The following is a 131,970-nucleotide window of genomic DNA, read 5'->3' on the forward strand; positions in this document are numbered from 1 at the left end:
CCAGCACCAATCTGATTTTCCCAATCAACTATATATTGAAATTACCCATGATTATTCTAACAATTTGCATCCCAAAGGGGTCACACAGATGTCAACTTCTATGTTACCTCCTTGTTCAAGTTGTAATGTAATCCAGCAGGGAGGGATGTCCATTTAAACCGGGATGAGAAGGAATTTCTTTAGCCAGAGAACAGCAAATCTGTGGAATTTGTCATAAGCGCTATGGAGACCAAGTCACTGAGTGCATCTAAAGCAGAGATTGATGCTTTCTTGATTGGGAAGGAGGTCAAGTGTTACCCGAGGTGGTGAGAGAATGGATTTGAAAATAAAGATCAGCCACAGTGGAGCTGACTCAATGGGCCGCATTCTTAAGCATCTGGTTGCTAGCGATCTATTTCAAATTATCCAAGTCTACACAGAATTTAGAAAAAACTCACAGATATAATTTTGAAGCAATAGAAAAGGAAGTCTGTCCACAGCTCTGATGGTATAATAATAAAATTTATTTCATCGGGAAGCACCCAAGTAAAAAATCCTGCAACAAAACCCAACTAAGAATAAATAAATACGTGATACAGGAATGGTTTACATCAGTGCATCTACATGAATATGTCAGTACATTAAATACAGTACTAATGTTACACAACCAGAAATAAAGTAAACATTACCATAAAGTTTAAAAAGCAGCAATATGCAAATTAATTTTCACCCAAAATTAAAATGCTGTAAACAAGTCTTATGAAAAGGGGATCTAATTAGGAATCATTTTCAGTGCCACACTTCAGAGATTCCCTCCAAATACTCAGCTGAGCACACCAATGGTGGTGTCAACTACCTGCATGAGTGAATTTAATTTTTCCCCACCTTTCCCTATAGTGAATGTGGAGTTTGAAATTTTAATTTTATTTAAGCCACAAGCTGCAATCTGCAAACTCAGAATTGCCATTTTGGGAGTCCCATTCTTACTGGCAGGATCAGCATGAGGGACTAGTCCTATAACTACGCAGGCCCTCTGCCATTGAAGCTGCTTGTTTTGCAGGACAAATTGCAAAACATTTATTTATTATGGAGTTGCTTCGGAATCAAAATTGGTGTATTTGCTCTGAATGTGCGCATGCAAGGATGACCGGCGCTGCAGGAGCCACTGCCTACACTTGCAATGATGGTAGCTGCCTCACAACCTCTGCCCCATTTGCCATTTTCCCCATAGTACTGTCACTAAATGCAAATCCCAAGTTGCCATTGAAAGTGGACTGGAATGTATTACTTGCTTCCAAAAAAAAAAAAGGTCCTCTTCTAATTGAATTTAGTCAATTCAAATTTGTTGTACGTGAAAATGCTGCGATCTTTTTAAAAAAAAAGAAAACATCTTCAGACTATTGACCCTATTAAAAAGTCAAAGATTGTTTAATGCTTGCAGGCCGCAGTAACTCTCCTCTCTGAATAGTGTGGATCAATGGATGGCTATTGTTATAATTCTGTATTAAAACTGCATCTCACTAGCATTTTATACAAAGGACACAGATGAAAAAAATAAAAACATTAAATCATTATGCTTGCACTCATCCAAATCAGTGGAAACAGTCCTGTTTCAACGGTGTTTTACCCACCCAATGCTCTTTGCCTAAAAATTCAGGAATATAATACTGTAGTGTTTCACAATGAATGGTCAGTCATTCATTATAATTCCTGCTTTGAGATTGTGCTGTATTTATCACAATTACCTAAAGAATACAAAGCTCTCATCAGCATTTCTGATTGGAATCTCATGTCAGAAATTCAATCACAATAATGTAAGTTTATCAGGATGTAAGTATTCCAGCTCCAGGCATTACTTTGCACATGGCTCTTCTGTAAATACACCAGGTGAATGCACACGTCTCAAACTAGTGGAATTACTGTACAGCCAAAATGTCAAATTTCTTAACAACCACCCCCCCCCCCCCATTCATTGGCCTATCAATAATAAACAAATTTTACCATTTAGGATCTCTGCCTGTTTCCTCATCTGAAGCATTTAATGTTGCTACACAATAAATTCAAAGTCCAGTCATTCTCCATACATAAATAAACTGCTGTTCCATGATACATGATTTGCCAGTTTCTGGTTGAGGAAACACAGCTGTTACAACAGTGGGTATCTACCACACCCACATGACCAGTAGGTAGTGAACAAAAGGGGAGGTGTGCACTGTTGGTACACAATCACTACATACCCTCCCTGGTCTATATCAACTGGCAATCTACTTGTAGAGGTAATAATGAATGTTTACAATATTCCTTCTGCAAAAGGTATATTATTGCTTTGGCATTTTAAACCACGACAGTACCACACCTTACAAAGATAGAAATAGGAAAGCTGCTTGTTTTTCCATCTTGTTGAAATAGTTTTCTGTTGTTCCTGTCTTTATTACTTTTTAAATGTTCAGTGGGTCAGCTTTAACCCGATTCATTTACCGCAGCATTCAGAGAAAGTTCCTTTTATTGGAAAAGGGACATTACTTCTTTGGTGGGTAATGTCAAACCCTGAGTTGTTTAAACACTGGTTCTTTTAAAAATTATTTTAAAAATAACTAAAGCAATAAATGAATTGTAACTTTCCTATTAATCACAAATTTTGACATTGTTCAAAAATGGTTTGTTAACATCTTATTGCATTTTTCCCCCCTTTAAAATAACACTGAGTCACCTCTCCAAACTCTTTACTGTCTGCTGGTCCTATAGCTTGAATTTGTTTAGTTACAGAGTTTGGTCCTGTAGTACATGCAGAATTAATGAGATTGTTTTTCCCAAATTCCTCAGAAGTGCTCTAATTGCCTTCAATATAGAATCTAAAAACATCTGTAAGTATGAAACTATTAAATAAATCAATATTACTGAAAAATCTAAAGGGATGACAAATAACAGCATTTTGGTGTGCAGTTAAGGTTATAACATTTCCAAATAAAAGTTACAATTATAAAAATAACCTGGGATAGTGAACAGATAGGACTGTTTTAGGGAAAACACATATTAGCTGTTGCTCCTCCAGTCTCAGCTTTCAAATTGTGCTCACGTATCTGAGTTTGTTTCCCAGCAGCTCTTCAAGTAGACCACATTTTGCTACAGAGCATTTGGGAAAGAGTTTTTTTTGTCTTAAATGTTCAAGGCATTTTCCACCTTTGTTTCAGCCCACACTAGGGGTAACTTATTGACCTCTTCAGGATCTTCAATAAAGTCAGTCACCAACCTGTTATTAAAAAAAAAATCAAACAAAATGATGTTTTAAAACACGAACAAAATATCTGGGCAATACACTTGGGAGTGTTCCTATGTAATGGAATGGTTTGAAGTCATTGCAATGTGCGTTTGAGAGTCTTAAGACTTCTCCACTACACCATCTGCACTTAGAAGAGTAAGGAAATTTAACACATCCCCTTTGACCTCAACATTTAAACCTTAATGTAGAGTTAGGCCACTTGGCCCATCGAGTCTGCTCTGCCATTCCATCAGGGCTGATTTTTTATTCCTCTCAACCCCATTCTCCTGCTTTCTCCCTGTAACTTTTGACACCCTTACTAATCAAGAATCTATCAACCTCCACTTTAATAAGACCAAAAGCTTTGGACTTACTGATTTTTATAGATGCAACATCGACCTCACAATCTATCTTGTCACAGGCTTGCTTCTCTTGGTCTGCAGGCAGTTACTGAAGTGACTCAGTTCTGAACTCTGGGTCACTTCCTGCCACAAATGCAACAGCACAGGACACAACGGGGATGATACACGTCACAATCCAGCATGTTTTATCACCGCACCTCATTTCCTCCAATACACACGTTATTGTTGGGTTCCAAGATTAGTCGACATGTATGATAACATTCAAATCCTCTAATGTGATTTCATTTTTGAGAACAAATATTGCTGCAAACTTCTAAAAGACTTGCTAATAAGCAATGCAGTAGGGGTTAAATAATCTTCACCCAGCTTTTCAATTGAAGGAAAGAACTGTTTTATATATAAGTTTTATATATAAGCATCTTTTTCAGCCAGACGGTCATGGATTTATGGAATTCATTGCCACATGCAGCTGTGGAGGGCCAATCATTCAGGGTGTTTAAGGAGAAGATTGATAGGTATCTGATTAGTCAAGGTATCAAGGTATATGGGGAAAAAGCTGGAAATTGGAACTAGATGGGAGAATAGTTTAGCTCATGGTGGAATGGCAGAGCAGACTCAATGGGCCAAATGGCCTACTTCTGCACCTTTGTCTTGTGATCTTGTGAAAAGTTCTTATTCAATTAACCTACTGTAACAATTATATGAACTTCAAGTCACTTTTTATTGTCATTTTGACCATAACTGCTGGTACAGTACACAGTAAATTTTCTTCAAGAAACTCATATTCGTTGTTTTGATAACTCCTGGCTTCTGTCAAAGTGAGCAGGTCAGCATTTTCATTCATCCTTTGCCGCTAAAGCTGGGGGGGGGGCGGGTCTCCATCCTTATTAACTCAAATATTCCTTTTGAACTCCATAATAAAATATCTGATACAAATGGCTGTTTTATTGTTTCTGGTAAACTATGTAACACTAAAGTTGTACTAGCAAACCTGTATGCCCCCAACTTTGATGACGTTAACTTTTTTGAATTTTTTTTTCCTCACTACCAGACTTAAACTCATACTCTCTTATACTGGGTGGTGACTTCAACTGTTGGTTAGATCCTAATTTGGATCGATCGTCCTCTGTTACCAGATCACCTACTAAATCTGCCTTAGCTATCCAATCGTTTCTCTCTAATTTTGGTATCTCTGATATATGGCGTTTCCTTCATCCTACTGAGAGAGATTATTCTTTTTTTTCACATGTTCACCATACCTTCACTAGAATTGACTATTTCTTACTCGATAACCAACTTATTCCATTTGTCTACTCTTGTTACTATCAGAGTATACTGATTTCTGACCATGCCCCAATTACTCTCTCTTTAAACTTTCCTGGTCTCCCTCAGAGGAATAAACACTGGCAGTTTGATTTGACTTTATTATCGAATGATGATTTTCTAAAATTTATTAAGGATCAGATAACCTTTTATTTTAACACTAATACATCACCTGAAGTGTCATCTCAGATTGTCTGGGATGCCATGAAAGCATATCTGAGGGGTCAAATAATTTCTTACACAGCAAATCTCAACAGAAGGTCCTGTGCAGATCAATTAGACCTCATTAACCAGATTAAAGAATTGGATCAACTGTATGCTCAAACTAAGAACCCTGAACTATACAAGAAGCGTGTTGAACTCCAAACTAAACTTAATCTTCTGTCTACTCAACCTGTCGAACGCCAACTTCTCAAAAGCAAGAGTCGCTTTTACATTCATGGTGATAAGTCTGGTAAATATCTAGCCAATCAGCTGAGGCGTTCCAAAGCCAAACAACAGATTACAAAGATCCGGAAGGAGAACGGACACTTTACATCGGATCATTTAGAAATTAATGACGCATTTAAAATTTTTTATTCTCGGCTTTATCCCTCTGAATCTTTGAATGACAAATCTCTGTTGATCAATTTTTAAATAATCTGAATATTCCTTCACTTTCATCTGATTTTAAAGCCAAACTTAATGCACCTATATCATCAGAAGAAATATCTTTTGCAATTTCTGCTCTGTCCTCAGGGAAATGTCCTCAGATGGGTTCCCTGTAGAATTTTATAAATCATTCTCTTCACTTCTTTCTCCTCAGTTACTTTTAGTATTATCTGACTCGTTTAATTACGGCAAATTGCCACCCTCTTTTAATGAGGCATCTATTATTCTTCTATTAAAAAAAGGGTAAAGACCCAACAGAGTGTTCCTCGTATAGGCCGATTTCTTTGCTCAATGTTGATGTAAAGATCTTGGCTAAAGTTTTGGCTTATAGATTAGAAACCGTTATTCCCTCTATTATTTCTGATGACCAATCAGGTTTTATTAAAAAAATGTCCCCCTTTTTTTAACATTCGGTGTTTATTTAATATTTTATATTCACCTCCAACTGGGATTCCTGAATGTGTTATTTCCCTTGATGCGGAGAAAGCATTTGATCGTTATAGAGTGGAACTACCTTTTTGCAGTCTTAGAAAAATTTGACCTCGGTCAAAGTTTCATCTCTTGGATCAAATTGCTGTACTTGTGTCCTACTGCCTCTGTTTTAACTAATTTTCAGAAATCCCAGGTATTTAATCTCAAACGTGGCACCAGTCAGGGATGCCCCTTAAGTCCCTTTCTCTTTGATTTGGCTATAGAACCTCAGGCGATAGCATTTCGAAATTGTCCTGAATTGACCGGGATTTGGAGAGGAGGTGTTGAGCATAAAGTTTCTCTTTATGCTGATGACTTATTACTCTTTCCTTCAAATCCGTCTACATCCTTACCTCCAATGTTTTCACTTCTTGACCAGTTTAGCCAGATCTCAGGCTATAAACTTAATTTACATAAGAGCGAACTTTTCCCAATTAATAAAGAAGCACAAGAACTAACGTTTCGTGATCTCCCTTTTAAAGTAGTCCATAATCAACTTACTTACCTTGGGATTACAGTCACAAGGAAGTTTAAAGATCTCTTTCGTGAAAACTTTGCCAATCTTTCATATACTATAAAACAGAGTCTGGTACAATGGTCACCTCTATCTATGTCTTTGGTAGGTCGTATTAATGTTGTTAAAATGTATGTTCTCCCTAAATTTTTATGCTTATTTCAATCTATCCCAATTTTTATTCCTAAATTTTTTTTGATTCCTTAGACTATTATTTTGTCATATCTGTGGAAGAATAAGCGCTCTAGAATTAATAAAATCCATCTCCAAAAACCCAAAAAAGAGGGTGGCATGTCTTTACCTAACTTTCGTTTATATTATTGGGCAGCCAATATACGTTGTGCTACCTTTTGGTCTTTCTTCCATGGCCAACCCGAGTGCCCTAATTGGGTGGCAATGGAGTTGAGCTCCACTAAAGAATTATCTATCTCTGCACTTTTTGGCTCTGCACTCCCTAGTAGTTTGTCTAGATTAATTGTTAATCCTCTTGTTAGACACACTTTGCGTATATGGGCTCAGTTTAGGAAAAGCTATGGTTTCCATGGTTTTTCCGTTTCCAGCCCTGTCGTACATAATCACCTTTTTTTTTTACCTACTACGTGTGATTCAGCATTCCATGTTTGGTATAGGAAGGGCATTAGACATTTTGAAGATCTTTTCATTAATAATCGCTTCGCTTCTTTTCAACAGCTCTCTGTTAAGTTCAATCTGCCCAATGCACATTTTTTTAGATATCTCCAAATTAGACACTTTATTGCTCCTTTAATTCCTAACTTTCCTGAAATGCCTGCGAAAAATGCTATGGACTTATTTCTTTCCATTAATCCACTAGGTAAAGGTTTAATATCAATTATTCGAGATAAATTAGCAGCCTTACGACAGGCCCCTGTGGATAAAATTAAAATGGCATGGGAGCAGGATTTAAATACCTCCTTATCTGATGAGAGTTGGGACTCGATTCTCAAATCGGTTAACTCAACCTCTCTTTGTGCTCGCCATTGCCTTTTACAGTTTAAGATTGTTCATAGAGCCCATATGTCTAAATCTAAACTATCTCGATTCTACCCTAACATTAGTCCGCTTTGTGATAAATGCAAGATCTCTCATATGTACTGGCTCTGTCCTAGCCTGGAGAAATTTTGGAAAGATGTCTTCACTACGTTATCGTATATTCTGAATTACCACCTAGAATCAAACCCTTTAATTGCTTTGTTCGGTTTCTGGGGCGAGACAGATTTACGTCTGAGTCCGACCAAATGCCGAATATTATCCTTTGCCTCTCTCCTGGCTAGATGCTTGATCCTCCTTAGATGGAGAGTTGTTGCCCCGCCCACTCATGCTCAATGGCTTAATGACATTATGGCCTGCTTGGACCTCGAAAAAATTCATTATTCAGTTCTTAATTCAGATTTAAAGTTCCATAAGGTCTGGGGACCTTTTATCGAGTACTTTCATAACCTTCCTCTTGACTAGGGTTTTTTTCCCCCCGGTCCCTTGCTTTCAGCTCCCTTTTTTTTGGTAGTAGGCATTATTATCCTCTGTTGCTAAGTGTATTCACAGCCTGGGAGTTTGATTGTCCTGATTTATATTCTCCATATTGTGTTGTGGTTGGTCTGGAGTTTTTTTTTGTGTTGTGGGGCTTGGGGAGGATACTAAGTTTACTTGTCTTCAATTTAGGTGCTTTTTAAAAAATTCTCTTTCTTTGTATCATATTGTCATTGTATGCTTAATTTTGCACTGTATTAATGTTCCTCATTTTGATCTGGGGTTTTTTAATTTGTAGTTATGTAGAAAATTTATGAAAAAACTAATTTAAAAAAATGATCTGGTCCCATTAATGTTCCTCAGAGAAGGGAATCTGCCTATCTTCCCTCGTGTGGTTAGCACTGATTTCAAGAGGACTCGAATAGAAAGCAAGAATGTAATGCTAAGGCTTTATAAGGTCACATTTGGAGCATTGAGAGCCATTTTGGTCCCCAGATCCAAGGAAGAATGTCCTCATGTAGGAGAGAGACCAGAGGTTTATGAAAATGATCCATGGGATAAAAGATTTAATGTATGAGCATTGTTTGATGGCTCTGGGTCTGCACTTGCTGGAAGGATGGTGGGGGTGGGATTTCATTGAAACTTGTCGTATTAAGAAGCCTAGTGGACAAGGAGAAAATGTTTCTAGTAGTGGGAGTGTCTAGACCAGAGGGCGCAGCCTCAGAATAAAAGGGCGACTCTTCATAAAAGAGTTGAGAAGGGCTTTCTTTAGAGAGAGGATGGTGAATCTCCAGAATTCATTGCCACAGATGGCTGTGGAGGTCAAGTCATTAGTACACTTATAGGTTGATAGGTCCTTGATTAGTGAGGGTGTCAAAGTTATGAGGAGAAGGCAGGAGAATGGGGTTGAGAGGGAAAATAAATCAGTCATGGAGTGGCAGAGTAGACTCAATAGACTGAATGATCTAATTCTGCTCTTATGTCTTGTGGTCTATGTGAATTCAGACCCACCAAAGCAGCTGATTCTTTAAACAACCTCAGTTCAGGGGTAATTAGGATTGAACAATAAAGGCCAGCAACTCATAAATATGTGTCAAATGGATTATTTGCATCAAATATAATAGCTCTTTTTATTGGGAAAGATGTGTCAGAGGATGGAGGGATTGTGGACAAATTAGATTTGCCTTTAGTCAGTATTCCATCAGTTAAGCTGCTTCAAGCAAATAAATCTGGTGACGCTACAGCTATAATAATTAAATTGTAAGGACAGGTTTCATAGACTAGTTCTGGAACAGAGAGGGCAATTTATCCTGTGTTAAGGATGATTAAAGAATTGTTAGGGAGATATTATTTGCATTATTGACCATACAACAATAGATTTGTTTTATTTGTCACGTGTACATCAAGACATACAGAGAGATGTGTTGTTTCTGTCAATGACCAACAGTCTGAGAGTTGCGTCAGGTAGCCACAAGCGGTGCAATGCTCCCGCTGCCAATATAGCTTACTCCCAACTTACCAATCCCAACCAGCACATGTCTTTGGAACGTGGGAGAAAACCAGTGCACTTGTAGAAACCCATGCAGACACGCAAAAAACACAGAAACGCCATACAGGCAGCAGCAGGATTTGAACCCCAATCGCTAACACTGTAAAGTGACTGCATTCACCGCTCTCTACTGAGCCACCCCAGTCTGGTCATACAAAGACAGGCAGAAATTGAAAGGACTACTCTAAATCAGGAATATCTTCACATTAACCCTATCCATCCAGAAAATCTGACAGCAAGTCAACGGAAACTTTATAAAATGATGAACCACTTTTTAAAAATTCGGGCACGGATATTAAAGGTTATGTATAGCAAGATACAGATACCCATGACCCCAGGGGTAGACAGAATAGACCTACCTCCTGTTAACATAAAAAACGAAGAAGGTGGAAATTTATGATCAAAATAATAAATCCTTGAAAGTGTTGGAAGTGTTCCTGTGGATAAAGAATTGGACCCAGCCAAATCAAGAAACTGAGGTTAAACACTTGATATGAACATGCCCTTAAACACAAGTCAAATAACCCAAGGGTTGACCACTCTTACCTCTTGCTGGCTGGCTGTGTGCTTTGGGCATTTTACTGAGCCCAGTATCTTTTGGTCCATTGAACCATCACAGGTAGTGTCTACCAAGTCACTTTTCCCATCAGCTACATTCTGCTTCTGTTCAGGAATCTGAGTAACACGGAACCTGCCACAGTAAGGAGAAAATACTGAAAGGTCAAAAAATGCATGAGGAATAATAAATATCAACTTCAAAAATGTCAGTGAACTTTGGCTATGTTATTGTAGTCGTACTATTCAGAAATAGATAGGATATTAGATAGAAAGATACTTTGCACTATTTTTGTAACAGTAGTTTTTACATCTTGCACCGTAAAGCTTATCACAAAACAAACTTCACAAGATATTTCAGTGATAAACCAAATTCTGATTGTGATCTGGAGAAATATAATTTTATAATTTACAAGTACTTCAGTGAAAGATGCCTGAAGTGTACAAAGTCTGAAAGATTATCATATATCCTAAATGACTGATATCACCACCTATTTTGGGAGAGGGATGTAGACAAGCAAAGTTCACATTTCCTGCCTCTTATTGTGCTGAGCAATGTGATCATTGTTGTTAATGAATTCATATGCTCAGTTCCAGGACAGGAAAAACATGAAGGATAGAGAAGATCGACACAGAACAAGAGTATTTTAGCTCCAAGGAGAAACTGGGATGATTATAGTTGCCATGGAGGAGAGGAGAAAGTTTTAAATTGTCTTTTAAAAAAAAACAGTAGAATCCAAGGAGTAGGCCACCTGGCCTTGGAGATTGCTCCAACATTCATCAAAATAATGGACAATCATCTATCATCTTTTTAAGATGAGATGATAGATGGAAGGAAGGAAATTATAGGCCTGTTAGCCTGGAAAGATGTTGGAGTCTTGGGATCAAAGGAAGAGGTTCTGGGGTACTTGGAAGCACATGATAAAATAGGCCAAAGTCAGCAAGGAACTCTTGCATGATAAATTGAAGAATTTTTGAGGAATTAACAGGCAGGATACACAAAAGAGAGTCAGTGGGCATTGTGTATTTGGATTTTCAGAAGGCTTCTGACAAGGTGCTGCACATGAGGCTGCTAAACAAGATACTAGCACAGATAGAAGATTGACTGACTGGCAGGAGGCAAAGAGTGGGAATAAGGGGGCCTATACTGGTTGGCTGCCAGTGACGAACAGTGTACTGGAAGAGTCAGCATTAGGACCGCTTCTTTTCATGTTATGTCAATGATTTGGATGAAGGAATTGATGGCTTTGTGGCCAAGTTTGCAGATAGAATGAAGATTGGTGGAGGAAGCAGGGAACCTGAAGAAGGACTTAAGACAGATTGGCAAAATGGGCAAAGGATATAGTGTGGGGCAGTGTGCACTCATGTACTTTGGTAGAAGAATAAATGAGTGAAATACTTTCTAAATGGGGAGAACATTCAAAAATTAGAGGTGCAAAGGGACTTGGGAGTCCTTGTGCAGGATTTGCTAAAGGTTAACCTGCAGGTTAAGTCTGTGGTGAGGAAGACAAATGCAATGCTAGCATTCATTTTGAGAGCACTAGAATACAAAAACAATGATGTAATACTGAGGCTCTACAAGGCAATGGTCAGACCGCACTTGGAATATTATCAGCAGTTTTGGGCCCCTTATCTAAGAAAAACTGTGCTGGCACTGGAGAGGGCCAAGAGGTTCACAAAAATGTTCCCAGGAATGAAAGAGTTAACTATGAGGAGCTTTTAATGTCTCGAGCCTGTCCTCACTGGAATCTAGAATGGGGGTGGGGGTAGGGGTGGGGGAAGTACCTCATTGAAACCTATCAAATATTGAAAGGCCTAGATAGAATGGATGTGGAGAGGATGTTTCCTCTAGTGGGTAAGTCTAGGACCCAGAGGGCACTGCCTCAGATTTGAGGGATGTCCCTTTCCAACGGAGATGAGAAGGAATTTCTTTAGCCAAAGGGTGGTGATTCTGTGGAATTCAGTGCCACAGATAACTGTGCAGGGCAAGTTTATGTAAGGAGGAGTTTGATACATTCTTTTTAATCAGGGCATCAAAGATAACAAGGAAAGGTTTTGAGAGTGGGGCTGAGAGAGATAACTCAGCTGAGCAAGCTCTTACGGCTCTCAGCACAATGGCCCTGCTCCATCCTCATTCCTTAGTGTCCAGAACTCTCTTGATTTGTGCTTTCAATGAACTCCATGACTGAACTCTCTTCTAAAAGGCTTAACCCTCCCTGAATGAAAAAAAAGCCTCCCAAGTTCTAGATGGTCTCCCCCTATACTTAATGACCCCCCCCCCCGATTCTAAATCAAGTTTCCAAGGACACCTTGAACATTGTCATTTCCCAATCAGAATAGGTTAGAAGATTCACCTCAGCAGAATAGTCAATAACCTAATACCAAATCCATGTCTTTTGTTAAAAGGGAATTCTGTAGTCCTGTACTTCTCCAGGAAAACACTTGTGATATTTTGAGGTAGGTTTTTTAAAATGTTGTACAAATTCAGGGCATACTGCCAGTCACTGACAGACAGACATTGAAAAAATAACGTATAGGATTTGACCACTCACTCTTTGGGGCACATGAAGTGGAGATTGATTGACCAGTAAAATAATAGAACACAGTATAGTATATGTTTTGGCCCAGGATCGTGTACCAATCTTTAAGATCAATCTGATCCTTCCCTCCTACATAGCCGCCCATTTTCATATCATCCATGTGTCAATCTAAGAGTTTCTTAAATACCCCTAATGTCTCTGCTTCCACCAGCAGCCCTGGCAGGGTGTTCCATACACCCACCATTCTAAAAACTTGCCCCTGACATCTCTCCAATCACCTTAAATTATGGCCCCTTTATTAGTCATTCCTGCCCTGGGAGAAAGTCTGACTATCTAGTCAATCTATGCCTTTTATCTTGTACAGCTCTATCAGGTCACCTTGTATCCTTCTTCGCTCCAAAGAGCAAAGACCTAGCTTGCTTAGTCTTACAATATTACACAATAGTGCCTACACTGAGCTCAGGTATCGTTCATTAGATTGAAATAGACTGCTGATAATTCAGAGAATGAGGCGGCAAAAAGTCCTTCTCATTTGGATGTAATTAGGCATTCGTACATTCTAATACAAGTGTTTCATGCTGTGCCTGGGACTTGCTTCACCAAAAAGATGTGCCACTTGGGAGTGGGAAGAACTGCTGACATATTGTGGAAGTAAACCTTAAACACACTTTAGCAGAAGGGAGGAAAGTGATGAAATACGAAGCAATGGCTCCAAATAACTCCACTGAGTAACAGAGCCTGAACAATGGACCATTTAAGGTAAATAGTCTGTCCTATTCCATATATTCAGTGCAAAAGTTGCCCGTGGTGAGGGGAGAGAGTAAAAGAGCTGGAAGTCTGAAATAAAAAGCTGTAAATAATCATCAGGGCAGGCAACAGTGAAGAGAGAAAAAGTCAACTTGATGGCCTTCTATCAGAACTTGGATTATTTTAATTTTAGTTAGATATAGCATGGTTACAGGCATTTTTGGCCCAACAAGCCCAGGAAGCCCAATACTAGTTTCAAGTAGACTTGCATTGATTATGCAATTAACCAGGTTCAGGAACGGTTACTACCCTTCAACCAGCAGGCTCTGATCCGAAGGGGATAACTTCACTCCACTGAACTGTTCCCACAACCTACGGCTCACTTTCAAGGACTCTTCATCTTATGCTCTCGATATTTATTGCACGTTTATTTATTAATTTCTTCTTTTTGTATTTGCAGTTTCTCGTCTTCTGTACTCTGGTCGAATGCCCTTGCTGGCCAGTCTTTCATTGATTCTGTTATAATTATTATTCCATAGATATGTTGAATATGCCCACCAAAAAAATCTCAGGGTTGTATATGGTGACATACATGTCCTTTGAATCTTTCAACCAGTACATCTTCAGAATGTGGGAGGAAATCAGAACACAAGGAATACAGAGTCACGGGGAGAGAGTACAAACTTCTTATGGACGGTGGCAGGAACTGAACCCCGATCACTGGAGCTGCCCCAAAGGAATTAACAGCTCTTTCACTGTCCTGATCTAGCTTGGCCTGCTGAGTTACTGCAGCTGTTAGCAATACAGAAATTAACATGACTACTTTGCAGGGAGAAGGTACACTCTGAAATCGGAAGGCATGGTCCTCAGCGCAGTGAGGCACTTACCTGCCGATGGAGAGGATGGTGATTTCTCCAGGCCTGTTGGCCCGGGTCCCCACTTTGACAGGCTTTGCAGTGTTCCGGATGGGAGGATTCAGCAGCAGTTCAGGCCACTTCTTCTGACTGCACCGTGTACAGCTGGAGCCCAGAAGGGTCGCTGACGTCTGCACCGTGTGCACATGATGGTGTTTACATAGCTTGGGAATGGTCAACAATGGAACCAATCTGTAGAAAAAGGAAGAGAGGGTCAAAGTCTGATCTCAGATAGCTTTATCAAATAAGTCAATCCCAATACAGACTTGAAATGCAAAGGAAATGAGGTTCACACTGGGATAGACAATGCCTGTCTAACAGAACCCAAAAGGTATTGCAATAGTAATCCAAGTTCTGTAATCTGCAATTTAAAATTGGCCAAAAATAACCGGTGATTGAAGACTTCAGTGCAGTGTGCTCTGAAATGAAAGACAAAATATTGGTTATCATTGCAGCTCCTGGAAATGAGACCAAAGATCAACAGATTACTGCTGTAGTAACTGGACACCATTTTTAAAAAGTGAAGAATGTGATGGTAGTTTGTAAAATTCTGAGAGGGTACAGACCAAAAGGAATTCATTAGCTAAAGAAAAGCACCTTGAACACTGAATCAAACAGCTTGAAAGCTGGTGCTTCAGCTCACCAAATCCATGCTATCAAGCAAACACTCCTCTTACATTATTCTCACTTTCCTAAAACTACCCCCACCACCCCCCCCCCCCCCCGCCCTTCCTTCCACTGAACAACATTAGGGGAATTTACATTGGTCAATTACACTGACTGAACTACTTTCCTTTGGGAAATGGGAGAAACTAAATTGGGGAAATCCACACAGTCACAAGGAGAACTTGGAAACATTACACAGATAACACCAGAGGTCAACAGGACCCAGACTGCAGGGGCAGTGCTACAACAGCTCTACTCTCTGGCACCAGGGAACCTTTGAAATGAAACTGACACTGCAATATGAGGTTTTCTTTATTGTTCCAAGTGTGAAATAATGTTAGTAATAAAGTAGAAAGGAGAAGTGGATATTAATATAACAAACATTTGCAAAATAACTTCACTTGGCCCTTTTCCCCCCTGTTGCGCAAGGAATGCAAATGATAGCATCAGTATAATATTTAAAGGGTTTCCTCAAATTAACTTAATTTCCATTTAGGTTTTGGATTCACGTTTCAGATATGGAACCATTCCATATTTTCAGACTATCATTTGGATTACAGGAGAATAAGAAGCCTTGATTTATCTGAAGGGGGGAATTCAGGATAATTTTCCTTAAATTAATAGGAGGTATCACCAGTTTATTATATAAGCATTAACTGATAAAAAAAATCTTTGTTATATTACTTAGAAAGGGCCAATATTGGAACAAATGGAAATGGAATCCAATCATGTTACATCTTTCCACAACTCTAATTAATGCAAGTCTATTTGAAACCAGAAATGTGTACTGGTGAATGTTTGCCAGCTATCTGATACTATTTCCATTCTCTTTAGCTTTCCCATATGACTGAGCTGTGCACTAACATTAAAACCAGACAGGTTCCTCTGTAAATGTTAGTGTGATAAAGCATTACTTTTGAAACTAGTGATTAAGTTGCTCTACACGCAGGCAAAAAACGCTTAAAATCCCGCAGTCAACATCCCTCTTCAACTTCAGAGGCACGCTTTACTCTTACGAATATCAAAAGCTGAAAAGTGCACCCGAAAAGCTCATCGTGTGGCTACATCGAACGATAGTATGGGGAGGAATGTTTGCGAATGACGTAGTTCGATGGTCTTTTCATTATGCTTCAAATTTACAATGCCACAAATTTATAATGTTATATAACAAGATACTTCATCTACTTACGGAGTCTGGGCTACTGAATGAGTAGCACATGAAATGATACAACTCAATTAGCTGACAGTGAGGGAAAGGGACACCAAGGTCAAGGTCACCGTTGATTTTCAGTCTGGTTACACTTTTAGTGTGCATGGCCAGTGTGGACCTTGGCAGCAAATGGTCAGAATTCAGTACAATCTCTGGAGTTAGTCTACCAAAAAAAAATAGCAAGGTAGATGAAGACCAGCTTCGCCTTTTAGTAATAATATTGCTGCTGCTGATGTACAAGAATAAGCTTGCACTTAGCACAAGGGTTATTAAGTAGTGAGAAGTCAAAAATAAATAAATGAGGTTTTCTGCCTCCAAGATACTTTCTGGCAGAAAAGGTCAGGTGCTTTACCATATTCTGGTGATTCTGTTTTTGCCCCCTTGTCTCCTCCTGATCCCTCTACCTTGAACTCCAGGTTCAATCCTGACCACCAGTGCTGACTGGGAGGAGTTTGCAAGTCTTCTTCAGTGAGTTTTATTCTTCAGGTGCTGTGGCCTCCTAACATCCCAAAGACACGAGAGGTTGGCCAATGGGCTGCTGTAAATAGTCCCTAGAGTCGGTGAGGGGTAGAAATTGTAAGGAGCAGATGAGAATTTCCAAGTTCTTCACTGAGAACTTCTTCAATCAGAGAGTGGAATGAGCTGCCAGTGTAAGTGGAGGATGCAGGTTCAATTACAGCATACCAAGAGAAATTGGATAGGTACATGGATGGGAGGAGTATGAAAGGCTGGATGCAGGTTGATGGGACTAGGCAGAATACACGTTCAGCGTGTACTAGATGAGCCAAAGGGCATACTTCTGCATTCAATGACTGACGCTAGAACGTGGTAAGAATGAGATCAGTGTGAAAATTAGATCAGAGCTGGATAGCAAATACAGGGCCAATGGACTGAATGGCCTATTTTCATGCTGCAAGCCTCCAAGGAGAATAAGCCCAATTTATTTATGCCCCTTAATTTTATACACCTCAACCGAGTCTTCCTTCAGCTTCCTCTGTTGTAAAGAATTTTTAGAAAGCTAATCTTATCTTTCCTAATAGAGAAGCTGACTAAATTCTCGCAGGGCTTGTTCTGTTCTATGGTTTTTGCCCACTAATTCACTTCACATCAGCCAGATCTTGCTGCATCATTCCAGATTTGAAGCCAAGCCACAGAGGCCAAAGAGCAGCACAATCATCCATGATTGTCCTGTGGGGCACCTAACCACACAATCTCAAACAGTGCACCAGCACAGAAGGGCCATTCCAAAAGGGATTTGGAATTCCAGCAGTGTTCAGTGTGAGCAAGAACGAACATCTTCTGTCCCTAACATTTTATTACAGGGCACAGAATCTAAATATCATGGAAGATAATTTAAGAACATTATGTCAACAGGAGTAGTAGGCCAACAAGATTCTTAGGCCTATCCCACCATTCAATATCATCAGGGTTAATCTATGCTGGCCTCAATTTCTCATCTGCATCAGTTCCCCATTACCTTTAGTTTCTCAATCTTCCAAATATTTATCTCCACCCTAATATAAAACAACATCAGCGCTGGACTCCGGAGCGAAGGTTCCCAAGTTTGAACCCAGTCGGGCTGCCCCCGGACACGCCTTCCATCCGTGCCGGGTTGAGTGTCGAGCTTGTAACTCGGCCTCATAAAAAAAACTGCACTGTGAGAAGGACATGGGGGACCACTCTCAGAATCTTTCCTCCAAGACAATCACTTGAAAAAAAAAAGTGGTCACTGAGGCTCTGACAGAGTATGGCACTCAAAAAAATAAAACAAATGATCTTGTATCCACAACCCTCAGAATCAGAGAACTCGAGAGATTCACTACTCCTAGAGAAGAAACTTCGATACAGGTATGCGTCGCTTAACGTCCACGATACGTTCTGTGAAATCGGGTGTTATGTGATTTGGACGTTGTGCGAACACCAGATTGCCTCTTGCTGCTACTTTCACTAGGAGTGGTTTTGCTGCGTTTTGCTGGAAGTGGTTAAATATAATTGGGTAGACGGTCAAGTTTAGCTAAGTTGATAGTTCTTGCCAGAATAGCTACAATGAGATAAATGGTCTCTTTCTGTATTGTTAAATTTCCTAACTCACCTGAAAGAAACAGAAAATTTGCCAGCTGTTTTAAACAATTTCATCTCACCTCAACTTCAAGAGTGTGTGAATCAAAACATGGCCTAAAAAGTACTCTATCTCAAACTCAGTTCAATTCCCTGGAAGTCTAAAGAAGCCAGATTTTCAAGTCCATTTATACACAACTTGCCTTTCGGATGCATTTTTATTGGTGATGTCTGCTTTGTTGTCGGAGTCAATCCCCTCCAAGAGTTCGTGCTCCTTTAGCAACTCTTGCAAGGCTGCAGCATTTTCTGTGGTCAACAAAAACACCATATGATCAGTTGTGGAATCGCGGTGCACTGCAGCACTGAGAACGTTGGAGGACATGCTGCTTTGCAGCCACAACGGCAACTGCTTCGGCTATTACTCAAGAGATCTGATCAATATTCTATTCTTCATTTGAAGAATTGAACAAGAAGGAAGTTACACTCTTGGAAGTTTATACACAAACTTAAAGATGGTGAAACAGATCACACACAAATCCAAACTGGTTTGGAGTTCAAGCTCTTTAAACAATGGGCATAGATGAACCCCCATCTATATCTGAAACTGGTAGTAACAATATTACAAAACGGAGAAAAAACGGTTGCTTGCTGTGACATGTAAGCAGCACCAGAAAAGTATCCTCACTCTGAATCCCCATAACATCCCACTTAAGATTCTGACAGCAATAGTGAATGGAGGCAATTCTCAGGGCATAATTTACAGATTTTTATTTGCTGGATAGATGGGCAAACCTTTGAGAGATGCCATCAGGTTCATGGGACCATTCAAACCGAGTGCTGAATTTGCATCGGCACTGTTGCTGGCTCCAGATATTCAACAAAAAGCACAAGTGCTGGTCGCAGACTGTGTAATGCCGCTGCCATTCCTCGCCTTACTTGAAAGCACTAATGCCGAGGGACCACGTACCTCTAACAGCAAATGAAGGACAAAATCAGTGCTAACCTTTCTTCTCTGTGATCAGCCGCACCAGCACACCAATCGTGTCCTCATTGGCTTCATCTGATCTGAAGGGAATTGCATTGATAGCTGCAGTAAAAGAAAAGAAAATGAAGAGGGTCCTTTGGGAACTGAAATCATTAAGTACACTAAGCTTCTAATTTGTTCTCTGTAGGGTTTATCCTACAATGAAGAAATTAGACTTTATAGGCATGAGCACGAGGTAAGACATTTGCAGGATACATAAGCAAGAGATTCTGCAGATTCTAAAATTACACACACACACACCGCTAGAGGAACTCAGAAGGTCAAGCAGTGTCTATGAGAGGACTAAACAGGATACACATTCACAGCTGAAAGCACTGAATGTAGAGAGCTCCATTTTTGTTTGATAAGCTCTGGTGACAGTACACACCACTTTGTAACAAGTGTCCTAACGTATAGGGAGTTCATTCCTCCATATTGTAGGAAGTTACAGAGCACAAGTATTGACTGAAGTAACATTTCATACAAAATACCTCAAGATTAAACACTTCAAGGGTCACATTCAAAGGATAGAGCCGAGACCAGTACCTTGGCTAAACATTGCTGATTTAAATCCTAACAGATACACAAAAGCTTGTGACAGGCAAACTCAAGTTTTCACTTTTTTCTGGGATTTGGGTAAAACCCAACAAGTTGGCGTAATAAAAATAATAATAATAATAACAACAACCACCCCTCATATCTAGTTATTCCGAGAGCATTACGACAACCACGTAATACAGGAATGGCAAAGTTCAAAGTACATATATATCACCATATACTACCCTGAAGTTTATTTTCTTGTGGGCATTTGTAGGAAATAGAAAGAAACAATAGTGAAAGAGATGAGCAATGTGCAAAAGTCAAAATGTGCAAGTCCGCAAAGAAGAAGTAGTAACAACTAAATGAACAATAAATATTGAGAACACTAGTTGTAGAGTCCTTAGGTTGTAGATCAATTCAGTGCTGGGGTGAGTGAAGTTATCTCCTCTGGTTCAAGAGCCTGATGGTGGAGGGATAATAAATTATTTAACCTGCTGGTGTGAAACTGAAGGCTCCTGTAGTTCTTTCTCGATGACAGCAGTGAGCAGCATGACTTAGATGGTGGGGGTCTTTGATGAAGGATGCTGCTTTCCTGCAATACTGCTCCCTGTAAGTTTGCTCAGTGGTGGGGTGGGTTTTACCTGAGACGGACTGGGCTACATTAACTACTTTTACAATTTTTCCATTCAAGGGCATTGGTGTTCTGTGATGCAACCAGTCAGTTATTTCTCCACCACATATATATAGAATTTTGTTAAAGTTTTCGAGGACATGCCAAATCTGCACAAATTCTAAGTAGAGGCAATACCATGCCTTCTTTGTAATGGCACTTACTTGCTGAGCCCAGGACAGATCCTCTGGAATGATAATTCTGAGGAATTTAAAGCTGCTGACTCTCTCCACCTCTGATCCCAGATGAGGACAGGTTGATGGACCCCCAGTTTCCTCCTGCTGTAGTCTATAATTAGCTCTTTGGTTTTGCTGACACTGAGTGAGAGGTTGTTGTGGCACCACTTCGCTAGATTTGCAAACTACCTCATATATGCTGATTTGTCACCACCTTTAATTTGGCCAACAACAGTGGTGTCATCAGCAAACTTAAATATGGCATTGGAGCTGTACTTGGCCTCACAGTCATACTTTAAGTATAAAGCAGAATAGGGGGCTGAGGACACAGCATTGTGCTGATGTTGATTGTGAAGGAGATGTTGTTACCAATCCGCACAGACTGGGGTCTGCAAGTGAGGAAATCGAGGATCGAGTTGCACAAGGTGATATTGAGGACCAAAGCCATATGGGGAGCACAGTGTTGCAATTAAGGTTACTGCCTCACCACACCAGAGACCCAGGTTCAAGGGAATCTCTGTAGAGACCGAACGTTTGCCCTGATCCAATTTCTTCTCATAGTTCCAAGACATACAGTTTATTATGTTAATTGTCTGATGCGTGTCTGGCCCAAGTTCCAAAAAAAAAACGTTGCATGGAATAGGACTATTTCCTGGAAATTATAGTTCATGTCTCCAAGCCAGGCAATAACCTGGTAAATCTTTTACGCACGTTTTCTAGTTTAATAATCTCCTTCCTACAACAGGGCAACCAAAATTGTACATAATACCATAAGTGTGGCCTCACTATTAGCTTGTATAACTGCAACACAACTTCCCAATATAGTGCCCTGACTTATGGCAGCCAGCGTGTTAAAAACATTAGCAGCAATTAAAAGCCAGTTAGATAAATACATGGATAGGAGGGGTCTAGGGGGCTATGGGCCAAATGCTAGCAGATAGGACTGGACCGTCTTTGGATGAGTTCGGCCAAAAGGTCTGTTTCCATGTGGTGTGACTAATTTAGATTCAAATTCAGTGCACAAATGTCACTACATTTCATACAGGTAACATTTCTACCCCAGGACCTCCAGTGACAGACAGACAGACTCCCTAACTATAATGCTCGTCCATGCCTCTCAACTAGCCATATCATGTTTTGGGTTTCCAAAATGAACTTTATCTTGCTACCTGAACTGAGAACGCATTGGAAAAAATACACCAGCACCTCTAATTTTTGAAGAAGTCAAGGAAAGGAAATTTTTAATATTTCACTCCTTAAAATATAGCCATGTTCTAATTTTTCTTTGACCGTGTTTCTATAATGAACTCCATTTGGCCTAGTTAGTGGAACTTTAAGGTGTTTTTACACTCACGCTGGCATTGGGCCAAGACTCCTGACAGTTTCCTTTTACACAAAGGCAGGAAATGGCTTAACCACGAAGAATTACCCCGGCATCGAATATTCTGATTGGTTAGCTCTGACCAGACAGAAAACTGAATTAATATCTTGTACTAGATTTTCCTCTATCAGAGAATACCCAGTGCATTAAACATCAGATGGGAATTAAAACCAAATCTCTCTGAGAAAATGTTCAACTGTGTGGCTACACAGCTTTGTTGATACAAACATTACATTATCTAATTTATACAACTTTGTGTAAAAAACTATTCCTTTCCCTTCGAAGAAACTGGACGATGGATTCAGTCTGATCCTCACTTAAGACTGTTTTGTGCAGCAGTCAGTTGACAAATCAGGAGCAAGTGCCATGGTTTTTTATTGTCCCCATTTCTACAGACAATAAATGTTGAGGTGATCTGTACTGTGTTGCTATTTTATCGCCACCCAGGGGTGGTTGCAGTCTGAACTACACTGCCTGGTTGAACACAGAAACTCAACATTTAAGTAGTTGAACAAGCACTTGAATCACTGAGGCACAGCAGACTACAGCCATCAATATCCATCAGAGATTGTCTGCCTGGCATCAGTGGGCACATAACAAGGCTTGCAATATGCACCAACCACCACCTACTCCCACAGCTGATTGGGAGGCACTAAACAGGTACTACACCTTGCCCAAGGGTAACCTGCAGGCTAGCAGAGGGAAGGAGCGCTTTACACATTCTTTGGTAGAAGCGTATCTCCATCCTACCACCCAAATAGACTATAAGCTTTCTATAGCAACAGTAAAGGTAGAGCAGCCAAAACCACAACTTGCTGAATATGAATTTAAATAAGGCTTCAGTGGGTTAAGTTAATAATGTAAATGTAAATCAGTCCGAATATCAGAACCATCAAATAGTAAGTAAATAAGGACAAAGGAAATACAAGTAGAATGGTAGTTAACAGAAAGGGAATAAAAAGGCCTTCTCCGGGCACTTAACTAATATACTTGGTGAAGTCAGGTAAATTAAGACAGCAAAATATACTTCTTATGTAGGTAAGGTGCACTCTAGAAATATTAAGTAGCTTTTTGAGAAAGAAATGTCTGAGTATGGTGCTGTTGTTAGATTTATAATAAGAGCTAGTTGAGGAACTGGGTACGTCAAAAATTTATGGAGGAGATTCTGGAAAGCTTTAGGCAGAAGGTGTGGAATTTATTGCCACAGATGGCTGTGGAGGCCAGGTCATTCGGTAGATTTAATACAGAGCTTGATAGGTTCTTGATTAGTAAGGGCATCATAGGTTACAGGAAGAAGGCAGGAGAAAAGGTTGAGAGCGATGATAAATAATGGAATAGAGGAGCAGACTTGATGGGCCAAATAGCGCTGACTCTGCTCCAATGTCTATGATCTTACCAGGATATCTGACAGATAAATGGGATTACTACAGGTGGTACCTGGTCATCATGAACATAGTGGTCCTAAGGACTGGTTTCTCTGCTGTCTGGATATAATACTTAGTGCTCTGCCACTATGTTATTTGGCTCTTTCTGAAACCTGTATCAAAACATCCACAGCATTTAACAAAGTCAGCCACTGGAGTCCAGTGCTTTGCTGACTTGGGCGAGTCTTAACTCTTATTATGGAATGCTATAAACAATGTCTTCTATTGTCTGCTGACTCCATTTTAAATTTCATTGGAAGTATTTGAATCCAATTTGAATAACAAAAAAGCTAGAATTTCTGCACAATTCCAAAGACAATATACATCATTCATTCAGTTTGAGATTTGTCATTTTTGGCCTCCCAAACCCACAACTTTCTCACACTCTTCCTTAAGGAGCCTTGTCCTGGTTAATGCTTCTACAGATTCAAACACAAAGGGTTTCTGCCTGAAACATCGACTGTACTTCCCCCCCATAGATGCTGCTTGGCCTGCTGAGTTCCTCCAGCATTTTATGTTTTGCTAGCACATCCAGCATCTGCAGATTTTCTCTTCTTCACAAAAGGCAAGGTCAAGTTACACCACAGGAGGAATACTTATCTGGCCTCATCTCAGACTCGATTTAACATCCACAAACTCAATACTTAGCTGTAGTTATAACAGTCCTCCAAAATGAAGAATCACAGTGATATGGAATCTGGAGGAAATCTCTCTTCACCTTAGCACAGAGGACTGATATTCACTATACCCCCACATTTGCAAGAATCTCTTGCTGCATAGAGGAAGTGGTGACCACACTGTTAATCCCTCTCTGTATATTGTATGTTTTAATGATTGAGGGTGGTGTGGTAGAGTAGCTGTTAGCGCAATGTTATTACAGCGCCAGTGATCTGGGTTGTGTTCTGCCACTCTCTGCAAGAAGGACTTTGTATGTGTTTCTCTGTGACTGTGTAGGCCTCCTCCGGGTCCTTTGGTTTCCTCCCATTTTCTAAGGGTATATGGGTTAGGATGTTAATTGGCCATTTGGGTGTTATTGGGCAGCAAGAAGAGGCTGATTCCATTCAGCATCTCCAGATAAAATTTTTTTTAATTCTACTACAATTTACTGAGCATGGGCCAATTTCACCTCATAGCACACCTCCCCTATCCCAGGAAGGAATCAAGAGAACTGACGCAAAATAGTTATCTTTAGAGTTATAAAGTCAGATGCAGTAACAGACCCTTCGGCCCAGTGTCCAAGCCAGCCATCAAAACCAATCCATTTTACTCTTCCAACATTTCTATTAACTTGCCCCAGAATCCACACACAGCGATCAATTTACACAGCCATTTAACCTATCACGCCATGGGTCTTTGGAAAATAGAGCACGAATTCAAAAACCTGTGTTCATAGGAAGGCATGGCCAATTTCTCAACAGCTGCACTGGTCAGAATTGATTCTGGGTGGTTGAGGCTGTACCTAGTACACCGTATGAGGTCAACCTTCAGCAGTTCTGATCGTCTTACCCATCAAGACCAGAATGGCTCTGTACAGAACAATCTGATTGGTCGTGTTTCCTGTTCTTTATCCCAGAGCTTGTAAACTGCCTTCTCACCAGTGTCCCAGTGATTCAATTTCCATCATCCTTCCAACAGCAAATTCCAGATGATAGCTGCCCACCCCATCTTTACTTCACCCTCTCCTTTAAATCTTGAATGAGAAAACAGAGGTGCCGTGACAAGTAAGTTACAAATCAGATCAATGACAACCTTATCCTATGCTACATCACGTAGACTTCTCAAAGGCAACAAAAGACTTCTGGGCTCATCACCCTTTCCTACGTAGGCTCTTTTTGCTGATAGGTCTACAAAAGACTGAGAAGGGGGTTTAACTGGCTACCTGAGCCAAAGGATGTGAGATGCCTTTCCCAAACCTATGCCTATACAAACAGATTTAAATGGATTCTCAAACTCCCTCCAGCTTATCTGATGCCAACTGTGATAAAATACAAGGAGCTAAAACGGAACAAATTTTCTTACAATTAAAGCTTATAATTTTTGGATCTGGTTACACTTTTAATTTAATACCAGGTACAGCTTGGTCTTGGTTGTAGCCTTGATCAAAAGCAAAATGCTGCTTTGTAAACAATTCCATGTAATTACTGGGCTGGATGAAGATGCTCTCCAAATTTCTCACATAAACAGCGAATCAGTCAATGCTTTCTCCATGCCAATTGCCAGTCTAGTTCAACAATCCTCACAGATCAGAATTACATAAATCAACACCAAACTAGAGTAACTGTTCAATTACCCACCTACTCTCGGTAACTCTTATGCAATAAAGGGAAAGGATAACTCCTTCTGAGCATAGTTTCACAGGGGAACTACCCCAAGGGGAATAAGGTCACTTCTCATTGCTAATGTTGCAAAGAAATAAACTACCAAAGGATTGACAGAAATTCAGAGTTGTTGATTTTTAACCACTACCGCCAAAGTTTTACTGAATAAATAAAATAAGTAGAATCAGTTAGGCTGCTGACAATTTTATACTGGTCCCCAAAGAAACAAAAATCAAGTGTGAAGGGGGTGGCAGAATAAAAGGATTCATCATTTCCGTAAATATGCAGTCTTTGCTGCCTACAGAAGATAGAAGATTTTTATATAATGGTAGCAATGCAGTAAGTTTTCCTGGGCTCTGCAAATGAGCTGGGCAGGTGGGCATCTTTACAAATGGAGAATGAAGGAACAACATCCGTCTGAGGAGTGATAGCTTTGTGATTTGATTTCTAGACGGGTATCCAGAGAGCTAGACATCGCACAGATGCTGTTGTTGTGACTGGGGAATTTAAATTCGGAATTTTTTAAAGACCTGGAGGTTGCCAGATTGCTGGGGCAAAAAAATGCTGATTTAATGTCCTTTGGAAAAAGAATTCTGTTGCCTTAAATAAATCTGGCCCAAATATGATCTCTGAACATTCAAACAGCTATCTTTATAAATAAAACTGGAAAATGCTGCAATTCTGGCAATGTCAGTGGAAGGAGAAACAGAGTTGATGCTTCAGATCAATAACTTTTCATCGAACCTCGGAAAAGTTAAAAATCAAATGCTTTAAGCCAGAGGTTCCCAATTTTTTAAAATTTATATATATATATACACCATGCAGCCTTACCATTAACCTGCAGAAACCCCTGCTTTATGCTGCAGTAAAGGAGAGGTGCAGAGAGCAAAGGGTCACACATCTTAAAGGGCCAGAAGTTAGAAAGAAAAGCCTGGTGATCTGAAATAGTTGAATTCAATAATGTGCTTTTAAAAAGATGAGACGCTATTCTTTGAGTTTTTGTTAGAACAATGCAGAAAGACTAAGGCGAAATAGGGGAATAGCATTGGGATGGAGAACTAACAGCCAACTGGAAGCTCAGTCAGACTCGCTGACTCTACAGGGACATAACTGAAGAGCAGTCACTCAGTCTAAAGGAGACCACTTGGGTGAATGGAGCACACCAAAGTGGAGGTAGAAATGATTCACTGCTCACCCCAAGAGAATGTTTGACTTCCGAGATGGTGGAGAAGGAAGGCGTAAAGAAGGCATCATGCACGTTGGTGATGGAAAGCTGCCATGAGAAGGGGAGTGGCTACTTGTGGTGGAACAGCAAACAAGGGAATAAAGATGTTCATTTTTTAATATTCCCCTGAAATGGCCTCTTAGTTTAAAATGATGGGAAAAAAACTTCCAACCTTTCAAACGGCCCCCACCTCCTGGAAATTTAACTATAGTAGGATGTGACTCTGTATTAAACATAACGCAAGAATCACTCACGAGTAGCCAAAACACAGCACAGATCAGGGCCTCTATGTGACCATTTTAACATAAACAATGAGTATAACTTAAAGCAATTAAAGCATTTACAAATAGTCTATCATCCAACTGTAGGCAGGGAAAAAAACTTGCTTGCCCAAACATTTCTCTTTACGAGCTGATGGCATTAACTGAAAAGGCAAGAACTAAAGTTGAGGCATGCCTGGGCACCTTCAGATCCATCAAAAATAACTCCAAATCGAACTACAAAAAAAGAGTGAGCATTAAAGCAGAGCTTTATACAGATGCAGATTTGCATAGGTGTATTAGTATTTAGGACAAGAAAAATATAAACAGTATAATTTGGATTGTATTTACCCAGCTTCCCATTGGGACTTTCATCATCAGATTTTTCTGAGGTACAGCGGTATCCCTTCTTCTTCAGGGCATTGCAGATGAAAATTCCGCACAATCCCACAATGCAGAAGACCGGCACCAATGCGAAGACAACAAACTCTGTGTGCTTCTCCTCATTTGTCACCTCCTTGCTCTCGTTGGAAGACTTTGAAAGGCCTGCCTGATGTGTGTGCTGGGTATTCCGTGCCACACGTATCAGACGGGAATAAAGCCCTGGCAAAAACAAAAGTGACCTTAATTATCAGGCACAATAAAGACTTTATCCACTTTATCCACCTCATTTAAATTTGCTGCTGCTTCATTAAAAGATGAAAAAAATTGTCATCTAATCATCCCGCACTGATATGGCACAATTGTTCACTTAGGGGAATGAAGACATCGGAGTCTACGCCATTATTAAAAAATCTGCTGGAGGAACTCAAGCAGGTCAAACGGTATCTGTGGAAAGAGTTAAGAGTTTGGGTTGAAACTTGCATGACAGTTCTGATGCAGGAGTTTAACCTGAAATATTGACAGCAGCAGAAGCAGCTCAACCCACCGAGTTCTTCCAGCAGATGTTTTGTTGCTTCAAGATCTGCATTCTCTTGATCTACAAGGAAAGCCTTTCCTTGGTTGTCCCTGGAACTGACAGGGAAATATCCTCTTAACAACCCGATGGTTTGCTAGGCCTCTGTGAAGTCAAGTCACCCACATCACTACAAGTCTGCATCTACAAATAGAATTAATTGACTAAGGATGGATTTTGTCCCAAAAGAACATCATGGAAAGAGGAAGTTATTTATAGCCTAACTGGTCACCATTTATTTATACAGCATGAAATAGGCCCTTCTGTCTCTTCCAGCCATGCCACCAAGCAATCTCAAGTTAAACATGGCCTAATCATGGGGCAATTTACAATAACCAATTAACCTACCAATTGGTGGGTCTTTGGGTTGTGGGAGGAAACCCACGTGGTCACAGGGAGAATGTACAAACTCTTTACAGGCAGAGGTGGGTATTGAACCTGCATCACCTGTACTGTAAAGCATTGTGCTATGTTGCCATGCCATCTCAATTCTGGATATACTGTGTCCCAGTCTAGCTACTAATGATCCACCGTGCTGCTCTAACTCTTTATCAATAAGCTACCGTTCTTTTGACCTTTGCCATCTTTGAACAAAAAGAAATGGTTTTGTGTTTCAATGGATGGATTTGACCGGGGACAAATCACAAACAGCCTTTGCAGGTATTAATATCACAAACACTTACACCCGGACATTAAAATATGACTTTGTCCTTGTGATTGGAATCACTGTCTTGTTTATTCAGATATAGAGGGAGACTTACTTACATTTGCAGAAACAACGGTGTAGGCAAAAATATTAGAAAATAATTGTGAAAGCACTCTAAACGAAGGGAAGTAACATGCAGGTCAGTGGAAGACTTGAGCCCTATCTTTATGCTTTTCGCAGTGACTGATGAGATGACATGAACTGCTGCCAGCCTTGAAGCCTTTCACATTTGTCATTGTGAAAATTGCAACTGTATTAATGACGCACATGGAGTAATTGAATTGCGTGGTAAGCTACTGCTGTAATATTGCTGAAAATACTTTATAATAGGTAAAAATAGAATTGTTATCTAATGTTCCTAATATACAACAATATTCATAAAGATAATCGTTCATTGGTTGGGGTCATTATGATAAAAATATTTGTTTTATTTGTAGTAGGGTATTTTGTCACTGTTCTCCCAGCATCCTCAAAGACCATTTTTTAAATTTTGGATGGCAATAAACATATTTGCAAGACCTACAGATCTAACCAGTTGAGACTATTAGAGTTTGTTTTCAAGCCCATTTTTCTTCAGTGTTGCTCATCTGTCACCATGCGAGTGACATCTTGCCTGGCTTTTAGCATGGAAGCTGAAGGGTAAAGTTGGTACATTTGTGGCAACACAACTGGCTACCAGGAAAGCAGCTTTCTAGTCACCCATGATGGCTGGTAGCCGAACACCCCATGAGGATCAGGTGCATGTGGGGGTGGGGGAGTCTATATATGTCTCCATCCGTTCACTGAGCGTTTGCAGACCACCACAGGGACAGTCCTAATGCAAGCTCCACTGTTGAACCCACACACTGTAGGTGCACAGGTCAGCACCAGCAAGTCAGTGGAGAGCGCTCTGGTGCAACAGTAGGGTGCTGCCATTTCATTTTCACTTCTCTGCACCATGGAGGAAAACAAATTTTAAAAAGTGCAGTGATTCATAGTTTCTGATATTGACATCTAAAAGGAAAACTGAATTCCTGTTTTCTCCTACAATGGAATTTGAATGTGTTCTATGGAATAAGGTACCGACTATTGGATTATTGCACCATAATGCCGCCTGGCTTTCTATGAAATCGGTTTTAAAAAAATAAAAGAGCTTAATTAACAGCACTTGGGAAGCATAAGAGGTTAATACCCACGTATGACATTGCCTGAATAACTGAATCAAACGCATCACCAGAGACAATCACCTCTCTTCATTAATCTCTTCCAAAACTCTAAAATACATTTCTTCTTCATTTGCCCTCCCAGCATCATTGGACTATTTTGCCTATACAAAGAAAGCTTCGTCATTATACACAGTGACACATCTCAAACAAGATCTTCTCGCAATGAGTTGCATTGAGCCGATGTGCTTACACAGGGAATCTGGATAGCGGAAAGGAAAGCACTCCCATTCCACAACTTGACCATCTGGGCAACTTAATCTCAATCTGTATTATATAATGAATATGTACTTCCAGAAAGGAGTACAAAACTGTTTTGTCACAGAATCATAGAACACTATAGCACAGAAAAAAAATCCCTTCAGTTTATTAGTCTACACCAAACTACTAATCTGTCTAGTCCCATCGACTTGCACCATAGTTCTCTATACTGCTCTCATCTGTGTATCTATCCAAATGTCTCTTAAATGTTGAAAGTGAAATCCACGTCCACCACTTCCACTGGCAGCTCATTCCACACTCTCACCACCCTCTAAGTGAAGTTCCTCTTAAACCTGTCACCTTTCACACTTAACCCATGACCTCTCATCTTCAGGGAAAATAGACCAAAGCAGGAAGGGCAAGGCATGGGTTAATGGTTAGAATGCACAAGGAGGAGGAACTGAATTAGTTGTGTGTGTGAGATCACATAAGGAGACTGTGTCTTCAACAGTCAGACAACAAGACACCTATCAGCCTAACAAACAATAAAACTGAGCCGCAAGTGACAGCTGCAGTGTGCGTGAAATAGCAAGCCAAGTTATTTTAGGGTTGTATCTGTGAGCTCGTGGTGTGTTCTGTCAGACACATTAAAGAACAATAAGAAGGTCTAAAGCAGCACAGTCTCTGGATAATCTCAGGAAGTTTATCGAGAAAACTCATTGATGAGAATGTTTCCACTGTCAAATAAACAGATTTTATCTGGGATACGAGGAGATGAAGAGCTTTTGCCTCAACCCTAGGGAACCAGGTTCAATCCTGGCCTCAAGTGGCATCTGTCTGGAGTTTCCCTGTGATCAAGTGGGCTTCCTCTCACATCACAAAGCTAGATTCAAGATTACTTATCGCATGTTACTTCAAAACAGTGAAACGCGTCATTTGCGTTAACAGTCAACACATCCGGGGGAAGTGCCTGGGGTACACTGCAAGCGTCACCACATATCCCAATGCCAACATAGCATATCCATAACAATACAGAACACAAGCAACAAAACAAGCCTTGTTACTCCACCCCACTCACGCACAGACACAGTCCTCCATCCAAGTCAAGCTGTCTCTGACCTCCAGTGGACTGATTTGGACTTGGACACTGAGACATTGGGCCTTTGGCAACCCCAGCAGACCTGCAGAAATCCTCAGACACAGGACTCCGGCCAACTGGCCTTGACTTCTAGACCTCTGACTTGACCCTTGGGCCTTGATCCTCAGCCTCGACATCAGGACATGCTGATCACCAAACACCAGGCCTCAAACTTTGCTCTCCCGATTCACTACACAAGCTAATGATTTCATCGGCCACTATAACTGCCTTTACTATGTAGGTGAGTTGTAGAATTTGGTGCAATTGATAGGAATATAGGGGAATAAAATAGAATTGATGTAGAATTAATGCAAATGGATACTTAATGTTCAGCCTGAAATCGAAAGGCCTCTTTATCTGCTGCCTGAGAAAATGGTTTTGCAACAAGGAATGAGTGTAAATTCACCTGCTGTCGCTTACGGTAAACAGACCATAGTTACAGCTGCCCATTGTACTTTGCTTCTGAAATTCAGTACCGCTGATTTACGCAAGCAACGAGAATATTTCAATGAAGGCCACAAGGACAAGCTGCCAAGGAGGAGGATCCAGGTTCATCTTCAACATTTAAGAGAAATTTGGATAGGTACATGGATGGGAGATGTATGGAGGGCTGTGTTCTGGGTACAGGTCGATGGGACTAGGCAGAATTATATTTTGGCACAAACTAGATGGGCCAAATGGCTTATTTCTATGCTATGGTGTTGAAGGACTGACCTCTACACACAACTGTCCTTGGAGCAAAAGGGCTCACACAAATATTAAAGCTTTAACAACATGCTTGTGACAATAAACCCTTTTGAGTGCTAGAGCCTCTTAGAGCTAAATTGAGAAGTCTGATGGAAGCTAGCCCATCATAAAAGAAACGCTAAACCTGGGAAACAAGATCTCATATTTAGTTTAGCCCTGATGAGTGGTCTTGGCCAAATCACTGGCTTCTTATTCCGCCTAACCCGTTGGGTTCCTCCAGCACTACACGTTTCTCTGTGGATTTCCAACATCTGCCAGAGTCTCTTGTGTTTAAGATAACTCAGATAATGTCTTGGTGTAGACTATGTTAATTATTTAGATTTACACCATAGTTATAGGCCCATCCAGCCAAACAAACATGCACCGCCCAAATACACCTACTAATCAGGCAAGTCTTTGGAACGCGGGAGGATACACAAGCGCCTGGAGGAAACCCATACTGTTTTGGGGAGAACACGTAAATTCCTTACAGCAGCAGAACTGAAGCCCTGTCACTGCTGCTGTAATAGCGTCAGGCTAATTATTACACTCAGCTACACAGAGAAGTGTACTGAGCATCCGGGTGAGGGCAGGTGAGGAGCCACGGCTCACTGCAGAGGTCCGTGCCAGGCTGAGGGATTGTGATGCTACTTTTAGATCAGGGGATGTGACAGCTCTCAGGGAAACAGAAGCTGTGCTTTTCTGCTCCATCAGGAAGGTGAAACGGGAGCATTCTCAGAGAATTTATAGCCACCTGCAATACCAGAGTCACGAGGCACATGTGGCTGGAAATCCAGAGGATTGTAGACTACAAGTCCACCCTGCACATCAATGACCAGGACGCTTCACTCCGAGAGCTGAAGGTTTTCCACGCCCGATTTGACGTGCAAAACAAAGTGCTGGCGAGGAAGGCACCCCTACCCCCAGGGGAGCAGACACTCGGTCTGGCTGAAAACCGAGGTGAGGAAGACCCTGGCCAGAGTCAGCCCAAGCAAAGCTGTGGGGCCCAAAAACATACCCGATTGAGTTCTGAAAGACTGTGCAGCCCAGCTGGAGGAGATGCTGACGAAAATATCTAACTTCTCTCTGGAACAGTCCATTGTCCCCTCAGTTTTCAAGGAGGTGGACATCATTCCAGTGCAAAGGAGGCGACAGTAAACCGCCTAAATGACTATCGTCTGGTGGCATTATCAACCATGATGAATGCTTTGAGCGGCTGGTTAAGGAGCACATTAAAGCCTTTCTCCTGGCTACAATGGACCCTTTGCAATTCGTTTATCACTCAAATTGATTCACTAACGATGTAATAGTCTCTGTCCTCAGCACATCAATCCAGGTTCTGAGGCAACCAGTGCTTCCCCCAGCACCAATGCCTCCCCTCTTCCAGTTCAACACACAGATAAATAAACAGGCTACCACTGTCTACATCCCCTCCTTGCCCTGCACTCACCAACCACACACTAACTGATCTTCACCTCCCACAGCTCCCACCTTCCACCAACTCCCCAGTCATCATGGACTCACCCTCACTGCTGAGCAGGTGAGGAGGTCTCTGGGGAATCTCAGACACAGCAAAAAGTTGGGACTGGATGCTGTGAACCCCAAGGTCCTGAAGGAGTGTGCTGAGCAGCTGTGTGGAGTTCTCCAGCACATTTTCAATCTGAGTCTCAAACTGGAAAGGGTCCCGACTGTGTGGAAAACATCATGTGTGGTCCCAGTACCCAAAAAGGACCAATCAAGAGGCTTGTCCTGTCTCACCTCCGACCCCTGGTCAGATCAGCCCTTGATCCCAGGCAGTTTGCCTACCGGGAGTGCAGTGAAGTTGACGACGCTGTCATCTACCTGCTGAAAAGAGACTACCGTAGATTCCGGACTACAGAGCGCACCTGATTAAAAGCCGCACGCTCTAATTTTAGAAAGAAAATCAATTTTGTACTTGTACAGGCCGCACCGGATTTTAAGCCGCAGGTATCCCACATTGTAATATGTGATATTTACACAGAAAGATATTACACGTGAGGATTTTTTAACTTTTAATTAAATCCGTATGGTAACATAAACAAATATATATTGCAAATGCTTTTTTTCGAACAGTACCTGTAACACAGCTACTTTTAAATATACATACGTATCGGTAACACACAAATTACGTTGCGTATACTTTTTTACTGAACAGTGCACGAACAACATTCCAATATCTCCTAACGACTGGTAAAAAAAATATATATACTGCAGCCTACCAGGAAAAGTTATTGATCACCTTCTTCATCTTCCTCCTGCGCACTAAAACCATCAAAGTCCTTCAGTGTCCGAATTGAACAACCTCAGGATCATGTCACTCACTTAAGTCTTTTCGTTGTCGCTCTCACTTGAGCCCACGCGGTCCTCTTCATCACGCAGCAGAGGAGCCTTTCGAAACCCGTTGGTGATGGTGGATGTTGTGACACGGCTCCACGCATTTAGGATCCACTGGCAGACTTGAGTTAAAGATGCTCTTCGCATGCGTCCTGTTTTGGTAAAGGATTTCTCGCCGCTCGTCATCCAAGCCTCCCACTCAACGCGCAGCGCCACTTTAAATGCCCGGTTCACGCTGATGTCCAGTGGCTGCAAATACTTCGTGGTGCCCCCAGGAATCACAGCTGGAATAGAGTTTGTACTCTTAATGGCAGCTTTCACTGAACTTTCATTGTCAGCCGCTTAAAAAATCACCATCGGTGGAAGCTTTAGTCCGGATGCTGTGCAGCTCAGAACACAAGTAAAATGCGTTCTCTCATGGCCACTTGTTTCCAGTGTGATGGACGAGTCACCATTTTTATTAACAGTCCGAGTGAGAGGCAGGTCAAACGTCAAAGGTACTTCATCCATACTTATGATATCATCTGGCCCGATGGAATTCTCCGCTATCTTTGTTTGAGTGAATGTGCGGAAGTTAGCAAGCTTTTCCTCGTGGTCGGGAGGGAGCTGCTGACACAGAGTCGTGCGTACCCTGACGGACAGGCCTTTTCGTCTCATAAATCTAAAACACCACGATGGCCCACCTCTAAAATCTTCGATTTTCATTTTGGTGGCGATTGCTTTAGCCTTCAGTCTGATCTGCACAGTGGAAACACCGCGGCCGCCTGCTCTCTGTGTGTTAACCCAGTCTTCAAGAAAGTTTTCAAGTTCGGGCCATCTGCTATGATTACCTCTGAAAGCTTTTGTCGTCTTTTTGCATTGACTCAGTTCTTCACGCTGGCATCTCCACCGTCTCAACATCGATTCATTTATGCCAAGATTATGTGCAGCAGCTCGATTTCCTTCTTCAACCGCCAGATTGATCGCCTTTAACTTAAAAGCTGCATCATATGCTTTTCTTCGAGTGTTTTCCATGTTGATGAGGGTGAGTACAAATGACTGATTTACAATAATTTAATTGTGAAAGTGCGCTTGATTTATCGTACAAATTCATTGGACCTCTGTGAACTACTCATCAATTTTATTGGTCTACTGTTACGAGGCAAAATGTTTTTGGCGGCATGAAAAAAAACATGCATTAGCCGCACCGTAGTATAGGCCGCAGTGTTCAAAGCGTGGGAAAGAAGTAGCGGCTTATAGTCCGGAATTTACGGTACTCCCTTTTGGATAAGCGGGGCAGCACTGTGAGGATCATGATTTTTGATCTCAATACCATCCAGCCCTCATTACTGCAGGAAAAGCTCCATTCAATGCAGGTTGACACGTTTTATTGTGTCCTGGATAATGGACAACCTGACTGGCAGACACATTTTGAGCGACTTCAGAGCTAAGTGTTTGATTTGAGGTGGCCATCATTCCAGTGCAAAGGAGGCGACAGTAAACCGCCTAAATGACTATTGTCTGGTGGCATTAATATCAACCATGATGAATGCTTTGAGCGGCCCCGCAGGGATCTGTATCTGCTCCCTTCTAGCTTACCCTGCACACCTCGGACTTTAGATACAACACTGAGCCATGTCATCTGCAGAAATTCTCTGATGACCCAGCAATAGTTGGATGTATAAGGGAGGGCAGGAGGATGAATACGTGGAGGACTTTATTAAATGGTGTAAGTTGAATCATCTGCAGCCCATCATTAGCAAGACAAAGGAGATGGTGATGGACTTTAGGAAGACTAAGCCTGCACTGCTCCCTGTTACTATTGATGGTGAGAACATGGATGTGGTGAGGACCAACAAGCACCAGGGGGTGTACCTGGTGGACCTCCAGAAGAGCCAGAGTTGCCTCTACTTCCTGAGGAGACTGAGGTCCTTTGGGGTATGCAGGCATGTTCTACCAGTCTGTTGTTGCCAGTACAATCTTCAATGCAGTGGTGTGTTGGAGCAATGGCATCAACATTGGTGATGTCAACATGCTCAATAAACTGATTAAAAAGGCAAGTTCTGTTATAGGAGTCAAACTGGACACACTCAAGGCTGTGGTAGAATAAAGCACCCTACAGAAAATACTGGCAATTAGACAATAGACAGTGGGTGCAGGAGTAGGCCATTCGACCCTTCTAGCCAGCACTGCCATTCACTGTGATCATGGCTGATCATACGCAATCAGTACCCCGTTCCTGCCCTCTCCCCATATCCCTTGACCCCACTATCTATAACAGCTCTATCTAACTCTCTCTTGAATGCATCCATAGACTTGGCCTCCACTGCCTTCTGGGGCAGAGCATTCCACATATACACCACTCTCTGGGTGAAAAAGTTTTTCCACATTCTGGACAATAGTTCTGACCCTCTGCATGCCACTTTGGCTGAACAGGAGTACTTTTAGGAACAGACCAGGAAAACTGCACCGCTCTAAAGAGTGCTATACGAGGTCATTCTTACCCTTGGCCTTTAGGCTTTATAAAGAGACCATTAGACAGGAGCAGAATTAGGCCATTGAGTCTGCTCCATCATTCAATCATGGCTGATCCTTTTTTTCTCCTCCTGAACTCCATTTCTCGGCCTCTCCCCGTAACCTTTGATGCCGTGGCCAATCAAGAACCTATCAATCTTTGCCTTAAATACACCCAATGAACTGGCCTCTACAGCTGCCTGTGGTAACAAATTTCACAAATTCACACCCTTTAGCTAAAGAAATTTCTCCGTATCTGTTCTAAGTGGATGTCCCTCTATCCTGAGACTATGCCCCCTTGTCCTATGCTCCTCCACCATGGGAAACATCCTTTCCACATCTACTCTGTCTAGGCCTTTCAACATTCGAAAGGTTTCAATGAGCTCCCCGCATCCTTCTAAGGTCCAGGAGACAGACCCAGAGCCATCAAACGTACCTCTTGACAACCCTTTCATTCCCGGATTCGTACTTGTGAACCGCCTCCAGACCCTCTCCAATGCCAGCACATCCTTTCTTAGATTAGGAGACAAAAACTGTTCACAATACTCAAGATGGCATTACCAGTGCCTTTTAAAGCCTCAGCATCACATCCTTGCTGTTGTATTTGAAACCTCTCGGAATAAATGCTAACATTGCATTTGCCATCCTCACCACTGACTCAACCAGTAAGCTAACCTTTAGTGTGTTCTGCACAAGGACTCCCAAGTCCCTTTGCATCTCAGAATTTTAGATTTTCTCCCCATTTAGAAAATAATCTGCACATTTATTTCTACTACCAAAGTGAATGAACCTGCATTTTCCAACATGTATTATTTCAATTGTCATTTTCTTGCCCCTTCTCCTAATCCAAGTCCTTTTGCATCCTACCTGTTTCCTCAACACCACCTGCCCCCCCCATCAATCTTTGTATCATCTGCAAACTTGGCAACAAAGCCATCTATTCCATCATCTAAATCACTGATATACAACATAAAAAGAAGTGGTCCCAACACCGACCCCTGTGGAACACCACTAGTCACTGGCAGCCAACCAGACAAGGATCCTTTTACTCCCACCTGCTGCCTCCTACTAACTTCCAATGTTCTAATCATGTTAGTAACTTTCCTGTAATACCATGGGCTCTTAGTAAGCAACCTCATATGTGGCACTTTGCCAAAGGCCTTCTAAAAGTCCAAATATACACATCCACTGCATTTTTTCATCTATCCTACCTGTAATCTCCTCAAAGAATTCCAACAGGTTAGTCAGGCAAGAATTTCCCTTAAGGAAACCATGCTGACTTTGGCCTATCTTGTCTTGTGTTACCAAATACTCCATAACCTCATCCATAACAAGTGACTTCACCATCTTCCCAACCACTGAGGTCAGACTAATGGGTCTATAATTTCCTTTCTGTTGTCTTCTCCTTCCTTAAAGAGTGGTGGCATTTGCAATTTTCCAGTCCTCTGGCACCATGCCAGAGTCCAATGATTTTTGAAAAATCATTGTTAATGCCTCCACAATCTCTAACTCTATCTCTTTCAGAAACCAATGGTGCAGACCATCTGGTCTGGGTGACTTATGTACCCTTAGGTCTTTCAGGCTTTTGAACACCCTGTCCCTTGTAATAAATAACTGCAATCACTTCTCTTCCCTCAAACTCTACAACATTGGCACACTGCTAGTGTCTTCCACGGTGAAATCTTCCACAATGTGTCAACCTAAACGAGGGAAGTGATGTCCCCCCCTCCTGATAGACCCTTTGAAGTAACTTATTTTTAAAATTCTTTCTTACTTCTTTTAATATTTGCATATCTGTGCACTTGTAATGCTACTGTGACACTGTAATTTCCTTTGGAATCAACGAGCGCCTATCATTCTGTCCTGGCCCACCTGGAAAATGGGGAGTCATATGCCAGACTGCTTTTTATAAACTTCAGTTCAACATTCAACACCATCACACCTCAGAGACCGGCGGGGAAACCATCCTTGCTGGGTCTCAACACCTCCCTCTGCAACTGGATGCTGAACTTCTTAACAGTAAGGCCACAGTCAGTCCGTGTGGGCAGCAACATCTCTAGTCTCATTAAGCTGAGTATCGGAATTCCCCAGTGCTGTGTGCTCAACCCACTGCTGACGCACGACTGTGTCACAGGATCCCGCTCCGACCAAGTCATCAAGCTTGTGGATGACACAACATCAGTTGGCCTATCAAGAATGATGTTGAGACAGACTGTAGAGAGGAAGTAGAGCAGCTGGTGGATTGGTGTGAGAAGAACATCCCGATCCTGAACATGAACAAGGAAATCACTGTGGACCAGGAAGGTGCAGACAAACCACCCTCCTCTGCTAATACATGGCTCCTCCATAGACAGAGTTCAGTGCATCAAGTTCCTGGGACTTCACATCGCGGATAACCTCACCTCCCTGAACAAGGCGGCACAGCCCCCCTCCCATCTTAACTGCGTTTTACAGGAGCACCATTGAGAGCGTCCTGCATCTCCATCTGGTACGGGAGCAGTCGAACATCGGACCACAAGTCTCTACAAAAGACTGAGAACAGCCGAGGGGATCATAGCGGTCTCCCCACTAACTACCAGGGAGACTGTATATGCAGGGCCCTTGGTATTAGTAAGGATCCCACCCATCCACCCAGCATCTTCTTTGACTTTCTACCATCAGGATGGAGACTCCGATGCTTAAAAATTAGAATGATCAGGATGGGAATCAGTTTCATCCCCCAGGCCATTAACCTTCTGAACTCCCTGCCACATCGTATTTGAAGTGTCATGGGTTAATCTGTTCTGTACCTTACAATGTTTTAACATTAATGCATTTTAGTTTGTTATTTATGTGTGATTCATCTGTAGATTTTTCCACTTGCCTTCATGTTAGCTTGGTACGCGTACTACTGTGCTTTACACCCTGGTTCAGAGAAACATTGTCTCATTTCTATATACATTATATACATGTGCACAGTTAAATGACAATAAACTTGGCTCGACACTACTGCGCCCCCTGCATTACTGTGGATTCACCAGCTTCTACCAACAAGACTTACCTGAACATTCTACAGCTCCCAGTGGAGCAGATGAACATGGCAGACATTTCTCTAATCCAGAGGTTTCTTCAACAGAGGCATAATGCCTACAAAAGAAAGCAAAAATGAGCTGTTAGTTAAACAATAACTGCTTTGATAATGTTAAAAAGACATGATTATATAACCCGATATTTCAGCTGCTTTTACAGTTATACAAAGCTATTAAGATATATCAACTCCAGAAAAAAATACCTTGTAAAGACTCCTCCAGAGCTAAGGGAGTAAAATTCAAAATCCTATCTGGGAATTCTCTCCTGAGCTGCTCTGCCTTACCATATTTATTAGCCAAAGACTCCATTTCCACAATCCAACAATGATCCACTGTCAATCCAGTTCAGTTATGACAGCAAGCAGTGGCTGCTCTAAACAAACCTCTGGCCCATCTATTTGCTCAAGGTGAATCCTAGACCAGCATTTCACACAAACCCAAGTCACTTCAAAACTCCTCAGGCTTTTATCAGTTGGGTAGGTTAAACTGGAAAAAACAATGTGCAGCTAGATGCAAGAGACAGAAATTTAGAACTGAGTTGATTACTGATGCTTCTACTGCCTTGATCTTGACAGGTCACTGGAATGGATGGCACAGAAACCCGAGTGACATGGCAAGATACCAGAATACGGTCAGATGTGATAAAGTGAAAGAGAAGCCCTCATCCTTCTCCTCCTGCATAGCTGTACTTTTCTAGGGGTTCAGAATAGTTAGTAAAAATAACAACATTTTCCCAGCCTTCATTCTAAAGCAGATTCCTTCACTATGAATGAACTTCCACACAGATCTGAACCAGATCATTAAAAGGGTATTTATCCACACAATTTTAATGTACGTTCTTCAACTGGAAGCATTGCTCAAATTCCACAAAATATAGATCTTTCAATTTCAGCTTCAAATTCTAATATCAAATGTTATTGTTGATCTCACTCTGAACCCCAAATCCATCCTCCATTCTTAATTGTCTGTTGAGGGTTCATTCACAGCCACATCATTATCTGTAGGCTATTTAGCTTAAAGACATACAATGGAAAAGAGCAAATTGGATAAAGTACTTGAACTTTCAACTTAGGATACTTATTGATAATTAATTCAATATAAACTAAAGAAAAAACATTTATCCACTATTTTTTCTCCCAGAATTCCCATTCAACCAGCAAATGTTTGTAAGAATGATTTATTTTAATGTATTTCACAATAATGCTGGTTATTTATAGATACAGAATGGTAATTCTACAAGGGCCTGTTAAAAAGCAATCATTGTTTTTCTAAAGGGCAAAAAGTTGGCAGTTTGGCAACTTAAGTTTCTGCCTAGAACCTTAGCATGTGATATACAGTATTTTGAGAAATGTTATGCAACTGGCACAATCAAACAAGTTGTACTGTCCCACCTCCCATGGCTGCCAGATGTCTGAGGGTGCACTGCTGCAATTGGGTGGCCATCACTCTGCTAATCAAAGACACTGCTTCCCCATTCTGTAAATGAAAGGAATCATGGAAAGTTTTCAGACACCTTGCTCCAAAATTACACACAAATTGATGGGAATTTAAGAATTACATAGAGCTGTCTTATATTTTGTATTCTCATGAGAATTACATAACAAAAATGTCCTATTAGGGAGTTTTAAAGCCAACCCTTGGGCTGGCAGCTGATGTAGTGGTATCAGCACTGGACTTCGAGGCGAGAGTCCTGAGTTCCCAACCTGGGCAGCAGTAGTATCTTTGCGGAAGAAAGGCCTGGCACAAAAACCTGAAGGACAACTACATTATCCGTAGGGTCGCCATGATTCAACAGTGACTCCATGGCACTCGACAAAGCCAGCCTAGTGACTACAGGAATTGTTGCTCCAGATGTACAAGTGGTAAGATTTTTTTATTTAATGACCTGATGTGGTTTAAGTTTCCTTCTAAAGAGGTTTCCATGTAAATATTGTCAGACATTATTATGGAAAGATCAGTTAATGTATTATAATTACTAGAAACTAGAACTATTAGATCAGGCTTTTCTGGCTAAGTCTGGATATTCAGGAAACAAGATGATTTTGGTAATTAATAAGCTAACAGTCCTTATTTACTGCTGATTCACCAGTTTAGAATGACTGATTCGATAGTAATAGCTTTCTGCCGCGTACAGTTTAAGCCTCCCACTCCCATTAGGGTTGAAATTCCAGTCACTTCTGAAATGGTCAATCAACTACCAGCAAAGCACAGTGAGGAGACTGCAAATACATTTGAGCTCAAAGTCACAGGGAAGAACGTAGCACTTGATAAAGGAGAAATTTCATTTACAATAAGGATGAGAATCTATCTGAAGTAGCTGGGTGATGAGTTACTGGCATTCCCAAGAGGCAAATGTAAACAACAGCCTCAGCATTAAATTAAAAATTCATTCTGAATAAATTCCCTGAGCTGAAAGGACTCAACAGTGAGAAGTTGAACCTGGTTATAGTGCCTTTGATTCTAATTCACAAATCATCTGAGCTTATCGGTTAAAGAAAAGAGGCCTGTACAAATGTTTTAGATAACAGTGGGGAAGAAAGCACATTTGGCCAAATTGTCAAAGCCAGTTCCTGTCTGAGTATTTACATCTCCAGCACATACCATTAATTTACCCTTGTCCATCTCCTCATGGCGTCAGGCTGTTTAGCAAATCTTGTGCCACACAGGTTTTACTGACGCCTGCTGAGAACCACACAAATGCCTCTGTGCTCTCATGGTGATGAAATTTCCTTCAATTGATCCTTGACACAAAAACACAGAACATAACAGCACAGTACAGGCCCTTCGGCCGAAGATGTTGTGCTGAACTTTCAACCTACTCCAAGATTAATCTATCCTTTTCCTTCCACATCACCTTCCATTTTTCTATCACCCCTGTGCCACTAGAATGGACCTTACAGAACATTACAGCATGTTGAGCCATTTTCCCAGAGTGGAATTGCTAATATGGGGGGCATAATTTTAAAGAGATTGGAGGAAGGCAGAGGGCGGATGTTAGGCAAGATTTTTAAAAACAGTGTTGTGTGCATGGAACACTCTACTAGGGGTGGTAGTAGAGGCTGATACATTAGCGGCATTTAAGATACTCTTAGATAGGCACAAGAATGTTAGAAAAAAGTAGAGCTTTGTAGGAGGTAGAGTTAGGTTGATTTTAAGAGTTGTTTAAAAGGTCAGCAGAACAGTGGGCTGAAGGGCCTGTACTGTGCTGAAAACTTTAGTGATAAAAACACAAGATTGCAGCACAGGAACAGGCCATTCGGCCCTCAATGTTGTGCTGAACCAGCTAAAAAGCAAATCCCGAACACCAATCCTTTCTACGTACACAATGTCCATATCCCTCCATCTTCCTTACATCTATATGCCTATCCAAACATCTGTTTAAAGCCTCTAAAGTATTTGCCTCTACCACCATACCAAGCAACACATTCCAGGCATCCATGACTGAGTAACAAAAAAAAATTACCCCTCACATGCCCCCGAACCTACCCCTCTCACCTTCAATGCATGCGCTCTAGTATTAGACATTTCAACCCTTGGAAACATTCTGTCCACTATCTATGCCTTTCCTAATCTTGTAAACACCTATCAGGTTGTGATACAGGCTTACAAGATCTGTGTCTTAGCTGCATCTTCTGTTGGATTGGGGAGTGAGAATGAAAGCACGTAGAGACAATACTTTGCCCCCGAACAGCAAAAACTTGCTACCTCCAGCAGGACTGGGGTGGGCTGGGGCTATAGCCAAGAGATAACCATGAGCATAGGGGAAATTTAAAACCCATTTAAGCCCATCTTAAATTTCAATTAACCACTGTCTGGTTAGCTAGACAATTTCCCTTGTTAATAGAGTAACCAAGGGAAGCAAAGAGAGACCTTAGGGAACAGTTCTTGGAGCCTGAACAATGGTTTAAAAGATGTTTCAATGAAGGAACAGCCAGAGCATTGTAAAGAAAGAAAAAAATACAAATTGGCTTGAACCAGAGGATGAGCGACAGTGCAAATATTTCAAATGACTGATTCACTTCATTTTGCGGAAGGACATGAAATCCCACTCTTATTCAACATTAGTGATTGATTCATTACGAAGGCAACACCGAGTCCAGCTACAAGTGTGCCAGCTCTTGGCCATTTCTAACAACTTTAATTGAGTCATTCCAATTCTGTATGCTTATACTTTTGTCTTGCGTGACAGATTTGTCACACTTTGTACATTTCTAGCCCAGGATTGTATCCTTAGTCACAAATCACAACGTTCTGTGCTTTCCATCAACTTCACTTTAAACCTGTAGGATACCATTCACTTCAAGAACACATGAATAGCTTATAATAGTTTATAAGTTCAGCCATACAAGCCTCGTTTCCCTGTCTTGCTATTCAGCGTTGGCATGTTGTTCCACTCCTAATCAACAGTGGCTAAACTTACTGAGTCATGTCACTAAGCTGAGCCATTGTAGTTTTTCACCCTATGAACTCTATTCAGAGGCTTTTACAAAGAGGATTCTGTTAAAAGTGGGCCCAGAAGACATGCAAAAGGAAAGCACCAAACACACACCACACTTGTCAACCACATACTTCACATATCTGAAGTAAAATTTCCATCCTTGTCACTAAATGTTTATTCTGTCCAGCAGCCCATCTACTTACCTATTGCTACAAACTGAATGTGCCAGAAATGGTTATACTTACAAAATAGGCACTCTGCCTATCAAAAATGAGCACAATGGATTTTCACCACCAATGTCCAGTCACTATACACTTCTATCACCACCATCAAGAAGGCCTTAAAGCTCTTCAGTTCTTTCTCAACAAAAGATTCAACCAGATCCCCTCCACCCCACACTCCTCCATCTGGCAGAACTGGTCCTCGTCCTCAACCTCAACAATCTTTCCTTCAGCTTCTCCCACTTTCTCCAGACTCCAGGGGTAGCCATGGGCACATGCGTGGGCCCCATCTATGCCTGACTTTTCATTGGCTACATAAAACGGTCACTGTTCCAGCCTTCTCCGATAAAGCTCCCCACCTATTCCTACGCTATGTCGATGACTGCATTGGTGCTGCTTCTTGCACCCAGGTTGAGCTTGTCAATTTCATCAACTTTGCCTCCAATTTCCACGCAGCCCTTGTTCACTTGGTCCATTTCTGACACTTTTCTCCCGTCTCTCCTGCTGGAGACAACTGTCTACTGGCATCTTTTATAATTCTACCGATTCCTGCAGCCATCTCGATCATACCTCTTCCCACCTTGTCTCCTGTAAAAATGTTATTCCCTTTTACAGTTCCTTTGCTGCACCTGTTCCCAAGCTAAGGCTTTTTCCCCCCAGGATATTAGTGATATCCTCAAAGAACAGTGTTTCCCATCCTCCACCATTGATGCTGTCCTCACCCACCTCTCCCTCCATTTCCCGAAATCCGCGCCCACCCATCTTCCTGCCAACTAACAGAATTCCTTTGGTCCTTACATTCCACCCCATAAGCATCTGCATCCAACACATCATTCTTAGAAACTTATACCATCTTCAATTGGATCCTACCACCAAACGCACCATTACCTCCCCGACTCTCTGCTTTCTGTGATTCCCTTGTCCATTTATCCCTCTCCACTAATCGCCCTCCTATCACATATCCTGAAAGTGATAGAAACGCCACACCTGCCCATTCAGCTCCTCTCATTCAGGGCCCCAAACAGTCTTTCCAGGTGATGCACCTCTTCGCCTATGAACCTTTTGAGATCATCTAATATATCTGGCGTTCCCAATGTGGACTCCTCTACATTGGTGAGACCAGACGCAAATTGGAGGCCGGCTTTGTCGAGCACCTCCACTCCATCCGTCCACCAGTGGCCCACCATTTTAATTTCCATTCCCATTTTGACATAGCAGTCCATGGTTACCTCTTCTGCTATGAGGCCACTCTCAAGGTGGAGGAACAACACCCTGTATTCCGTCTAGGTAGCCTCTAACCTGAGGGCATGAACATCACTTTCTCCTTCTGGCAATTTCCCCCCCTTCCCTTCCATCTTCACTCCAGCCTCTTCCGCCTTTCACTTCCCCCCGGTGTCCCCCCCCACTTCCATTTCTACCATGGTCCACTCTCCTTCCCCATCAGATTCCTTCTTCTCTTGCTCCTTACCTTTCTCATCTACCTGGCTTCACATATTACCATCCAGCAAGTCCTCCTTCCCCTTCCTCCTTTTTATTCTGCCATTTTCCCCCTTTCTTTTTGGTCCTGAAGGGTCTTGGCCCAAAATGTAGACTGTTTATTAACTTCCATAGGCCCATTGAGTTCCTCCAGCATGTTTTTTTTCTTTTCTCTCTCTCCCTCTCCCTCTTTCCAGAATCTTCTGTTTATGAATGACTACTTGATATAGACAGAACAACACATTTCATGTTTACAGATATCCAGATACGCAATTAGATTACAAATTGATGGCAGTTTGGGATATTAAGGGTTGAAATCGAGTGATTTCTTAGATGCACTGAATGCATAGATTATGTCAGGAGGAGGATTTGACTTCACTTCAGTTAGACCAAATAAATATATTTAAATAGATAAGTTAATGCCACGCAATTAATTGATCTCTTTGGTAGACTTGTAAAGATGATTTTCCCCCCAGTTTCACATTCAACGCTAGTTCAGGAATCATAATTTCGTGTTCTGTTTTTTTAATGTTTTCCAGAGTGCTGTGATATAGAGCCAAAATTACTGCTTCAATCATAGGAAATTAAATTTCAACATCTGCTGCTCTATTGACCAATGCAGTAGCCTTCCAGTTTATAGACTACATTGTGCAGAACTTTATACCAACTACATTGTACTTACTAAATACAAGTAAATGCAGTTGTTGACTTTTAACAAGCATGCTTAAGTCATTTACACTGGACTGTACCTATGAAATATAAACTTGATTAATCATTACAGAAACATTTATAAACGATGAGCAAATGAGAATTGTCTTCATGTGCTGGATTTCCAATATATCACTCACTCATGGACAAATAATGAGCACATCTCACGTGATCTATGATACGTGGTCCTTGAAGTTTGTGTCTCAAGTTATGAAATGAAAAGTTGATTTTTCCAACCTGAACCAGCAGAGCTCAAGTAGAAATAAGCAATTTTTTCTTCCTCAGTTTCAATTTCATTCTGAACTCATTAAGTTTGAGTTGATGGTCATGAGAAGGCTCACTAAAAATTCAATAGGAACCATGGCAGCTTTGCTTGAAGCCCCAAGGTAGCAAAATCCTATCGAGAAAGCTGGCCAGAGTTTTGAGGACTTTATGTGTACAAGGTCATTTGCTCTTCATGGTTGTTTTGGCACGCATCTCCCAAAGTGCACAGTCTCCACAAGATTTTGGTCACATGTAGCAAATTGAGAAAATTTCAATTATATAATTCATCAAAACATGGCACAATACAGGAGAACCACCTGACATGATAATTAATTCAGAGACAAATTTAAAAATTCCCAATAATTTTGCAGTTCCATGACTAAATTATAATTTCAAATAACTAATGCCCATAAACAAATGGAGCATTATCATAATGTATAACGATGCACTGCAAATTAGTTATTTCAGTGCAATCTTTAACCCGATTTGAAACAATTTAGATGTTACACATGCAAAAAGAGTTAACGAGGAATCTGCATCAAGCTCAAGTTTTCCAATACTAAAATTTACAAGAGGGAGACTTAGAGGTTAATTACCCTGGCAAACAGTGTCCACAGGCAGCATCTGTCATTGGTGTTCCCAGACGAATATACGTCTTCCTCAAGCTCGCACAGTCCGTGTGGGTTTTACAGGACCCGAAACCATAGCTGTCTTTAAAAGTGCCCTGTGCACAGGTTCTGCAGCTCTTTTCAAAACCTTTTCCGTAACCACATTCCTAACAGAAACAGCTTCTATTTTAGTAGAGTAAAATTTTCCCAGGTTGTCCCCAAGCAGATACATGCTTTTTATTACCACACGGTTAAGATTAAGACAAGATGATGATGATTATAAAGTGCAGAATCAATTAGGATTTCACTGTATTCGCTATAATTACCAAAACAATCTCTTGAAATGACAGTTTGGCCACAAAGGGCCTGTGCACAACACAAATGATTAATCAATAGTGATAATACAATTGTGAGTAAAAGCAGTTTATAACAAATTATATTGGTCATTCAAGCATTTCAACCAAAGCCATCTGTCTACTCCAATTACATTTAATCTTATCTATTGTTCCTGTTGATTGATCAGTCAATAGTCGAATTATTAATGATTCGCCATTACAACAATTGGGAAACGATGCTAGGATTTGCTTTAATATGATGTGGTAGTGCGCTGAAACAGACCAAGTGTGTAATGTTTGCTCTGGGCAATGTGGTTTAATGAGCATTATTGAACTGGGAACCATTTAGAATCAATCCCAAAATCCCAATTCTCATTTCCATAAGGTCACCTAGCAACCAAGCTGGAATCTAGAGACGGAGAGGGAAAACAATATATACAGGAATTTCACCAAGCCAGTTCATTTTAATGGTTTATGGGGATGTGTCTACTGCAGGAGTCTCTGCTGAATTCACTGAGCAGGGACTCAAAAGTTCCCCTTCCTCACCCATCCCAGGAGGACATTAACAGGAGGATTGCTTGAGAAGGAGGATTCCCTTCTCAGGACAGATAAAATTGCAAACACATCTTACTGATGCAAACAGGACCAGACATACGCGCAAGTCCTCAGCATTACTCAGCAGAGCAGGGCAGAAGCAAGTGGGATGCCAATAATTTAAGTCCAGCTTACCAACACTGACCTGCTTGGCTTAGGCTCACTAAGTAATTAAAAGCCTCCACCTTCTCATAATCACTTCACAAATACTGGGCCCCTCTCAGGATGCAGGCAGTGTCTTGTGGGAAAACATAGAGCACTAGTTAGTCTGAACATTTGTCAGTGACAGAGATGAGGGAAAGGAACCCCACCTTTCTAAACTTGCCGACAATGTGGGATTGAGAGTTGTAGAGGCTTCAAGATGAGTCCAGTGAGGACAAGGATATGACAAGTGCAGCATAACGTGAATAAATGTGAAGTTATCCAAATTAGCTGGAGGCGGGGGGGAAGGGAAACTAAATGGCAAAACATTGGGTAATATTGACATACAAAGGGATCTAGGGTGACCTTTAATGTCACTCACTTAAAGCAAACATGCTGGTATAGCAAACAGTTAAGACTGCAATTGGTGTGTAGGCCTTCAATGTAAGAGCTTTTGTGTACAGGAACAAGAATTCTTACAACAATTATATGGGATACTGATATGTATTATTTGAAGGTTTGATTATCAAATGGTTCTTGGATGGAGAGCTGTCATACAAAGAGAAATTAAGTAATTAAAGAGCAAACACAAGGAAATCTGCAGATGCTGGAAATTCAAACAACAACACACACAAAATGCTGGTAGAACACAGCAGGCTAGGCAGCATCTATAGGGAGAAGCGCTGTTGACATTTCGGGCCGAGACCCTTCGTCAGGACTAACCGAAAGGAAAGATAGTAAGAGATTTGAAAGTAGTGGGGGGGAGGGGGAAATGCAAAATGATAGGAGAAGACCGGAGGGTGTGGGATGAAGCTAAGAGCTGGAAAGGTGATTGGCGAAAGTGATACAGAGCTGGAGAAGGGAAAGAATCATGGGACAGGAGGCCTGAGGAGAAAGAAAGGCGGGGGGTGGGGGGGGGGAGCACCAGAGGGAGATGGAGAACAGGCAAACAACTAAATATGTCAGGGATGGGGTAAGAAGGGGAGGAGGAGCATTAACAGAAGTTAGAGAAATCAATGTTCATGCCATCAGGTTGGAGACTACCCAGCTGGTATATAAGGTGCTGTTCCTCCAACCTGAGCTTGGATTCATTTTGACAATAGAGGAGGCCATGGATAGACATATCAGAATGGGACTGGGACGTGGAATTAAAATGTGTGGCTACTGGGAGATCCTGCTTTTTCTGGCGGACCAAGCGTAGGTGTTCCACGAAATGGTCTCCCAGTCTGCGTCGGGTCTCACCAATATATAAAAGGCCACACCGGGAGCACTGGACGCAGTATACCACACCAGCCGACTCACAGGTGAAGTGTCACCTCACCTGGAAGGACTGTCTGGGGCCCTGAATGGTGGTGAGGGAGGAAGTGTAAGGGCAGGTGTAGCACTTGTTCCGTTTACAAGGATAAGTGCCAGGAGGGAGATCGGTGGGAAGGGATTGGGGGGACGAGTAGACAAGAGAGTCACGTAGGGAGCGACCCCTGCGGAAAGCAGAAGGGGGGGGGGGGAAATGTGTTTGGTAGTGGAATCCCATTGGAGGTGGCGGAAGTTACGGAGAATTACATGTTGGACCTGGAGGCTGGTGGGGTGGTAGGTAAGGACAAGGGGAACCCTATCCTGAGTGGGGTGGCGGGTGGATGAGGTGAGGGCAGATGTGCAGGAAATGGGAGCGATGCATTTGAGAGCAGAGTTGATGGTGGACGAAGGGAAGCCCCTTTGTTTAAAAAAGGAAGACATCTCCTTCTTCCTGGAAAGAAAAGCCTCATCCTGAGAGCAGATGCAGCAGAGACGGAGGAATTGTGAGAAAGGGATAGCCTTTTTGCAAGAGACAGGGTGGGAAGAGGAATAGTCCAGGTAGCTGTGAGAGTCTGTAGGTTTATAGTAGATATCAGTAGATAGGCTGTCTCCAGAGATGGAGACAGAAAGATCAAGAAAGGGGAGGGAGGTGTCAGAAATGGACCAGGTAAATTTGAGGGCAGGGTGAAAGTTGGAGGCAAAGTTAATGAAGTCGATGAGCTCAGCACGCGTGCAAGAGGCAGCGCCAATGTAGTCGTCGATGTAGCGAAGGAAAAGCTGGGGATGGATACCGGTATAGACTTGGAACATGTAATTAAACCTGTGTACACCAGAGTTAGAAGAATGAACAGATCTAAATGAGTGTAGAAACACTGAAAAGCCGGTGTAGGGAATGATACCCGAGGCATACACTGATCTTTTTTATCACGGGCTGGTATGGAAATACCAATGCCCTTGAACAAAAAAGCCCAAAAAGTAGTGGATACAGCCCAGTCCATCAGGGGGAAAGCCCCCCCCCCCCACCCTTGTGCACACTTATATGGAGTACTGTCCAGGAAGGCAGCATCCAGCCCATGCTCTCTTCTCACTGCTGCCATCAGGAAGGATCCATACCACCAGGATCAGGGACAGTTCTTACCCCTCAACATCAGGCTCTTAACTCACCCCATCACCAAACTGCTCCCACAACCTATGGACTCTTCATCTCAGGTTCTTGATGTTTATGGTTTATTTCTTTTTTTGTGTTTGCAGAGTTTGATGACTTTTGCACATTGGCTGTTTGTTCTTCCTACTGGGTGTGGTCTTTCACCGATTCTATTGTGATTCTTGTATTTACTGTGAATGCCCACAAGAGGATGAATCACAGGTTTGTATATGGTGATGTATATGTATGTCGATAATAAATTTACTTTGGCAGGAGGAGCTCCTGAGAACTGCAATCTCCATCTTAGTTCACAGCACAGGACATTTGGAATGCATCACTTAGTTGATTTTCTGATGCTGTGGACCTGCGAAGCTGCTGCAAAGTAAATTTTTCATTGCGTCTAAGCATATGACAATAAACTCAAAAGGAGAGGTTCTTTCATTCCAAAGGTGATGAACCCATAGAATACCTGAAGGCACTGGTTTTATTTGAGGAGATCGGTAGGTTTCTGAACAGGAAAGGCTTCAAGGCCGCAAGAGGATCAGAGTGGGACTTTGATACAAAGGTACAGGATTGAATGATTGAACTGAACGGCAGAGCCACTCCAAAGCTGTGTGCCCTTCACCTTCCCCTTAATGTTTCTGCATTTGGAAGCTTTAATTGCATATACGTGGCTTACATGAAGCAAATCCTGGTTAGACCACGTTTGGAATAGTGTGCTCATTTCTGGTCGTCCCATTACTGGAAGGTGGGTCCAGAGGAGACTTACCAGGATGTTGACTGCATTAGGGAGCACATTTTATGAGGATAGGTTGAGCAAACGAGGGCTTTTCTCTATGGAGCGGAGAGATGACTTGATAAAAGTATACAAGATAAGAGGTATAGATCTAGTGGATAGCCAGAGACTATTTCTTCCAGGGTAGAAATGGCTAACACCAGGGGGCAAAGGGTATGTTAAAAAGTGGGATGAAGAGTCTGTGCTGTGCTGCAGTGGTCTATGTTCTAAAATACAGACAAAAAAAAAGAAAAACTAAAAGACACACATTACTAAATTAAGTTTATGTTAGAAAGAGTGAGCTTATTACCTTGTCAGGCTCTTGTCCTGGAGGACAGGGAAAGCAGGGAACACAGTGACCTTGGCTGTCCTCAAATTCCAGCTCACCGCACTGCATCATCATAATACTTTGCCATGTCAGCAGCTGTGAGAAAACAGACACGTTGTGTTGGTGACACTTAATCATTCACCCCTCACTGGGGCCCAATGAACTGTTCAGTGACGCAGCTCATAATGCAACTGAATTATAGTGTCACCTTCTGCATATGGCAGAGTAACCATTCTGTTAATCTTTGTGCACTGAAATCCCTGTTCTCTCTCTCTCTCTCTCTCTCTCTCTCATACACAGACGTTTCTCAAATATACTGGCTGGGGGCCAGGTTCAGGTTTCTCCACTGCCAGGAATCTGCTTACTCGTGGATGTCAAAATGATGACAGCATCTTCTGTGCACTCAGTGGAAATATACTCAGTGGCTCACCTACTTGTTAATGCAAATATATAACCAGCCTATCAGGTGGCAGCAACTCACTGTACGTAAGCATGCAGACATGGTCAAGAGGCTCAGTTGTTCCACAAAATTATCAGAATGGGGAAGAAACGTGACTGACTGTGGAATAATTGGTGGTGTCACATAGGGTGATTTGACTACCTCAAACTGCTGATCTCCTGGGATTTTCCTCACACAACAGCCTCTACAGTTTACAGACAATGGTGTGGGCAAAATCACCTTGAAACAAGAGAGGTCGGAGGAGAATGGCCAGACCGGTTCAAGCTGAGAGAAAGGTGACAACAACTCAAATAACCACTTGTTAACAATAATAGTGTGCAAAAGAGCATCTCTGAACGCATGACACATCAAACCTTGAAGTGGATGGACTACAGCAGCAGAAGACCACACCAGGTTCTGCTCCTGAGCCGAATAAAGTGGCTGCAAAGAGCAAATACTGGAGGGGATAAATCAGCTTTTGTTAGCGATGGAAGATGCGACGTGACCTGGAGGTGTACAAGATGATGAGAGGCATTGATTGTGTGGATAGTCAGAGGCTTTTTCCCCAGGGCTGAAATGGCTGCCACAAGAGGACGCAGGTTTAAGATGCTGGGGAGTAGGTACAGAGGAGATGTCAGGCGTAAGATTTTTTACTCAGTGTACGGAATGGGCTGCCAGCAACAGTGGTGGAGGCAGATACGAAAAGGTCTTTTAAGAGACTTTTGGATAGGTACACGGGGCTTAGAAAATTAGAGGGCTATAGGTGAGCCTAGTAATTTCTGAGGTAGAGACATGTTCAGCACAACCTTGTGGGCCAAAGGGCCTGTATTGTGCTGTAGGTTTTCTATGTTTCTATTAACACTTGATAATAAACAAAGACAATTAGCCCATAGTGTACAGCTAACAGCCACTGATGGTAACCAGAGTTCAGTATTATTTGGATGGATCCACAATTGGCCTTGAACTGTGGAACTCATTAGGCCAGATCAGCATGCAGCTGAGTGTCAACAGCCTGCTCGGTCTGGAATCACCCATCACCCAGACCTGGGCGATGAATCTCAACGGAGGGTCAGGCAGCATTTGGGTGGGGTGGGGGGGGAAGAAACTGCGAACATTTCAGGGTCAACACCCTCCATCAGGGAGGAGTGAGGAGAAGCAAGGGTCAGCAGAGAGAAGCGGAGTGCTAAGAAAGGACTCCAAAGTGATTGGTGGACTGAGGAGGGTTTATAGAGGTGTGTGTGCATGTGTGTGTAGACAGATAGGGTGCCCAAGACTTTTCACAGTTCTACGTATAATCTTTCCACTTACCAAATAACACTTAATACTACTGAGCTATTATAAAGCTATGTACTCTTATTTGTTTACTCTTCCTATTTAATCAGAAGTCTTAGACCCAAGGCTTTTGTACAGTACTGCACATGGTGCACTAAGTGTTATGAATGTACCACAGCTCTGAGGGGCCGAAGGGTGCGGGGTAGCCCCCTCCTTTGTGAGAATCGCAAGATCACTATTGACTTGGGTCAAGAGACCCAGGAAATGAGAGAGAGAGACGTGCGGAATGTCTTGTTCCCCCCCCCACCCGGCGATATAAAGCTACGGGAAACGGCCATTGTTTCTCGGAGACGAACTTGCGTATTACAATACTGTGCTACGTGGAAGCCCTCAGGCAAAGTGGGCTGGTTGAGGGAGGGATTGCATCACCCCCAACCTGATTGACATCTGAGACCCTGTGAGTCAGGATAAAAGAGGGTCTGTGGGAACAGCCCCTCAGACGCACCAGAAGAAACACTAGCGATCCCGTAATAGCGGAAGCCGGTGGGGAGGCCACGTGCGTTCGGTTCCATTTGTCCAGGAACCGGTGCCCTTTACCATGGAAGAACGGCTTTTAGCTAACAACGGGGAAACCAACTCCCAACGACTCAAAGGATTAACATCATAAAAGGACTGGGCAAGTTTAACCCGTCTTTCTCTCAAACCAAAATGCTGCAGCTTGAACGAACTAACAGTGACTTTTATATTTCCATCGGACAATACATTATCCCCTAGACAACGATAGAGCTATTTCTTATTATACCCACGCGTTTAGATTTAGTATTGACGACGTATATTATCTTATGTTTGCATTGATATTATTTTGTGTATTTTTTATCAATAAATACTGTTAAAATAGTACCATCAGACTTCAACGGACCTCTCTATCTTTGCTGGTAAATGACCCAGTTACAGGGTTCGTAACATAAGAATAAGCTGACTTCTACAATAAACCACAGAACATCACATGAATATATTAATGAGTTGATGCCAGATTGAAGTTAACAGAAATAAGAACTTTAATAGGCTGCATTACTATCTGATATGATGGGGGGGGGGGGGGGAGAGGGGTGCTACAGCACAGGATCAAAAGAAGCTACAGAAAGTTGTAAAATCAAGTCCACTCCATCTTGGGTACTCGCCTCCATAGAATTCAAGATATCTTCAAGGATGGTGCCTCGGAAAGATGGTGTCCATTATTAAGAACCCCCATCACCCAGAACATGCCCTCTTCTCATTGCTATCATCAGGTAGGAGGTACAGAAGCCCAAAAACAGTTCAGCAACAGCTTCTTCCCCTCTGCCATCCAATTCGTGAAAGGACATTGATCCCATGAGAACTACCTCACCTTTTAAATATCATTTCTGTTTTGCACTATTTTTAAATCTATTTAATATGTACTTAATGCAATTGATTTACTATTTTTCTTTGTCTATTATTATGTATTGCATTGAACTGCTTTTGCTAAGTAAACAAATTTCATGGCACGTGCCGATGATAATAAATCCGATTCTGGTCTTTGGCACAACTCATCCATGCCAACCAAGATCTCCTTCAGAGTTCATCCCATTTTCCAGTATTTGCCCCATATCCATCTAAAACATGGTTTCCCAGCCGGGGTCTGTGGACCTTCGGTTAATGGTAGTGAAGAAGAATATCCCTCAACTCGGCAGTGGAGTTCTCAGGGCACCGTCATGACGGTGTTTCTGTCACAAGCTATTCTTGTTTTTATGAGGCTGAGTTGCTAGCTCGACACTCTTAATGGTAGAGGTCCACAGTATTAAAAAAGGTTTGAGAACCCCTGCTCAAAAACTTTTCTAAGCATGAAGCTGGTGAAATGTCTTTTAAATGTTGCATTTGTACCCGCCTCTACCACTTTCTCTGAGAACTCGTTCCATATGTTTACCACCCACTGTGTGAAACTCTTCCCCCTTTAATAGCCAGTATGTTCAATTCTAAAAGCTTACATTAAAATGGAAGAGTGCTGCTTAGTTCTTCTGAGGCTGTTAACAGCTATTGTTATATATTAATTACAACAGGGGAAGAAAATTGGAATATTTGAAAAATTAAAGTTGCTTCAGTTGTTCTCCCCATAATTTAACACTACCTCAAATTATTTTCTTGGTGGCTTCAGAATTGATAAATTTTGAAAGGGTAGCTTTTTTCCAACCCATACTATAATTCACAACATACTGCTGACTTTAGGATTATACACGAAACCAATGTTCTATCACTTTTCCTTTCTGAGTTTCTCCACCACCAATCCTCCTTCAATAAACAGCCAAAGATGGCCCCAGTGGAATCTCTCTCCCACATCAATTGTCTTCCTCAAGCTTCCTAATTACCACAAAAAGTTAAGATCAGTACTTCAGACCATGCTTCTGCCTCAGCATCTTTTGACATCAACCCTTTGCTCATGCAAATTTATAATTGTTATAATGAGACATCTCATTAAAATTCCTGTACTAGCAAGGAATGATGAAGGTACATAAAAAATTCAGAACCAGGCTTATTACCAACATAGGCTGTGAATTTTTTGTTTTGTGGCAGCAGTACAGTGCAATACAATTACTATATTTTATATTTCTTATTGTTACAATAAATAAAACATAAATTAGTACAAAATAAAGTAAGATTGTGAGGTAGTGTTCATAGGCTCATGGAGCGACTGTTCAGAAATCTGATGGCAGGGGGGGAAGAAGTTGTTCCTAAAATGTTGAGTATGTTACCTTCTTCCTGATGATAGTAATGAGAAGAAGGCATGTACTGGGTGGTGAGGGTCCTTAATGTTAGATACCGCCTTCTTGAGGTAGCACCTATTGAAGATGACCTTGATGGTGCCAGCACTCAAATGCATATTGAAACCTCATCACATCAGGTGAGCTATGTCAGTGTAGTTCACCTATTCCTTCAAACTTTTGGCTGACAATCAGAGTTACCCCTGCTATTATACTGAAGGCAGACTTCTACTGCATTGGGATCAGACAGTGTAACATTGATTAACCAGCTGTATTTGATGAGGCCAGATACATTGATCATACTTGCTTCCCTTTCATTGGAGGCAATTTCAAATTCTGGTGCCTCCTCGTTGATCCTGTGAAATACCTGATGCAAATTTGTGGGCACTGGCTCTTCAATGATTCCATATCCAGTAAGGCTGTTCTGGGATGAGATGTGATGAAATTACAGGGACATAATACAGACGGCCCTCCTTATCTGCAGGGTATTGGTTCCGGGACCCCTCGCAGATACCAAAATTCACTGAAGCTCGTTCCTTATTCAACCTATCTCAATCCTGTGGACCTTAGGACCCAGCGGAACCCTAGACCTTACTTAACTTCTCTCAGTGCGGTGGACATTTAAGATCCAGCGTCAGAGCTCTGAATGCACGAAAATAATCACAATTGAAAATAATGTAGCGGTGTGCTACAAACAGCGCTAAAATTACGACACGGAGTCGGTAACTGCAGTCGAAGGAAAAACTTTATTCGAAAACTTCAGCCTCACTTTTAAGCCTCTGTCAACCGGCCCCCCATGGCGAAGAAGCTCCAAAGCTCTGTGCTCGCAAACCCCCGTAGGCTATCTAATTGTGAGTCGGTTCGCATACGCTAGGAAATGAGCCGCCACAATAAAGTGGAAATAAAAAAAGCAATCGGAAAGAGGTGAAACAACATTGGTCATTGGAAAAGCGTTAGGCTACTTTGGTCAAAGATCAGAACAATTTTAAAAGATAAAGTGAGAAGGCTCTGCCCCCAATAAAAGCTACAATTATTACTAAGCAACACAGTGGTTTAATTATTGGGTATTGGGGTTTTGGGTTTTTGATTCTCCACATCAACCCGGCCGGATGGAGAGCACACTCCATAGCGATCTGTCACTAGCTCGAGCTCGGGAACTTCCCGAGCCCGGCGCCAAAACATATGTTCTTAAGTGTTTTATAGGCATAGAAAGGTAAAATATATACTATATTCTAAGACAAACATTTGACTAACTGACGCTAAATAATACTGGATGTACCTGTTCCAACTTACTTAGTAAGAGAACTTCTGATTTTTTTTTTATCACGATGCACGATAACCCACACACACCCTCCTGTATACTTTAAATCATCTCCAGATTACTTATAATAACTAATACTATGTAAATGCTATGTAAAATGGTTGTTATACTACATTGTTTAGGGAATAATGACAAATTTGCAGTTGGTTGAATTCGCGCATGCGGAATCCACGGATAAAGAGGGCCAACTGTACCTAAATCTGGGCTTGATCCTTATAATTTTCAGAGAGGCAGGAGTGTTGGAGCACACAAGTAAAATCAATCTAACCATCATAATCCCCATGGGGAGTGTCCAACTTGATGACACAAATATAAATTTCTCCATCTTCTGGTAATCTCACATTACCCCCCCCCCCCCCCCCGCCGTCCACACTGCCCTTCTCTTCACCCACCCCCCCAGTCCTCATTCTGGTTATCCTGTCACCCGTTGACTCTCCTCAACTACCCAGTACCTCCCTCTGGTTCCCCTTCTCTCTTCCATGGTCAACTGTCCCCTCCCGTCAGGCTCCCACTTCACCTGCCAGCTTGTACTCCCTCCACCCCCTTCCTTCTGAGCCCTAATGAAGTGTCTCCACCCAAAACGTTAAATGTTTCTTCCCATCTGAAGACGCTGTCCGAGTTCCTCCAGCATTTTGTGTGAGCATCCTTTAACTCAAGTGAAGAACTATCAAGCAGGTCCCATTGAGACCTATCCTCCACATCATCCAATCTTTTTGATCATTGCACCAGTCCAGAGACCAACTACTACACAGTTGTGGTGAAATTACACCCTTACAATTCCATTCCCACCAATGATCATCATTTCAGCAATGTAGCAGCAGCCCCTAGCATTACTGAAAGTTTTAATGTACTTCAGCAGCTCTGCTCAGCAATCAAGACCACCTTTCTGCTTCCGAGTACTGAACAGCAAACCTACCACAAAGGCTACCTCATGCCCATGGCAGCTGTCCAGTTCATGGAACATCTTTGTCAAAGATTTACAAACAGAAATACTTTGTGGATTCATGGCGATTTCAACAACTATTAGATTTACATCACACATTCAGCAGAGCAAAGCGCTCTAATGCTCGAGTGTCAATCAAAATTCGACTGTCATGGAAGGAGAAGCCAGTGGCAAAAACCTTTTTGGGGGTCTGAACCTTGACCCCGGTGCATGGAAGCAAGGGAAACCTGATGTTTGGGCAGCTCCTACTTTTCTTGACCCAAAGCTGCCTTGCTTTACTTCATTTGCCAAGAACCTGGAAGGATGGAAAAAAAAATCAGCAGTACTTTACAAAGGGAGCGAGATTAGCTTTACTGGTCAGATGTATATCGAGCCAATGAAATGAGAAAGTACATCGAGGACCCCAACACAGTCCAAGGATGTGCTGGGCATATCCCACATGCTTCCAGCACCAACATAGCAAGACCATAATTTATTAATCCCAAACCATATACCTTTGGAATGTGGGATGAAGCCAGAGCACCTGGAAGTCAGAGCAGTCATGGGGAGAACATACAATTTCTTTATGAACAATGACAGGAAACTAACCTTCAATCAGTGATTGCAGGCACTGCAAAGCATTGCACTAACTGCCACTCTACCGCACTGTGGTTAGACAGGAAGCTTCCAGCCTGAGTTGGTACCCAAAAAAAAAAGCCAAGCTACCTTCTAGGAACAGTTCGTCAGCCTATCCCGCCTCTGCCTCAGAGAAACCTGGAAGCTGGCAAATTGAAATTTGTTTACTGATACTGCCCATCTTCTCAGATTTAGGCTGATGCCAATTGCTAAACCCAATAAAAATAGTAGCCAGCGTCAATAACGCTCTTCATTTAGTGAGATCATATGGACCTAGGAGCTCATGAAAGATCCACCGCTGAAGGAAATCCACCAACTTCAGTCTGTTTCTTCATTAAATGCAAGTTACATGGTGAGCAGTAGGGAATGAGTACAGTAGAACAGAGGGATTTGAGAATACAAGTCCATTAATCCTTGAAAGCAGCATCACAGGTAGGTAGGGTCATCTAAAGTGAGCTTTTGGCACATTGGCCTTCATAAATGAAAGTATTGACTGTAGGAGTTGGGATGTTAAGTTGAAGCTGTACAAGATGTTTCTGAGGCCTAATTGGGTACACTGTGTACAGGTGTGGTCACCTACCTACAGGAAAGATATCAACACATTCAAACAGTGTAGAGAAAATTTACAAGGATGGTGCAGGGACTTGAGCTATGGGAAAAGGTAGAGAAGGTTAGGAATTTATTTCCTGAAGCTTAGGAGAAGGAATGCACATTTGACAGAGGTATACAAGGTTCGAGTATAGGAAAGGAAAATGCAAGCAGGCTTTCGCCCCACTGAGGTTGGTGAGACTAGAACTAGAGGTTAAGGGTGAAAAGTAAAGTACACAAAGGGAACACGAGGGGCAATTCCTTCACTCAGCTCAGGTTGCGGGTCTTGTTTGGGTATCTGAAGGGGCTGCTCAGGATCTGGTTGTACTTCAGCCCCACATTCCTGGTATACAGGCACCCAGTACGGGTCTCGGGGAGGATCTACTGGGGGGGTTTGCTCCTGGACCTTGGCCATGCACGAGTCTAGGAGGCGGAAAGCTGAGGACTCTGCCAGGCCTGACTATGCCCAGCTGTCCTTGAGGAGAGAGCACTCAGTCACAATAGGTACAGAGGGGGATTTCCGGGAGCAGTACCTCCTCCTCCCCCCCCCCCCACACCAGGGAACTGACTGTTTTACAGACAGCAGTAATCATATTTTAACTTGAATTTATTCACTGTCTTGTAAATACTGAATGTTTGTACTTTGTGTATGTGTTATGTAAATAAACTTTTATAGTTTTATTAAAAAAAACTTCCAGCAGAAATAGTGGATGCAGGTTCAATTTAAGAGAAATTTGGATAGGTGCACGAATGGGAGGGATATGATCTGGATGTAGATTGATGGACTAGGCAGTGTAACAGTTCAACACAGACTAGACGGGCTGAAGGGACTGTTTCTGTGCCGTAGTGTTTTATGACTCTAACTTCAGACCCACAATAAGGTCAACACCTTTCTGCCTCCAATCTGGAATGTCAGCTTGTTACTACCACAACCTTCGGGGAAAATAGGGATGGGCAAGGAATGCTAGTCTTGCCTTAAAAGAAAATGCATGCACTTGGAAATTAAAACTACCCTATGTTAAAACACCATAGAGTTGGTGGTAATAATAAAAAAAATATCAGAAGCAAATCCAGAGCAGCTAGTTAGATATCAAAACATTACATATAAGAATTACTAATTCATATGATACAACTGGTGTAAAGTTTGCTCATGCAAAAGATTTTCAGAAATAATTGCCTGAGAGCACTATAGACCACAAGAAATCTAGTCAACAGTAAATTATGTTGCAAAACAGAGAAAGTAAACAGTATAGGGTCTTTGGCCCACGGTCTTGTGCTGACTCTTGAAAAGATTAGCTTTATGTGTCATATGTATATCAAAACATACAGCAAAATGAATCATTTGCGTCAGTGATCAACATGATCAGAGTATGTACTGGGGACACAGTCAATGAGTGTCACGATGATTTCATTGGCAACATAGCATGCCTACAACTTACCACCCCTAACCCACATCTTCGGAATGTGGGAGGAAACCTGAGCACCCAGAAGAAACACACAGGGTCACAGGGAAAAGGTACAAAGTCTTTACAGACAGTGCCCAGAATTGTTAAAACATTATGCTGACTGCTATGTTGCCACGTCAACTCTTAACCCAGTCCAAGATCAATCTAAACTTTGCCAAAGATGGTCCCCGCCTGGCTGTGAGAGGAGGGCTGGTCACGGGCTACAAATGCCAGAGGCTGCAAAGACCTCACCCCGTGAGAAAAAAGCCCTCGCCTAGAAGACGCATGAAATTGTGCGGTGAAAGCAGAAGCTACGGGGCCAATCAACCTTCAGCTCAGGACTGAGGACCCTGGCAAGCTGCTGTCACTGGCCCATGTCCCATTAACGGAGATGGGTTTAAGATGATGCACATGGATGAAAGAAAAATGGACGGTTACCAGGTAGTGTGGGTTTAGTACTTTTTTTAAAAGGATTATATGAGTCAGCACAACATGAAGGGCTGAAGGGCCTGTACTGTGCTGTAGTGTTCTATGATCAATCGAACCCTTCACTCCCACAAAGCCCACCACTCTTCATCCATGTGTCCTAGAGTTTCTGAAATGTTCACTGTGTTGCCCTTAAGGCATTCGTTTAGTTTATTATATTTTCGCTTTAGTAATTTGTTTGTAATCGTTTTCTAGTTAAAGTTAAGGTTGTTGAAAGTAAATTCGTTGTCTATGATATATCGCGGCATGCGATGACATCACACCTGGTTTTGCTGCGTCCTGTGGGAAAATACCAGTTTGGAGAAATGGGAAGGAGGGGGCTTGTGTGTGCAGGATCAGCAGGAGAAAGGTTTTCTTTCTACGCACTAGAAACATCATAGAAGCAACGCCGTAAGTTCATAATTTAATCGATATGTTGAAGTAAAAATGTTAATGCTGATTCTGTTAAAAGTAATTATGGTTGATAAAGTTTATGTTCTTTGTTATTCAAAGAGTTGCGGATAGTTTGTGTTGAAGTGTATTTAAAGCAGTTGATGGCGTAGGTAGATTCTGACTGTATGTTGTACTTTAATGTAATATAGTTTGTTGTAGTTTTATTTTTGCAAGTATTTATGATGTAAATGTGATGCCAAAGAGGAAACAAATACTGTATATATTTTGTATTGTTTTATCAACAGTTTTCACCATACGTTAATGTGGAAGAGTGAACAGTAAAAGGTTAATCTTACTGGGATTGCGCCTCATTGACTACGGTTTATACTGCGTGTTTAGTTTAGAGGCTTTACACCTGTGTGAGAACACTACATTCACTGAATTTTGATTCTTCAGGGCTGAACAACATAGATAGATAATTGGGGAGTTTTGCTGAAAGTGTTAACGGAATGATATTAGCAAATATTTGAATTACTTCAGTGGGTCTAAAACTGAACAGGCACAGTCTCATTCTGCACTTAGTAGTAGAGAGTGAATCCACAACATCAGAAACACAAGAGATTCTGCCGATGCTGGAAATCCAGAGTAACATAAGCAAAGTGCTGGAGGAACTCAGCAGGTCAGGTAGCATCTGTGGAAAGGAATAAACAGCCAATATTTCAGGCCAAGACCCAATATGTTTATTCCCCTGCCTGGCCTGCTGAGTTCCTCCAGCATTTTGGGTGTTATTCCATGCCATCAGAGTGGGGGTCCATGATCTCAGAAAATCACCATCTGTGAGAGAGTTCACAGCAATGCCACAAGCTGTTGGAAATGTTAATCCCATTGCTTCAGAACAATTCCAGAAAGCTTAGTGTTTCTACAAGGCTCTTGAATGCAACTGGCTATACAGTGTCTAGATTGATCCTGTTGATAATTCTTAAAAATGGAAGAGCTGTTGGGAAAACAGTCCACGTAATGGAGACTCACTCAGAGCCACAATGTCAGCAAATAATGAACAGCAGGTGCTTGCTTTGTACAAGTCTGGTATTTACAAGTGAAGTCTAACTAAAAGACCAAGAGCATATTTGCATCTGATGAAGCAGAAACAATTGAGATTTTTATTTTTAACAGGCAAAAAGGACAGAACTTCAATCATGACTTTTCCTTTATCCTGGTTTTGGACCTGTCGAGAGCAGACAACATTGTTAAAGAGATCAGCTTTATTGCCACATGTACATCGAAACATTGTGGAATGTCATATGCGTCAATGTTGGCGATGTGCTGAGGGCACTCCGCAAATGTTGTCACACTTCTGGCACCAACATAGCATGACCATAACTCACTAACCCGAACCTTGTGTCTTCTTTTGGAATGAGGAGAAACCGAGGCACCTGGAAGAGATCCAGGTGGAGAAAATATAAAGGGATAATGTATAAACTCTCTACAGATAGTGGCAAGAATCAAACCCCCAGTCAGTTATGACTGGCGCTATGAAGCGATTGCACTAACTACTACATCACTGTGTCATCGTATTTTCATATAATCCTCCCTCTTTAAATTTACCAGAAACACAGACAGAGCTAGCAGTTGTTCTTTTAATACTTCTCTGCTTTTTAACTTAACTCACAATAAGTCCAATTTCCTCATGGATGTGCTCACAAAATTTAAAGTTCTTATTTCTTTCTGTTCAAATTCTTACCTAGAAGGTACTGTGACCTTCATCAACCCTTCAAAAATTCTACAATGTAACACAACTGGCCTCTTGTGCAACTTCACTCATCTGATCCACGAAGGCCAAGGCTTTGGCCTTTCAGACTCAGCTCTAATCTTCACTCTCCTCCTTTAAAAAGCCCCGATGGAGTTCACACCTTGGTCTAATACGAGAGAACTGCTACGTGTCAATTTTCGTCTATTACATTTCCATAAAGTACTTGGGCAGGTTTTCTACAATCAGGACACTCCTTATTTGCACGATGTTGATACAAAGTCTTTGACCGTCTAAATTTGTCACAGAATAGTACATATAAGGGCTCTCTTGCTGGGCTTCAGATGAGGGAAAGATTGGCTTCCAACAGTTCCAAACCATTAATATACCTGCAAGCATGCTTCACCCTGTGAAGCACAAACATCTCCACGAACATTTGGCCAAACTGATGGAAAAATGAATTCATTTTTCCATATGTGCAGTTGGGTTTGTTCTTCCTTTCCCCTGCCCCATGCTCAAAACACGAGTGATCCATTTCTGTCTGCAGTAAAGAAAGATTCTGCATAGCTTTTATACTATTTGGGATGAACATCGTGAAATAGCCAAAACTCAGAACCCTTTATCATCCAAATGTCTCTAAAATACTCGACTGAAAAAGGTGGTACTCACAGTGATGTAACAAAATAATGTGCAACTTGAAGGTTTACTCTTCATCTTCAGTGATTCAGACCTGAGAGAGAAAGACAAGAGACGATCAGTATCAAACCTCATGCAGAAATAATATGGAAAAGGGTTCCTCAGGTACAGGTGTGGATGAGCCTTACAATGGATAGTTACACTATTCACCAGTGGGAGCTACTGAGTCTTTGGATAAGCTTAAAGCCTTTGCAGCACATGCCTCAACCCCTTTCCAGTAACTTGGGCACAGATTCACAGGGTATACAGCTAAGAGGAGATTTTAAAAAAAAGCTGTGGATTAATGATTGGCCTGTTTTGTCTATTGCAGCTCCTCTTCAAGTGTCCTTGCTGTCACATTGTAGTAATTCTACCAACTTCATTGGTCATTTCCCCTGCTTTCAGCTGAGGCTTCTCTCCACCTGTCCCTTCCCAGTTGTGAACACTTTTAATAAATTCTTGTTCGGCACTGGAAATTAACAGCTTCTCCACAAAAAACTGTAGTGCAATGAATCACCGAGTGTAACTACCTACCTTGATATTCAGTGGTAGAGTACTCATCATCAACATCCTGGGGGGTTTTACCACGGACAGGAACTTAAATGGATCAGCTACACAAATACTGTGGCTACAAGGACAGATCAAACACTCGATATCCTGCAGGGAGTGATTCACACCCTGACACATTAACTAGCACAAGGTACGAGGCAGCAATATGATAGAATAGCCTTCACTTGCCTGGAGGAGTGTGGTCCTGACAACTCTCAGAAAGCCCGACACTATCCAGGACGAAGTGGCCTGCTTCTCGGGCAACAGCCAAGGCTCAACACCACCCGCAGTGGACATCAGAAACAAAATGCACTGGCCAGGCTACTCGAACAGAGCTGCCAAACAATGTTCCCTCTAACTTTTAGTAGTCAGTGTACACAAAAATCTTTTATTGTGCAGATTTTTTTCCTGTGACAAAAGTATGTGTGTGCTGAACGCACATGCCACAGTTTATGTAGGTTTACAAAATATCCGACATAAAACTGCACAGAGCAACAAATTAACATACATATTCTGTTAACTAGTCAACAGAAACATTTAGCTAAAAGATTATTTTCAATAAGTATAATTATTAATTACTACATTAGGTAACTAACATTTTGTGCACACATTAATTTCCTTTGTGCGCTGGTTGAAAAACGTGTGCGCGCGCAAACGTGCACAGCTTAGAGGGAACATAGCTGCCAAACCCCTGGCCTCCAGCACCATGAAGGAGCTCGACACAGGTTCCTCAAGTTACACACTATCCTGACTTGGAAGAATGTCATGGGCTGGTCATCACTGCCAAATCTAAATTCTGAAACTTCCTGTACCTTTGCCTGATAGTTAGTTCTGGGTAGCCACTGACCACCACATTCTAAGGTCAGCAGGGATGGCCAATAAACTCTGGACTGACCAGCGATACTCAGGTCCTTAATTTTAAAAACATACAGTTATATAAAAAAAAACATTGAGAGAGAAAGCACACACACAAAAAAAATCTCAAACTCCAACAGGAGTATCACATTTACAGCTTTGGTTTAATCCCAGCCTGGAAGCCTTTCATTGCTGGTTATAATTACACCATGTGAAACACATACAGGAAGGTGGGGTGCTTTACCAGGGGCACCACCCTCGTTAATTTACCATCTAGGTGGCTCTGTAAACATTGGGATTGCCTCGCCTAAAGGTTCTTCTCTTTTATCTAATCTACAACCAACAAACATCTGCAAGAAGTAGCAGATTGTATGATTTGTTGGTGGAACAGAAATGGAGATAGAGGAGACTACAGACTCAGGAATTTGGAGCAACAAAAAAAAATCTGCTGGAGCTCAGCAGGTTGAGCAGCACCTGCAGGGATTTGTGGCGAAGGACTTGTTGATATTTTGGCTCACAACCCTGCGTCAGGAGAAGCTGAAAATAGAAGTGCTGAAAACCTGAAAAAAGACAGAAGATGCTGGAAACAGTCAACAAGGTAGACGGTATCTGTGTGAAAGAAACAGTTGGTGTTTCTGGTTGAAGAACTTCCATCAGAACTTGGTGTGTGAGCAAACAGGTCAGGTTTAGTTGAGGGGTTGGAACAGATGTGTAGGGCAGACGGAATATCTCTGCTCGGGTTAAGCCCAGGCTTCCCAACTGATCCAGTTTATAGAGTCATTGAGCTAGTAATGAATATAGTTAGAGAAAGAAAAATACACAATTAAGGACATAAAGCTATCATTGAAACACAAAACCAAAAGGAGAATATTGGTAATACTCAACCAATCTGGCTGCGTGTGTGGAGAAGAACTGTTGATATTAGATATGGACAACCTTCCAGCAGATTTAACCAGTGCTGGTACAGGCACGAAAAGATGAGCTCAGAGCAAACTGTGGTAGGAATTCAAGCCGCATCAGACAGAAATTGTTGATGTTTTGTGTTAAGATCCTGCATCAGGACTGAAAAGTTTGTGATCTGAGTGCAAAGTGCTCGGCAGAAGAGGTGGCGTAGTTTTCCAGTCTTGCGGTGGCCTTTGCTGGAACAGTGCAGGTGGACACAGACGGATTAGAGTGGGAGTGGGATACAATGTTAAAGCAAAAGGCAACTGGAAGCTCAGGATCAACTCTACAGACTGAATGGATGCATCTGCAAAGTGGTCACTCAATCTTCACTTGGTTTACCCAACAGAAGAGGCAGCTTTGTGACCACCAGTACACTGGATTAGCGAAGGACAAGTGATTTGCTGCTTCATCTCAAAAGACTGTTTGGATCCTTGAATGGCGGGAAGAGACGAGCTAAAATAGAGTTCTGCATCTCTTGAGGCTGTGTGGCAAATTTTGAGGCTGTTTGAAGAGGAATGGTTGAGCTAGAAGGGCAGGAATCATGGAGGAAATGATCCCTTTAGATACCAACAAACTGCCCCCCACCCACAAAACATTGTACACACACACACAAGCACACATATTCTGTGACAGCATATTTGTGTAGGGATTCTTTAATTCTGCAAAGACAGATTTCATAACCTCAAGCAGTCATAAGGCAGGGGGTCATCTGTACTGCAAGGAGAGGAAGTTTTGTCTGGTGGTAGAATCACAGTGAAGGTGCCAGAAATTGAGACAGATGATCTGTTGAATGCAGAAACTGGTGGGATGCAAGGCAAGACCACCACACTCAGGGGTAGAAACTACACCCTGCACAACAAAATCTCTCCTTCTTTCAGTACCAAATGCCAGCCCATTAGCCCAAGACCACGCCCTCAGTTTTGGATTATCGACACTGTACTTGATCTGGTATTGGGAAATGAACCTGTTTGGGTGTCAGATTTCTCAGTGGGAGAGCATTTTGGAGATAGTGATCACAATTTATTTCCTTTACCACAGCATTGGAGAGGGATAGGAACAAATAAGTTAGGAAAGCATTTAATTGGAGTAAGGGGAAATATCAGGCAGGAACTTGGAAGCATAAATTGGGAACAGATGGTCTCAAGGAAGCATATGGCAGAAATGTGGTAAATGTTCAGGGGATATTTGGGTTAAGTTCTGCATAGGTATGTTCCAATGAGACAGGGAAAGTATGGTACAGTACAGGAAGAATGGTGTACAAAGGCTGTTGAAAATCTAGTCAAGAAGTTTATGAAAGGTTAAAAAACTAGGTAATGATAGAGATCTAGAAGATTATAAGACTAGCAGGAAGGAGCTTAAGAATGAAATTAGGAGAGCCAGAAGGGGCGATGAGAAAGCCTTGGTGGACAGGATTAAGGAAAACCCCAAGGCATTCTACAAGTATGTGAAGAGCAAGAGGGATGCAACCTGAGAGAATAAGACCAATCAAGTGTGACAGTGGAAGTGTGTATGGAACTAGAGGAGATAGCGGGGGTACTTAATGAATGTTTTGCTTCAGTATTCACTACAGAAACGATCTTGGCAATTGTAGGGATGACTTACAGCAGACTGAAAAGCTTGAGAATGTAGATATTAAGAAAGAGGATGCGCTGGAGCTTTTGGAAAGCATCAGGTTGGATAAGTCACCAGGGCCGGACGAGATATACACCAGGCTACTGTGGGAGGCGAGGGAGGAGATTGCTGAACCTATGGCAATGATCTTTGCATCATCAATAGAGATGGGAGAGGTTCCGAAGGATTAGCGGGTTGCAGATGTTGCTCCATTATTCAAGAAAGGGAACAGAGATAGGCCAGGAAATTACAGACCAGTAAGTCTTACTTCAGTGGTTGCTAAGTTGATGGAGAAGATCCTGAGAGGCAGAATTTATTAACATTTGGAGAGGCATAAAATGATTAGGAATAGTGAGCATGGCTTTGTCAAAGGCAGGTCATGCCTTACGAGCCTGACTGAATTTTTTTGAGGAGGTGACTAAACACATTGATGAAGGAAGAGCAGTAGATGTAGTGTATATGGATTTCAGTAAGGCATTTGATACAGTACCTCATAAGCAAGGCTTACCGAGAAAGTAATGAGGCATGGGATCCAAGGGGACATAGCTTTATGGGACTCTAACCCAATATTGTCTAATACTCCTTTTAACTTTTCACAATAACTGGCTGCACATCTGCTGAGGTACCTCAGCACAACTATGGTGTTCACTCCGAGGCACATTAGGAGGGGACAGGTAATTTCAGGTCATTTGGGGCTAATGCTTCTTCTCAACTTGCAAAGTCTCAAAAAAAACACTCAGGGGAAATTAATGGATAAAAAGTCTTGTAAAATAAAACCAAGTGAAGTGAGTGGGCAGTTGATAAGCAGATCCATTCAAGCATAGCATTTTGAGTATTCTATTTGTATGAGCTTTAAAAAGATGTGAGCATCAATAGACTTTTCCCCAGGGAGTTAATGCACCATTTGATGCACCATAAACTATTCCATCTGGGTGCATAATGGCTTGGTATAACAACTGCTCTGTACATGACTGCAGTAATCAGCCGAGAATTGTGGACACAGCTCAGCACGTCACGGAAACCGGCCTTCCCTCTTTAGATTGTCTATACTTTGCTGTCTCAGTAAAGCAGCCGGCATAATCTAACACCTCAACCACACCAGACATTCTCTCTTCTCCCCTCACCCGTCAGACAGAAGATACAAAGGCCTGAAAGCAGGCTCAAGGACAGCTTTGATCCCACTGTTATCAGGCTCCAGAATGGACCTTGTGAACGCCAAGATGGATTCCTAGCCCCGCCAGGAGTCTGCACGCACATTTACCTGCACTGCCCTCTTCCAGTTGCCCTTACACTTTAATCTGCATTGTTATAGTTTTACAGTATTCTAGCTCAATGCACTAGATGATGAATTGATCTGTATAAACATCATCTTAGTAATAATAAACCAAGACATCTTGTCAAACTGTTTGACCATTTGTCACTTTCAGAAGCAATTGCACAGATCAGAGGCTCCACAAATGGTAAGCAACAATTGTAGGGTCTAGATTATACATGTTTAAAGACCAGATGGGTAAATCAGCTCATGTTCCGGTGTATAATACTGGTTTTGAGTCATATAGTCAAACTCCATGGAGACAGAACAGATCAAATCATTACACAGTGGATTGAGCTGGAGTAAGGTAAAACAATAACAAAGCAGAGTAAAGCTGCTGAAATAGTCCAGTGCAGGCAAGCAATAAAGTGCAAGATCATAACAAAGTAGATTGTGAGGCCAAGGGTCCACTTTATCACAGGACTGGCACACCCACCCACATTAACTCCATCTTCCAACACTTGGCCTGTAGTGTTTGATGCTCAGGTGATTTTTGATTTTTAATTCATTTAAATGTTGATGACTAGAACAGATAAGTACGGCCATTATCCAGAGAAGTATTCATAAATTTAGTGGAATTGGAGCTGAGTGAGGGTAATCATGGGAAGTTGTTTGGGGGAGGTGGGGTGGTGGAAGAGATGTGCTTGTTTAGTGGGCGGTCTGGCAGCCTCACTACAACTCGCCTTGATGTTTAACATACAATACTGCAATCTAGGTATGTGGACAGCATAACAATATAAGAACCAGACCCCTAGAGTGAAAAGAAGGACCTACTTGGATGGGCTGATTCAAACTAAACTCAATTTTCCCTTTTGGTCTGAACTCATCCTTACACTGATGCAGTCGTTAGCTTCGTGCCTTACATACCTATTTTGGTTTCGCATAAATCATTTAGCAGTCAGTGAGAAAGCTGTTCTATTTTTAGTACGGATAACAGAAGGTATCAACAATGTATATCCTATCGCCGTCTTTACAAAACGCATGGGGACCCATATCAAGCGATGTCCCTGGAACCAGGGTCACAGAAAAATCACTTCGTTCGCCTCCCCGAAACCAAAGGCAACAACCCTCCTCACAGTTAAACTGGCCATTTATCACCTTTCGAGTAACCTGGTGCTTACACAATCGGCATCACAGACCGTCTCAGCTCGCAACACGAAGTGACCCCTTGTATCTTCCCGGGTAAAATTTCACCCGGCAATTCCCAGGTAAAATTACTGATGAACCCCTCCGGTTAAGTAATCAGATCTTTCTCTCCCCCTGCCTTGCACTGGAGATCACCGAGAAGTTTCCCAACCGTAAGTGCTGCAACGCGGGATCGGACATTCCTCGTGTCCTCAACCGAGTAAAGCTAAACACTTGTAACAAAGACTGGCGCAACTAAAGCGAGGAAAAAGACTTCCTCTCGAGGAAGTCACACTTCACATTGTTTGGTTTCAATAAGCAACTCGGCAAAAGCACAAAGCAACTCCGCTTTCCTGTTAACACAGGCTGCATATCTATTAAATCCCATTTAGAAGTTCATGATAGCTTACTAAAAGGAAACGATCTAATTCTCTTCACCCAATCAGTCAGATAACCAATTATCAAAATGATGGGACACGGATTCAAGAATTAGAAGTAGCAGTGCACGTTTTCAGCCGATACCGTGTCCAAAGATTGCTAAAATTGTCCTGATATCCAAAAAAGTAAAATGGAAATTTTCTGATAGTTGATATCTGTGAGGGTAAGAAATGAAAATGTATCTGGATATTGAAAGATTTGTTATGATGAGCAAAAAAAATAGTTCTGACCCAGATCTCCCTTCCCAAGGGGCTGAACAGGGTCCCAGGTACAAGCCAAACAAGACTAGACTCTCAAGGTGGGCAAGGGAAAGAGGGTCCTGCCCCCTTCGACCTCTCGGGGGGGAAAGAGACGGGGTTACTCCCAATTCAGCTCTCTTCCCCCGGCAACTTCATTCATTGCGATAACAAGGAAGAAAGGTTACTTTAGTAACGAGTTTTTGAGTTCTGGATCGCACTCACCTCGGCTGTTGGCCGCCGATGCTTCCTCCCGCTCGCCGTCCGCTGTCACCGAGCCCCGGCGACCCGCTCCCCTCGTCTGCCGGCGCCGGCTCGCCAGCTCGCGTTGAAAAGACACGCGCCTGGGGCGGCGGGTGACGTCACTCCGGGACCGTCCGCGTGCGTCATCACGCACTACGTCGCCTGCGCAGCCTTCGCCCTGCGGGGCAACCGTGTCACGGTCACGGTCCGCTGAATCACGGCTTGCTGCACCTAGTGAACGGTGATGGCTGAATCAGAATTAGTAACCAGCGATCAGGTGGTAACCTTAACTGAAAAAAGCGTGAGCGTTTTTAGGAGCGCAAATTTTTAAAACATCCCCGTGCTTCTGTGCATTTCATATCGTTAGATTGTCTTATGTGTAGGTAGAACTCAGTCGATAAGTTTGCGTAGTGTGGGGTGAGCTAAAACTATTTTTGCTTTATTCTGATTGCAACGTGGGACAACTTGGATAAGAGAAATCGTATGGAGACCTGAATGCAGGGAGACGGGTGAAACTGCGCTCAGTTTTGAAGGGCAATGGTTGAAAATGCAGATCCTAATGAAGGATAAACATCTTGAATCTCCTTAAATGACTCCCAGTTATATCTTGTATTCGGTTATTTTTGCCCATATCTGCCGCCTCCCTTCTTGGCCCAATAAAATCAGCCGTACCCCAGTTTAAAACCTTTACTTCTATTTTGTTTGTAATTAGATTGGCTTTTCAGACCAAACATTTGAGAGCCAAACTATTTTCCACAAAACAGCTGATTCAAAAGCTGAGTTGTAAATGAACCCTCAAGCAACAGAAAGTAACTGGTTCATCAAAAAACCTTCCCATTTAACCAGCAGCACAAAAATACATGGGCTAAGAGATTAACAAGGGTGCAGTCATTCACTGCTGTCAGATGCTGTCAGTGCCAGAGTTCTAAATCCAAGTTTCCAGCAATAAAACTATTAATATTACAAGGATCAGCACAGGAACTCAGCACCGTCTATAGAGAGGAATAAGGAGGCGGCATTTCAGGCCTTCACCAGGACTCCAAGTCACTGATGACTCATTCACTGAAGAGTAGGGTGGATTGAGCCTTACACTGAATATCCACAAAGTTACGGTCCTGCACCGCCCTACCCTGTTAGGGAAGCTTTTGTGGGGATCCCTAGTGATGGATAGAAAGCAGCGTCCATCATCAGGGATCTCAACATTCAGGCTTTCCTTTCACTGCTGCCATCAGGAAGAAGGTACAGTTGTCTCAGGACTCACAACACCAAGTTCAAGAACAGTTATTACCCTTCAATCGTTAGGCTTCAACCGAAGGGGATAATTTCACTTGGCCTATCACTGAAATGTTCCCACAACCCATGGACTCATTTACAAGGACTTTTATCATATTAATATTTACTAAAAGAGAAAATCTGCAGATGCTGGAAATCCGAGCAAAAGACTTCAGCAGGACAGGGTCGGGTTTCAGCCTGAAATGTTGACTACTTTTTTCCATGGTTGCTGCCTGGCCTTGCTGAGTTCCTCCAGCATTTTGTGTTTCTTCTTCTTCTTCTTCTTCTTCTTCTTCTCCTCCTCCTCCTCCTCTCCCCCCCCCAATATTTACTGTTTATTATTACTATTATTGTTATAAATTAATTATTATTACTATTATTATTATTATTACTACTACAATATTATTATTTACTTTTTTTGGCTCAAGCTGGTAAAACCTAAGGTACTGCTATAGCCAAGCGTGCTCAATTCTCAATCACTGGGAACTTTTGGATTATTCTAGTGGCTTTCTGGAGATTTACATAGATATTGTTGTGTAAATCTAATTGTTTAATACTATTGTCTAGTGACTGGGATGACACCAGTTGTAGATATTACCATTGGGGCAATGTATACCTCCCATCCCATGATCCTTTCCCTTTTCTAGCTCTGTTTCCCTTTTGCCAATCACCTTTCCAGCTCTCAGCTTCACCACCCCTTCCGGTCTTCTCCTATCATTTTGGATTTCCCCCTCCCCCTTCTACTTTCAAATCTCTTACTATCTTTCCTTTCAGTTAGTCCTGACGAAGGGTCTTGGCCCGAAGTGTCGACAGTGCTTCTCCCTAGAGATGCTGCCTGGCCTGCTGCATTCCACCAGCAATTTGTGTGTGTTGCTCTACATTTATCATCTTGAAATTGTTGGTCTTTATTTATTATGTATTTTTGATATTTTTTGTGTTAACTACCTGGTCTGCATTGGCAGAAGGATGAGGTCTCCAACTTTGAGCCAGTCATTCAATGCTTCCTTTTTAACATCTCGTCCTCTCAGATCGTGAGGATGTCTTCCATGGAGGGTCTTGCTCTTCCATTGGTTAACCTTTCCATCAATAGTGATAACATCTTCATTTTTTTGTGCTGTGCTCTTATTTCAGTTTAGTGGTGTGTACTTCTTATCAGAATTGCATATGCTCGTATGAAGTGATGAATCCTGATTTCATTGATTAAAAAATATCCTTGGAAGTTTTATCTTTTGTGTAGATTTTTAATATCTGTTATAACTCTTTCCCTCCGTCCTAGGTAGTGTTTAAGTGCATTCCAGTGTATATATTTTTTTCAGAAATTTGTCATTTTGGTCTTAATTTTATTTGTAAGTTTTCCTGTTATGTTATTAATATTATTATTATTCTTTCTCTTTGTATTTGCACAGTTTGTTGTCCTTTACACACTGGTTGTATGCCCAGTTGGTTCAGTGTTTCATTGATTCTATTGTACTTATTGGATTTGTTGAGTATGCACCGAAGGAAATGAATTGGGGATGTATATGGTGACGTATATGGACTTTGATAATAAATTTACTATGAATTTTGACGTTTTATTTCCCTTAACAATAGGAAAGACTCTTGCAAAGAGTCCTCGCAAAGACTGGAAAATCTGGACAATTTGCCATTTCTTGGAAGGCACCTCTCGGTGAGGGAGAACATTGACGAGATTGTCAGCATCTGACAAAAAGGCTTCTCGAAGATCGTAAGTTCAAAACTGGCAAAGAGATTTTCACCAAAAAAAAGCATTTTATTTTACTTGCTGGTGTTTGCACTTTAGTTGTCTACAGTATTCACTTTCTCTGTAACAGGAACTATATTTTCTTCATTCTGTTTTCCTTTTTACTACCTCAATGTACTTATGTATGGAATGATTTGTCTGGATGGCACATAAACAAAGGTTTTTCACTGTCATATTGTACATGTGACAATAATAAACCAATTCCAAGTGTAGTTTCAATCTTTTGCCCTCTCTCTTCCTTATTTGACTTTCTTCCCTGCATGTTCTCTACACTTCCTGCTGTCTTGGCCTCTCGATATCTCACAAACGCTTCCTATATTTGCCTTATCATACCCAGTGATCTCTGCCATTTTGCACACTTCGAAAACAGAGACTACCTACAGTGGGCAACTGAAAGCCATGGAGCATCATCGGTGGTGTCCACGGGCAGAGTAAGCAAACCAAAATTTTAGCCTCCAAAATATTGAAGGCTAATAAATCCCCAGGTCCAGATGGTCTGCATCTGAGGGTTCTGAAAGAGGTGGCTCAGGAAATTGCGGATGCATTGGTAATCATTTTCCAATGTTCCTTAGATTCAGGATCAGTTCCTGAAGATTGGAGAGTGGCTAATGTTATCCCACTTTTCAAGAAGGGAGGAAAGGAGAAAACGGAGAACTATCGCCCTGTTAGCCTAACATCAGTCGTGGGGAAGATGCTTGAGTCCATTATTAAGGACGAAATAGTGGCACATCTTGATGGCAGAAATAGGATTAGGCTGAGCCAGCATGGATTTACCAAGGGCAAATCATGCTTGACTAATCTGTTGGAGTTTTTTGAGGGTGTAACAAGGATGTTAGACAAGGGTAAGCCAGTGGATGTTGTGTACCTAGATTTTCAGAAGGCATTCGATAAGGTGCCACAAAGGAGATTGGTGAGTAAAATCAGAGCTCATGACATTGGGGGCAGGGTTTCAACATGGATAGAAAACTGGTTGGCAGATAGAAAGCAAAGGGTAGCAGTGAATGGGTGTTTCTCGGACTGGCTGGAGGTGACTAGTGGGGTACCACAGGGCTCTGTATTGGGACCACAGCTCTTTACGATTTATGTCAACGATTTAGATGAGGGCATTGAAAACTATATCAGCAAGTTTGCTGACGATACTAAACTGGGTGGCAGTGTGACATGCGAAGAGGACATTAGGAGAATACAGGGAGACTTGGATAGGCTGGGTGAGTGGGCAGATACTTGGCAGATGTCATTAAATGTGAATAAATGTGAAGTTATCCACTTTGAAAGCAGGAACAAGAGGGCAGAGTATTGTCTGAACGGTGTAGAGTTAGGTAAGGGAGAAATGCAAAGAGACCTAGGAGTCCTAGTTCACCAGTCAATGAAGGTGAATGAGCAAGTGCAACAGGCAGTGAAGAGGGCAAATGGAATGTTGGCCTTTATTACAAGGGGAATTGAGTACAAGAGCAAGGATGTCCTTTTGCATTTGTACAGGGCCCTGGTGAGACCATACCTGTAATATTGTGTACAGTTTTGGTCTCCAGGTTTAAGGAAGGACATTCTGGCAATTGAGTAAGTGCAGCGTAGATTCACTAGGTTGATTCCTGGGATGGCAGGGCTGTCTTACGCAGAGAGATTGGAGAGATTTGGCTTGTACATGCTGGAATTGAGGAGATTGAGAGGGGATCTGATTGAAACGTTTAAGATAATTAAAGGATTTGATAGGATTGAGGCAGGAAATATGTTCCAGATGTTGGGAGAGTCCAGTACCAGAGGGCATGGATTGAGAATAAGAGGTCAGTTATTTAAAACAGAGTTGAGGAAGAGCTTCTTCTCCCAGAGAGTTGTGGAGGTGTGGAATGCACTGCCTCTGAAGCTAGTGGAGGCCAATTCTCTGGATGCTTTCAAGAAGGAGCTAGATAGATATCTGATGGATAGGGGAATCAAGGGATATGGGGACAAGGCAGGGACTGGGTATTGATAGTGAATGATCAGCCATGATCTCAGAATGGCGGTGCAGACTCGAGGGGCTGAATGGTCTACTTCTGCACCTATTGTCTATTGTCTAAAATCATCATCGCCATCTTCAGGACCACACCCTCAGCATCAAAGCTTCAATTATTCTTAGCCAGCTTTGACAGATAGCTCACGTCACTGGCATGTCCAAGATCTGACTACTAAGAAAGGCCCTTCACTCTGAGCTCCATCACAGCAGAATGTTACCAGAAGGATAGAGAAAAAGTGTATCACTCCCACCTTTTGTTGGGAAATACTTGGTCCATGGCCTCTCAAGATAGGGAAGGGCATTAGGAAAACACTGAGGACTACACATCACTTTATTGGAAGCTCAGCAAGAATGTCGGAAAGAGCCCACCGCCTCCCACCTTATTCACCTGTCGGTCACCATTGAGCACCCCCTGCCTGATCGGTGTGCAGAATCTGCAGGACCCTCATCATCTCCATCAGCTATCTCAAAACCCATACAACTGGAAGGGAAGAAAGCCACCCCTCCCCTGACCCTAAGGGACTACAAAAGAAGAAGAAATGCGCCTTACCAAATTCTGCTGAATGTGACAGTTGTACTTTGTTTTAATCATATCTGCTAGTTTGCAGCAGCTAGGAAATGAAGTGCAGAATCAGAATCAGGTTTAATGTCACTGGCCTATGTCGTGAAATTTGTTGTTATGTGGCAGCAGTACATTGCGATACACAATTTAAAAAATGGTAAATGGTAATTTTAAAATGATAATAAGTCTCTGGGTCCTGACAGGATATTCCCTAGGACCTTGAGGGAAGTTAGTGTAGAAATAGCAGGGGCTCTGACAGAAATATTTCAAATGTCATTAGAAACGGGGATGGTGCTGGAGGATTGGCGATTTGCTCATGTGGTTCCATTGTTTAAAAAGGGTTCTAAGAGTAAACCTAGCAATTAACGGCCTGTAAGTTTGACGTCAGTGGTGAGTAAATTAATGGAAAGTATTCTTAAAGATGGTATATGTAATTATCTGGATAGACAGGGTCTGATTAGGAGCAGTCAACATGGATTTGTGCATGGAAGGTCATGTTTGACAAAAATTGAGTTTTTTGAAGAGGTTACTAGGCAAGTTGATGAGGGTAAAGCAGTGGATGTAGTCTATTTGGACTTCAGTAAGGCCTTTGACAAGGCCACACGGCCTTGTTTCCACACGGAAGGTTATTTAGGAAGGTTCAATCATTAGGTATTAATATTGAAGTAGTAAAATTGATTCAACGGTGGCTGGATGGGAGATGCCAGAGAGAAGTGGTGGATAACTGTTAGTCAGGTTGGAGGCCGGTGACTAGACGTGTGCCTCAGGGATCTGTACTGGGTCCAATGTTGTTTGTCATATACATTAATGATCTGGATGATGGGGTGGTAAATTGGATTAGTAAGATAGGTGGCGTTGTGGATAATGAAGTAGGTTTTCAAAGCTTGCAGAGAGATTTAGGCCAGTTAGAAGAGTGGGCTGAGCGATGGCAGATGGAGTTGAATGCTGATAAGTGTGAGGTGCTACATTTTGGTAGGACTAATCAAAATAGGACATACATGGTAAATGGTAGCGCATTGAGAAATGCAGTAGTGATTTAGGAATAATGGTGCATAGTTCCCTGAAGGTGGAATCTCATGTGGATAGGGTGGTGAAGAAAGCTTTTGGTATGCTGGCCTTTATAAATCAGAGCATTGAGTATAGGAGTCGGGATGTAATGTTAAAATTGTACAAAGCATTGGTGAGGCCAAATTTGGAGTATTGTGTACAGTTCTGGTCACTGAATTATAGGAAAGATGTCAACAAATTAGAGAGAGTACAGAGGAGATTTACTAGAATGTTACCTGGGTTTCAGCACCTAAGTTACAGAGAAAGGTTGAACAAGTTAGTTCTTTATTCTTTGGAATGTAGAAGTTTGAAGGGGGACTTGATGGAGATATTTAAAATTATGAGGGGGTTAGATAGAGTTGATGTGGATAGGCTCTTTCCATTGAGAGTAGGGGAGATTCAAACAAGAGGACATGAGTTGAGAGTTATGGGGCAAAAGTTTAAGGGTAACACAAGGGGGAATTTCTTTACTCAGAGAGTGATAGCTGTGTGGAACGAGCTTCCAGTAGAAGTGGTAGAGGCAGGTTTGATTTTGTCCTTAAAAAAAAAATTGGTATATGGACAGGAAAGGAATGGAGGGTTATGGGCTGGGTGCAGGTCAGTGGGACTAGGTGAGAGTAAGCGTTCAGCACGGACTAGAAGGGCCGAGATGGCCTGTTTCCGTACTGTAATTATTATATGGTTATACAGTAAGTTTATGTTAATTTAAATAATTAGTGCAAAAAAGGGAAAAAGAAGTAATGAGCTGGTGTTCATAGGTTCAATATCCAGTCAGAAATCTGATGGCGGAGCAGCTTATCTTCCAAACTGTTCATGAATAGTTGTCTCCATGTGCTCTCCTATATGACTGGAGTAATTATTTTGCAATAAGTTTGAGATTTATAAGCCCTTTTTTGAAGAAAGTAGTTATGTCAAAAATATCCACATTGAATTTCTGTCACAAGCAGCCTGTGATGATACAGTTCATTGCTAACTCATTAGATGGTACTCTTATGAGCTTAGCTCACAGAGGAAAAACTATAGCTAAAATAAGTTTTAAAAGAAAGAAAAATTTATTTATTACCTTTACTGACCCAGCACAGTAGCACAATGCTTTCCAATGCTAGTGATAACCGATCGGGTTTTGATTCTTGCCATTGTCTATAAGGAGTTTGTACACGCTCCTCGTGACCACATGTTTTCTCTCGGTGTTCTGGTTTCCTCCCATGTGATAAAGATCCACAGTTAAGGCTAGGGTTATTAAGCTGTGGCCAATGTTCCTTCTAATTTGTAGTGATCAGTGTGTGCAAGAAATCTTGTGCTGTGCAATTTTTTTGCCCAGTGACAACACGTGTGCACTGAATTTTATATATACTGTAGAGGTATTCATTTTAACAGCTATCAAAACACTGTCAGTAAGAACTTTGATCTCCTCTGGGTTTGATCGATTTTCCTCTCGTTCATCTGCATTCTCATAAAACATTTGTAGCAGCCCTGTATTGGGTAATGAAGGATTTTCTCGCTGGAGCTTTTGCGCACTATCCATATGTAGTTTACTTACTATACAACGTTTTAGAAAGTCAAGCTTCCAAATGTCAACACAAGGAAATCTGCAGATGCTGGAAATTCAAGCAATACACACAAAATGCTGGTGGAACGTAGCAGGCCAGGCAGCATCTATGGGAAGAAGTACAGTCAATGTCTCAGCCCGAAATGTCGATTGTACTTCTTCCTATAGATGCTGCCTGGCCTGCTGCATTTCACCAGCATTTTGTGTGTGCGTTTCCAAACGTCACTCCACTTCTTCCCACTTGCAAATCCTCCAGCAACTTTTGCATCGCAACAATACACTCAGGTAGCATCAGTTTCTGTAACATACATAAATATTTCTCGCAGCTGCACATTCCTGGCCTCATGAGCTTTCGGTGTAGCAGTTTCTACGATTTCATTAAGCCATTCTGCTTTAAATGAACTAGCAGTTCTTTTGCGTTTCATGCTCTTCTTTGGAATTCAACATAGTGGTTCAATCATTTCTTCAATAAAAACAATATAAATAAGCCAGTTCTAAAATCTGCAAACAAATCATCACAAATTCCACGTAGTCAACACTGTCTGCACCAGAAACTGGAACAGGAAATGTGATTGTGTGTGATCGTGAAATATACTTAGCGTGCCAGTGAGGTCGAGGATGACAACCTTTTGTGCGCAGTTTGAGTTCCTTTGTGTGCTCGCACACATGTGCACTCCTTAGAGGGAACAGTGGTTGTGGATATGCTACGTTGGCACCAGAAGCAGGGCGACACTTTTGGGCTTAGAGCACAATCCTCGCTGACTCAAGCGACACGTTTCACCATACAGTATGTTTCAATGTACATGTAACAAATGAAAATAATCTTTGTTTTCTTCTTTTAGTCTTCTCAGGACAATCTGAATGTGCTGCAGCCAGTTAATTATTTTTGAAGTGCAATTAATATTAACTTGTCGACAAGGCGGACAATTTCCACACAGCGACTGTCCAAAAGCAACAATGATACAAATAATCAGATCATTTGTTAATTTTTAGGTGCTGAGTGATAAACATGGGCTAGGACACTCACCTGCATTTCCTAAAACAACATTTACCTAGAAAGCTAGACATGACCTCAGATTTTTAGTGTTCATTTGAAGGCTCACAGCTGACATTGCACCATTTGCTAGGTATTTCACTGGAAAGTCAGTCGAGATTACATGCTCAGGTCTCTGGAACAGGACCGAGAAGGCACAATCTTCTGACTCAGTGCTACAACTGAACCCACATCAAGCAGAGAATACCAGTCATGTAAGTGTAGATTTGTCTTTGCCAGCACTGAAGATCACTAATTACATCAGTATCACCTGATATTATATGTAAATAGGAGTTGGTCCAAACTGATTTTCTTCTCACTGATTTCAAGCTGCTCTGCAGAACCGCCCGTGATGTGTTGGATGGAAATTTACTCCTGTGTGTTCTGTGATTCATTGCAATATACACCCTAACTGGGAAACTCTGCAAAGGTTTAAATAAATGTTACAGTAAAGAAAGTGCTGAGTAATCATGAATAAAGCAGTATGTAGTATTTAAGATGAATTGCAGTTTGCTTTGTTTTATCAATAGGTGAGAAGCCAATAAATCTAATTGTCTCAGAGAGCAGTTCAGAGTCAATGGGCAGTGAGTCATATACATACCGGAATGAGTAAGAGACTAATTTCCTTCATCCCCATTGCTAAAGGTGGATTTTAAAAGTCCAGGTTAATTTGATTCGTTGAATTAAAATACCTCAACCGTCATTTTGAGATTTAAATTCATTCAAAGACCCAATGAGCAACACACACAAAATGCTGGAGGAACTCAGCAGGCAGCATCTATGAAAATGAATAAAGAGTCAATGTTCTGGGCTGAGAACTTTCATGAGTCCTGATGAATGCTACCTGACCTGCAGAGTTCCTCCACCATTCTGTGTGTGTTGGCTCTGGGTTTCTAGCATCTGCAGAACCTCTTGTCTCAGATCTTTGGATACATTGACTTAACTATTAATATAATGTACTCTACTTGCCTGCAGGCAGGAGGAGTCTTCTTTCAGGGGATAAAGAGATCTTAGAGCAAGGTCTTTGCTGTATATTGTCCTGAACAGGGGCAGGCATGCTAACTGCAGACATATTCTCATTCCTTGCTTATGTTGCACTTTGCACACTAGTGCTTGAGATACTGCATTTAGATGCAAGCTCAAACCTTAAGCAAGGAGCTAATAAATAGTTCATTACATAGGTTAAAGTCTAGAGCTTGCATGCAACACATATCTAATTCAAACAGCGGTGAGGAATAGAAAAACACTGTGGAATTGAGATAAAAATGTTTGAAGCACTGTTTCCAGAGTGAGGTGTGTTGTCAACTAAGCCCTCCTGAAGCAACATGTTTGATAACAAACTCATCAGTACAAGGGAACACCTTCCACAAGAGCAGCACTGATTCAGGAAGGTGCTCCTATATATATATGTAATTATAAATGATATTATAAATAATTAGTGCAAGAATAATGAGGTAGTGTTCATGGATTCATAGTCTATTCAGAAATCTGATGGCGGAAGGGAAGAAGCTGTTTGGGTTTCGGCCTGAAATGTTGATTGTACTTTTGTTCCATAGATGCTGCCTGGCCTGCTGAGTTCCTCCAGCGTTTTGTGTATGTTGCCTAAAACATTGAGTGTTTATCTTCATGTTCCTGTACCTCCTCACTGATGCTAGAAAAGGGAAGAGAGCATGTCCCGGGTAGTGGCAGTCCTCAATGATGGATGATGCCTTTTTGACGGATCGCCTTTTAAAGATTTCTCCAAGGCTGAGGAAGCTGGTGCCCATGATGGAGCGGGCTGAGTCTATAACCCTCTGCAGCTTTTTCCTTTGCTGTGTAGAGGCCCCTAGTCATGCTAGATAGCTTAGCATTCAGGATATGTGGAATATAACAATGCTTTGATTCAGATAAAGTTATCTACTGTGATTGCTGACACTAATGCACTAGGCAAATCAGCCATTTGGAGCATCTCCTTAGGGCCGGTAAAACTTACAATATTCATCAAAGACGTCCACTGTGGCTCACCTGATCCCCCAACATGACTCTTCCACTTCTTCAATTTTCCTGGATCACATTTCATCTTCAGGGGCCAGTGGAAACCCCGGGGAAATGTAATAAGCTGCCATTGGATCATTCTGCCAGGAATGGGTAAACAGTATTAATAAAAACAAAGTAAGCTTTAGTTCAAGTTACAATAGGAAATCAGAGAATCTTGTGGACTTTTTGTCCGGCCATTAAGCCTGTTAGATAGCCTTTTTAACAAAGGTTAAAGCTTCTTACATAGCACTATCATGTCTGCTTCCACCACTATTCTAGCAACCTGTTTTAGGCATCTACCAGTCCCTGTGTAAAATAAATCTTGCCTCACACATCTCTCTTAGTATCATTTGTCAATCCATTACCCGAACCCTTTAAACCTGAGCAACACATACAATGTGCTGGAGGAAGTTAGCAGATCAGTCAGCAAAGGAATAAACAGCTGACATTTCAGGCTAAGACCCTTCATTGGGACATTTTAACTTGATCCTCTTGACTATTTGCTTTCATTTTTATAAACTATTTCTGGCAGGATAATGATAGTACAAGCTTTGTGATAAAAAAAAATAGCTTTGGTAATAATTGTCTTGTTTAGCTCCTAACTCCTTTAGCATCAATAATATAGAAGAAAAATCAGGTTTAATATCACTGGCACGCGTCATGAAATTTGCTGTTTTGCAGCAGCAATACATTGCAATACACAATAATAATAACTATAAATTACAATAAGAAATATATTTTAAAAATTAAGTTAAAGGAGGGACGTCACGTGATGACGTAGGATTGAGACATGGAAATCCAGCTCTCCCGTAAAAAACTAGTAAAATAATGTTTAAGTGAAGAAAAGTTAGTGAATACTTTTTAAAAATTACATAAACTACTCAGGATTGTCTTAAGATATGTCTCCTAAACAGAAGCAGAAGAAAACTACTACTTTGAAGACAACACAAGTTGGAAAAGAATCAAGGCCGGCAGCCATGAAAGAGCCTCGGGCTCAAGTGCATTTTACCTCCGGCGATGCAGAACAGGAAACTGCGGCAACTTCATCCGTTTCCAAAAAAAAAGAGCAACAGGAATTGCACATGCATGAAGGAAGGGGCATGCGCAAATACGAGCAACCCAAACTAAATCCCAGCTATGATCGGAACTGAAAGTGAAAGTGAATATGAGGTGGAATCAGATTCTCCGGATAAATCAGACAAAGATGAAGAGACAAACGAAGAGCAACAGGAAGGGGTTGGAGGTGATATTGGAGACATAAAAAAATCTTTGGTGCAAATAATGCATGAATTATAAGCATTAAAAGTAATAAAAAGATATTAAAAATATGAAGATTATGTTTGATAAAATGATGAAAAGACAGGACAAAATGGACAAGAAAATTAAAAACTTGGAAGAAATAACGGGAGACACCATTGATAGAGTGAATAAAATGGAAGATAATATTTCTGCCTGTACATCAGAAGGAAAACGGTTGTTGGAAAAAGTGGATGTACTTGAAAATTTTAACAGACAAAATAATGTTAAGATTGTTGGACTTAAAGAAGACTTATAAAGGGAGAGGATCCAATAAATTTTTTTCAAAAATGGATTCCGGAAATTTTGGAAGTGGAAGAAGGAACCCAGTTAATTGAAATTGAAAGGGCTCACAGAGCCTTAAGATCAAGACCTCAAGTTGATCAAAACCCACGATCAATCTTGATAAAATGCTTAAGATATCAAGATAAAGAAAAGATCCTGAAGACAGCTGCTCAACGTGCCAGAAAGAGAAACGGGTCATTGATGATAGAAGGGAAAACAGTTCTTTTCTATCCTGATATAAATTATGACCTTTTGAAGAGAAAGAAGGAATTTAACCCGGCGAGAAAAGTTTTATGGGAAAAGGGTTATAAATTTATATTGTGCCACCCGGCAACCTTGATAATTTTTTTGGATGACGGGAAAAGAAGATCTTTTACTGATTATCGGGATGCGGAGGAATTTGCACAAGAACTCCCAAATATTTGCTAACCACAGCCAAAGATTTAAAAGTGAAACGGATTAAAGATGAAGACAGGGACAGTGAATGGAGTTGATGGATGTTTAAGGACAGAAGAAAATTTAAATATATTCTTAATTATATGATCCAGGGGGAGAAAGGTAAAAATTTGAGAAATATTAATCGAGAGTAGTGATATTATTTTTTCTTCTCTTATATATACTTTTTTATGTTACGGGGGAGCTGGGGGAACTTTGGATCGATTACTACGGGATTCACGTGTGTAATCATGGCGATTGCCATGACCCGCACAACGGAGTGGGGTAATGTTGTGTTTTTTCTTTATTCACAACATTAGTAGGGGGGGTATTTTGTTATTTTTTTTCTTTATAATCTATCTTTCTTTCATCTTTCTTTCTTTGCCTGGACAATCAAGGGGGAGACACATAGCAACACGGAGAATTTTAAAAAGATTCCCCAAGGTACTACGAAAGTTGAAAAGTTAGGTATTACTATACACTGGAGTAACCCTGTTAAAAATAATGACTAATTTACAGAATTTTTAAAGTTTTAATGTTAATGGGCTTAATGGACCGGTGAAAAGAAAAAGAACTTCAACGTACATTAAGAAAATGAAAATAGATATAGCTTTTAGCTGCATTCCATTTGAAAAAATTACTTATAATTTAAGAGATAAATACGAAATATTTCTGAAAATATGGCACCCTTATTTACAAAAGATAGGATTAAATATATAGGTGCTCTGAAGATAAAATTATTGGTTATTTGGGGAAAGAAATAAATATATATATTAAAGCTATTATGAACTCTGTGGAGCATGTGGGGATCTTCCAATATCCAGGCATTCTTTTTTTCTTTTTTTTCTCTTTCTACAGGGATATGTTAAGGGGAGGGGGGAGGGGGAAGGGTTGATATTTTTTTTCCTTCTGTAACCATTTGAAAGTTCAATAAAAAAAATTATTAAAAAAATAAAAATTAAGTTAAATAAGTCGTGCAAAGAGAGAGCAAAATAAAAGGAAAAAATACTGAGTAGTATATGTGGGTTTGTTGTTCATTCAGAAGTCCAAACACTGAGGGGAAGGAGTGGTCCTAAAACATTGAGTGTGTGGCTTCAGGCTCCCGTACTTCCTCCTTGATGGTAGCAATGAAAAGACGGCCTGAGTGATGGGGCCCTTAATGATGGATGCCACCTTTTTGAGGTATTACCTTTTGAAGATGTCCTTGATGCTGGGGAGGCAAGTGCCCATGATGGAGCTGGCTGTTAACAACTTTCTGCAGCTTCTTCCAATCCTGTGCAGTGGCCCCTCCATACCAGACAGTTATGAAACCACCTAGAAGGCTCTCCATGACATATCTGTAGAAAGCCGTGAGTCTTTGGTGTCCTTTGCTGTCGTGCCTTCTTTGTAATTGCATCAATATGTTGGGCCCAGGACAGATCTTCAGAGATGTTGACAACCAGAAACTTGAAACTGCTCACCCTTTCCACTGCTAATCCTTCAATGAGGATTGGTATGTCTTCCTTTGACTCCCCCTTCTTAAATTCTACATCAATTCCTTGGTCTTACTGACGTTGAGTACAAGGTTGTTGCGACACCACTCAATGAGCTGATCAATCTCACTCCTGTATTCCTTGTCATCACCATTTGAAATTCCTCCCTCCAAACTCTCCATTTTGCATCAAGTGTCCTTGAACCAACAAAACCTTTTGGCGACACGTAACAAAACACTTTAGTTCATGATATTCTTCTGTATGTTACGATCACATGCAAGGTGCTCTGTTATGCCTCCAAGATGATTGTATCTGGAAGAGAAAGCCAGCCAGGATAACAATGGATGTATTCACAGATGTATTCCCAGGTTGATATAACTCTGGAGAATTCCTCACCATAGATGCTGCCTGACCTGCTGAGTTCTTCCAGCACTTCGTGTGTGTTCCTCCAGATTTCCAGCAGCTACTGAATCTCTTATGTTTATGACATAGCCCACACATTGTCATGGGGCATTATAGATTAAAACTTTTAAAATTAGTTTTTACTGATTTAAAATTAGTTTTTGGGTAGCTGTCAGTGGAAATGGATCTCTTGAGATCCCCTGATCCTCGAAAAGAAAATACCTATTTTTTATCATTAAAGTCCAATCGTTTGTTTGATCTGAACTGAATTATTAATATTATGTGTGGTGTGTTCATTACAAGATGTTGCACCTTGGTAGGGCAAAAGCAAGGAAACAGTACATAGTTAAGGACAAGATCCTTAACAGTGTTGCTGAGCAGAGAGATCTTGGGATCCAAGTTCATAGCTCCTTGAAAGTGGCTACACAGGTCGATAAGGTGGTTAAAAAGGCTTATGGAATGCTTGTTTTTGAACTCTCTGCGAGGCATTGAGTTCAAAAGTCAAGAGGTTGTGTTGCAACATTATAAAACTCTGGTTAGGCCACATCTGGAGTATTGCATACAATACTCTTTGCCCCACTATAGGAAAGATGTTGTGGCTTTGGAGAGGGTGCAGAAGAGGCTTACCGGAATGCTGCCTGGATTCGAGGTCATGTGCTATCATGAGAGGCTGGATAAACTTGGGTTGTTCCTCTGCAGCTGTGGAGGCTTAGGGGAGATCTGATAGAGGTTTATAAGATTATGAGAGGCATAGATAGAGAGGACAGAGAGTATCTGTTTCCCAGGGTAGAAAAGTCTTATGCCAGAGAGCATGCATTGAAGGTGAGAGGGGGTAGGTTCAAAGGAGATGTGAGGGTCAACTTTTTAGACTCCAGTCATGGATGCCTGGAGTGCGGTGGGAGAGGTAAATACATTAGAGGCTTTTAAGAGATATTTAGATAGACACGTGGATGTGGGGAAGATGAAAGGATATGGACATTGTGTGGGTAGGAGGGATTAGTATTTGGCCATTTTTGATTTAATTTTTCTCTGGTTTGGCAGAACATTGTGGGCTGAATGGCCTGTTCCTGTGCTGTACTGTTCTATGTTCTAAGAGGAACAGCCCTTTGGACTACAATATCTCTACCAAATTAAACTAAATCAATTCTGACTGCATATGATCCATTTCCTGCATGTTGATGTATCATCTGAAATTCTAACTCACCATTATCGGATGTGCTTCTGCCTCTAGCCCAGTACCTTGTTTTAGGCATCTACCCATCTCTGTGCAAAAAGTTGTCCCACACATCTCTCTTAAACCTTCTTCCTCTCACCTTAAATGCATGTCCTGTACTATTTGACAAATATACTCTATCTGCCCTATATAGAGACATAGAGAAATACAGCACAGAAACAGGCCCTTTGGCCCATCTAGTGCATGGCAAAACCATTTAAGCTGCCTCCTCCTATTGACCTGCACCAGGAACATAGCCCTCCATACCTCTACCATCTACGTACCTATCCAAACTTCTCTTAAACATTGAAATCGAATTCGTATGCACCATTTGTGCTGGTAGTATCTATGTCTCTCATTTTATAAATTTCTGTCAAGACTCCTCTTAGCTTTTGTTGCTCTGGAGAAAATAAATTTATCCAACCTCTCCACATAGTTCAAACCCTCTAATCCAGGCAGCATTCTGTGGTAAACAAAATTGCAAAAATAATACAAAGTCTTCTTTAAAGCAGGTATCAATACTTAAGCCAGGTTTAATCAGTGGGTGATCTTTGTAGAAACCACGAGGTTTCCATTTCACCTTTCATGTCTTGTCAAGTAGCTGAATATATCTACTTCTTTGTGTTGTTAATCCTCCAGTGTGCCTTTTGTTCCAAAGAGGAATTATAAACTGACACTATAGATTCTGCATATGCTAGAAATCTAGAGCAAGACACAAAATGCTGGAGGTACACAGCTGGTCAGGCAGCATCTATAGATGGGAATAAACAGTCAACATTTCAGGCTGAAACATTTCATCAGGATGGGTCTCACGCCCTCTGAACGCACTGCTCCTACTCTCTCCACACTAATCCCAACCTCACCATCAAGCCTGCAGGCAATGTGGGGTTTTCTAATTGACCTCTACCTTGCTGAGCCCAGGCGGCAACCCTCAAACGCTTCTTCTTACTTACCGTTAAAGAAGACCACACTAACCAGCATTAGGCCTTCACAATCGCATCAACTCTGGAGATCTCCCATCTGCTGCCACCAACCTCATAGTTCCTTTAGCTCGACCTGCTCGTTTCTGTCTCCTGTACAAGATCTACAAACCTGACTATCTGGGTAGGGTCATTATTTCTGTCTGCTTCTGCCCCACTGACCTCCTGTCCACATTACAGACTGGTGTTGGATACAAACTGTGAAATGTTTGACTGCAAAGAGTTCATTTCAAGGAGTCATCTTCATCTTGTGTCGTATGTGCCAAATGCACAGTGCAGACATGCATATACATTGAACTCTCCTGAAATTTGCTTCTAACTGCGTCAATGGGGCCTAATTTCAAAAGCTGAGATCAATATCTATCTGTGTTCAATGTGCCACGTCACATATTCAGCTCATTGAAGTAAAGATGCATTTCCTCTAAATTGTAAATAAATTTTATTCATCTGGCTTTTTGCAATTGCCTCTGATCTTACCAAGCCATCAAATTAACAGCATCAAAGACATGGACTGTGAATTACCATCATTTTTTAATGAATGATCTAAGTCTTCTGAACATTGAAGGCTCTAAGGAGAATGGCCACTTCTTCCTTCTAGTGAATGAAGCATTAACAGACCTACTTTTGACTTTGCGTGACGGTGTGTATCAGGCAGGACTACAGAAGCCACATATCATATCACCTTCTTTCCTTTCTCCCATCGTCCACTCTTTTCTCCTATCAGATTCCTTTATCTTTAGCTCTTTAACTTTTCTGCCTATCACCTCCCAGCTTCTTACTTTACCCCTCTCCCCCAACCACCCACCTTCCCCATCACCTAGCTTCATCCCTGACCTTCTAGTTTAAACTCCTACCCACCCCCACCTTCATACTCCGCCCTCTTCCCTCTTTCTTTCCAGTCATAGTGCAGGGTCTCAGTCCGAAACATCAGCTGTCTATTCCTTTTCACAGAGGGTGCCTGGCTTGTTAAGTTCCTCCAGCACATTGTGAGTGTTACTCTGGACTGCAGCACCTGCAGAATCTCTTGTGTTTATGATTAGCCACACATCATTCATTCTTTCTGATTTTCATTTCTGTTGTCTTCAAAACTGAAGCCAAAGTAGGGATTGCAAATTAGACAAGCTATATCTGACAAGCAAAGAGGATTTTCTGGATGGAAATATTGCTGGAATTATAGTTACAAAGTAGAAGAAATACAAACTAAAATGAAGGATATCACCATAAAATGCTGGAGGAGCTCATCAGGTCAGGCAGCATCTGTGGAGAGAAATAAGCAGACAACATTTTGGGCCAAGGCCCCTCATCAGGATTGCTTATTCCATTTCTACATTAATTGGACATACTTCTAGTACCAGAATCAGAATTAGAATCAGGTTTATTATCACTGATATATATTGTGAAATTTGTTGTTTTGTTTTGGTACAAGACGTAAAAATTATTATAAGTTACAAAAGGATGTATAACGAGGCAGTGTTCATCTGCTCAGAAATTTGATAGCAGAGTTGAAGAACCTGTTCCTAAAATGTCAAGTGTGAGTCTTCCAGTCTTGTACCACCCCCTTTGGAATGAGGAAGTAATGAGAAGGGGATATGACCCAGATAGTGAGGGCTCTTAATGATGGATGTCACCTTTTAGAGACACTGCCTCTTGCGTATGCCACCGATGATGGAAAGGGTTATTGCAGAGATGGAACTGGCTGAGTCTACAATCCTCTGCAGCCACTTTTCATCCTGACATTTGAGCCTCCTTACCCTGGTACATCTGTAGAAATTTGCAAGAGTCTTTGGTGACATGCCACCTCTCCACAAACTCCTGATGAAATATAGGTGCTGGCGTGCCTTGTTTGTGAGTACATCAATATCTTCAGCCCTAGATAGATCTTCTGAGATGCTGATGCCCAGGAACTTGAAGGTGCTCACCCCTTTCCACCGTGGCCAGCTCTGTGAGGCCAGGTATGTGTTCTCATGAATGGCCCTTCCTGAAATCCACAATCAATTCCTTTGTCTCACCGACATTGAATGCAAAGTTGATGCTGTGACACCACTCAACCAACTGATCCATCTCACTCTTTTACACCTTCTCATCACTGTCTGAGATTCTGCCAGCAACTGCGGACAGGTTTATAGACGGTATTTGAGCTGTGCCTAGCTGCTCATTCATTAGCGAGAAGAGAGCAAGTAGAGCAGTGGGCTAAGCTGAGGCATTTAAATGCAATGTGCCTCACTTGATGAGGCTTTCTCTCCTCTGCCCCAGATGCTTATGGTGTCATAGCCTCGACCTGTGGCTATGAGTTTCTCACCCTACAGTTGCTGGGTGTGATACTCTATGTGGAGTCAAGAAGTGGAAATACAGAAAATGCTAGCCAAAGCTGACAGTGGGTGCAAGCAAGCTCATGAGAACTGAAAGCAAGTAATGCAGTCATGCGGAGAGAGCAATTGAACGATCATGGAGAATGAGTCTAGTCTGTTTCACAGTAGGTGTTTTTAAGTATGTGGTTCCAGTTTGTGATGCAGCAAATTGCAGTTTTAATGTTAATCCAAAATGATCAAATAGCTTTGCTATTGACAAATGACCTGGAACTGCAAGACGAGACTGACTCTGCGGAACATTGCACACGTCCCCAACACCTGCTATGGCAGAGAAAGTGATGAGAAAAACTGAGAATTGCATGCAATCAAGACGAGATTTTTTAAAAAGAAGTGCATCCACTTTGAAGTATTTCAGCCCATTTCTGTACAATTTCCTGCCCAGCAGAAAAAAAAGAGGAAAAAAACTGCAGAAATCTAGAACTTTAAAATAAAGAAGCTAAAGTAAGAAAATACTGGAAATATGCAGCAGGACAGCCTGCATCTGTGGGAAGAGAAGCAGAGTTAATGTTTCAGGCCGAAGACCCTTCATCAGAGCTGCCCATCAAAAACATGCATTGCATTGCGGATGCATCGGTAATCATTTTCCAATGTTCTTTAGACTCAGGATCAGTTCCTGAGGATTGGAGAATGGCTAATGTTATCCCACTTTTTAAGAAAGGAGGGAGGGAGAAAACAGAACTATCGTCCTGTCAGCCTAACATCAGTAGTGGGGAAGATGCCAGAGTCCATTATTAAAGATGAAATAGTGGCATATCTAGATAGCAGTGATAGGATTGGGCCGGGCCAGCATGGATTTACCAAGGGCAAATCATGCTTGACTAATCTATTGGAGTTTTTCGAGGATGTAACCAGGAAGTTAGACAAGGGAGATCCAGTGGATGTAGTGTACCTCGATTTTTGGAAGGCATTTAATAAGGTCCCACATAGGAGATTGGTGGGTAAAATCAGAGCTCATGGCATTTGGGGGAAGATATTGACATGGATAGGAAACTGGTTGGCAGATAGAAAGCAAAGGGTAGCGGTGAATGGGTGTTTCTCAGAATGGCAGGTGGTGACTACTGGGGTGCCACAGGGCTTGGTATTGGGACCACAGCTGTTTATGATTTGCATCAACGACTTAGATGAAGGCATTGAGAATAACATCAGCAAGTTTGCTGATGATACTAAGCTGGGTGGCAGTGTGACATGTGATGAGGATGTTAGGAGAATTCAGGGTGACTTGGATAGGCTGGGTGAGTGGGGAGATACTTGGCAGATGACATTTAATGTGAATAAGTGTGAGGTTATCCACTTTGGGAGTAAGAACAGGAAGGCAGATTATTATCTGAATGGTGTAGAGTTAGGTAAGGGAGAAATACAAAGAGATCTAGGAGTCCTTGTTCATCAGTCACTGAAGATGAATGAGCAAGTGCAGCAGGCAGTGAAGAAGGCTAAAGGAATGCTGGCCTTTATTACAAAGGGAATTGAGTACAAGAGCAAGGAAATCCTTTTGCATTTGTACAGGGCCCTGGTGAGACCACACCTGGTGTATTGTGTACAGTTTTGGTCTCCAGGGTTATGGAAGGACATCCTGGCTGTAGAGGAAGTGCAGCGTAGATTCACAAGGTTAATTCCTGGGATGTCCGGACTGTCTTACGCAGAGAGGTTAGGGAGACTGGGCTTGTACACGCTGGAATTAAGGAGATTGAGAGGGGATCTGATTGCAACATATAAGATTATTAAGGGATTGGACAAGATAGAGACAGGAAATATATTCCAGATGCTGGGAGAGTCCAGTACCAAAGGGCATGGTTTGAGAATAAGGGGTAGGTCATTTAGGACAGAGTTAAGGAAAAACTTCTTCTCCCAGAGAGTTGTGGGGGTGTGGAATGCACTGCTTCAGAAGCAAGTGGAGGCCAATTCTCTGGATGCTTTCAAGAAGGAGCTAGATAGGTATCTTATGGATAGGGGAATCAAGGGATATGGGGACAAGGCAGGGACCGGGTATTGATAGTAGATGATCAGCCATGATCTCAGAATGGCGGTGCAGGCTCGAAGGGCCAAATGGTCTACTTCTGCATCTATTGTCTATTGACATTTCTCACCATTTATCTTAACATGGGTGTTACTTCCCCAATCTATTTCATATAAGTGACGTGTGTGATTAGCTGACAGATATTGGACAGGAAGTTTGTAACTGATGACATCATTGCAAAAAGTGCAATCTGCAGTTATTAGGGGACAAAGCATGAGCTAAAGGTTCCCCTCCGAGTCATCTCCCTTGTATACTCTCCCATCTTACTTTCCATTTGCTGCCCTTTTGCAGACAGGTATTACTGACAAACCTTGCAGTGGCTGTGCACTAAGTGTGGTGATTTGTAGTCCCAGTAATCTCTGTGATGGTGGCCCGAATCGGCTGCTCATTAGCACAGGGATCTCATCATCCAACATTGCACTGTTCAGCCTATCACGTGACTCTAATTCTCTTTCTCCTCAATCCTACCCTTTGATTTCGCCCTGCCTGTCTGTTCTCTCCCTCCTCCTTTCTCAAATTTCCCACCTGCTCCCTCGTATGTCCTATTTTCCCTCATCGCCGTTGCAAGCTGGCCCACTGTGATGGCGATGAATCTTTAACTGTACTGACCCCTTTTGTTGTGAGCCATAGCAGTGGCTACCATCTGAGAATGCTCTAGTTGGCTTCTAAAGCTTTTAACCAGTAGAAAATTATGACTGATATTTTAAAGTGTCATGACTCCAATTTAGTGATTGGCCTGGCAATACCCTATTTATTTGAACAAAATGTAGTCCCAGTTTAACACACCAAAACTGAATGAGATCCACTTTCTTGACATTTTCTCTGCTGTTTGCAGACCTGAGCAGAATTTCTGGGCCTTGGATCTGGGTCAGATCATCCAAGGTTTTCACAGGCAAGCCAAGTTCCCTTGGACATATTGAGGGCTTTGAGACAAATACCAAAATATGTGCAAAACATCTCTGGCATCAGAGCTGCTTGCAAATACAGCAATTTTGCCAGCTGATGCAGCTGTTGTTCTGCTGCCTTTAATTTGTTTTGTAATATATCAAGTGCAATAAGACAGTTATGAGTAGAATTTTGAAGCATGACATCATCCCACTGTCGTCCTTCAAGTTGCCGAACTGAATAGAGCAGGCCCAAGAAAAAGCCAGAACTAGTTGACGGAGTCATGAAATAATGACACAGATGGAGGCCACAGCCCCAGGGACCTGTGCCAACTCCTGGCTGAAGCTATCCAATTACTTCCACTGCCTTGAATTTCTCCTGTTCCCTTGGAAATTTCTTTCTTTCTTTTGGAGGTCTTTGCGGGAGTAAGACAGAGTGGAAACCAGGAGAGAATGTGGTTAAAAACGCAAGTCCAATAGGAACATTACATTTCTGCCACTGAGATGACATGAAAGCACGAGGACGTATCATTGGAATTATTTCCTTTTACTATACTGCATTCCATTACCAAACATCTATGATTTGAATTTATTTGTGATCACTATTTTAATCAACATATAAAGTCATGCTAAAAGATCTAGAGCAACTATATAGGAAATTGTCAACATTTTGTATTGAGACCCTTCAGTCCAGATGAGTGGTTTTGACCTGAAATGGCAACTGTCTGTTTCCCTCCACAGATGCTGCCTGACACACTGAGTTACTCCAGTGCTTTGTGTATTGCTGTAGATGCCAGTGTCCACAGCTTTTATATCTTAAATGTCCATGGGAAAAGGAGATGACCATCACCACTCTCTCGCACCAGAGGTACTGACTCATTAGAAAAAGTGGGCTAAGAATAAGCAGACATGAAACTTAACTCTTCATCTAAACAGAACTTAAGGATGAATGACAACTTTCATTTGTACGGCACTTCCAGAATCAGAATCAGGTTTATCATCACTGGCATATGCCATGAAATGTGTTGTTTTGCAGCAGCAGAATAGGGCAATACATAATAAGAAATACAAATAAAAAGTAGGACAAATAGAGAGCAAAATAGTGGGGTAGTGTTCATGGGTTCATGGACTGTTCAGAAATCTGATGGCGAAGGGGAAGAAGTTGTTCCTGAAAAATTGAGTGTGTGTCTTCAGGCTCCTGTACCTCTTCCCTGATGGTAGTAATAAGAAGAGAGTATGTCCTAGGTGGTGGAGATCCTTGATGATGGATGCCACCTTTTTGAAGCATAACCTTTTGAAAATGTCCTAGATGGTGGGGAGGCTAGAATTCTTTAGGTGACTCATCTATCTGTCATCTTCGTAAGTGCAAACTGGGCTCTGTACAATATGGATATGTGAGATATCACACACCAAACAACCCACTTCATGATTTGCCCCCTTTTTAACAAAACTTAACTGGCCTAACCAGGATCTGACTGCACTTTATTCCTTTCAGCTAGTAATGTGGCTCACCATTCAGAATGTCACGCCCCCTTCTGGCAGGGAGACTGAGACTACCTTTTCCTATAGTTAAGATGTGCATCCACAGTTTCATAAATCCTTCTCTTTCTTTATTTAAAGGGCAATATGATTGAAGTGCTGATGTTGTACTAGAATGGGGAGATCAAAGAAAAGTAACATTTGTAACTCCCTGGGTCGCCTCAGGCTCGCTCAGCTCGTTCTCGTCTAGGGGGAGCAGCCTTCGGCCCCGCCAAACTGGGTAATCAGCTGGTGTGGATGCTGTGTGATGTCCCCGCCTCACCCAAAAACAGACAGTACACCATATGCGATTAAATGAGTACAATTTATAAAGGTTACTATAACTAAGTGATTAATAATGATACAGTATATATGAAGAAAAAAATAAAAAGGTGCCAAACTTATCAAAGTCCAAACCACTTCGTGCACAACTGTTGGAGCTCAATTACTGAAGTCTTCTGGCCACCATTCGATCCCCTCCGAACTCCTCGACTCGCAGCTTAGGACTATCCGAAGTGGTCAACCAAGCACATCTAGCTTCATCTCCTCTCCTTGGAGTACCTCCTGGCCTCGGACCCCCGCTTGGGGTCCATTCCTCACCCAGCTTACAGCATCGCGTCCTCTCTCTCAACCCCTCGCGCCGATCTGCCCAAAAGCCCGCCAACAATAGCTTAGACTCAGAAGAAAGAACAACATTAATCCCAGTTGGTTTACAAAGGAATATAACTCTCGTTATCAGTAAATTTTAACCCAAACAAGCTTCCAGCACTCTCTCGCAACAAAGAAGCATTCCTACTTTTAACAAAACAAAGAATCCATTTTGATTACATACACAGTAACAGAAAAAAGTAGAAACCCCCTTTACACATTGTTAAAAAGTCATGTGGGAATGTAGCATTCATTAGTTAGGGGGAGGTTACGTTCCAACTTAGTCCTCAGCTGGAGTAATAGTCACCACACCATAGGATAGAGGTGATATTGCTGGAATGGGCGCAGAAGATATTCATCAGGATGTTGCATGGAATGGAGTGTTTCATTTGAAAGGAAGGTCTTGTCTGTCCTCCCAGGAGATTAAGAGGTGACATGATTGAGTTATGTAAAATTGTGAAGGGTGTAGATGAAATAGACTGCAGGATACTTTTCCCCATATCAGACAGAAAACTAGAGGACACTTTGTAGATTCAGGGGGGGATCTGAAGGGAGGACATTTACATCCAGAGTGAACTGAGTATTTGGATTTGCTGAAGAATGTGGTGGAAGCAGACTGATTGACAATATTTAAGAAATGTCTAGATGAGCACTTGAAAACCTACAGGCCAAGGGTCAGAAGATACGTTCAGTGGCCACTTTATTAGGTACACCCTGTATGCACATTTGTTACTGCATATATCTAATCAGCCAATCATGTGGCAGCAACTCAATGCAGAAAAGCATGCAGATGTAGTCAAGAGGTTCAGTTGTTGTCCTCAGCAAACATCAGAATGGAGAAGAAATGTGATCTAAGTGACTTTGATCGTGGAATGATTGTTGCTGCCAGACAGGGTGGTTTGAGTGTTTCAGAAGCTGCTGATGTCCTGGGACTTTTACACTTAACAGTTTCTAGAGTTTACAGGGAATGGTTTTCCGAACATAAGAAATAGGAGCAGGAGTAGGCCATCTGGCTCGTTGAGCCTGCTCCGCCATTCAATAAGATCATAGCTGATCTGGCCATGGACTCATCTCCACCTACCTGCCTTTTCCCCATAACCCTTAATTCCCTGACTATACAAAAATTGATCCAACCTTGTCTTAAATATATTTACTGATGTAGCCTCCTCTGCTTCATTGGGCAGAGAATTCCACAGATTCACCACTCTCTGGGAAAAGCAGTTCCTCCTCAACTCTGTCCTAAATCTATTCCCCCAAATCTTGAGACTATGTCCCCTGGTTCTAATCTCACTTACTAGTGGAAACAACTTTCCTGTCTCTATCTTATCTATCACTTTCATATTTTAATATGTTTCTATAAGATTTCCTCTCATTCTTCTGAATTCCAGCAAATACAGTCCTAGGCGACTCAATCTCTCCTCATAGTCTAACCCCCTCATCTCTGGAATCAACCTGTTGAATCTTCTCTGCACCACCTCCAAAACCAGTATATCCTTCCTCAAGAAAGGAGACCAGAACTGCACGCAGTACTCCAGGTGCGGCCTCACAAATACCGTGTATAGTTGCAGCACAACCTCCCTGCTCTTAAATTCAATCCCTCTGGCAATGAAGGGCGGCATTCCATTTGCCTTCCTGATAGCCTGCTGTACCTCCAAAGCAATGTTTTATGATTCATATACAAGCACTCCCAAGACCCTCTGCACAGCAGCATGCTGCAATTTTTTACCATTTAAATGATAATCTGCTCTTTCAGTTTTCTTTCCAAAGTGGATGACCTCGCATTTACCAACATTGTACTCCATCTGCCAAACCCTTACCCACTCACTTAACCTATCTATATCTCTCTGTATCCTCTGCACAATTTGCTTTTCCACTCAATTCAGTATCATCAGCAAACTTAGATACACTACACCCTGTTCCCAGATTGTTAATGTATATCGTGGACAGTTGAGGGCCTAGCACCAACCTCTGCGGCACACCACTCATCACTGATTGCCAACCAGAGTCCCACCCATGTATATCAACTCTCTACTTTCTATTTGTTAACTAATCCTCTATCCATGCTAATACATCACCCCCAACTCTATGCATCCTTATTTTATGGATAAGTCTTTTATGTGGCACCTTATCAAATGCCTTTTGGAAATCCAAGTAAATAACATCCATCTGTTCCCCTCAATTTACTGTGCTTGTTATATCCTCAAAGAACTCTTGTAATTTTGTCAAACAGGACCTGCCTTTGCTGAATCCATACTGCATCTGCGTTTCTTTCCAGATTCCTTGCTATTTCTTCTTTAATGATAGCTTCAATCATTTTCCCAACTGCAGATGTTAAACTAACTGGGCTATAGTTACCTGCCTTTTGCCTATATCCTTTTTTGAACAGTGGTGTGACATTCGCCATCTTCCAATCTGCTGGGCCTGCCCAGAGTCCAGAGAATTTTGTTAAGCGATCACCAAAGCCTCTACTATAACTTCTGCCATTTCTTTCAGTACCCTGAGATACATTCTATCAGGACCAGGGGACTTACCTATCTTCAGGCCCACAAGTTTGCTCAGCACTACCTCTTTATTGATAGTTATATTTGGTAACACCAGAAAAACATCCGAAACACAACTATGGGGCTGGGAGATGCATGTCTACTTCGTTTTCACTTTAGTGAGGCATGTATATATGATATCATGACATAATAACATATGCCATTCATGTAATATGTGCATCTAACCCATAAACAACTATGTAAACAACAAAGAATGCTTAATCAAACAATATACTTATGATATTTCTCAAATATCACTGAAATATTAAGTACACACTTCTCCCTGCTTAGCTATAAACCCCAACTCAATATACAATGCATCCCATGTAACATATTGCTCTCTAGTCATCTAATATATGCAGCATATATAGTATCCTATATATAGACATCCATGGCATAGCAAATTTTAAATTGGCCCATTCAAGCCCAAAGATTTAATCATTGTGGAGGATTTCTTACTTTTGTGGGATAACATCTTCTTTGACAAGAGGGGTCACTCTGCTTGCCAGGTGAGACTTGTGGCTGTGAAATTATCTCAGGTTCTGGGGCCACATCCGTGGTGGTTGTAGGAGTTGAGGCTGGGACTGCAAGACATGGTTCTGACAGCACTGGACAGCTTTCTCCTCTAACAGTTGACTCTGTTTTCCTCAAATGATCGATGTGTCGTCTCCAGGTGGCATCAGACGCAATCTCTACTGTGCGGAGAGTTGTCCAGTTCTGTCCTTAATCTTTCCAAGTACCTACTTTTGATCATCTTTGTAGTCCCTCACTAGATCTGCCTGTCCAGGAGTGAAACATCAAACCTCATTGTTTGAGGAGCCCTCAATTTGTTTCAGCTATTTGTCCTGCATCCTCCTTCTGAGATTGGATTTGAGCAGATCCAAGATTAAGTGCAAGGGACGACCCAGGAACAGCACAAGCAGTGAGTGGTTGGTTGTGGAGTGCTTTGCATTGCGATATACAAGGAGGAAATTGGCAAGCTTCTGATTCAGTACCAGTGTAGTGTGTTCTGCTGGCATTGCTCGAAGTGCATTCCTTACACTCTGGACAAAAGCTTTCCACCAGGAGATTTGCAGCTGGCTGGTACGGTGTAGATTCAATATGGTGAATTCTATTCATTTTCAGAAATGACTGAAACTGTTCTGCAGGAAGCTGTGATCCATTGTCACCTACTAAGGGTTCTGGAACACCAGTCCTTGTGAAGAGGCTTCTCAACACATTAACAGTGTGCGAGGCTGTAGTGGAGGCTTTTGGGGATAATTCTGGACACTTTTTTAGCTTCATCCACTGCTACCAAGGAATCTGTGCTCATGAGTGGTCTAGAAAAATCCACACAAACCCTCTGTCAGGGCAACGTGGGCCATTCCCAGCGATGGAGAGGTGCTGCTTCTTCTGGATGTGTTGGCATCCTGAACAGTGCATGGCAAGCTGCTCGATCTACTGTTCTATCCCAGGCCACCAGACAAAGCTTCAAGCCAGTTTGACTTCAAGCTCAAGCCGGCGTGGTCACTCTGACCACACCTAGATGACCAGCATGTAGCTCCTCCAACACTTTAACTCTCAGTTTAGATGGTACAGCAACGCTTAATCTCCACATAAAACAAACCCTGTTAAGGGCAAGTTCATCCTGGCATTGGAAAAAATGGGTAAACTGGAATTTCTGCTGCACGTTCCAACCATTTTGGGTTGCCATGTAGATCTGAGACAGTGTGGGGCCTTTTCTGGTTTCCATTTGGATTATCTCTGTTGTATTAGGGAGACTTTCGATTTGCTTAGGGAGAATGCATCAAGAGGAGTGTCCTCCTTCATAAATTTTTCAGGTATTTCCTTTCCCGAGGGCAAACAGGACAATCCATCGGTATTTCCATGATTAGTTGTCCTCTTGAATTCAGTCTTTTAATTGTATCCTCCAAGAAAGAGAACCAGTCTCTGCATTTGTGCTGCTGCTGTTAGTGGAACACACTCCTGATGACTGACTGGACACTAGATGTTGATGATCAGTAATGAGGGTAAATTATTTACCATATAAATACTGGTTGAAATGGTTTGTACCCCAAACTAGACTGAGGACCTCTCTGTTAATCTGTGTGTAATTTTTCTCTGCAGCGGTAAGGGGACGTGATGCAAAGATTATGGGGTGCTCACTTCCATTACTGATAACATAAAAGGGGGGCATCACAGGCAAGCTTCATTGGATGATGTGGATCATAATGTATGCCTGTGATATACATCTTGATGGTGTGTTTTTGGATCAATTGAATGATCTGGCACTCCAAGGGAGTTTGGAGAGGTTGGAGGTGGAGTGTGAGGTCTGGAGGCCTGGAAGCCTGGAGACAGGGTGCGAGCCCACGATCGATTCCTTTGCTTCTGTTCAGTTGAGGTGTTGAGCAAGGCTGAAGTTAACAAAGAAAAAAAGCGCAGGATGGAGAGCTGTTCGGCTCCATCTCACTGCATTTAACTTCCTCTCTCTCTTGCTGTCGGAGTAAAGTGCAGGAGTCTTGGGTTCCACATTGCAAGAGTTGATTGCCAAGGCATGTGGTTGCAGACTTGTTTAGGGGGGCTTTGAGGTTCATATTGCATATGTTACTGGATTCTGGTTATTTTTTTGCTGTATTTGAGCGGTCTGATTGGGGCAATAGGTGAGGACTGAGGTGCTTTGGTGAAGAGTGACTTTGCAGCCTGCAGTTGGCTAACGACGCGAAATGAACTAAACAGAATATCCTGGGCTCCTGGTTTGCTATTGATATTCTACGTGTTGTTCACTCACTCTTTGTCATTTGTGCAACTTGTTCTTTTTTTGTATATTGGGTTTTTGATGTTTTTCTAGGAATAGGTTCCATGGTGGTTCTTTGTGTCATGGCTTCCTGCGGGAGAATGAATCTCTGAGTTGTGTTCTGTGTACGTACTTTGAACTTTAATCTTTGAACTCTGCCATCACCATTTCCTTTGTCTTTTGGAAAACCACCTCACACTGCTTTGTCCAAATCTCTGGTGAGACTACACTTAGAGTATTGTGTTCAATTCTGGTCACTTCATTATAGGAAGGATGTGGAAGCTATGGAGAGGGTGCAGAGGAGACTTACCAGGATGTTGCCTGGTTTGGAGAACAAGTCGTATGAAGCAAGGTTAGCAGAGCTGGGACAATTCTCTTGAGTGTAGAAGAATGATAGGGGACTTGATAGAGGTCTACAAGATTATGAGAGTCATAGATAGGGTGGATAGTCAGTACCTGTTTCCCAGGGCACCAATAGCAAACACCAGAGGGCATATGTACAAAATTAAGGGAGTGGAGTTTAGGGGAGACATCAGGGGTAAGTTTTTTACACAGAGGGTTGTGAGTGCCTGGAATGACTTGCCAGGGATGGTGGTGGAGGCTAAAACATTAGGGGTATTTAAGAGCCTCTTGGACAGGCACATGGATGAAAGAAAAATAGAGGGTTATGGGGTAGTGTGGGTTTAGCACTTTTTTTTAAGGATTATATGGGTCGGCACAACATGGAGGGCTGAAGGGCCTGTACTGTGCTGTAATGTTCTATGGTTCTATGGTTCCATTGAAATTTCTTCCTGATCTGTAGTAATGAGTTCAAGAGGTGGAACACAATAGCCAGGTCTGGTAGGAACCTGCTATCGTAATTGACAAATCCTAAAAAGAACCTTAACTTTGACACATACTTGGGACATCCACCACAGCTTGAATTTTCTCCGCAAACTTATGTAAATTCTCACGTGTCGATGACGTGGCCACAGTAAGCGATGCTTCGTGTAAAGAATTCACTCTTGTTGCGTCATGCTCTAGACCCATAATCTTCTAATTCTTTTTAACACTGTCTTGAGATTTTGGAATATTCCTTGCCATCTTCCTTGGTAACAATGAGTGCCTGGTTTGCCTTGCAGCACTGGGTCTACAACTTACTGTCGGAGTGCAGATGCAGATGCTACTCCAAAGCTATTATAGTGATAAAGCCTTTTGTTAGTGTTTATGGTGAGAAACGCTTTGAACTCTTCTTCCATCTCCATCTGTAGGTAGGCCTTAGCTAAGTTCACTTTGCTGAAGTGTTTTCCTTCAGAGAGGTTTGTAAAGATATCCTCTATACTGGGCAGAGATAATCATTCTACTTTTAGTACTGGATTGATGGTGACCTTAAAATCACCACAGATCCTGACAGACATACTGTATCGTTTTGGCCACTGGGACCATTGGTTTTTTCCATGGGTTCACTCAACCTTGGAAAGAATTCTGTTAGCTTCCATGCGATCTAGCTCACTGGCTACTTTATCATTGATGCTATAAGGAATCAGATGGGCTTTGTAAAACTTAGGTGTGGCATTTTCATTTAACGCTATTTTAGCATTGATATGTTTGAGTTTTCCAGTGCCATCCTTGAACACTGCTGTGACATCATCCTGTGTCTTTCTTAATTAGCTTTCAGTTGACTCAGTTTCTGGGGATGAGGCATGAAATGGTGAATGGATTTGCAATTAAGTTGTAGTTGCCTCAGTCAATCAAGCTCCCACAATGTTGGCCCTCCTGTTTTTACCACTTACAAACTGAGTGCAATGTCATTCCCACAGGAATGAGCTTTTCTCCAGTATAAGTTCTTAGCTGGATATCTGCAGGCTTCAGTTCAGTATCTTTGAAATGCCATTCAAATTGAATTTGTGGAATGACTGACAACTGAACCTGTGTCCAATTCCATTTTAATTCACTTGTAGTTCACTTTAGGTGTAAGCCATGTTGCTTGTCTGTTTGTTTACACATTGTAATTCTCAAGACTACTCACTCCATTATCACTCTCATCATTAACAGATTTTTCATCAACAGCATGCAGAATAGTGCTCGTTTTGAAACTGCAACTTGACTTTTTATCCTTTTCTCTTCCTTGTGCAGTCCACTTATTTTTTTTCCACTTTTACTATGTGTCATTTGTTACATTTTCTGCAAGTTTTTTGTTTAAACCTGCATTGGTCTGGTGTGTGTGAGCCTCTGCAACAATGGTGACACAATTTGTTCAGCCAGGCAGGTTTCTGTTTAGATGTTGTAATTTTGTTTGCACTCGTTTTCACTCCTGACTGCGACTGAATTGCATCTCTAGCTGTTGTTTCCATTGATTTCAACTGCTCATTTAAATGTAAGTTGTGCTTATTTGGAGCTGTTTTAGAATGCTTTCTTGTAAGATTCCACAAACTAAATGATCTCTCAGTGTAATATTGCGACAGAGCAACAGAGGGTGTGAGGTGACCTGACAGAGGTGCATAAGGTGATAAGAGGCAGTCACTGTGTGGATAGTCAGAGGCTTTTTCCCAGGGCTGAAATGGCTAGCACAAGAGGGCACAATTTTAAGGTGCTTGGGAATAGGTACAGAGGAGATGTCGGGTAAGATTTACGCAGAGAGTGGTGAGTGTGTGGGATGGGCTGCTGGCAATGGTGGTGGAGGCAGGTATGATAGGGTCTTTTAGGAACTCCTGGATAGGTACATGGAGCTTAGAAAAATAGAGGGCTATTGGTAACCCTAGGTAATTTCTAAGGTATGGACATATTCAGCATAGCTTTGTGGGCCGAAGGGCCTGTATTGTGCTGTAGGTTTTCTATGATTATTAAGCCTGTCATTGAACTGACGATGCTCAAACAATCTCTTCAATTCAGCCATGTATGCTGAAATGGACTTCCCTTTTTTGTGATTGCCCTTATGAAGCCTAAGGCGTTCTGCAGTCCACAATGGTTTTGGGTCTGAATGTTCCCACATTACTTTCATGATATCAGCAAAGCTCATTGACTTCTCTAACTTCCGTTAATGCCCCTCCTCCCCTTCTTACCCCATCCCTGACATATTTAGTTGTTTGCCTGTGCTCCATCTCCCTCTGGTGCTTCCCCTCCTTTCCTTTCTTTCTCCCGAGTCCTCCCATCCCATGATCCTTTCCCTTCTCCAGCTTGGTATCACTTTCACCAATCACCTTTCCAGCTCTTAGCTTCATCCCACCCCCTCTGGTCCTCTCCTATCATTTCACATTTCCCCCTTCCCCCACTACTTTCAAATCTCTTATTATCTTTCCTTTTGGTTAGTCCTGACGAAGGGTCTCGGCCCAAAGCGTCGACAGTGCTTCTCCTATAGATGCTGCCTGGCCCGCTGTGTTCCACCAGCATTTTGTGTGTGTTGTTGTTTGAAAGCTCATTTCAGTTGGTTTGGCTGGAGCAGTTAAACTTTCTAAGGACACTGCATGCTTTTCCACCTATCTTACTCAGCAAAACGGGCACTTGCTTTGCATTGGCTATTTCATTTGCTTCAAGATACTGCTCAAATCGTAAGCAAACGTATTCCAGGTATTTCTTCTGCAAGCAAATGCACCTATCTTTATGATGTAGCCAGCCCTTTTTGCTATTTAAAAAAAAATGTTATATTATTATCAGCCGGTACTCACTGTTTATGAACCCATAAATTTTGTCCATTTCCTGCCTTTTTTTTAACTGAATCGTCTCTCTCCTTTTTGAAGAAATTGTGTACTGCACTTTTTAAAATTTGCTGCACTTCAACGGGTAAGTAATCATCTTAGGCTCGTTTTAAAAATACATCGTCACCACTGTCATGTTTTGTAACTCCAGAAACCAACTGGAAGAAAAATATGGAGCCAGGAGATGCATGTGTACTTGGTTTTCACCGTAGTGAGGCGCGCAAATAATGTGTGATGTAATAACACATGCCATTCAAGTACTTCGTACATATAACTCGTAATAATAAGCAGAATGCTTAATCAAACAATATATTTAGAATATTTCTCAAATATTGCTGAAATATTAAATGCACAACAAGAACGGGGCAAAAACTAAAAACATCTAGTGAGCAGCAGTTCTGTGGGCGAAAATGCTTGTTAGTGAGAGAGGTCAGAGGAAAATGGCCAGGCTGGTTCAAGCTGAGAGTAACTCAAATAACCACGTGTTACATCAGTGGTGTGCAGAAGACCATCTCTGAATGCCCAATGCATTGAACCTTGAAGTGATGGGCTATAGCTGTAGAAAACCACAAACTTACACAGTGGCCACTTTATTGGTTACAGGGTGTACCTAACAATGTGGCCATTGAGTATAGGATTAATACAGATGTATGTGATGGACTGAGTGGCCTTTTTTGCATGCTATATGATTCCAAGGAAATAATCTTGAAATCTGTGTTGGACCATATATGAAGAAAGTCCACTTTGACACAAAGAGCTTGAAGATACCAGAATGAATGGAACTTCCAAACAAAAGATTGAAGGGGTGTGGACCAAATGAGCGCTAAGGGAACTAGAGAGCTGCCATTGAATGATGGGGTTGAATGGCTTGCTACAAGTGCAAGAACATAGGATCAAGAGCAGAAGACCATGCAGTTCCTTGGTTTGTTCCAGCATTCAGTGCAATTTTGGCTGAACCTGCACCATTCCTACCTGATCCATTATCCTCTGGATCCCTTAACACTCAGAAATCTCTCTGTTTCAAACCTGAAAACACCTGGAAAATGGTGAGTACTTGAAGTGCACTGCCAAACAACCAGAAAGCTTGAATGTGTGGGGAGTGTACTAAAATTGAATGGCAGACACCTCCACTCTTAAAGGAACTACCCCCCACCACCCAGCCTAGTTTGTTGTCAAAAATAAGGCACATGCTATTGTTATTATTGATAAAGGCCAAACAAATCTGAAATATAAAAGAGTGGAAGAGATGTAATAAAGGAGCAGAAATGTACTCTTGGACCTTAGCCAAAAAAATTTACAATTCTTTTAGGATAGTTATAGCCCTGAAATCCCATAATTCCGTACCTGAAATACATATTTCAGACAAAAATTAGCCAAAGAAACACTTGTGAAAATAAAACAGAATCCACAACTGCCTTTGGCAGTCTGAATCCTTAAGAAAATTCGCCCTGTAATCTTTGTCTGCACTGTGGCTAAAGCTTTTAATTATAGTTTTCATTTAAAAGGATTCATTCCATTTTAGCTATAGGGAGTGTTAGTCTCGGGATACATTCTGTTTTCTGTTAAATAAGCAGTTAGAAGCTGCAGAGAACGCACAAAGATGAAGTTCAATTCTAGTTCATGGAATGCAGTCAGGAACAGCATCAGAACATTTCAGGAATGGGGTCAGTCATCAGTTATTTTTAGGAAAACAAATGACTGCATGTCTTCATTTTTCTCTCATTTCAGAATTTCCCTCGTGGTAGATTAACTGCTCTAACACAGAGTTAGAGACGCATAGAGCACTACAGGACAAAAACAGGGCGTTTGGCTCATCTAGTCTGTGCAAGCCTGATCTACTGCCTAGACCCATCTATCTGCACTGGACCTTGGCCTTCCATACCCCTTTCATCCATGTACTTATCCAAAAGTGATGTTGTAATGTATGGATCTATTTCTTTTAGAGCAATGACTCCCCTTAGCACTACACATGGACTGTTGTCTGTGCGTGCACATTGTTCTCTCTTCCACATGTGTGCTTATATTTAATTGATATGTAGTTTGTACAAACACAACAGATGAAATAGTGTGGGTTTCGCGGTCGTGTAGCGGTTGGCATAATGCTAACTGTAGCGGTCAGCAATTGAGGTTCAATTTCCACCATTGTCTGTAAGGAGTTTGTACATACTTCCCTGAAACCGGTGGGTTTCCTCACACATTCTCAAAGGGTTAGAGTGAGTAAGCTGTGGGCATGCCCTGTTGGCATCGATAGCATGGCAACTCTTCTGGTCTGCCCTCAGCACATCCTCGGACTGTATTGGTCATTGACGCAAACTTCACATTTCACTGTTTATTTTGATGTTTCAATTTACATGTGATAAATCAAGCAAATCTCTCTGTAAACGGTGCATCTGAACCTGCATCTTCCACTTTCATGGACGTCACTCCCCTTGTTCTGTAATACTTTACTGAAAGTCCAGTCCATGTGTATCCTTCCAAGCAGAAGTTCCCAATTTTTTTTATGCCAAGGACCAATACCATTAAGCAAGGGGTCCGTGGACCCCAGGTTGGGAACCCCTGATCTGGAGGGTTGAGGGATGGGGTTTATTGCTATTTGGGAGCTCAACCAGCCTCAGTCACACTAAACCAAAAAAAAGTTTCAGGGACCAATTCTCATTGAAAGACAGGGACACTCAATGATTTTAAAACTGATAAATATGATCAGCAGTGTTTTCAAAAAGAAATGACAAAATAAAAAAAGAAACAATGAATAGGGCAGTGGTGCAGTGGGAAAACTGCTGCCTCACAGTAACCTGGGTTCAGTCCTAACCTCTGGTGTTGTCTGCATGCAGTTTACACGTTCCCCCTGTAAATGCGTAGGTTTCTCCCGGTTTTCTACGATAGCCCAAAGGTATGTTGGTTGGTAGGTTAATTATCAACTGTAAATTTCCCTTGCTGTTGATGGTTGGTAACAGATTCAAAGAGTTGTGGCCAGGGGTTGTAGTTAATGTGCATGGCCTAGTTAAATGGGGATTGATGGGATTGTTCTGATAGCCAGCATAAGATCAATGGGCCTAATGGTCTCCTTCCTGTGTCATAAGGAAAATATGAAAAATAAGACATCTTAACAGCATCAGTTCACAGAGGGGAGAACGGATGAGAGAGTGAATCAGAGTGTATGCGTCTCTCCCTGTTACTGAATATCGGGTAAGTCCAATTCTGGATTCACTTTGAGAATATAAGATTAGGAGGTGCGCACTGAAGCCAATGATATGCATTGTTTTATATAGTTAATGTAATTTCCTGTAAAGAGGACTGTTATAATTGGCAATAGAAAGTGCTTGATTTGATGTCTAACCTCTTAAATGTTGTTCCTGTTCCTGCGTCCGCCACCTCCCCTGGCTGCTCATTCTAGATACCAAATACTCTTTGTGTGAAGAATTACCCACCGGATCTCCTATAAACTTTTATCATTTCTCCTTAAACTTATGCTGTCAAATTCTCAACACCCCTCCAATAGGGAACAGACTCTGGCTACCTGGCCTTGCATAATTTTATATACCACTGTCATTATTCCCAAAATGTATCCCCTGCATTTCCTTGTATTAACTTTTGTTGTAGTGTGAATGAAGTCACCAGAGAGAAGTACTGGTAGAAACGAAGCAGCCTCTCTATTTGACTAAGTGAGATACAGCAGGCATCAGATGGAGACTCTTTCGGTTGGAAAAGGTCTGTTTGGCTCAGCTCTACAGAACATTTTATGTGCAAAAGATCAAAGAAAAATTCAGGACAGTTCAAACAAATCCATATTTACAATACATCCTTTGAAATACACACTCCTTTCACACCCGCACTACAGACAACCAAATACACACAAATACCGAATTTAAATCAGCATTGTCTACCCATTGTTCAGAGTTGCATTTTCGATTTAGTCTTCAATGCATATTCAGATCTGAAGGTTGGTCACTGAAGTTAATATTCACTTTACGTCCAACCCCAAAAATGTCCTAACACTTTAATTAATCTCCTCAGGCCATTCAACTGACTTTGTCCTCCTGAATTCATGTGCGATGCCCTTTGGTGTTTGCTGTGTTCCTCTGTTAAAGTTAAGTGGCAAGAGGTTTGGAGATTTGAGAGAGCTGTGTATGTTACGTGCTTGTCTCTGCAGTGCCATGTAATTGGATCTGTGTAATGTTATGTGCTTGTCTCTGTCATATTACACGTTTGTTTCTGGCTCAGAGGCAACGATGCTCTCAATGCTCTCTCCACCCTCCATTGTGAGCTCCATGGAGCTTACAATTTGCTCTGACCTAGCATCACCCCATGGTGATTCTGAAACTGATATCCAATGTGGCTTTAACCATTATAAAAACATGCTGCAGTCTGTTACCCTACAAGCATGGACAACAGTTTCAAATTCAAAATACCTCTCTAATAAACCAGGGAGGGTAGTGCACCCGTGGCTGACAAGGAAAATTAGGGATAGTATCAAGTCCAAAGAAGAAACATATAAATTAGCAAAAAAAAAGCGGCACACCTGAGGCCTGGGACAAATTCAGAGACCAGCAGAGGAGGACAAAGGGCTTAATTAGGAAAGGGAAAAAAGATTATGAGAGAAAGCTGGCAGGGAACATAAAAACTGACTGTAAAAGCTTTTATAGATACATGAAAAGAAAAAGATTGGTCAAGACAAATGTAGGTCCTTTACAGTCAGAAACAGGTGAATTGATCCTAGAGAACAAAGACATGACAGACCAATTGAATAACTACTTTGGTTCTGTCTTCACTAAGGAGGACATTAATAATCTTCCAGAAATAGTAAGGGACCGAGGGTCTAGTGAGATGGAGGAACTGAGGGAAATGCATGTTAGTAGGGAAGTGGTGTTGGGTAAATTGAAGGGATTGAAGGCAGATAAATCCCCAGGGCCAGATGGTCTGCATCCCAGAGTGCTTAAGAAAGTAGCCCCAGAAATAGTGGATGCATTGGTGATAATTTTTCAAAACTCCTTAGATTCTGGATTAGTTCCTGAGGATTGGAGGATGACTAATGTAACCCCACTTTTTAAAAAAGGACTGAGAGAAAAACCGGGGAATTATAGACCGGTTGGTCTGACATCGGTGGTGGGGAAAATGCTAGAGTCGGTTATCAAAGATGTGATAACAGCACATTTGGAAAGAGGTGAAATCATCGGACAAAGTCAGTTATGGATTTGTGAAAGGAAAATCATGTCTGATGAATCTTAAAGAATTTTTTGAAGATGTAGCTAGTAGAGTGAATAGGGGAGAGCCAGTGGATGTGGTATATTTAGATTTTCAAAAGACTTTTGACAAGGTCCCACACAGGAGATTAGTGTGCAAACTTAAAGCACATGGTATTGGGGGTATGGTATTGATGTGGATAGGGAATTGGTTGGCAGACAGGAAGCAAAGAGTGGGAGTAAACGGGACCTTTTCAGAATGGCAGGAAGTGACTAGTGGGGTACCGCAAGGCTCAGTGCTGAGACCCCAGTTGTTTACAATATATATTAATGATTTAGACGAGGGAATTAAATGCAGCATCTCCAAGTTTGCAGATGACACGTAGCTGGACGGCAGTGTTAGCTGTGAGAAGGATGCTAAGAGGATGCAGGGTGACTTGGATAGTTTAGGTGAGTGGGCAAATTCATGGCAGATGCAATTTAATGTGGATAAATGTGAGGTTATCCACTTTGATTGCAAGAACAGGAAAACAGATTATTATCTGAATGGTAGCCGATTAGGAAAAGGGGAGGTACAACGAGACCTGGGTGTCATTGTACACCAGTCATTGAAGGTGGGCATGCAGGTACAGCAGGTGGTGAAAAAGGCAAATGGTATGTTGGTATTCATAGCAAAAGGATTTGAGTACAGGAGCAGGGAGGTTCTGCTGCAGTTGTACAAGGCCTTGGTGAGACAGCACCTAGAATATTGTGTGCAGTTTTGGTCCCCTAATCTGAGGAAAGACATTCTTGCCAAAGAGGGAGTACAAAGAAGGTTTACTAGATTGATTCCTGGGATGGCAGGACTTTCATATGAAGAAAGACTGGATCGACTAGGCTTATACTCGCTGGAATTTAGAAGATTGAGGGGGGATCTTATTGAAACGTATAAAATTCTAAGGGATTGGACAGGCTAGATGCAGGAAGATTGTTTCCAATGTTGGGGAAGTTCAGAAAGAGGGATCACAGTTTAAGGATAAAGGGGAAGCCTTTTAGGACCGAGATGAGGAAAAACTTCTTCACACAGAGTGATGAATCTGTGGAATTCTCTGCCACAGGAAACAGTTGAGGCTGGTTCATTGGCTATATTTAAGAGGAAGTTAGATATGGCCCTTGTGGCTAAAGGGATCGGGGGTATGGAGAGAAAGCAGGTACAGGGTTCTGAGTTGGATGATCAGCCATGATCATACTGAATGGCGGTGCAGGCTTGAAGGGCCAAATGGCCTACTCCTGCACCTATTTTCTATGTTTCTATTAGTCATTCTCTAGGTGCATCTGTAATTATTTCACACCAGCTTTTCTATTTTAACAGTTAATTATGTTTTCCTGTAATTATATGTTTACTGAAGATACTGCTTTCCAATTAGTCAATGTATATTTTAACATCTGCTACTTTGAGAGCAAAAGCGGGAGTCGTCTGCTTTTAATATCTTTTCAACAGTCTTTCTCCTTATTCCTACTCACTTTTCCCCTTCCTTTCCTTTGTTCTTATCCTAGTTTTGACTGCAAAGTTAATTTTCAACCTTCAAAAATAACACCGAGGTGTTGATTCATGAAAACAAAATCGGGCCTGTTCACTTCCCTTCAGTTTTATTCCGAAATCCATCACTTACTACACACAACTCAGCATCAGCTTATCCTCAGATTATTTTACCTAACTCACAAATTTCTGGGAGGGGCAGGCTTTTTTCCATTGAGGTTGGGTAAGACTAGAACTAGAGGTCATAGGTTAAGGGTGAGAGGTAAAGTATTTAAGGGGAACAACTTCATTAAGAGGACGGTGAGAGTGTGGAATGAGGTGCCAGCAGAAGTAGTGGATGTGGGTTCAATTTCAACGTTTAAGAGAAGTTTGGATAGGTACATGGTTGGGAGGGGTATGGAGGGCTGTGGTCCATGGGCAGGTTAAAAGGACTAGGCAGAATAACAGCTGGGCACAGAGTAGGAAGGGCGAAGAGGACTGTTTCTGTGCTGTACTGCTCTATGACTCAGTCTTAAATCTAGATCAATCACCTTTCCAATGCAGTGCTGAGCAGTGATGCAGGAGAGTCGTACAACTCTTCAGCCGACCACATTTGTATTGACCAGAAAGTACCCGCCCACACTAATTTTTTTTTGTTAAACAAAATATACTTTATTCAAAAATAAAATTATGTGCAATAAACCATTCAATGACTCTCAATCCTTTACAAGTGTTTCCGTTACGGTCTTTACATTTCCACACTTTTTGCCACCCACGTGGCACTCTGTTATTTCATATTTACATACCCCTGTTGAGGGGTATACACCCCACCCCCCTACCCCTCAACTCCCACGGGAGAAGAACCCTGAACTGTGGTCCTTCCCCACCGGGCCCTTGCGGTGGCTGCACTAAGTCTGAGTGCGTCCCTCAGCACGTACTCCTGCAGCCGAGAATGTGTCAGTCGGCAGCATTGCCCCAAGGACATCTCTCCTTGTGCTGGTAGACCATCAAGTTTCGGGCCGACTACACTAATGTTGTTTTCCACCACTTGCCCAGCAGACCTCCATACCTTAATGATTCAAGGGCATATCCACATACTTATTAAATGTGAGAGTCCCTGCCTCTACTTTATGAGGAGCTGAAAATGAAATTGAACATTGTGTGACCAATAGTCCTTTAAGGAGTGTGTTCCAGACTCCACCCACTCTCTGGGTGAAAACATACTTCCTCAGATATCCTTCATATTTCCTGTTGCTTGTTGTAAACAAATAGCCTCTAGGTTTAGCAATTGCTGCTGTGGGAAAAAGTTTCCTACTATCTATCCTCCTATGCTCCTCATAATTCTGCTGTCTTAACACACAATTCTATTTATTTAATTTAACAGTTTAATATATATACACTTCTTAGCGTAATTCACAGTTTTTATTATTAATTTCACGACATAAACTGGAGATATTAAGCTTGATTCTGATTCTTAAAGCAATCAGCAATGATCTTATTGCTGTTCAAATTTCTAAATAAAGAATTCTTTTTTGATATCAATTATATCACATTGAAAAGATTGTGTCCTCAGGATGCTGTATGTATTTTGCAATCAATTGAATAAAGCCCTTCAATGCTGTCACTATTTGTCACAGTGAAACTGAGTGTTTGGTGAGATAATGTGTTTTATTGGAGTTGGTCGAGGGCTGTATTAGGTGTGGGAGACTGCTGTGACTGTGATCTGAATCACTGGGGAGAAGGTTAAATTGGTGATACAGAAATCTTTATTTGACATGGCAAACAAACACTGTTCCAGAGGCCTTCTTGAAAGAGTCTCCCAAACTCAAAGTACATTAGATTTTTTTATATCCTTTAAGATCAGAAGTAACAGCAGTTTCAATAGCTACAATGACATTTTGTACTTCAATATTTTGAGTCTGGCAATGCTACTATTGACAGAGGGGACAGCTCTGAATGATCAGACTCCTTTGCTGGGACAAACCAATTCATGAGGATGGTCTGAAAGCTTCTGAAGACAGAGATTCTAGAGACCCAAAATTAATGCCCAGTCTCTGACTAGAGAAATATCCCAGCTATCGACATAAGAGATTCTGCAGATAATGGAAACCTGCAGCAACACATACAAAATGCCAGAGGAACTCAATAGGTCGGGCAGCATCTATGGAGGGAAATAAACAGGTGGTGTTTTAAGCTGAGGCCCTTCATCAGGACTGGTGATAGGTGAGATTCCTCCATAAATGCCTCATGACATATTGTATCCCAACAAATATGCCTGTGACCATGATTGGTGTGCTTAGCGACAATATCAGTCTGGCCTCCAAGCTTCCTTAAACATAGTCATAATGATGCAAAATAAATTAGCCAGTGTTGCCTGGTTTGATGCCAGCCAAATGACATAACACCATTGCCTTGGGTTTGGCTGGTGCATACAAGCATGTCTCATGGCCACTTCACTTTGCAAACTATATCTCTTGAGCAGCCAGTCCCCTGGTGTGGGCCAGCATCTTGTACTCTGTAGTAGATAGCTTGTTTGTTTACAAGGCTGCCAAAACCCATTTCTGAGAGCTAGCTAATTGGATACAAAGTTGGCTTGGCTGTAGGCAGCAGAGAGTGACGGTGGAAGGCTGCTTCTCAGACCGGGGGCCCGTGACTAGTGGTGTGCCTCAAGGATCAGTGCAGAGTCTGTTGTGGTTCGTCACCCGTATCAACAATTTAGAAGAGAATGTATGATGTGGTTACTAAGTTTGCAGATGACTCCAAAATAGGTGGTGTCTTGATAGCGAAGATGGTAGTAAAAAAAATTACAGGGATCTTGATCAGCTGGGTAAGTGGGCTGAGGAAAGGAAATAGAGTTTAATTCAGGTAATTGTAAGGTGTTGGTCAAATCAAGGTAGGACTTTAGAGTAAACCATAGGGCTTTGGGAGTGTTGTAGAAAGGGGGAACTTTGGAGTTCAGGTACATGGTTACTTCAGAGTGGAGTCACACAGGATGGTGAAAAAGGCTTTTGGTATGTAGGCCTCAAGAATCAGAATTTTGAGTACAGAAATTGGAAAGTTATATTGCAGCTGTGCTAGATGCTGGCAAGTATTCTGTTCAGTTTTGCTCACTGTGCTATAGGAAATAGGTTACGAATATTGAAAGATTGGAAAAAAGGATATTACCAGGACTTTAAGGACTCAGTTTTAGGGAGAGGTTGGACAGGTTAGGTTACTTTTCCTCGGAGAATACGCGTCTGAGAGTTGATATCGATCATTCGTCGTGTGGCATGTTGTATGATGTAGGCGATCATGATCTTTCCGTGACCATGATTGTTCTTGGCAGATTTTTCTAGTGTCTTTTTGAGACGGGTGACTCTAACCATTATCAAGACTCTTCAGCGATTGTCTGCCTGGCGTCAGAGGTCGCATAACCAGGACTTGTCATATGCACCAGCTGCTCATACGACCATCCACCATCTGCTCCCATGGCTTTATGTGACCCTGATCATGGGGGCTAAGCAGCTGCTACACCCGACCCAAGGGTGACCTGCAGGCTAGCGGAGGGAAGGATCACCTTACACCTCCTTTGGTAAAGATGTTTCTCCACCCTGTCACCCAGAGAGGTGGGTATGATGCAGTATTCCAAAGTGAGGTTTTACCAATGCCCTCCACGATTGCAACGAACCACCTGTTTTTAAACAAAATCCTTTGCAACAAAGGTCAAAATACCATTTGCCTTCTTAATCTCGTTTTGAACTTGCCTGCTTTGTTTGTGATTCATGTAACAGGACATCTAGATCTCTTTGTACTTAACGCACTTGCCACCTCTCCTTTTACAACCAGAATCTGAATTGGGTTTCTTATCAATGACTCAGCGTCATAGAGTATTATAGCGCAGAAGCAGACCCTTTGGCCCATCTAGTCTGTGCTGAACTATTAACCTGCCTGGTCCCATGACCTGTACCTGGATCATTGCCCTCCATATCCCTTCTGTCCACCTACCTATTCATATTTCAAAGTTCAATGTTTAAATTATTACCAAAGTACATATTTGTCACCACAAACAACCCTGAGATTCATTGTCTTGCGGGTATTCTCAATAAATCCAGAAAAGAATAATAACCATAATAGAATCAATGAGGCTTCAAATTCCTCATAAGTGTTGAAATTGAATCTGAATCCACCACTTCCGTTGGCAGCTCGTTCCACACTCTCATTCCCCTCTGAGTGAAGATGTTCTCCCTCATGTTCCCCTTGAACTTGTCAGCCTTCATTCTTAACCCATGACCTCTAGCTCTAGTCTCAGGCAACCTCTGTGGAAAAAGTATGCTTGTATTTACCCTAACTATACCCTTCATAATTTTGTATACTTCTATCAAATCTTCCCTCATTTTCCTATGCTTTACTAAGGAGTAAACTCCAAGCCTATTCAACCTTTTCCTTTAACTCAGGTCCTCAAGACCTGGCCACATCCTTGTAAATTTTCTCTGAGAACTTTCAATCTTATTGACATCTTTCCTGTTGGTAGGTGACCAGAACTGCACACAGTTCTCCAAATTAGACCTCACTAACATCTTACACAACTTCAACATAGTCGTGAAATTTGTTGTTTTTTGGCAGAATTACTGTAAGTCACAAAAACAAATAAATAATGAAAAATAGAGAAGTAGTGTTTGAGGTTAAGAAGCTGTTTCTAAAACTTTGAGTGTGGTTCTTCAGATTCCTGTACCTCCTCCCCAATGCTTGTAATGAGAAGAGGGCATGTTCTGGATTGCGAGGGTCTTTAATGATTGATGCTGCCTTCTTGGGGCACCGCCTCTTGAAGATTATAATAAACTGCCTTTTGATTTCTCAGGCAGCTACAGAAGACTACTGAATCAAGTTGGTATTATAATCTACCAAAAAGAATGTGTTTCCCATGCAGTTGCTCAAGAAATCTGATTTCAGTAAAATAGGTGGAGTTTCTGTGATTCACTGCCATGGTTCCAGTACTCAGGCTGGAAGACGATTTATGCAAATAAACAGGTGAGGTGCAAATAATTTCTCAGTATCACTCAGGAGGCAGTCTGAACTCCAGAACATTTCCTGATAGTTATTTAAAATGCTTCTTTCCTGGAAATTTTAATTGCATTGAATTAGAGACAGATATAGTCAGAGAAACTGGGCATGTAACTTTTTAAGGGGTTAGTTATTAGAAAATTGTTCCTTGGGATTTAATATCGAATTCCACAATCTTCAGTAACCAGCCTTTCTTGATTGTCTCAGAGGTGGCTAATACTGATGTAAACATGTCTATTTCTAACATAAACTCATTTTTATCCCTCTCTCCACAGATGCTGCCTGATCAGCTGGGTATTTCTAGTATTAATATCCAGCCAACATTTCTCTTTGTTCCTATTCTCTCTTTTATTACTGGCACTGGAATTATTCAGGTTGCCAGGGCAACCTTGGTCACCACCTTATCATGGATATTCTCCCATACTTCACAACATAAATTATACTTGCAGAGAGAGGAAAAATTAGTTTATGTTAGAAATGGATGTGCTTATCTAAGCAATAGAACCATAGAACACTACAGCACAGTACAGGCCCTTCAGCCCTCCATGTTGTGCTGACCCATATAATCTTTTTAAAAAAAGTACTAAACCCACACTACCCCATAACCCTCCATTTTTCTTTTGTCCATGTGCCTGTCCAAGAGGCTCTTAAATACCCCTAATGATTTAACCTCCACCACCATCCCTGGCAAGTCATTCCAGGCACTCACAACCCTCTGTGTAAAAAACTTATCCCTGATGTCTCCCCTAAACTTCCCTCCCTTAATTTTGTACATATGCTGAAAAAGTTCTTGCACCTCACCTGTTTCATGGCAATGAATCACAGAAACTCCACCTATTTTACTGAAATCAGATTTCTTGAGCAACTGCATGGGAAGCACTTTTTTTGGTGATTGTAATACCAATTTGATTCAGTATTCTTCTGCAGCAGCCTGAGAAATCAAAAGGCAGTTTGTTTGAGCTGAAATGTTGATTCAGTTTCGGTCTCCAGAGTTGCTGTCTGACCTGTTGCACATTACTGATATTTTCTGGATTTTGTTTCAGATTTTCAGCATCTGCATTTTTTTATTTCAATTGGATAATTGGCCTACCCTATTCAACACTAAGTCATTTGTTTGCCCTCTTTGGTTATGTGTTGCATCCTTTTTCTCAGTTGGTGACATTCATTCAGACTGGGTTGACTTGTTAACCTGCTCTCTAGAATTCTATTCCAAAACTGTTCTACTTTGTTATCTTATATGCAGTCTTGAAGAAGTCTCTAAAACACCTTTACTGCCTAAGTTTTGCAGAGATATTTGGGCAAGACGTTGGATTTATTTAAAGATTCTTGCAAAGTTACAGAAGAAAAAAAATTGTCTGTACCTTCAGGTCTGCATTAATAACTTGCCAGCAACAAAACAGAAATCACAAAGGACTTACAGTCCCTCATTCATAATGAAAAGGATCTGCAGAACGGTGTTTTCTTCAGCATTGACATTACAAAGGAGCTGCCAGAGTTGCTGAGAGTGGGAAGGATAAGAGTGAATGAGAGCTTTATCATTTTCAAGGTTGCTATTTCTCTTTAAAACATGAGGTCAAAAATTCTAGGTGCAGAGTTGGTAAGCATTTGGATTATATAATAGTCGACACAAAGCTCTCATTAATGAACAAAATAAAAGTCACTAAATCCTTATCCTATTGGACATGAACCTTGAGTTAAAACTTAACTGTTGGTGACACTCAGAAGAGTATATACTGAATTTATAATCTCTTCTGAGGTTCTTTTCAGGACAGATGACACCAGCTAACTTTCATTCTTTCCTTGTATTGAATGAGCAGCTAGAATGCAATGTAGCCAAATTACATCTCAGTCACTTCTGCTTCTCCTACTGGAAATAAAGTTATAAAACATTGGTACACTCCTGATAGAATGCCCAAGACTTTCGGTTAATGGTTGCTAGACATAATTAAGTTCACTGCCCTCCCAATACTGGGGACACAGGAGCTTAATGATGCTGGAAACTGGAGCAACAATCTAGTTATTGGAACTCGGCCAAGCTGCAGCTGTGGGGGGAAAAGGAATTGATCCTGAAACACCAACAATTCCTTTCCCTCTTCCCCCACCCCACAGATTCTCCTCAATATGCTTCGTTGCTCCAACAGATCATTTGCTGACCTTCCCAATTTTACCTCTTTTACCAAATTAACCCCATCAAATGCATGTATGTAATTTAGTGTAGAAATATAAGGCAACAACACTAGGAACTATCTGCTTAATGTCAGAATACCACAGTTTTGTTTCCCTAATTAACTTATTTATTATGAAGTAACTCTTGTCCTAAAACCTGTGGCTTAGCTGACTAAATCAGCTTTGGTCTATTCTGTTGAAAAGACCATCCGATCCAGTAACAGAAAGCTGATTGTACCAGTCTGTCACGGGTTGTATTATAGGAGAAATTAGACCTCAGGTTTGGTGCCAAGAACCCGGCTGTGTCATAATGTAGTATAGCATCAGATCCACACAGCCTACCTGATATCGGCTGGATGAGTAGTGTTCCAATAACAATCTTGCGCCCAACATCAATAAAACCAAGGAACAATTTGTTACCACCTTTGATTCAGATGACAGCGACATCATTAGCAAACTTAACTATGGCATTGGAGCTGTGCTTAGCCTCCTAGTCATAAGTATAAAGTGAGCAGAGCAGGGGACTAAGCACACAGTCTTGTGGTGTGTCTGGAGGAGACAGGGGTCTACAAGTGAGGAAATTGAGGATCCAGTTGCACAAGGAGGTATTGAGGCCTAGCTCTTGGAGCTTATTGATTAGTTTTGAGGGGTTGATAGTGTTGAGAGCAGGGCTGTAATCAATGAGGAACATCCTCTTGTATGCATCTTCACTGTTCATATGTTCCAGGGTGAAATGGCATAAGCTGTGACCTGTTGTGACGGTAGGATTCAAGACACTCCTTAAACAGGAGTTGATATATTTCATTACCATCCTCTCAAAGCACTTCATCACTGTGGATATAAGTGCTACTGGACGATAGTCATTGAGGCAGGCTGTGTTCCCGTGCCAATATAGAATGCACATAACTAACTAACCCTAAACTGTACGACTTTTGGAATGTGAGGGGAAACCGGAGGAAGTGTTCCTTCATTGAAGGACATTAATGAGCCATATGATCTTTTAGAATAACTTTCAAGTGTCATCACCATGGCTGTTGCAAGTTTTTTATTCCTGATTACTTAATGAACATGGCATGGAGGAATCTAAATTGACTTTACTCAATCTTTAATCCAGACCACTGGACTAACAATTCCCTACCACATCTGCTATCACTCTTTTACAACAGAGGGACTAAAAAGAGCCAGGGACTCTATCCAGGAAAGATGCTTTCTGTGAGTTCACTCTCTGGAACATTGATCTAATGTCCTTAAGACGGACATAGGAGAAGAATTAGGCCATTCAGCCACTCGGTCTTCTCTGATATTGAATAATGGCTGATTTATTATCTCTCTGAACTCCATTCTCTTGCCCTCTTCCCATAATCCATGATGCCCTGACTAATCAAGAACTTACCAACCTCTGCTTTAAATATACCCAATGACTTGGTCTCCACAGTCGTCCATGGAAATGAATTCTACAGATTCATCGCCCTCAGGCTAAAGAAATCCCTTTTCATCTCTGTTCTGAAGAGAAGTCCTTCTATTCTGAAGCTGTGACTTCTGGTCCTAGACTCCCCCACTATAGGAAATAACTTCCCTGCGTTCACTCAACCTAGAGCTTTTCAATATTCGATAGGTTTCAATGAGATCCCCAACAATTAACAACAATGTTGGCAATAGTAGCTGTGGATTCAGGTGCATTGAAGGCTGTCAGGGTGGGGGGGTGACGTTACAATCCTCTCCTGTTGTTGGCTATACTCCCCAACATTGTTTTTCAGCCCTGCGACAACAGACGGCTGGTCTTTGATTCAATGTTTAGCGGCTTTTGTCTCTTCACATTCTTGATAGCATTATGAGGGTAGAATTGCCTCTCATAGAGACAAACACCAGCACTGAAATGTTTGGCTTGTGTGGTATGAATGAGCCACACGTGTAATGAAGCCAACAAACTGGATTGATGAGCACTTGTTTTTCATGTGTGATGCTTGCAAGAGTTCATTTAACCTGTCAGTCATTTCTGTGTAAAGCAACACCCTAAAGGAAGCTGGACTGGGCATTTTTGTGTGCTCTTTCTGTTACTTCAAGTGATATCCTTCTCTCATTGTTCAGGTGCTTAATGATGTCATTATCTGTACAACATTATTTTTGGCCTTACCATTGTAAGTTTGTGCTTAGCATGCAGCATTCATCCATCTTTGAAATATCACACGCAACTATAGGCATGCCGTTCCTTTTTGATGCTTTTTATGCGAAGGGAGATTCTGCTGACTGAGCAGCTTCAGAGAAGTCTGCAGGCTGCTCAGGCCCACAGAAGGCAAAAAGCGAGCTGCTGGAATATTCATTCTCTACTTACCTTGGTGACTCTGCTGGCAGTAAATCATCCTTGGAGATTTTTGCACTGTTAAAGACCTGACTGACAATCTTGCATTCTGTTTCCAACAAGATGGGCAAATGTTGCCAATCCCCTGTGCCTCTCCTGTTCCCTGGGCATATTGTAGTTGGCTAGACTATATCGTGTTATACAATGTTGGGGTGGCATGATAACCTAGTTGTGACTGTAGCACTTTACAGTGTCCTCCTGCTACCTGTAAGGAGTTTGTACTTCTTCCCTGTGACCACACGGGTTTCCTCTGCGTGCTCCCAGTTTTCTCCCGCATGCGTTCCAAAATGTACAGGTTAGTAAGTTGTGGACACGCCATGTTGGCCTCAGAAGCACACTGACACTTGGGGACTGCACCCAGCACCACTTCTTCACTGTGTTGGTCGTTGATGCAAATGACATGTTTCACTGTATGTTTCAATATTCAAACCTGTGAGTTTGCAGGAGACAAAGACAGACCCATCTTCATGGAACCTAACTGCAGCGTACTCTTTGTATCTGGACTTGACTGATGAGCAATGCATAGTTAGCTCAGACTTTCCAAGACTGTTTTTAGTGCAATATGTGACATTCTGCAGGACGACCTTAATTTGAGCTACGTTCCTGTGCCTCAGTTTCGTTCTCAGAATTTGAATCAGGTGTATCATCACTGACGCATGCTGTGAAATTTATTGGTTTGTGCCAGCAGTGCAATAAAAGATATAAATATTGCTACAAGTTAAAAATAAATAAATTCTGCGGAAGAGGAATAATGAGGCAGAGTTCATGGGTTCATGAACCATACAGAAATCTGATGGCAGAAGGACGAAGTTGTTTCTAAAACATTGAGTGTGTGTCTTCAGGGTCCTGTACCTCTTGATGGTAGCAATGAGAAGAGGACGTGTCTCAGAGGGCGAAAGACATGATGGATACCCCTTCCTGGACTGCAACCACGATGATGGGGGAGAATTCTCATTGCACATAGAATGAATAACCAGATGTTTCAGATCAGGAGAGCTGGACTGAAACAGAGCTATCATGACTGAGCACCATAATGAGTTCATCACGAAACAAATACCACTACCTTTGTTTTTACCTGATGTTGTTGTCCATCTGTGTAGTGGAAGGTGAAGCTTTTGGCCTGGAGTGCTCAACAGATGACAACAGAAAGGAAAAACCATAAGCCTGAAAAAAGCCATTGTTCTTAGTTCAAATCCATAAACACAGTACCTACTCCAACATCATCAAAAGAGGGACACCACTCGAACACAGAGGCCAACTCTCTGGGCACAGTGATAGGCTACACAGATTCCTACTCCAGCAGTGTCAGAGGGATCCCATCAACAATCAAAGGCAGGTAGTCATCACTGAATCCTCACTCACCTTCTGCATTTGTCTCCACGTTTCAATCTTTCTTGTTGCTTTAATTGGCTAAAATAGAAGCTTTAATCAGCAAAATGGAGTCGAACATTAGCTCGTGCACCATCTTATAGACTCACTTCTCGGAAATTTCTCAGAGACAGCAATCACTCAATTGATCTCCAAACTGTAAATCAAAACAGTAGGTCACATTGAAGATGAAAAACAGGCTTAAAAGAAGTCAAATAAACCGTTTTGTGGTCTGCCCAGAAGATGTCGACCGAGAGAGGGTTGAACACAGGTCCCATCTTGATTGGAGAAAAACCATTTGATGGTCAGTGTCATGTCTCCAGAAAGCACAAAGGAGTGGACACTTTCAATGGCTGGCAAAAGTCAAATGGAGGAATCCTGGAAAACAAACCTATCCCTTTGCTATCATCTCATCACACACTAGAAATATCACAAACCATCCTATATATACAAAGAGAGAAGCAAGTATAAGAATTGTAGTGAAGGATGCTATTGTTTTACTGAAGATGAGATTCTGCTGCTTTCATAAGATCATAAAACAATGGGGGCAAATAAGGCCATTCAGCCCTTTGAGTCTGCTCCACTGTTTGATTATGGCTGATTTATTTTCTGTTTAAAACACAGTCTACAGTCCTTCTCCCCATTACCTGTGACACTCATACTAATTAAGTACCTATCAATCTCCATTTTAAATGTATTGAGTGACTTAGCCTTCACAGCGTTGCCCAGTAAGCTAGGAACAGCAGCTAGTGGCAAAGGGAGACCAGTAAGGAGAACCAGAGTAACAAGAGATTCTGCAGATGCTGGAAATCCAGAGCAAAGCACACAAAATGCTACAAGAACTCAGCAGGTCAGGTAACATCTATAGTGATCCCTCAGATCCTCTTAAACCTCCTCCCTCTCATCTTTTGATAAATTATTTTTTATAAAGATTAGCTTCATTCGCCACATGTACATAGAAAAATTGAAACAGTTAAGTAAGTTGTTGGTGTCAACAACCTACACAGTCTGAATGTGTTCTGGGGCAGCTCGCTAGTTTTGCCAATGTAGAATGCCCCAAACTTACTAACCCTTACTAACTCAAACAACACACACAGAATGCTGGTGGAACACAGCAGGCCAGGCAGCATCTATAGGGAGAAGCACTGTCGATGTTTTGGGCCGAGACCCTTCGTCATCTCACCTAGTCCCACCTATCTGCACTCAGCCCTCCATATCTTTCCTGTCCATATACCTATCCAATTTTTTTTTAAATGACGAAATCGAACCTGCCTCTACCACTTCTACTGGAAGCTCGTTCCACACAGCTACTACTCTCTGAGTAAAGAAGTTCCCCCTCGTGTTACCCCTGAACTTTTGCCCCTTAACTCTCAACTCATGTACTCTTGTTTAAATCTCCCCTACTCTCAATGGAAAAAACCTATCCACATCAACTCTATCTAACCCCCTCATAATTTTAAAACCTCTATCAAGTCCCTCTCAACCTTCTATGCTCCAAAGAATAAAGACCTAACTTGTTCAACCTTGCTCTGTAACTTAGGTGCTGAAACCCAGGTAACATTCTTGTACTTGTTATATATAGGGCTAATAGGAACCCACATAAAAATGGGAGAAAATTAGGTAAAAATGTGTTAAAGATAGTACTGTAGTGAGCTGCACACAGAAGCATTTGTTAATTGGCATGGCTTCTGTTGGAAGCCAATTGGAAAGTTTAGTTGTTGCATCGTTGTTACTGCTGGCCATGGAGAATGACATCAGGCCTCAAGTGAACTTGGCCACAGTAGGCATAAAATGGTGCCTTGGAAGTGAGGAACCTGTTGTGGACAAGCAGGACATGAGTGCGTGTCTGGGAATTTACCAAGCATGTGAAGATCTATCCTGATCTTGTATCGTATAGTGAGTAGCCTCAGGCCACACCACAGTGGGGGCTGATCAGTGGTCAAATATCATGGCATGAAGCTCAAAGGAGTCTGCAAACAGTGAAGGGGTAGTAGCTGTGTGGGCAGGACTCTGATGGCCCTTTAACTGATATCTCACTGGTGACCTCAGTGCGATGAACACCTTGGGCCACTTTCCCAATGGCCTCACTTTGAGCTGGAAATGATTGCAAGCATGATTAACACAAATCAAATTACTTTATTCCCAATCTGCATTTGAGAAACGGGTGCAAATGCATCCAATTTCCAAACTCTCACCATCAACTGTTGCCCTCAAGTGGCAGAATGACTACATTACAGAATGACTGTGTGTTTGGCATTTGTGGAAAAGCAAAACTGTTTCACAATTGCACCTCACAGGTTATGTAACACCTCATTTATTAGCTTCAGTTGTCCTACAATTATAAATGCTGGCATTGTGCTTTTTCCAGGAGATAAAGGAAAGCAAGACATGCATATTCTAAGCATATAAATCCATCAACTGGTTCCAGCTGTTTATATATTTTTAAAAAAGTTGGCCTATATATCCTGAATGTTCATAGCCACCTGCAAGGATCTCTACCTTGTAGAGGTAGAAAGGCTTGTGAGTTCCTGAGATCCTGATTGCGATGCCATCTGGAATTTAGCCATCTGGTGCTTTGTGCCTGGTACGGTCACCCATGGTAGTAAGGTTAAGTGCAAAGAGCGGTCTAACCAAGATTTCAACAGTGGAGCTTCTCCTATACCTAATAAAGCCTATGTTTGTGGTCTCCTGCTTCTGTAGCCCATCCACTTTAAGGTTCACCATGTTCTGTGTTCAGAGATGCTCTTCCGCACAACACTGTTGTAACATGTGATAATTGGAAGTTAATGTCACCTTCCTGTCAGCTTGAACCAGTCTGGTCATTCTCCTCTGACCTCTCTTATTAACAAGATTTTTTCACCCAACTGCTGCTCACTGGATGTATTTTGTTTTATCTCTTCATTCTCTGTAAACTCTAGACTGTTGTGCATGAAAGTCCCAGGGGATCAGCCGTTCTGAGATGCTCAAACCACCTCATCTGGCACCAGCAATCCATTCCATGGTCAAAGTCACTTAGATCATATTTCTTCCCCTATTCTGATGTTTGGACTGAACAACAACCGAATTTTTTGACTATGTCTGCATGCTTTTATGCATTGAGTTGTTGCCACATGATGGGCTGATTAGATAATTGCATTAGTGAGCAGGTATACAAGTGTACCTAATAAAATAGCCACTGAGTGTAAATCCAGCCACAGTGACCTTCTAAATGTTAAATGTTTATTGTCAAATGTAGGAAATATTGAGTAAGATTGGTCAGTGACTAGTGTGATACTGTTGCAAAATGTGGTCAGTGTATTTTACAAACATTGTAGTTCCCTTAGATTCTAGCTTCCCCACTTTGTAAGACTCACACTTTCAAAGTACACTGTTGTCTACTCAGCACAAAGACTTCAAGAAATTCCTTCAACCATGGATCTTTGAATTCTGTATATAGGAGGTCTGTTTGAGCTCAAGTGCCACTGGTCCAAGATAGAGATTGATAGGTCAAAGTCAGAGTAAATTGACTATAAAAAGGTGTATGGTATATATCACCCTATATGACCTCGAGATTCGTTTCCATTCAGACATTTATAGGAAAATCATGAAATACAATGGAATTTATGAAAAACTAAACATAAACAAAGACTGACAAAAGTCAATGTGCAAAAGAAAGCACATTGTGTGGATAAAAGATAAATAAAATAATACTGAGAACATGAAATATAGAGTCCATGAAAGTGAGTGTATAGTAAAGGAAACAAGGGATATACAGTAGAGTTAGTGGAGGAACATAGCACTGAGATAGAACATTAGCCATGATTTAAAGGAAATTAAGATTTGATATGAAGTACCTTCTCATCTGCTGATTGCTGCTGCTATCAAGCAGATGGTACAGGTACCTCAGGACACGCCAAACCAGGTTCAAGAATAGTCACGAGCTCTCAACCATCAGGCTCTTGAACAAAAGGGGATGGCTACACTCACTTAAGGACTCTTTTAACTTGTTATTTCATGTTCGCTATTTATTGCTATTTATTTATTTTATATCTGCATTTGCACAGTTTGCTTACAGTTTACAGATCCTGTTCTATAGGTTTGCTAAGTATGCATGCAGACAAAGAATCTCAGGGTTGTATGTGGTGACATGTATGTACTCTGATAATAAGTTGTACTTAAAACTTTGAAGATTTTTGATTTCAGATTATCAAAGTCCTTGGAGGATATTTTCAGTCTTCCCTCATTTTCACCTCACCTTGTCAGAGTCATGTTCTCTTAAAGTTTCTTTTCTGGGTTCCAGGCTGGTTTAGGGATGCTGGGGGTGGGGATGGGGGGAGCAGTGAGGCACAGCAGTGCAATAGTCTAAACTTCAAATGTCACTACAGAATCAATGCCGAGAGGTTATTGAAATATCAGTGGCCATCTCCACACCCTGAAGTAACATGAGTTCTCCAGGCTTGAAAGTAAATCATGGGAGTATTTTTTAGGGACGCGGAGACAGAATGGAGCTGAAGGTTTCTTTTCCAGTCACTGTTTGTAAGGACTTTGTATTTTCTCCCCGTGACCACATGGGTTTCCTCTGGGTGCTCCAGTTTCTTCCCACTTTCCAAAGACAAACAAGATAGGGTTACTGAGTTGTGAGCATTCTGTGTTGGTGCTGGAAGCACAGTGGCACTTTCTGGCTGCCCAGCACAATCCCTGGTGATTTGATTTGACACAAATGACGCATTTCACACGGTTTCGATGTACAATGACAAATAAGGCTAATTTTTGTCTATCTTGAATAATTGCCCTATTTTCTCTGATCCTCATTTGAAAATTTCTGTTGAAACAACCAAACAGAAATTACATAACGTTTGTAATTTATCAATGACATTAATTTCAAGTAATAAATGACTCTTTACCGATCTTATTTCTTATAATAGCGCAACAAGTTATTGCAGCATAACTGAAAGGAGCAGTTGGCCATGAATTCATAGTTGACACCTGAAAAGGGCTAAGCAAAGTGGTGACTGGTCCAGGCCATTTCCTCTCATAAGCTGCATCAGGTTTACTGTGACAGATGCAAACTTATTTACTCTAATATCTGGGCTGGGAAAGGAATTCAACACATGCCCAGCCATAAATCTAGACCAATTTGTTCTTGTGTTGGTGAAAAAGAGACTTATTTTTATAAAGAATAGTGTTTCAGGCAAATAATTGCAGCTTAACACATGTGACTTTACATTATGAACAACAATGAGTTTTGAGATGATTTACTTCAGTGTCAGAAGTTTGGTATCCTGTGGTGAATGACTCACCTTCTGACTCCACACTCATTGCCTCCAAGGAATGTGATGAAAAACATTCCACTGGCCCGGATAAATACATCTCCAGCATAAACTGAGAACCCCAAGTACATCTAGAGTATTTTCCCACCGGCTTAAAAATTCACCCTCTTCAACCATGGACGGACACATGGCGGCGGCAGGGTGAAACATCTGCAAGACCCACTGTCACAACTCATCAGGTTTTATAATACCTCAAAAGCCCACCACCCCTTCCACCTGGAACAAAAGGTACATGGGAACCCTACTGCATGCAAATTCCAGACAAGTTGCAGACTATGCTAACTTATTAATATATCTTCACTGATGTTTCCAATGGTGGGAGAGTCTAGAACCAGAAGGCACAGGCTCACAATAGAAGGATGTCCCATTGGAACAGAGATGAGGAGGAATTTCTTTAGTCAGAGGGTGGTGAATCTATGGTGCATCTGTTTGTTGCCCCAGATTTCAACATCTGCAGTCTATTGTGTCTTCATTAAATAATTACCTGTTTCTTAAAAAAATTATATGTGAGGCTGCATTGGCAATAATTCAGAAAATGTGTAACTCAGGTTGATGGTTGGATTGAGTTGTGCTCCGATTTTGGCAATTTACCTGCAAGTGTTTCATCACCATACGAGGAGACATTATCAGTGTGCTATTGATTGTGATGTGTCCTCTGAATGCTTCGCCTTTATTTACTTTATCAATCAGCTGATTGGTTGCCACTTTGGAAACTTATTTGTGATTAGGGGAGGAAATCTCATCGCTGATTGGCTGTGTAGTGAACGCTGTGTGTTGTCTGGAATTTTGCCCACATTGGTTCATAAATAGGGTAGAGGCCTACATGCTTATTTACAGAATTGTTCAAAGAAATCCATGCTCCTAAGAATTTCCTTGCATGCCGCATGTTTGCTTGTGCCATGACTTTCACTAATGCTCAGTCGAATTTGTGCCCCTCTCATTCTTCATGGGTAGAGACTAGGGAGAGTTGGTCGTGCCGTTTTACAGCCAGTTAAGGTTCATGGATCCTTGAGAATAGTTTTCTCTCGGTTTGGCCGAGGTAATATTTGCTGCCGTCCCCACATTAGATTTTGTAGAGCACTTTGGACACAAATTTGACTGGGCTTCCATGAGTTATGATGCTAGCAATCACATGGCATGCAAGGGAATTCCCAGACGCATGGTTTTCCACAAACAATTCTGTAAACAAGCATGTTGACCCCGATCCTATTTATGAACTGATGTGGGCAAAATTCCAGACCTCACACAGAATTCACCACACAACCAATCAGTGACAAGATTTCCTCGCACATCACAACTGAGTTTCCAAAATGGCAACCAATCAGCTGATTTATAAGTATATAAAGGCCAAGCATTCAGAGGACACAATGCAATCAACAGCACACTGATGATGTCTCCTTGTATGGTGACAAAATGCTTGCACATAAATTGCTAAGATCAGAGAACAGCTCAGCACAAACATATAGCTAGCTGCATGTTCAGCTTGAGAGGGTTGAGAGCTTCAAGTTCCTGTCCTGTTCCTGTCCTGGTCCAACCACTTTGATGTCATGGCTAAGAAAGCCTCAACAGCTTCTCTATCATCTGAGGAGGCTAAAGGAATGTGACATGTCTCTGTCAACTCTTACCAACTTTTATTAATACTTTTATTAATAGTAAGCATTCTGTCTGGATGTATGACAACTTGATATGGAAACTGTTCTGCACAAGACTGCAAGACACTGCAGGGAGTTTTGGACGCAGCTCAGCACATCACAGGCACCAATCTCCCCTCTGTGGATTCTGTCTAAAGTACCAGGCATAAATCAAAGTCATAGGCACTCAACATTCTCTGACCATTTGTCCCCTCTTTCTAAAGATGTAGTTCCACCTCTTACCAACAGGGTCACATTACTGCCTCTGCCTTCCTGCCTGTCCTTGTGATACAGGATGTGGCCTTAGATGTTGGGCTCCCAACTATCGCCTTCTTTTAACCACTGATCAGTGACGCCACAACACCATGCTGGCCAATCTCTAATTGCACCATGGGTTTGTCCACCTTGTTGGAAATGCTACGCCCATTTAAATACAGCATCTTCAGTCCTGCATTCTTTGCTCTTTTGAATTTTGCCTCTGTGGTACAGTTTAAATTCATTGCACTTTATTAACTTGGTTACAAACTTCACATCAGTTTGATAGATTTGTAGATAGTTCTTGCTATCTACAAACCAGTACATTGGGAATCTCAAAAGTGGGAATACTTAGTAGATTTTCTCTTTTATTAGTTTTGTTAAAATAGCAACTGCTTGTTTTTTTTCATGTTTAAAGATTTTATTGGTTACAGTTAACAAACCAAAGTTAGGGAAAATTTACAAGAATGTTGCCGGGTGTGGAAGACCTGAGTTATAGGGAAAGATTGAATAGGTTAGGACCAGATTGAGAGGAGATTTGATAGCGGTATACTAAGTAATGAGGGGTGTAGGAAAGAGTAAATGAAGCAGGCTTTTTCCACTGAGGTTGGCTGGGTCTACAACCAGAGGTCATGGGTTAAGAGTGAAAATTGGGAAGTTTAAGGAGAACATGAGCAGAAACCCTTCACGCGGAGTCGTGAGTGTGGAACGAGCTGCCAGCGCAAATGTTACCTGCGAGCTCAATTTCAACGTTTAAGAGGTTTGGATAGATACATAGATGATAGGGATATGGAGGGCTCTGCTCTCAGTTTAGGTCAATGGGATTAGGCAGTTTAAGTGGTTTGGTATGTTTTGGATGGGCCAAATGGTCTGGTTCTGTGCTGTACTTTTCTATGACTCTATAAAGACAGCACCCACTCCGGACATTCCATTTTCCCTCTCCCGTCGGACTGAGGATAGAAAAGCCTG

At 41.7% G+C, this 131,970-nt stretch overlaps 1 protein-coding gene and 1 long non-coding RNA gene across 2 annotated transcripts; one reads left to right on the plus strand and one right to left on the minus strand.

Annotated features, from left to right (window-relative positions):
• Positions 1-488: 488 nt before the first annotated feature.
• Positions 489-72,543, minus strand: relt (RELT TNF receptor). The gene is made up of 11 exons (XM_059963952.1): positions 72,447-72,543; positions 65,145-65,205; positions 52,453-52,566; positions 47,849-48,027; positions 40,118-40,203; positions 27,653-27,904; positions 19,287-19,370; positions 18,487-18,589; positions 14,323-14,541; positions 10,140-10,284; positions 489-3,229 (listed from the first exon to the last, which is right to left on the minus strand). The coding sequence occupies exons 2-11, from the start codon at positions 65,187-65,189 to the stop codon at positions 3,218-3,220; spliced, it is 1,239 nt and encodes a 412-aa protein (XP_059819935.1). The 5' UTR covers positions 65,190-65,205; positions 72,447-72,543; the 3' UTR covers positions 489-3,217.
• A 90-nt stretch (positions 72,544-72,633) lies between these two features.
• LOC132391142 (uncharacterized) lies at positions 72,634-86,554 on the plus strand. Its single transcript, XR_009511094.1, has 3 exons — positions 72,634-72,741; positions 75,327-75,459; positions 84,607-86,554. It is a non-coding gene; the product is annotated as an uncharacterized LOC132391142 (long non-coding RNA).
• Positions 86,555-131,970: the final 45,416 nt, after the last annotated feature.

The sequence above is a fragment of the Hypanus sabinus genome, chromosome 3 (genome assembly GCF_030144855.1).
Source record: "Hypanus sabinus isolate sHypSab1 chromosome 3, sHypSab1.hap1, whole genome shotgun sequence".
NCBI lineage: Eukaryota > Metazoa > Chordata > Chondrichthyes > Myliobatiformes > Dasyatidae > Hypanus > Hypanus sabinus.

Coding starts and splice junctions, on each gene's coding strand:
- relt (XM_059963952.1), bottom strand. CDS start 65,189: ATGAAGAGTAAACCTTCAAGTTGCACATTATTTTGTTACATCACT. Junction 48,028..52,452: donor CAGGACAAGAGCCTGACAAG/GTAATAAGCTCA, acceptor TGTTTCTGTTAG/GAATGTGGTTACGGAAAAGG. Junction 18,590..19,286: donor GCTGATCACAGAGAAGAAAG/GTTAGCACTGAT, acceptor TGTTGACCACAG/AAAATGCTGCAGCCTTGCAA.